Consider the following 135,246-nt stretch of genomic DNA (forward strand, 5'->3'; position numbering starts at 1 on the left):
GAGAGGTGCAGAGCACGGGGTGGCACCTGTCATGCAGCAGCTTGGGCGCATCTTAAACCTTGGCTTCCCCGGCTGTGAAACGAGCATGGCTGCAGCACTGCCTCTCCAGCGGTGGTGTGGGGATTAAACGAGGGGACACAGGTGAGGCATTTAGCACGGGGCCTGGGACATAATCAGCCCTCAACTAATGTTAGTTTTCACGTCCACCCCCATCCCATCTCTGAGGGTCTGACTCAGATCACCTTGTCACTTGGCAGGTGGGGACTTGCCCCCTGGAAATGAAAACCAGGAATGGCCAGAGCTACGGCCCGTGGTTCCTCAGGGCATCAGGAAGAGAGGCCCCTGGGGCCCGCCCTGCTTCAGAACTGTCTAGGTCTCAGTGGGTGACCAAAGATCTTACACTGGTGAGCTGGTGATCATCACCATCATAAAAAGACACCATTTGAGGGCTTAGCCAGTGCCAGGCTCTGTGCTAGGCTCTGTACAGGGGGGCAGTCTACCATGTTCCCCAGCTCCCACGGGTGTTTTTCCGACTGGTTCACCTCCCCCATGTCCCAGGGCCTGGAGTGGCGTCTCACCTAAGACTCCTTCATTCACCCAGTTTGTTGGCAAATTGGCAAATCCTATTACCAGGTACTATCTGAGGCAGAAAACAAAACAGATGTAAACTCTTGCCCTCCTGGGGCTTCCATTCCAGTGGGGGCGGGGGGTGCAAGCAAGGTATAGCGAGGCAAACCTTGGAATAGTGGGTATATTTAAAATTTTTATTAGGATTATCTTTGCTGCATTTATTTATATGTACTATCACTTATACCCCCCAGCCCGGGCCACTCCTTGGCCTTCCGTGGGTTCCCGGGCCAGGCGTGCAGGGCGGGGCACAGGGGTCAGGAGCTCAGTCCAGCTGTGTGACCTTGAGACACGCGCCCCATCTCTCTGAGCCTCAGTTTCCCCGTCTGTCATTAGGGAGGTCACCGGGATGCCAGCCTCCCTGGGCCGTTGAGAGGCTTCCATTGGCCGGTGAAAGGAGAGCGCTTGCTCCGCGGGGCAGCCCCGACGGGACAGAGGAGAGGGCGGGACGCGACGGCGGCCCGCTGCCCCAGGCGCGCGGACGCGGGGCTGTCTCGAGGGTTACATAAGGCCGCGCGGGGTGGACGCGGCAGCGGGAGCGCGCGCCCGTCGAGGGCGAGAGGGGCGTGGGGCGTGGGGCGGCCGCCGGCCGGGAGGGCGCGCGGGGAGCGCGGGGCGCGGCGGAGTCGGGTTTCAGCGCGGCTGAGTCAGGGCGCGGGCCGAGCCTCCCGCGGGCCGCCGCCGCCCGGCTCCGCCTTTGTTCCTGCAGCCCCGCGAGCGGCCACCAGCGCCCCTCCGCCTCCGCGCGCCCGGCGCCCCGGCAGACCCGCGGGATGGCGCCCAGGTAGGACCCTCTCCCCGCGCCCCGGCCCGCGCCGCGGCCGCCCGCCCGCCTCACCTCTCCCCCTCGGCCGCTTCTTGCAGGAGGAACGGGCCGTGCTGGCGCCCGCTGCTGCTGCTCGCGGTCTCCGCGCTCCTCCCCGCTGTCACCCGGACCCGCTCCGCGACAGGTAAGCGACCCGGCCTGAGGGTGGCACCGGCCGCCTCCGCACCCTGGGAGGTTGGTTTTGGCGGCGGGCGCGGCTGCGGTGCGCGCCTCATTCCTGGACATAAAAGGGAGTCCTCGCCGCCGGGCGCCCGGGTCCTGCGCGCTTCCCCGGCCGCGGCCGGAGCCCCGGGCACGGGCGGGCGCGGCGCTGTGTGGGCGCCCGCGAGGTCGCAGCCAGGCGCGGCCTCTCCGGCTTGGGCAGAGAGGGGTTTGGAAGCAGTGACGGCGCGAGCGGCTGCGGGACAGTTACTTCCAGCCGCCCCGGCGCCCGCGCTCGGGTCGTGCGCGCCGCTGGCTCCCGGTGCGGGCAGGTCTGCTGCCCTCTCTGTGCACAGGTGCGGATGCACGACCGCCGGCAGAGACACCTGGCGCTTTCGCGGCGCAGGAAATAACGGGACTGAATTGCCCCAGGCCTGACTTAGCGCTGAGTTACCTGGGGAGTCACATCCATCGTGGGCGGTGGCGCCAAGGGTGATGGGAAGAGCTGAGGGCTGGTAGCCAGGGGATCTGGTCCCTTCTGTTGCCTGCGTCTCACTTTCCCCTCCAGGACCCAAAGGTGGTTGGATGAAAAGTGGGATCTGAGTTAAAACAGATTTTGCTTAAGGTGTGTCAGGCTGCCTGGGTTTGAATTGTCGCAGGGTTAGATGACGTTGACTAATGAATTTCACCCCTCTGAGTCTCAGTTTCCTAATCCGAAAAAGAGGAATAATTAGATCATCTTACCTCCTAGGGATACTATGAAGAATAAAAGAGAGATTAGAAGTAATATGCTTTCCACACCCTGGCACATGCTAGGCACTAAGTAAGTGATGGAAGCTAGGGTTTGGTGCTTGCAATAGCTGTGTTAGAAAACGGTGCAGGCGTTTGAACAGAACAGCACACTGAGGGTGAGAGAGGCTTAGGATGTGGGCAGTCCAAAAGGCAGGACTTGAACCCAGACTGTGGGCTCGGTCGGGTCCTTCCTCGCTCGGCCCATTTCTCATGCAGTTTTGCAGGAGAGCCACACTCTCCAAGTGGTCGCCTCTGACCCCTTCTGGATTAGGAGTTGGGTACACAGCCTCGGTGGAAGAAGTGTGTGGGGAGAAGGCGGAGGAAACTGTTTCCCCTGAAGGAAATGGGGGTTGAGTGGGTGGCCTCACTGTGTGCCTGAGGAAGCCTGGGACAGCCCAGACCATTGTCTCTTTGGGAGCAAGAGGCAAAGGCGATGACAGCTTTTCCTGCCAGAGCATACAGCCTGGCATTTCTTTCAGATCAAAGGGCAGCTGGAGCACAGTTTTGGCCCCTGCCAGAACATTGCAATTTTGCATGTGATATAGGGTACTGCCAACTCAGCCGCAGAGGGCCGCTGCAGATTCTGTGGTCTTCTGTGAACTTGGCTGCAACCCCCAGCCCCAAAAGAAAGAGGGGTCTGGGGAAAGGAACTTTTGTGTTTCTTCCCTTGCCGCGTTTTTAGGCTGGATTCCTTGATGTCAGGTCAGGGCTGTTGTTTCTAACACAGAGGAAGTCCTGTTCCCATACCTCGTGTTAAAAGGGAGTGGCAGGGAACGCTCAGGAGCTGAGCAGGGCCCGGGGATGGCCATGCCAACGGATGGGTACTCAGTGTCTCTTTGGGACTCTGAAGCCTCTCTTCTTAGATGCATGAACTGTCCTCCTGCAAACCGGGTTTTGCATGCGGTTTAATAAGGCCAACACTTGTAAACCACGTCGTATGTTCAGGCAGAGGTGTGAGCGAGTTCATATTTCATTCATCCAGTTCTCACCATCGCTCCGGGAGGAGGGGACTGGGGCTGTTATTATCTCTGTGCTCCAGACGAGGAAACTGAGGCCCAAGGTCCCAAGGCTTCTCATCTCCTGAGGGTTTCCTGGCCCACCCTGTTTAAAGAGACCTTGTCAATGGGGCCCTTGTCTCCCGCATCCACCCTTGTGCCCCTAATGGGTCAGGGCTGAACTCGTAAAGTTACAGTGTCATTGGAATACTTGCAATTTTAGAGGACAAGGAGGTTGTTTTAGGGGCAGGGGCAGTGGTATGCCAGTAACTTGTACCTGATAATAAAGTGCTGATATGTGCAAATTATTTACTTGTCTTTAAACTGTTTTATCGTGAAATACAACATCCATTCAGAGAAGTGCACGCAAAAAGTACAGTGCAATGATTTATCACGGAACAAACATCCACAAAGCCCAGGTCAAGAAATAGCATAGCCCCCCACCAGCTCCCTTGTGCCCCTTGGCTATGGTTATTCCCTCCCTCCCATAACCTTGACTTTTACAGTGATTGCTTCCTTTTTAAAAATAGCTTTACTACCTAAGCACGTATCCCCAAATCCTAACGTCCCACTTTACTTGATTTTGAACATTATGCATTCAGGATGTATTCTTTGGTGTCTGGCTTCTTTCACTAAATACTAAGTTTTGAGATTCATTTCTGCTGTTGCCTGTGGCTGTAGTTAATTTATCTCCATTGCTATATAATATTCCACTGTCTTAATGTGCCATACATTATTTACCCATTTTCTCCAACTACGTTTGGGTTCTTTCCACTTGGGGCTAATACAGTAGCGTGGCTCTGAACGTTCTTGTACATTTCTCTCGGTGCACACGTGCTCGCATTTCTCTTGATCCTATATCTAGGAGTAGAGTGCTGGGTGACAGGATGTTCAGATCCTCTAGCTGAACAGACAATGGCAGCATGCCTTCTGCTGTGTTTGTACCAAGGCATGCGGCCACCAAGCTGGTTGAAAGTCCCCATTTCTTTGCATCCTCACCAGCACTGGGTCTTATCGCTGGGCTTAATGTCAGCCTTTCATATGCATTAGAATCTCACTGTAGTTTCAATTTTTCCTGATTATTAAGTTGATTACCTTTTCATATGTTTACTGGACATTTGGATATGCTGATTGAATTTTTGTATTGAGGTGAAATTGACTTAACATAAAACCAGCCGTTTCCATGTGTACCATTCAGGGGCACTGAGTACATTCACCACACTGTGCAGCCATCATTTCTGTCTAGATCCAAAACATTTTCATCACTCCAAGGAAAACCTTATTTCCATTAAGCAGCACTCCTTTTTCCCCAAGCCGCAGCCTAGCAGCCCCTGGAAACTGCTTAACTGCTTTCTGTCTCTATAGATTTGCCTATTCTGAATATTTTATATAAATGGAATCATATAATATGTGACCTTGTGTGCCTGGCTTCTTTCACTGAGCATAAGGTTTTCAAGGTTCATCCATGTTGTAGCATGTGTCAGAACCTCATCCTTTTTATGCCTGAATAATATTCCATTGTATGGGTATACCACAATTTGTTTATCCATTCTTCCATTGATGTGTCCATGTGGATTGTTTCTTCCTTTTGGCCATTACGAATAGTGCTACTATGAACATTTGTGTACAAAGATTTGAGTACTTTTTTTCAATTATTTTGGGTATATACCCCGCAGTGGAATTGCTAGGTCATGTGGTAATTCCATACTTATGTCTTTGGGGAACTCCCAAATGATTTTCCATGGTGCTGCATCATTTTACGTTCCCACCGGCAGTGTGCGAGGGTTCTTATGTTTCAACATCCTTATCGACACTTGTAATTTTCCATTTTTTTATTATGGCCATCTCAGTGGGCATGAAGTGGTATCCCATTGTGGTTTTGATTTGCATTTCCCTAATGTCTAATGACCTCGAGCGTCTTTTCTTATGCTCATTGGCCATTTGTGGATCTTCTCTGGAGAACTTCTGGATCCTGATCAGAGCAGGTTCAGGTTTTCCCTCTGAGCATCTCACCCTTGCCCCCCGGCAGTCTGACGTGCTTTCCTGAGTGAGAGAGAACTGGGTAAACGTCCCACCTGAGATTTCGCATCACTAGTCACCTGCCTGACCTGTGCCCTGGCCTGCAGTGAGCTGCTCTTGCTCATACACCTTTAGAAGTTGTGATGAATAAAATGACTGTAGTGTTTTAATGACTGGCTAAATGTTTTGGTTTTGTTTAAAATTGGGATGCCTGTGATAGCATCCTGTCCCACTGGTGTGTTTTACAGCAAACTGATGGCACGCTGAACCGCTCACAGCTCCCCAAGGATGTTTGGGATTTTGCATCTCCTTGACTTGGCACGAGGTGTGAACTAATCTCCCCGTCTAGACTACACTCTCACTGTTTCTCTTTAAGGCCTAATCCTACCTTCCACCTTAAATGGCACCTCTTCCATGGTGCCTTCCCTGATTTCCCCAGCTGAACTTTCTCATCACTAAACCCCCACAGCCCTTCATCTGTCTTTCCAGGCACCAGCCACGGTCCCCTTCGTACTATCAATATGTTTATTCCTCTCTCTTTCCCATGGGAGCACCTTGGGGGTGTGGATCATGCCTCATTTGTCCAGAGCTGGTCACTTGGCCTTTGGCCATTTTGTCATTATGATAAACAGTGCTCCTGGGAGCATCGTCAGACAAGTGGCCTTTGTTTTCTTTTTGGATTATTTCCTTTGACTAGATTCCCCCAAACGGACTCGCCCATCAAAGAACAGAACTAGTTGGATATATATTCAGATGGATCTTTCTGAGGTACAAATTTAATCATGCCACTCCGTGGTTTAACTGCCTTCGCTGGGTTCGCATTGTACCTAGGATGGAGTCGTGCTCCTTCCCCCAGAGGGCCCTTCGTGGTCTGGCCCCTGTCTGCCTCTGGGTCTCTGCTCACACAGAGCCCCTCCTGACTTGGGCTCCCACTGAACCACCGGCAGGTTTCAGAACGAGCTGTGCAATGTCCCACCTCTGTGTCTTTGCACAGGCCAGTCCCTCTTTGCGAGTGCCTTTCCCCCCATCCACCTGCCACTGCCCCGTTCATCCTTTAAGATTCCTCCCTGGGAAGCCCTCCTGCTCTGCCAGGCATGTTGGGTGTCTCTCCTCTGGTCCAGCACTGTCTGTCCCCTGTCTGTCAGTCACAGGGCTTCTTAGACTGGTTTGATTACTCGTCTGCCTCCCCCACTACATGGGAAGCCTCGAGAGGCGGGGGCTGGGCCTTCTCCAGCCCTGAGTCCCAGAACCGGGCACAGGGCCTGGCACAGAGTGGGGGCCTGGCACAGAGTGGGGGCTCCGCAGACTGTTTGAATGAATCAAAGAGGGATGAAGGGGTGGGTCCAGCCTGTGGCCTAGCGAGAATGCGCCAACTGACCATGTCCTCTGCGGTGTGTAAGTCATCCCCATTCTCCCGTGGCTCTGCCAACTGTGGGTGGGGCTTTTAGTTTTCTTTCCTTTCATAACTAGTTAGGCTGGAATTTACACTAATGTTACTTTACTCTTCATCTTTTTTTTTAATTCCATCTAATCTTACAAATAATTCTTCTAGCTAATCCCCACGTGTCTTATTCCCGATAGCCTCCATTTTGTCAAAAGTTGTACATTTATGTTTTCTCTCCTAACTAAATAGATGAGCTGATTTCCCAGTTGTCTTTTAATGTCTACAGCTCAATCCATTTAAAACGGACCACAGATCAGGTGAATTGCACAGACTACATAGGGAGTAATCTGCAGTCAGTTCTTTTCCAAAGTGGTACCCAGGATTCTCCAAAACGCTAATTGAAATGAGAACTGTTCCCCTCTCATTTTGTTGCTTCTGGTTATCATATAAAGTTTTTTCTTTTATGAAGATTGGCTCCTGAGCTAACAACTGTTGCCAATCATTTTTTCCCCCTGCTTTCTCTCCCCAAATCCCCCCAGCACATAGTTGTATATTTTAGTTGTGGGTCCTTCTAGTTGTGGCTAAAATTTTTTCTTTTAAAGATAGAAAATTTTTTCTAGAATCTCTATACTATTGGTCACTTTCTTGTGCATATGTGTTTTTTAAAAATTTCATGTGTGCTTGATGATCATTGCTTTGCAATTGTTTTATTTTCAGGTGTACCTCGTAATATATTTTGAATTCTGTGTAGATAACATCATATTCACCACCCAAAGACTAATTACAACCCATGCAGTTATGTTTTAAAATCTGGCCACTCCTGCCTTCTTCATTAAGCCATAAATTCTTTGGTATAGATTGATTTATCACATAATTTCCTTGTGCTCTGATTGGATGCTGGGAGTGTCGTCGCGGTGGTGGGCAGGTGAGGGTTATAAAAAGGGAGGCAGTCTTACAATAAGTGTCAGTTGAAGACATCAATGTGCGGTAAGGAGAACAGATGAGCAAAGGCTTCAAAGCCAGAGCAGCAGATCGTGGGGCCTGAACTACTGCTGTCCACTCAGAGTCCAGGGGAGCTGAGATGGGTCAGACGTGTTGGGAGGAGCCAGGTTTGCTGACCAACCACCTTCCTCTGCTCCACCCCAACTCAAGAGAGAAAAAGTCTAGGGTTAGAACAGAACCTGAGAGAAGGTCCCGATCCTTCCCAGGCAAGATCTAGCGAGGGAGACATGAAGTCTAGGCCACCTAATGCGTGCAACCCACCCCTTATCCCTCAACCCAACCCAACCCAACCCAACCCAACAAAGCCAACCCAACCCAGTCCAACCCAACCCAACCCAATCCAGTCCAGTCCAACCCAACCCAACTTGATCCAGTTCAGCCCATTTCACACTTGTTGCATGCCATGGATGACTTCAGGGACTGGACAGGGCAGAAAACTGTTTTGAGGACCCTAGTATCTCTCTCAAGTGAGCAGGGCCCCCTGACTTCAGGTGTTGGGGGAGACCTTTCCTGGGTTTGAGCAGCTTGACTAGAGTCTGGCTTGTAGAGAGCAGCCCTGCCTTAAGTCTCTCCAGGAGTCACCCTCCTATCGCTGAGGGACTCAAATGGGGCTAAGCTTAAAAGCTCTCCCCCCAACCCCCAGGAGGTCTTTTACAATTAGCCTCCTCCCAAAGTGAACATCTCTTGAAGTCGTCAAAGCTGTTTGCCCTGTTCTGGCTGCTGTTGTATTTCTCTGTCTTCCCCCGCATCTCCTGATTGCCTGCTCTCTTGAGGCCCTCGGGGTGCGTGGCAGGGTGACTGAAGAGCTGCATTGGCCCCGGGCCCATCCTGGAGGGACCCACAGTCCAGTGGGAGAGAGCAGTGTGCAGCAGCTGGCCCAAATGCTGGGGAGATCGTCCTGAGCGTCCTGCTGCAGGGGCAGGCAGGCCCTCACGCTGCCGACGAGGGAGGAGCATGCCACCAGGAGGCGGGAGAGGCGGAGGGAGTTGAGCACACTTTGCGGGAGGAAATTCGTTTTCCTCTTTCATTAACATGAAAAATAACATTACACTTTTTGTTAATAAAAATAATAGTAATCATAGGTGGGGAAAAAGGGAGGAGTTTACAAAGGTCATATATTATCTTGTGACTCGGAGATAAACCCTGCATGCATTTGGTGGGCCATCTTTCGAGTTTATTTTCCATGCATAAATACGCACTTATAGTACGAATGGATCGTTCTGTACGTTGTATTTTGTTGCTTGGCGTTTTTTTCCTTGATCATCTAGACACTTCCTCTGGAACACTAAATATTCTTCCTAACATCCTTTGTAATTGAAAATTGAAATAGTACTTCGTTCTCTGGCTGTCCCGTAATTAAGCTAGGCCCCTTTAGGCCTTTAGGTGGTTTCCAGTTGTTCACTATTATAAACACTATGGTGATGACTCTAGTCTTGTAGCTCTGTATTTGACCTTTTCTGCAATTATTTCCCAGCACAAACGCCTAAACAAATTGTTGGGTCCAGGGCCTGCCCGTTTTGAAGGCTTTCCTTGCGTTCGTTGGAAAGCAGTAGGAATTTACACTCCCTGCGACAGCATGTGAGAATACCCAGCTGGCTCCACCTCTGTCCGCTGCTGCTGGGTTATTTCTCTAATCCGAAAGGAGAGCTGACAACAGCTAAAGGGACAGCACCAGCATCACTGCTCCAAATTGTCCTTAGTTGAATGGGGTTGGGGAACCCTTCCCCTCTTCTCCCCCTCCCCCATTCCTTCATCCATTTTGCATGCGCCTTGTGGTAAGGGCTAGACGAGAAGAGGGTTCTTCGGGAAGTTGGAGTGAGAGAGCTCAGGTCCCAGGGACCTGCGTGGTTCTCAACCCTGACTGCCCCTTAGAGTCGCCTCAAGGATTCCGAAGGAGGCTGATGCCCAGTCCTTCCCGCCTTCCAGGATTCTTAATTCATGGGAACTGAAGGCCGGTCATTGGCAGGTTTTCAAAGCTCCCGGTGTGATTCTAAGGTGCAGCCAGGGTTGAGAATAACCAGTGCAGGCCAGTGGCCTCCACTCATGGTAGCGATCCTGAGTCCAGAGAGGAAGGTGCCTGTCTGTGTCGCAGCACAGGTGACTGTGTGGCAGAGCTGGCACAGGGCCCCAGAGGGAGCCTCGGGGAGTAGCTCGTGCCCCTGAGCTCTGAGACCCCAGGTCCTGGGTTCAGATCTCTGCTCTGCGGCCTCCTGTTGAGTGACCCGGGGCCAGTTGGCTCTCTTCCTTATCTGTAAAGTGGGACAGTTCCTGCTGCGAGGAGCAATGAGATAAGCACGGGCCTGTGATTGGTGACCCGTCCAGTACCGCCTTCCTTCCCTGCTGCCACATCGCCGTGGGTTCCTTGAGGGCTGGAACTCCTATTTGTCCAGCATCTGACACAGCACCACACGGACACAGTGAGCATTTGAATGCACTAATGAATGAATCTTTCAAAGCCTGCGTCTGTGGAGATCTTAGTGAAAACCCAGCATTATGAACCCTTGACCATAGCAACGTCTGTGTGGGCCTCCACCCCTGCTGGAAGACCACCCACAGCCATCTGCCATGGCAGATGGTGGAGGGGCTGGAGTGGGGGTGGGAGCAGAGCCCAGGTAGGACAGATACATAGGGGATAGAATATGTGTCGTGAAAGAGAAATGAAGGTATGCTTTTCAGGTGCTGGAAAGTTGTAACCCTTCCATCCTGTAGAACAGACGTGCAAAAGTGGATGACGCGCTGACCCTGAGTTCATGCAGTGTCAGCAATGTCACACAGAACTCCGACTGAAGTTGGGTCAGCTGCTTTGCCCCTTCCAGCCACGCAGTCTTAGCGACTGGCTAGTTCTGTCTTTATTTTCAGCATACAGGTCTGTCTCCTGGCCTCCATTCTCTCCACCCTGCAATCCATCCCCCATATTACAGCTATGGTTGTCTTCTAGCTTCTGGTCCCTCAGATGTGGTCCAGGGACCAGCAGCATCAGCATCGCCTGGGAACTTAGTAGAAATGCAGCGTCTCCAGTCCCACCCACAGACCCAGGTTTGAGCCGCACTGTAAAACCTGCTCTGATTATGTCACCCCTACCTTAACACCGCTTGTCGTCTTTCCATGCTAACCACCAGTGGTAGGCAGAGTAGTGGCCCTCCAAAGGTGTCTACCTCCTAATCCCCGCACCTGTGAATATGTTAGGTTATATGGCAAAGGGGAATTAGGGTGTCAGATGGAATTAATATTGATAATCAGCTGACCTTAAAAGAGGGTGAGGACCCTGCATTACCCAGGTGGGTCCAGTGTAATTGCAAGGGTCTTTAAAAGTAGGACAGGGAGGCAGGACGGGTCAGAGAGGTGCAATATGAGAAGGGCTTGATCAGCTCTCTTTGCGGCTGTTGCAAATGGAGGAAGGGGCCATGAGCGGAGGAATGTGGGTGGCCTCTAGAAGGTGGAAAAGGCAAGAAAATGGATTTTCCCTTAAAGCTTCCAGAAAGGAGCATATTCTGTTCATACCCTATTTTTTAATCTGAATAAGACCTGTGTTGGGCTTCTAACCTACAGAACAGTAAGATATAAATTTGTGTTGATGTATTTCACTAAATGTGTGGTCATTTGCCACAGCAGCCATGGAAACCGATTATAACTCCTTAGCGTGGCATTTGGCACCCTCTGAAGTCCCACGAGTGTGCTGTTCTGGCCTCGTCTCCCAGAGTAACCCTCCTCACAGCCTGACCTCAAACCATGCAGCCCCCAGAGTGGCTGGAAGGTGGGGAGGGCCACCCTGACGGTCCACACTAGGGTTATTCTCTCCTGTACCTCCAGCAGCTAGCACCATGCCTGTCCCTGGGCCAGTGCCCGGGCAATGCTTGTTGAATGAATGACCCAGTGGAAGCCAGCTACATCCGGGTCACTACCAGCCACCAAAGGGCCCCAGTATGCCAGAGCAAATGTGGCAACAGGGGGACATGGTGGAGACTTGTCCAGAGGCTCAGCTTTGATGTTCCCCTATTCCGTCTTTTGTCTTGGGCAAATCTCTATCTCCCTTTGGGCCTCACTTTCCTCATCTGGGAAATGAAGGGGTTGGACCACGTAGTCCCTAACGGCACCATTAGCATGAACCTTCTAGGATGCCTGAGCTCAGATTGGCCAAGCTTTGAGGCAGTTTGGGGCAGTGATTGAACTCAGCAGTGCTCGGCTCTGTTCACATCCCTCACTGCGTCCCGTTCCACCAGTCAGGATCCACAGCTGTGCCCAACAACTGTGTGTGTCACACGCAGACACCATGAGAAACCATGAGAAACCATGGCTGCTCTCTCCCCGTCTGGTTAAAATGCCGCATTACTCACTCTCCCGCAGAACGAAAAAGGGGGAAAAAGGAAACCATTCCTCACTGCAGTTTTTCCATGTGACACATTTTCTAATTTTATTTCAGGTTTCACTGTCTAGAGTAGATGGCTCCATTTCAGGGTCATATCCCTCCCCTCTTAGAATATGAGCTTCCGGTTTAAGAAATGAAGTGGTTTTTGCTTATTTAATATTTACAAGTGTGGGCTGATATCAAATTACCGCTGAATGTCTTCCTTTTTTCTGCTGGGATCGTCCTCTGAGCTGCAGGGCGTGGCTGTAGCAGTAGGATTCCTCAGAGCTGGGCTCAGCCATAAGAGTTTGACCAAGTCACTTCCACCCTTGGACTCAGATACTTAGTCTGCAGGGAGAGGAAAAGGCTGGCTTGCCGCGGAGACTGTGTGGCTGGATTGGGAGAAGTGGTTGGTGGGTCCCATTTCTAAGAGTAGCTCTCTTTGGGACTTTGTTGGACATGTAGCGCCTAAATTTCTCTCTGCCATCGGCTTTTGTAATCTCTGCACCTTTGCTCCAGTGCATAGCGTGCCTGAGACATTTTTAGCACCTGGAATGAGTCCTGTAGCTTTGTTTCAAAGAAATTGACTCTGCCACTGGATGTCTGTTGCATCCAGTCTGTCCCTGGCATCTGTGTGCCCCTCCTGGTTCAGGCGTGTGTCAGGCTGTCTAATGGTTGTTCAGCGGCTCCCTTGCCAACAGGACCTCCCATCTCTCTACCCTCTGGTGCATGGTCTCGCTGCCCTCAGAGTGGCTCGTCAAAACACAGGTCCCATCATGTCGTGCCTCCTCCTAAAACTGTGCTTTCCATTACAGCACCTTAAATTTAACACCCCAGGGTTGGAGCTCAAGGCTTCTTCTCCCCTCGCCATGCCGTTGCTCCAGCCACAAGGAACTACTTGCTGGTTTCTGAATTTCGTGAGTGTGTTCCCTTCTCCCAGCTTTTGGCCAGTGCCATCCTGCGGAATGGAGTTCTCTCCCTGCCCTACTGCGATCCTCTTTCGTCTTTTCTCCTTTATAGACTTGCTCTGCAAAGTGTGATCTGTACCAGCAGCAGCAGCATCACTGGGAGCTTGTTAGAAAGGCATGGTCCCAGGTCCTGCTGCAGACCTGTTGCATCGAATCTGCACCTTACCCAGGCCCCAGGTGGCAAGTGTGCACGAGGAAGCATGAGCCGCAGGCCTTTGCGGCAGGATGCTGAGGTGCTGGGGCTGTGGGGTCAGACAGAGCTGGTTCAGTTCTAAGGTTTGCACAACTAGCTGGTGACCTTGGACGATCCTTGGCTCTTCGAGCCTCAGTTTCCTTATCTGTAGAGTTGAGATAATAGGACCTATCCCAGAGTTCTTGTGATGACTTCATGAAATCATGTCCTAAAGCTCTTAACACAGGGCCTGGCACATGCTAAACCCTCAGTAATGGCCACGGTAATGAGGTTCAGCCTCAGTGCCAGCTGACGTGGTCCCTAAACCCTCCTGGGCCTCTCTCAGCGTTGCTTGTACCTGTTTCCTTCCATCAGGGGTCAGAATTCATTTGCAATCCAACTCACCAAGGACGGGGAGGGCCGGGACAGTATCATTCATCTTTGGAATCATTGACCTTCTGCTGGAGGGACGTAAGCAACCATACTCCGAAGTGGGAAAAGTGAAAGATAGCTACGCAAGGACTTTGCAAGGGGGCTTGGTGGGCTAGAATTAATCCTAAAGTTTCTGGCCTTGGGAGATGTCGCCATCCTGCCTGTCATAGCCTAGTAGGTTTTCACTGATTCATTTGCTCACTCACTTTTACTGCATAAATATTTATTGACTGCCTCCTCTGTACAGGGCCGTGGGCATGTGCTGGACACAAAATGATGGACAAGATGGCCATGGTTCCCACCCTCGGGAGCCTACAGTCTACTGGGGGACATAGACACTAAATAAAGGATTGTACAAAAAACTCAGTATTTTTAACTGGTGAAAATGTTGTGAAGAAGTACAGGGAGCCATGAGCACAGCCCCGGGCCCTCTCATCTGTCCTGGGGTGTCAGGACAGTCTCCCCAAGGAGTGACATTGAAGATGAGATGTGAGGGTGAATAGATTTAGCCAAGAAGGGGGGTGGAGCTGGTGGATTAGAAGAGGAATAGATTGTTCCAGATGGAACAGAATGAGAAGAGTGTGGAAGCAGCAGCCTGTGTGTGGCCTGAGCTTGGCGAGGGAGGGGAGGCTGTGGGGGGAGGCTCCAGGATGAGAGCAGAACCTCCATCCAGTAGCTGCTTTCTGAGTCTGGCCCTGGGCGGGCATCATGGCTCATAGCCCAGGGGTCCTCAGGCTGAGGGCCTCTGGGTCCTCCTTCCTGTTCCGCTCTTGCCTCGACTTATTATTGGAGAGGTCATTGCTTCGGGGGGGCACAGAGTCGCCAGCTTTGTGGTGCCCAAGAGAAGTGTATTTAAGAGACTTGCAGGAAAATGATAGGGAACAGGGCTGGAGTGAGAGCCCTCAGCCAACTCGAAGTCTCTGGTCCTGCCTCGGCCACCCAGAGCCTCGCAGACTGTCACAGCTGCCTGGCCGAGAGGTCGTGAAGGTCATGTGGGGAAAGGATTCTAAGAATTACCCTCTGTAGTTAGACTCCTGTTAGTCTTGGCTTTGAGAAGCTTCTTCCTGTCTGTGAAACGAAGGGGTTGGACCAGCTCTGATATTATCTCTTTAGATTTTTGTCTCTCTCTGGATCTCTGTATTCAGAATGTGCGTCCATAAACGGAATGCAGAATTCTCTCACCAGGGAACGGAAACCAGGTCTTGGAGGGAATAGCAGGTGGGAAGTTTTTGGGTGTTTTCACATAGGGGAGCAATTCCTTTAGAAATGGGGGGATGCGGATGGTGCATTACCCCCTCCTGTCCGAGCTGTTCCTTGAGAACTGCTTCTCCAACTGGGTGTGCTCGCAGTCCTTGGCTGTGTGACAGTGGATGCAAAGCCGCGTTGTTTATTCCCCGCATCCATTTTACTCAGTGGTTGGTAAGTTGGGGTGGGGGGGGGATGGGGAGTCCAGTAACAACTGGGGAATAATTTAGAACATTTTTGTATTAATTAAAAAGAACCAGCACACATATAGTATAGAGTGGAATGCAAAACTTAAGTGCTTTTAAAGATAGAGCAAGAGATTTAAGTTAAATTTCCCAGCTCTGGGGGGCTCTTTGGCTTGACCCAGGCCCTCAGGCAGAGGGTCCCTTCTCTCTGATGGTAGGGTGCTTTAGTGGAGATGACGTTCTGTATAGATTTGAGGTCTCCAACTTGTGGACGAGGCTCAGAATTGTTGTAGCAGGTGCCAGGACCCATTCTTGTGTAAACGTTTTGTCCATCCACAGACAGCTAACACACTTGTTTGTGGAAGGCTCCATTAACACTTTCTTGCTATTGACAAGATGCAAATCACTGCTCTCCAAAACTCTTGCACTAGAACTGTGAACTCCCCAAGGGAAGGACCTTGTCTCTGTCACTGCTGGGTCCCCAGCACCTAGAACAGTCCCTGTCTTACAGCAGGTGCTCAATAAATGCTGGTTGAATGAATAGAAGTGTATGTGTTGATGGCTACCAGAAGCTTTCCTCTCCCGATCTGTGTTACCTTTCCAGGAATAAGAGTCGGCCTGCGTTAGCATGGGAAGATTGGGCGGAATGTGAAAAATGCTGCTCATGCATATGCATGTGGGAGACTGGCCAGGCCCACTCAAGTTCAAGGTTTCTAAGAATCGCCCTTTGGAGGCAGCCTCCTACCCTTGTGGTCCATGTGCATAGTGGCTCCTTGTGGAGAAGGCACAGTTCACCCATTCACGCCCGTTGGATAGCTGGGGCTCCAAGGGCTCCCTTCTGACAGGGCCTGCAGTCCCCAAACACCTCGCTTCTGTCAAAACCCACTGGGAACCTTGAGGACCCAGAAAATGTTGGACTTCTGGAATCATCTATTCTGGCTCTCTTAAATTACAGCTGGGAAGATGGAGGCTCCGAGAAGCCAAGAACATGATAAGAATCACACAGCTAAAATGTAGAACCGAGTCTAGAACTGGGTCTTCTGATGTCCAGGTAGGGCTCACACCACCTGGAAGTTCCTGAGTGCTGCTGGACTGTAGCTGCGTTGTCAGTCTGTCCCATCCTCAGGGATGCGGGAGGAAAGATGGGGCTCGGGAAGTCACGTATGCTGAGGTCTCTTATGTGCCTGGCAGCGCACGGTTAGAGCTGAGCTCTGGAAACATCAGATGGACTTCAGATCCCGCTTCCTCCGTTTTCTGGCTATGTGACTTGGGCAAATTGCTCAGAAAGAGCGCTGGTTTCCTCATCTGGACGTGGGTAGTAGCCGCCCTTCCTCCAGAGGCTGGGGGAGGCGTTCTGCAAGTAACGCTGAGGAGTGCTCAGGGTGGAGCTTAAGACAGCAGGTGTTCAGGGGATGAGGGCTCTCCCCTGGACCATGGACCTCCCCCTGCTGCACAACAGCACCCCCGGGAGCTTTTAAAAGATACTGAGGTCTGGGCCCATCCCCAGAGAATCCAATTGGGGTGGGAGTCAGGCACGAGTCTTCTAAAGCCCTCAGGCGATCCTCCTGCCCCCCGAGGGATGAGGAGCTCAGTCCTAGACCATACATGCCACGAAGGCAGGGGACGCATCTGTCCTGTTCACCCTGAATCTCCAGCACTAGTGGCCGCGACATTGCGCTGCACCAGCACCCTGAGAGCTAGCCATCGTCAGCTCTGTGTCCAGATCAGCAAACTGAGGCTCAGGGAACTTAACTGGCCCAAGGTCACCAGCTAGTAGTTGGTGGCGCAAGGACTTGCATGCAGGTCTCTCTGGCTTGTGTGTCCTTTCCCCTGCACTTGCTGGGTGAGGCTCGTCCTCCTCGGGTCCTCCTGAGGTCACCCTCAGTTTCTGGTCTCCAGCTGGGGGCATCTCCTGGGTGCTCGTCTTGGCAGATGCGGGTCCCCCGCCCATCCTGTGGTGGTGCGCAGGCTCTTCCTGCAGCAAGCGTTTGGAGACCGCCAAGCTGTACTTTCATCTCGATTAAACAAGAGTCAGCCTGTTTCACAATACGACTTCAGGGTCACCATCTGTTCTGACTGTTCCCTTAAACTCAAATCCCATTTCGGAGCCAGATGGGGCTCCAGCATCCCGCAGGGAGCAGGTCTCTGCACAGTGGAGCAGAAAGGTCTGTGGAAAGCAGCAGTGTGTTTGATAACAGCTGTGGGACAAAGTTCTTATGGCACTTGTTCCCCGCTACTCAGCAGCATCCAAGTCATTGTATGTGTGGACCCCAGGCTCCCTCTACAGACTTGAATGCATCCATTCCCATATTAGGCACCTACTGTGTACCAGCACTATATGAGGCACTTTCCATGCCTCGCCTTCTTTAGGGTACGAGCGAGAGTGGCCTGGATAGCTGTGGGAACGTGACATGCCGTGGGTGCTTGGGCGAGTCATGTCATCAGTCTGGGCCTCAGTTTTCTCACCTTGGGGACATTGCGCTGGGTCTTTCCTGAGGTCCTGCTGAGCTCTGAAGCTCCCCCAGCTCGCCAGGCCCCCCTCGGCCTCGGGTGGTGCAGCAGGGGTTTCACGGCGCCTGCTGAAGCCATGTGCTCCTTCTGCTGGCCGCTGCTCTGCCCTGGCTGTGCTCACACCGGCCCGTGGGGGACGCCCGGGCCGTTCCCAGGGCAGCTTGGTTTTGCCCGGGGCGTAACATGCCAAGTGCTGAGAGGCTGCAGGAAAGTATGTCTCCAGCTGTTGCCAAATGACCGCCTTCGCTCCACATTCCAGATCGCCCAGTTCCACCCTCTCCTTGGCAGGGGAGACGAAGGGGGCCCGAGGGCCGGGGCGGCAGCTTAGGGTGCAGTGGGAAAGGCTCCTAAAATGGTCAGCTGCAGCCTTCCTCAGAAACTGCTGAGGCGCCCTGTGGCCTGTGGGATAAACATTAGTCTCTTTGGCTTGACATTCAAGGCTCTCCATAGCCTGGCTCCAGTCCCCTAGATGACAAAGTGATTAGGAGCAGAAGGAGCTGGGAAGGACCTCAGATGACCCACCTGTGAGTCCCAACCACCTCAGTTAGCAGCTCTGTGGCCTTGATCGCCTTCAGCCTCAGTCCTCTCATCTGCCAAATGGGAGAGCAACAGTCCCCACCTATCAGATTGTCCGGAGATCAGATGAGGTGATGCATGTCGGTTTAACATATCTGAATCTGTATTTGTCTGGATTCGTATTCTCTCCTTTCTGCTCTAATGCTGGAGGTTATTTAAGGGTCCCATTGCTCCTGTCCCCCAGAACCACTCACACACTCATGTACACTCGCATGGGGTTTCCTGACTCTGCGGGTGAGCTTGTGCTCTGCTCCCTCCACCATGCTCACCCGTGCGAAGCTTGCAGGCCCATCCCAGTTGCCTTGTCCTTCAGCTCAGGCCACTGTATCAGGGCTCCATGTGTTGGTGTCCTGCCCCCTCTACTAGGTTGAGAGCTACTTGGGGACCAGAGTCTGGGTCCTCACAATCTCCAGAGTCCAGCTCAGGGCCAAGTCCAGATGAGGTCGGCCACTGGACGCTGGTGGTGGGCAAGGCCAGAACCCTCTAGGGTACCAGGATAGAGGGAAAGACTGGGAGGCCCACCCCGCCCTCCCCTTCAGGGATCCATTCTCCCTTGTGGCTGGGATAATGCATGTTATGACTGAATTGAGGCATGTGGAGAGCAATTCTTTAAGAGATTTGATTGCCCACATGGTGTCAGCCATGCCAGAGAACTCAAGAAACACCAAGGACATGCCTCACTTAGGGAGAGACTTGGAAAGCACCCGAATTACAATATTCTTTCAAGCTGCTCTCACCATTTGATGCCCCCCCCCACCCCACCCCCTATGCCTCACATCCCTGGGGCTGGGGCTGGGGGATGCAGCGAGAAGCAGGAATCTTGTCACTCTTCCCCGGGACCTCGAGGGCTGGCCCGTCCCATCCTGTCTTGTCCAGTGGCCCCAGCTCTAACACCTAGCTCCTCCGTGAGGCCTCCAGCCAAACCTCAAACCCTAACAGCATAGGATGGAGGAGGGCACATCTGTTGTTCACGTCCCCACCCAGACCTTCGTTTCTGGGAGGGGAAGGTGGAGGCAGTGGAATTTAGTCTGAAGTCTAAGAGGCCAGTGTGTTTAAGACAGGCGCTCCCACCGTGTTCGGCGGGTGAGAGCCAAGGGCGGGCGTTTGCAGAAGCTGGTCGTTCAAGGCCCTCCTGCTGAGGGGTCAGTGAAAAGGATGGAAGATTGCAGCCCTCAGGAAAGGTAACAGCAAGGTCTGTGTGGCTATTAATGTTATATTATACCTCAACAGTGGGGTCGGCTGAGAGCTCAGGTCTTAAGTGCCTGTTGAGCTAAATGGTGCTGGTGGGATTACCCTGACAGCGGCTGGCATTCGTTAGAATTCTCTGTGGTTGATGACAGTAGGTAGGATATGCTAAGACCAGCATGCAGGAACCCTTCTCCAGAGTCTGTTAAGCTCATGCATTCACCCACGTGTGCATTATTTGTTCATTCATTCATCATTCCTCTGTCAATGCTCAGTTTTTGCTCACCCCACCCAAGGCCTTGTGCTAGAGGGGCAGGGGTGAAGTTGGGAAACACGGGGATGAAACTGGAACAGGATGTCTGCTCCCCGCAGGCTCTCAGGCCAGCAGGAGACACAGGCAAGTCAGCAGATAATGACAGAGTGGCAGGAAATTGGAGCTTCCTGGGAAACTCACCCAGGGAGGGTCTTTTGGCAAGATGGGGTGACTCATTTGTAGGCATCTAGGAAGAGTCAACCCTGAGGCCCAGCTTCCCAGTGCAGCCGTCCCTAGATGTCTTCAGGCTCCTTTTGCCCCATGCAGGGCCCGGGGAGGCAAGGGAAGGAGCTGTGGCCAGCCCTCCGGGAAGGCCTGGGTCCTGCTGCTGGGACAGGCTTTCCCTGGGGAACAGTTCCTGGGAGGCCACAAGCTTCCTCCCAGCTGCAGAACCCTCGCCCGACATGCCCAGGCTTGCGGGCTGGGGCTCCTGAGCCCCTCTGCATCCTGCTTATCCCCAGCCTGGGCCCACTTGGCCACCTCGCCCCAGGCCCTAGGCCCTTCTGATGTCAGCCAGTGGCTGCATCTCTCAGGGGCTTCAGCCTCCCATCAGCCTGGCTGGGAAGCTGCTCATTTGCTGTGCTGTGGTCAGAGGCAAGCCCCATCTCGCCTGGGCCCTGCCTGGGTCTGCCCCTAGCAGCAGTGGCTGGAGTCCCGCTCAGCCCTGGGCCAGGTCTCAGCCCGGCAGCAGACTTCACCTCTGCTGGCCCCCTGCTCATCTCTCCTGCTCCGTGATCCCCACGGCTGGCCCCCCATCCAGTCTCAGGCCACCGCCTTAGCCTCTGCAGATCGGTGTGGGGGCAGGGAGTCTCAGGCTTGAGTGTGCATCGTCCCCTGGAGGGCTGGTTCAACACAGGGCGTGGCCCTCGCCGCAGGGTGTCTGGTTCAGTAGGTCTGGAGCAGAGCCAGAGAATTTGTAGCACTAGTAAGTTCCTGGGTGACGCCGAAGCTTCTGGTCCAGGGACCACACTTCGAGAACCACCCGTTAAACAGATGGCTGTGGAGCTCGAACCCAGGCTGTCTGGGTCCACGTCTCGTCTCTGCCACTCCCTTGCTGTGTGACCTAATCCCGCTGCCCCTCAGTCTGCTCTTTTGTGAAACAGAGATGATAATAAGCCCCTCCTCGCTGGCTTATTGCATTAAACAACCCAGTCCAGGTCAGACTGGCATACAGGGAATGTATTGGGTTTTTTGGCTGCTGTAACAAATTACCACAATCCAGGGGTAAACAACAGAAATGTATTCTTGTAAAGGTCTGGAGGCCAGAAGTCCAACATCAAGGTGCTGGCAGGGCCGCCCCCCTCTGGAGACCCTGGGGCGAATCCTTCTTTGCCTCCTCCTGCCTCTGGTGGCTGTCAGCATTCCCTCACTCGTGGCTGCATCACTTCAGTCTCTGCCCCTGTGGGCACAGTGCCCTCCCCCTTCTGTCGCCTCTCCCCTGTGTCTCTTATGAGGACACTTGTCGTTGGATTTAAGGCCGACCTGGATAATCCGGAGTGACCTCTTCTTCTCAAGAGCCTTAATTCAGTTATATCTACAACAGACCCTTCTTCCAAATAAGGTCGGCTTCACAGTGTCCAGGAATTGGGACGTGGACATAACTTTTTGAAGGCCATGATTCAACCCACCACAGTGAACATGGGCCGTTATTATTACTGTGTAGTTGTTTCCTCCCGCAGCTGCGTTAGGCCTGACCCTGGCTTCCTGCCCTGGGGTGGGGGAAGGAGTCGGGGGCTAAACCAGTTTCCAGCTTTCAGCTCCTCTCCAGTGGCCCCATTTTACTCAAGCCGTTCCCAGGCTGGGGCAGGAAATTCTGCTTATGAAGTGACACTGGCCACGTTACAGCATTTGAGCATGTTCAAGTTTCACTGATCTGAGAAAAACAGCAGTCCTGGTCCATGATAACTGTTCCTGTTTTCACATTCAGAGCCACTTGACCCTCACTGCAACCTAGTGAAGGAGGTCGTGTCACCCCGTTTTGCAGGTAGGAAAACTGAGACCCAGAAGGAAAATTGCCCAGAGCTCCCTTTCATGGCGGTTATAGAGAATAGCTCAGGGGAGAGAGAAGAAGGCTTATGTCGTTGATGGGAATGACAGTAACCACAACCACTCTACTTTATTAAATGTCTGCTTTTGCTGAGCCTGCTGCTCAGTATTTTATGTCTCTTATCTCAGGTCATTCTCAAAACTCTCTCCTGAAGTCGGTGGCATTCTTCTTATGTTACAGATGTAGAAACTGAGGCTCAGAGAGGTGAAGTGTCTTGTCTGAAGTTGCACAGCTTTTAAATGCAGAGCTGGTATTTGAAGGCAGAGCTGGTTGTCATCTTCCCCAACACCATACTGCTTGGAGATCTGTCTCCCAGCTCTGAAAATTTGTCAGGTCAGCTACAAGCAGAGCAGTGGCTGCACTGTGGCCAGGAGGACCAGAGCCTCCCGCCCTCCCAGATCTGCTCAGCAGATGAAGCCCATGAGAGACTGGCTGGCTGGCAGCAGAGCCCTGCTCCCGGTAGCTGGTAGGGTGTGTGAGTGTGTGAGGGTGCTGAGGGTGATGCTAAGAGCGATGGGGCAGGCAGGAGGTTGTGGGAAGAGAGAGGCAGACAGGCCCAAGGCCACTGAGGGCTGGAACAGTCAGGGTGTGCTCCCTGGAGGGGGTCAGCCTTGGACTGAAGTGGCATTCCTGGAAAGGAGCAGACGGAGGCTCAACTTCTATCCTCGGACAGATGAGAGTTTAACATCGCCAGTTCTGGGGCCTGATGGCTGTGTGCCCTTGGGCAAGGTGTTTAGCCTCTCTGTGCCTCTGTTCCCTCATCTGTAGATTGGGAACAATAAGAGTTGTGAAGGACTCAGGGGCTGTGACTTGGCATCCCTTAGGGAGCGTGTGCAAACTGCCATGCGCAGGCCACAGCTGGACCGACCGGATCCCCCTCTCTGGGAGGGGGCCCGGGCGTCAGGATTTTACCAAATCTCCCCCCTGATTCCGCTGTGCAGCCAGGGTTGGGAGCCACCGCTGTGCACATGAAACGCTTGGTGCCAGGACACAGTCAGGGCTCCGTCTGCCTGAGCCGCCGTTTGCGTTCACGCACACTCGTGAGACCAGTGTGGGGCCCCAACCTGTGCCGGGCCCTGTGGCAATCGCCGGTGTCAGCTGTGCAGGTCAGTGCTCGTATTTATTGATCAGCCATTTCTAGTATTGCTTCCGAGAGAGCGAGGTCATCGGGTTCAACGCTTTGTGAAGACAGGACCCCAAGCTGATGCTCTGAGAAAAAGGCTCTGCGGACAAGGGGGAACGTAGGGAAAGTGGGCCGCCAGCAGGGGACCCGTGTGGGGAGCTGCGGGAGAGCTCTCCAGGCCTGCGGAGAGGCGGCGAGGAGAGCGGGCCGCGTGGCTCCCCGGGGCCCTGCGTGGAGACCCCCCGCCACCCCCCAGCTCCGGCGGCGCCCACGAGCGAGGCCTGCAGGCGGGGTTTTTGTTGGTTGGCTGGATTTCAGCTGCAGAAGCTTTTCTTCAAATGAGGCTGTAACCGGAACCCAACATAGTAAACAAATTGAGGCTGAGTTGCTTTGGTGTGCGCGTGTGTGTGAGGGTGGGTGAGCATGTGTGACCGTGTGAGAGAGAATCCGTGAATGTGAGTGTGTGAGGCGGTGCGTGTGTCTGTGACTGTGTGTGAATGTGCGAGTGTGTATGGGTGAGTGTGGGTGAAGGTGTGTGAGTGTATGAATGTCTGTATCAGGGTGTGTGTTGTGAATAGGCGAGGGTAAGTGAGTGTGAGTGTGAGTGTGAGTGTACATGTATGTTATGGGTTGACAGCAGGCCTTCTCTGCCCCTCCCTCCGTCCCCCGCCCCATCCCTGGCCCCATCCCCTGCAGTTGGGAAGCGTCTGGTCCCCCTGTCTGCTCTGACCCTTCCAGCCCTGGGTCTGTGCTGAGCCCGGCGGTCTTCAGGAGCTGTGGGCTGGAGGGCGCCCGCTTCCAGCAGGTCCCCACGTGTTCCCACCCGGTGCCCCTCACGTGCCCCCGACAGGCCCCTTCTCCTCCACGCCCGTTTTCCGTGAGTCTTCCTCGCAGAGCCCGGGCTGAGTGCTCCCCAGCTGCCTGCTGGCAGTGGTGACTCATTGCAGTTGAGGTCATCCTCAGGATTCAGAGAGCCTTTGTTCCCCAAATGGAGAAGGCAGGTCCATAAAGCGAGAGGAGTTGACTGCAAGACTCTTCCCAGATGCCCGCAGCCGCTTGCGCCTGCCCCACCTGCCGGCCTTCTCCGGGCCGCCGGCTGCACGTGGTCCCTGGGCGGCGATGGGCCGAGGGTCCCGGAACAGAGGTTTGGGGAAGGGCTGAGGAGGGGTCTGAAGGCCCTTACTGCGGCTTCCCAAGGCTCGCATGTGGCTCTTGCTCTGCCCAGCCCGAGGGGCGTGTGGGTGTGTCTGTGTGTGTGAGTGTGTGACTGAGTGAGCGTGTAGGGGGTGGTGGTGAGCAGACCCGGGTCACAGCCTGAGGGAGTCGTACCACATTCTCCAGACGAAACTCCTCCGTTCCTCAGTTGCTGGGCCAACTTATCCAACTATATTATTAATTCGTTAATGGCTAACAGTTGGAGGGGGCTGTGAGGGGAACCCATGGGGTGTGAGTCCCTGGTCCCGAGTTGGCCCAGGCAAGTTGGCTAAGACGCACGCTGAGTCCTCACTGTGTTGTCCACTTTCACACTGACTCTGGGAGCCAGTCTCTTGTGCTGCCCTGTGCTACAGAGTAGGTCTGCAGCTCAGAGGAGCCATGTGGCCTGCCCAAGCTCACACATGTTAGTGGAGACCCAGGGCTCAAGTGCAACTCTGATACCAAAGCCCAGGGGCCTAACCCTCACCTGTGGCTGCCAACTGGGAGAGGGCGGCAGGCTGGAAGACTGAGTCCGTGGGGCCCAGGAGGGTGCACCTCTGCCTTTTCCAGCTCCCTGCTGACTCTGAAGTCTGGCTGGGCTGGACCCTTCCCACCGTGCTATACCACCTACTCAGGTTTCAGTCCTGACTCTAGTCACTTATCCTCATGGCCTTGGGGCGGTAATTAACTTCTCCAAGCCTCAGTTTTCTAACCTGTAAAGTGGGCGCAGTAATATTATCTGCCTCACCGAGAATCAAGTGTGAAGATGAAACAGTTCATGGAAAGAAAGCTGGTTGAACAGTGCCTGTCACGCAGCAAGCCCACAGTAAATCTTAGCTGCCGATGGGATTGCATCTTGTTCATTTCCTTCGTAGGCCACCCTTGCTGGGCTCTGTGCTGGGGCTGGGGACCAAGAGATGAGTCCACATGGTCCACACCCAGGAGCCCGTGTCTACTCATGTCAAGGGAGGAAGGGAACTAACCACCAGAACGCAGAGAGGTGAGGGTACGGGTGGAGGAATGGATGGGGGCTGTGGGGACACACAGGGGTGTGCCTGGGAGAGCCACAGGCGAAGCTCGGAAGGCAGTGGGCTGTCATGGCCAGAGCCCAGCAACGGGTCTTCCATGCTGGCTCCTGCACTGGGGCCTCCAGTAAGTGACTTCCCCTCCCTGGGGCTTGATTCCCCTGCGGAATGAGCGAGGCACCCCTGCCTTGCTTCCTTCCTGGTGGAGGGAACAGGTGAGAGAGGCTTTGGAGACCGGAGAGGCTCCTGGGTGGGTGAGGATGTCTCCTTTCTGCTGGGGGTCTCGGCTGGGCCCAGCTCCTTCCAGCTGCCACGCTGTGCCAGTCTCTGCCCACCTCCAGGCCCCTTCAAAACCATCCTTTCCTCAGTTTAGGCCAGAGGTCTGAGAGCGAGAGAGGGAAAAAGAGGGAGGAGCGCCCACACAGTAACTTCATTGAGCTGGGAAATTCCTATGCTATATATGAAAACCGGAAAAGGGACGGAGGCGTTCTAAGTTTACATGTAGAAAATGCTCTTCTGTGATTCAGAAAAATGAAGTCTTTGATTGTTGGCGAGCCCAGGTCCCCCTTCTAAGTTGAGCCAGGATTTTTCCCCTGGCAGGGGAACAGTCCTTTTTCTAAGAAATGCACTGGCGGCAGGTTTTTCTAAGAACCTCTTGCATCTTTGCTGTGTGCAGACGGGTCCCATGCAGCATGAATTCTGTTGTGTCCATTTTCCCCGGGAAGGGAGGCGGTGGAGCAGGGCCCCTGGGGACGCCAGCCTGGGTGGGGTGATGTTTCCTCACAGGCAGGGCTGTGACACTTTCCTGGGCACAGCACCCCCTGCCTCCGGCCAGGTCGTGCTGTCCAAGGACGAGGAAATCTGTTAGGAGGGCTGGGTTTGTCCTGGTCCCTGTCGGAGTCATTCCTTCCAGGCCTAAAGGCTGTGGACGGAAGGAACTGGCAGTTAAGGGTAGTTCGAGAAACTGGAAAACAGACGGGAGACGAGGAGGATGCAGAACTGGAGACACTTGGACCTGGCAGGGGCCTTTGGAAATCGTCTGGTCCAAGCCTCCCATGTGAGGAGCCTGAGGCTCAGAGAGGAGAAGGGCCTGCTCAAGATCGTGGCAGAATCTGTCTCCCCGGCCAGGCCTTTCCACTACCCTGTGCAGCATCTGAGGGGCCGGGATGGGGAGGTCGAGGCTGACTTGTGTGTGGTCCCAGAGAGGTCAGAGTTAGGCCCAGCCAGGCCGGTGGGAGCCATAGGGCGACTGCCTCAGCTCAGCAGGAGAAAGAGCTCTGAAGACTAGACTTGCCCAGCAGTGGTCAGGGTTGCTGGGGGGCGGGGGGTTAGCTCCCAAATAGAGATGTGTAAGCAGAGCCCAGATGGCCTTTCGGTGGGTGTGCGGTGGAGGAACCTCCTTCCCCAGACGGTGAGCTGTACTCTCTGCGCATTCTGTGGCTTGCTCAACTCCCAGCTTCCTGTCTCTCCAGGGAGGTGAGAGGAAGGGAAGCCACAGGCCAGGAGGTCTGATTTCCATACACCCAGAGTCCACAGGGGCCAGCTCCCTGGAGGGGTATCCAAAGGGCAGGGAAAGAACAGTCCTGAGAAGATGCAGGGATGTCCCCTCCCAGGCAGATGGCCGGAGAAGCAGCAAGGAGGAGGGAGGTGTTGGGGACCTCCTCTCTCCCCAGGGTCTGGGTGCAGGGAAATCCAGGCAGAGGGCCCCTGCTGGGGTCCCCAGGGCAGTCACCCCACTTTACCAATCACCTTTAGCCTGCTGGCTTCAGCCCCAGGCCTCAGCAACATGGGATCATGTGGACCGCCTGAGCACTGCCCCCGGTGGGGAGACGCCGACCAGCTTGGAGGAGGCAGCTGAGTCCCGGGTTAAGCTGGCTGAAGTGGTCCGTGGGTCTGCACAGCCACAGGTGGAGGTGAGGGAGGCGGGGGCACCTTTTGCTTTCCCAGGCAGCCTGTGTAGGACCAGGGCAGAGGATGGGAGGTCAGCATCTGGGCCACCGCTCACTGTGTGACCTCAGACCTGCTCTCAGGTGCCTTCCAGACCTCTGCCTCTGATTCTGTTGTTGGCATCCCCGCTCTCCCACTTTCTCTAGGCACAGACAGTGTCCCTGGCAGTCGCAGCCCGGGAAGCCTTCCTTGGGTGGAGGCGCCATTCTCTATGTGGCCACCAGGGGCCGCTGCCTCGCACGATCCTGGGGTGTCCTCAGCCTCCGGTCAGGCCTGGGTCTGGCTTCTCCGCAGCCCTTGTTGACCTGGAGCCAGAGGAATGCTCCTCAGCCGCTTCGGGCCTTAAATGCTAACAAGCGCGAGCACTGGGCTCAGGTCCCAGATGATCATCTGTGAGACGGAGCTTTGCAAAGCCAGATACATTTCCCTAGGGAGGCAAGGGTCTGAAGCCCAGGCTAGCCCAGGGCACTGCTTTAGGACCCCACAGATGGAAGGGCTGGGCTAGCCCATTGCACAGAAGGGGAAACTGAGGCTGACTGGGGAGGAGAGGGGCCGGATGTCCTGGAGCCTGTGGCTGAGAGGAGGAGCCGGAAGGGTTCCTGTTCTTTGCTGCCTCTGGCCAGGTCGCTGTCCTCTCTGTGGAAGGAAACCTGAGCTTGCCGTGTTTGTTTCTTCATCCCTAGGATTCTGCCTTGGTTTCCATGGAAACTGGCTTTGGACCCCTGCGAGGAAAGTTGCACCCTGTGGTGATATTCAGATTTTCCTTTGCCCCGTCCATCTCTGAAGCCGTCTGATTCCTCCTCCCTGTGCCCTGGGGAGGGGCCACCCCAGGGTCGTGCTCAGGAGCCTGAACCAAAGACTCCAGGGGAATGAGGCCCAGTGGCGTCTGTCTGTCCCCTTTCCTCGGGCCACCTCGCTGAGTGCCTGCTCTGGGCCATGTCTTGATGTGGGTGTTCAGAGGGGGTGCTGATGCCTGCAGCCCTGTGTATAGGGTGGGGGTGGGGCTCTGGTGTCTTGGGGTGCAGCTGAGCAAGCTTAGAAAGATGGGGCTATGAAAGATGAGGAAGGGTGTTACCAGTAGAAGGAACAGCATGAGCAAAGACAGAGACCAGGAAAGGGGGAGAATGAGGAGATGAAGCAGAGAGTGTCTTGAGTGGAATTTTGACTTGATCCTGAAGGCACTAGGGAGCCACTGAAGGCTTTGGAGCTTGTGAATAGCATCAACAGGGACTGCTAACTGAGACCTAGATCACGTGCTTCTTGAGAGCCTGCATCCAGGTTCAGCCCTGTATCCCCAGCAGCATACAAGGCATGATGCAGGGGCTTTATAAATGTTATAAACTCATGAACTGGAAAAGTGGGTTGGAAACCCCCATTATAAATGAAGTCGTCCCTATGCATTGATGAAATGAGAGATTAAGGCTGAGGTCACATTCGGCCCCAGGAGGTATTTTGAAGGCAGTGAAGATGCACAGAATGTGTCAGAGGGGACGTGGCTCTGAGAGTTCATCTTGTCTAACTCCTTCATGTACAGATGGGGAAGCTGAGGTCAGGGAGGGGAGGCAGCTTGCCAGAGAGCACAGAGTCAATGAAGAACTGGGATCAACTCAAGAGGCCCGCCCTCCCACCTGGGCTTCTCATTGCCCCATGGCTGTGTGCAGCCCTGGGGGACTCCCTGGGCCCATGCACCCCGCCTTGTGGAGATGGGAGGGAGCCAGGATCTGCAGGTGATGAGTGAGCATGCAGTAGGACCCTTGTTGGTTGCGGGACCCCAGCCTGACCCCACTAACCTTCATCAGGGCCTCGGACTCTGGGCCAGGCGCTCCCTGTGTGCCAAGCATCGTGGGGATATTATTTTACTCAAGTTACGTAACTGTCCTGTGAAATAGGTATTATCTGTGGAGAGGTATGGCCCCTCCCACAATGGGCCCTGAGGTTCCTGAGGCCAGAGAGTTCCATGATGAGCCCCACCTCAGCACTGCCCCCTCCAATCCTGCCCCTCCAGGACAGTGGGATGTCTTCCCACCAGCTGTGCTCTCCACCTCCGCCCCCGCCCCCCGCCCAGCACAGAGCCATCCCAGGACAAGCCTGTGGACCAAGCTGCTGGGCCTGTTTGTCTTGGCTCCCTGGCTTCTCTCTCCTCCCTGGTGGCTGCCTGAGCAGGTGGCCCTCCTGCTAGAGGCCAAGGGGAAATGGGCCAGCAGGCTCAGGCGCGGCCCTGAGCTGGGGTCACTCCAGGCCGGGGGGCGCTCCCCACCACGCTTGGGACGATGCGCGAGGGGGTTGCTGAGAGCAGGGCTGGGCTGACGTGGACTTCCTGTAGGTTGTGGCTTGGCCCTCTCTGTGGCCGACCCAGAGGAAACAAAGCCTGCTGCCCACGCCTGCACGCATGTCCTCTGTCACACGCCCGAGGCCTGGGCAACGGGGGCCGGTTGGAGGGGATCTCTTTGCAGTCTTTGATTTTGGCTGAGCTTACACCTTTGAATTGAAGAGAAGAGCAATTGCTGCCATTTGTCGAGTGCTTGCACCCCATCATCTCATTTGATCCCCACATGTGAGATGGGCGGGACGTCCCCACGTTGCCCAAAGGCTGTGCACTTGCTAAATGGCAAAGGCTGGGTCTGAGCCCAGCGCTGTCCAACCCCGAGAACGTTCTCCGCCGCATTCTGCCTCCTTTGCCCACTCTCCTGCTGGCCGACTGATGGCCAGTGCCTGGAGGGGCTGGGCTGCCGGGGGTCGTGGGACGGCCGCCAGCTCTGGGTCACCTATGATTCCAAGTCACCCCAAGGCAGAACCACACCTCCCCCCGTCCATCCTGGCTCCGCGGCTCCCTCTGCCGCTTCCCAGCTGTGTCTTCCTGGTCCTGCCTGGAACTCTCTGCCTGACCGTCAATTTCCCTGTCTACAGAACAAGCAGGTTGATAGATTTGTGATTTTTCTTTAAGCAGAATTTTTCTGGGACTGAGAATTCCCAAGATTGCCACATGGAAGCCCGGGCTGTGCCAACCTTGGCAGTGCAGAGCTGGTTTACGCAGGCTTCGGGGGCAAGCTCTCAGCCCCTCCCTGGAACCCGCTGGACACCACTTGGAAACCAGCCACCAGATGGGGCTCTGGCCCATTTGCCCCCCGTGGAACCACACCCCCAAACCTGGAGCGTCCCACCAGAAGGGGCGTCCCTCCCGTCCTCAGCAGGAGAGCGAGGAGCTGGAGGAAGAGCTTCCCTGGATCGGGAAGGCGGGACGGCGCGGCTCGCCTCAGGCCGCTACTGGTCTCGTTCTGCTCTTATCTTGAAATCATGGAGGGAAGAAAAGAAATCTCAGTGAGATGTTTGCGTTTATTTCTATTTCTTTTCTTTTCACTTGTTTTCTTTCTTGCTATACAAAGACGGGCTATATCTGAATCAGGAGAAGCAAGACGAAAAGGTGTTATAATTTCTAAAAGGGGTTGGAAGGAGTTAATGTCTTCAAAAATATGTAAATGTCGTTATTTTTCACACCATGTACGCGGTGTAGAATTCAAAACATACAAAAGAGTATCCAGTGAGAAGAGTCCCCTGTTTTTCCCCAGCCATCAGCTCCCTTCCCTGGAGACGAGCTCTGCTCCCATTGTCTTGTATATTTTTCTAGAGGTAGTTTAATATATATTTTAAAATATATTTTATGTTATTATGTATTTAGTATGTATTAGTGTATGTATTTCCAACTGATGGAGATTCTCTGCTGCACCCTGTTTTTTAATCTGTCTGTTTTTACTCAGTCCATCTTGTTGTTTTATGTCAATATCCGAGGAATCACACCTTTTTCAAGGCTGCGTTGTATTTCATTGTATGGAGACTTCAAAATTTGATATTTATTTAACCATTCCCAAAGATGGACATTTAGATACTTTCAAACAATGCTGCAATGAGTATCCTTGTACATGCTTTGTGTTTCACATGTGTGACTTGATCTGTTAAAAAATTCATAGAAGTATAACTGCTGGGTCATAGAGTACGTGTGCACGTGCAGTTTTGTTACATATTGTCAAGGTGCCTCCCCAGATGTTACACCGGTTGATGCTCCCACTAGCCATGCCTGACGTGGCCTCTTTCCTCAAACCTTTGCCAGCACAGCACATTACCCAACGTTCTGGTCTTTGCCAGTCTGATAGGGAAAGTGGTAACTTTTTGTAGTCTTAACTTGTATTTCTCTCATTATGAGTGAAGTTAAGTGTCTTTTCATTTGTTCAAGAGCCATTTTTATTTCTTTCACTGTGGAAAAAATTTCCTAGTCTTCCTCCATTTTTCTGTTGAGTTCTCGCCTTCCTGCTTATTCATTTGTTTTGTGTATTAGGGTAATTCGCTTGTTGTCTGTGATACATGTAGCAAATATGTTTGTCTAGTTTGGGATTTTATTTGGCACTGTGGGGATTTTTTTGTTGTTGTCATGCAGAACTTAAAAAACTTCTATGTAGTTAAATTTAACCAAATTTATCAATATTTTTATTTATGCCTTCTGGGCTTGGTCATACTTAAAATTAATTTCTGTTATAATGCAAGTTGCAACCTGGAGAGAAAAAGCATTGGATTGAGAATCAGATCTGAGTTTGTAGCCAGCAAACCCCTTCCTTCTTTTAACTTCAAGTTCACCTTCTGTGAAATGGGGGGTTGGCCTTCATTCATTTCTTCGTTCATTCCTTCGTTCATCAGCACTGGGTTGGGTACTGGGAACACAGAGGTGAATGGCGCGGTCCTTGCCCTCAGGGTCCAATGGGAAGAGACGATGACCCAGCAGTGACATGCAGTGTGCTGAAGGCTGTGACGGAGGACCCCAGTGTACGGAGGGCGCATCTAATGTAGCCCCCCGGAGCGAGAGGAGGGGGGTGTGGGTACAGGAGGTGAAACAGGGACTGCAAGGCAGGCGGGCCGGGGCTGAATCTTGAAGGATGAGAAGGGGTTATTTTGGCAAAGTCACTGGGTGAGGTGAGGTGGGCTGGGTGGCCGAGGGGCAAGCATTCGATGTAGCGGGGGAGGACCTGCGACAGGCTGGGGCCCTCCAGGGACTGTTTCTGGGCCGATGTCAGACCACAGAGGCTTCTCAGGCCAGGTGGCGGCAGCCTGACGCTGAGCTGAGGGCCATGGTCGGCCGTGGAAGACTGCTCGGCAGGGCAGCAACACAATCAGATTTGTTCTTTTGTTGAAGACGGGTAATTGTTTTCATTAAAATGTTGTGACACACTTTCCATGACATTTTTGGTAAAGAATAGTACAATGAATACTTCTTTTGAATATCGCCTAGTTTAAGGAATAAACATTATCACTAGAGTTGAAAAGCCCCGTGGACCGCTCCCAAATTGCATCTCCCTGCCTCCGCAAATGTTGGCGAGAATACGCTGCTGGTGGGCGTGGAAAACGGCACAATTGCCTCTTCAATGTTCTCAACACAAAAAAGAAATGATGGCTGTGTGACGTGGGGAGGTGTTAGCCAAGCTACGACAGCCATCACGCTGCAATAGGTAAACGGATCACGTCAACATGTAGAGCACCTTAAATTTACACAAGGTTGTGTGTCAAATATGTCTCAATGAAAAATAGCACGACTGCCTCAGAGAACGTTTTGGCAGCATTTGGTGAAATTGCAGGTGTACATCCCCCTATTATGCAATAATCCCACCCCTAGGTGGTGGAGTTACCTGCACAGGTAAGCACGAGGAGACGTGCATAAGAAAGTCCGTGGCAGTCGTGTTTTTGATAGTGAAGGAAACCTCACTTTCCATCAGCAGAAAACCCATTGTGACTTATTTACACCATTGAGCACTGTTGTGAAAATATAAGACCCAGAGCCACATGTATTGACAAAGATAAAGCTCCAGAATACAATGTTGAGTGGAAAAAAAAGTGCCAGGAGAATACGTGCAGGAGCCGACGTTTACATGAGGCTTAGAGACATGCACGAGGTTCTGCATTCTGTTAGAGACGCATACGCTTGTAGTAAACATACGAACACGTGCATGGGGGTGCTAACCTCTGAATCCCCCAGAGAGTCTGCCTCTGGGCATGGGCAGAGGAGTAGGATTGGAGAATTCGTGAGAGCCTCGGCTGAATTGATATTTTCTTTCTCAAGCAGAGTGGCGGGCACGTGCCTATTCCTCATATTCCTCTTTAAAAAAATTTTTAATAATATTTCTATTTAACCCAATATTTCCAATTATTGTGTCAACATGTAATCAATATAAACGTTATTAATGAGGTATTTTACTTTCCTTTTTCCAAACGAGGTCTTCAAAATCCAGTTTGTGTTTTACACTCATGGCACATCTCAACTCGGACAACCCACATTTCACGTGCTCAGTGGGTGGCCACACTTGGCTAGTGGCCACCATACTGGACAGTGCAGGCTTAACCCATTTCAGGTAGAGGCTGTGTCACGTGACCTCTGAGCTTCCTTTCTGAACCTGAAAGTCTGTGTGATGAGGAGGATGATTATGCCAATGATGTTAGTAATATCCACCATTTACTGAGCATTTGCCGTATGCCAGTATCTTGTATCGTTTCATTTAATCCTCTCATGTAAGTACTCTTTAAAATTATGGTAAAATATAAATGCATAACATTCACCATTTTAACCATTTTTATGTGTGTCATGTTATTTATACTTTTTTCTATGTCCTAAATATTTCATAATAGTTTTATGACACACATGCACATGCAGAGGCTGGTGCTGACTGCGGGCAGCCTTCTCTGTGGTGCTCTGGGAGACGCACAGGGGTCAGGGTGGCTCTCTCCCATCCTCCAGGGAAGTCTAGTGCCTGGGCCGCCCAGAGTTTCGACTGCATCCTCCTTGCCACTGAAGGGTCCTTGGCATGGCAGGCAGACTGGGTGGAGCTCCACTCAGAACTCCAGGAAGAGAGCCCCCTTCTCGGTGAGACTGAAGCAGTCAACTGACCTGAGGTCAGACCAACCGGGTCTCGAAAACATCCTCCACTTACTAGCTGTGTAACCTTGGGCCAGACACTTCATTTCCCAAGCCTTCGTTCTTAATCCGTAAAATGGGGTAACAGCAATAATTCCCAAGGCTGCTGTGAGGACTAAGTAAAATCGTGTATGAGAAACCTGGTCATTATTACTCTTTATGGGGAGGTCAGGGGCACAGAGGTCCACCCCCATCTCGGGCTCCCTTTCCTCATCAGCACAGCAGGGCAGCAGCCCTGCCCATCAACCTCTTAGGCTTGTTGAGTGGATGTAATAAAAGGAAAGAGTTGTGAATGTTTATTGTGTTACTGGGGTTACACGGATGGTCTCATTTACTCATTCTCGTGGAGCCCATGTCATAGAGGAAGACACAGCCTTGGAGTGGTTGACCCCACTCGAAGTCACGTGGCTAGTCAGCTGTCTGGTAGGACAGGGGCAAGTTGGTAAGCTGGATGCAGGCTGATTCATCAGGTGGGACTTTACTCGAGGTGCCCTCAAGTGGCTTGGGTCTTCTCTGAAGGCCAAACCACCAAGTCCCCTGAGGTCATTCAGGTTCTCAGGGTCCTCTGGCCTTCAGCTGTAGCCCAGGCTGTCACCAGGTGAGCCTCCAGCGGGGGACCCTACTGGATTCTGACCCTCACTCAGCCCAGGACTCCTTATCTGGCTGAATCCTCAGGATCTGGCCTTACTTCTGAGGCCAAAGGGCCCTGCTTGCCCGTGGTCCTGCCTGAGGGGTCCTGTCCACCTCTCCCTGGGGCCTGCCTTCCTGTCTCACTGCTGGCACCTTGGGCATTATCTCGGGAGTGGGTGCCCATCACACAAGCCAGCCCCCAGCTTTCTCCCTGGGGAGGATGGTTGGGTGGACCAAGGCTCCCAAGCCTGGGGTCCTTTCCAGGCCACCACAGTGGAGCTCTGTTGTTTCTACCCCCAGATGTGGTAGTTAAGAACAGCTGGGGTCAGATGCTCTGGCTTTGAACTCTGGGTGGAACCTGCCTAGGGAAATATTCCTAACTTCTCTACATTTTCCCCCAAAATAAAATGGGGATAATAGTACCTAACCTCGTGGAGTTGTTGTAAGGAATAAATGAGCTTATGTATGTGACGAGTTTAGAGCAGAGCCTGGTATAAAGTGAGAGCCTCGGGAGTGTCGATGGAGATGAAGATGATGATGGACATGACGATGATGGTGATGACAGTGACAGCGGGCCATGACATTTGCATGGAGTGATGCAAATTTCACTTGTCCTGAGGTTGGGGAACACTTCACAAGGTCCCTGATTTTTCCCTGCACCCTAAAGGCATTTAAACAGTAGACCTCATTCAAAACAAAACAAACCTACCCAGTTTTTTAGAAGGAAATGGGGGAAAAAATCCCCAAGTTGATGGGAACATTATATATTTTAGGAATATTCTAGGAAATATTTTTCAATGTTTTGCAAACTGCAGGTCATGACCTGTTAGTGGGTAATGAAATCATTTTAGTGGATCGTTTCCAGCATATTTTTAATAAAAGAGAAAAATAATTATTAAATAGAAAGGAAAATGTCAGAATACTTCGTGAGTATTAAAAGTAGATATGTTTTATGAAACATTTGTTTCTGTGTTACAGATTTATATTTACCTAAATGTGCATACTGGATTGCAGTGTAAATGCCTTTCTTATTGTGGGTCTTTGTCAAAAAAGTTTGAAAAACAGTAAATAGGAAACTACAGTGGGGTTGCTGAGGGATCCCATCTCGTTTGAGCCCTTTTTTTTAGTTTCTTCCTCATTTCCAAGCAGAGTAGAATATACACGTGAAGCATCTCTGTTCCTCTCTGCAGAATCGGCTTCCCAGGGCCACCTGGACCTCACGGAGCTCATTGGCGTCCCACTGCCCTCGTCCGTGTCCTTTGTCACCGGCTATGGTGGCTTCCCAGCCTACAGCTTTGGGCCTGGCGCCAACGTCGGCCGCCCAGCCAGGACCCTCATCCCGCCCACCTTCTTCAGGGACTTTGCCATCAGCGTCACGGTGAAACCCAACAGTGCCCGAGGCGGTGTGCTCTTTGCTATCACCGATGCCTTCCAGAAGGTCATCTACCTGGGCCTGCGGCTCTCGGGCGCTGAGGATGGCCACCAGCGGGTCATCCTATACTACACGGAGCCCGGCTCCCAAGTGTCCCACGAGGCTGCTGCCTTCCTGGTGCCCGTGATGACCCACAGGTGGAACCGCTTTGCCGTGATCGTCCGAGGCAAAGAAGTGAGCCTCCTCGTGGACTGCGAGGAGCACAGCCCCGTCCCCTTCCAGCGGTCTTCGCAGCCCTTGGCTTTTGAGCCCAGTGCGGGAATCTTCGTGGGCAACGCGGGAGCCACGGGGCTGGAGAGATTCACGGTGAGTCCGAATCCTGCCGTCAGGGAGGCCGCTGGACACCGTGCAACAAACCCAAGCAACTGTTCTTGTTACTGTTTTGTTCTGTGTCCTCAAAGAGGCGTGTGTGTGTGGTGAGAAGAAAGCGAGCCTCGGAACGCAAAACTTAGATCCAGCCTTAAGTTTTCTGTGTAGCCTGATGATTTTAGACACCACCCAGTTCTCCGATCCTCTCTGAGTGTCTGTAAGCGGGGAGAAGACCTACGCCACGGGGTCATAGAGTCAAGTGAGACAGCCCGTGTGAGAGCACCGTGTGCACTTGAAGGCACTGTAGGAAGAGTAACGACTGTTAACAACCTTCAGTGATTTTATCTTTGGCGATGGCTGGCAGTTGCTCTTGGTAATTTCTGCCAAGGTAGAATAAGCTAGAATGCCTGAGTGAGAGGTAGTTTCTCTCTGTCCTTCTGGACAGTGTGCCCTGAAAAAAATATCAGAAAACTGACTTTGCTGTCAAAATGCGCTCTTATGAATAAGCCATTCGAAAGAAAATCCATATGTTCTTGTAGTTGCTCGTGTAGTGAGCACACGTCCTTGTTGGCGCTTTACCTCACTGACACGAGGCAGTACCGTGGGGCAGAGTTTGGTTTATTTCTAGTACAGTTGAAGACAGTGAATTTTAAGAAGTTAAAATCTGATTAACCATTTTTCAACACTCACTTTGGGAGAGTGGTGGAGAATGAACTGACGAATGGGAGGCGAGGAGGTGAGAGTGGAGGGAGGGAGGCCGGCTGGCAGCTCTTCTTGGGATGTGGCCTTCCTGCACAGAAGCTTAGAGCTGCAGGGGAAACCCTTTCTGGGAGAGGGAGATGGGCCTGCCGCTGACAGCTGGGGGTCTGGGGACCCGTGAGGAGGCTGTTGTGTTAGTCTGTGCTTCGAACACAGTACTCTCCCAGGGCCTTGCTCGTTCTAGGACTCATGTTACATTGGCCCAAGGAGAGCCGCCTAAGTGAGAGCAGGCCAAGAGGTGGCTTGGTCTCCTTGTCACAGCCACAGGCAGCACGTTCTCACACCCTGTTGTCTCTGCTACAAAAACAATCGTGTTTCCCACTGGTGGTCGTGCTGTAGACATGCAAGTGGTGGCTTCTGACCCCTCTGCTTTTCCCCAGGGCTCCATACAACAGCTCACTGTCCACCCGGACCCCGGGACTCCTGAGGAGCTGTGTGAAGCTGAAGAATCCTCGGTGAGCCCCCATCTCCGCCAGCCCCCCACCCTGACGGTGGGCCCTGTAGCCCCAGCAGCCAGTCGACTGACCGGAAGGGCTGGGAGCCAGGCAATTCTTTATCCCCAACGTCATGGAGCCTCTGAAATCGCTCATCTTGGCAAGCGCTGCCTCAAGTCCTATTTTGGGCTTTTTGGCTTTACTTTATTTTTTTTTAAGAGCTTCAGCCATCTCTGTGGTGTGAGGGGTTGTGTTTCTCCTAAGGTGTTAGGTTCTTCCGTGGCTGTGCCAGTCAATGGCCTGGTTTCCAGACTTCCTGCCAAGAGAGGGTGTCAGGATTCTAAAATCAAAGTTAAAACTCGAAGACATTCTGGGTGGTATGAATTCCTATAAAAACAGACCTAAATTTAGCTTTTATGCTTGGCAAATGAATCAGTTCCTAAGTTGGGGATGGGGTGGTGGGCAGGGAAGAAAGATGGGTCTTTTTCCCCTCCCTCCCTCCCTCCCTCTCTTCCTCCTGACCCCCCTTGGGATTTACTAAGCACCTTCGATGCGACAGCCCTGTGGGGATGCTGGGGATAAAGGGATAAGCTGGGAACTGTCCCATCCTCAGGCTGCTCACACACACTTGCACACCCAAATGCAGTGACAGAGCTAGCTGGGTGTGATGGAACTCGGGGGAGCTCCTCAAACCCAGACTCTGTGGGCCGGGTGGGGCAAGAAGGTGAAAGAGGAGGGACCAGGAGCAGGTCGGGGGCAGCTGATGCCTGCCCAGTGACGAGCGAGCGTTAGCCAGGGGAGGAGGAAAGGCACTCCAGACAGAGGCCGTGGTGCAGAGTCAGAGGCAAGCAGAGCGTGGCATCTTCCCAGAGCTGCTGGGGCTCTTTGGGGGGTGTCAGCCCCCAAACAAAACATACGTCGATTTCATTCATTTAGTAAAAAATGCCGCCGATTTCGTTGGAAAGCCCTTCAGAGGTGGACTGTGGCTCTGTAACAATGCTCAGGCTCCTTGAGGCTGTGACCCCGGCCTGGCGTTCACATGAAGCCGAGAGAAGGGAAACCTCCTGTATCCATCCCTTCATCTCTGCCTTGCTGTAAATATTGAAAAAGCAGAAACAACCCGAGTCCACGAGTAAGGGATCGTTCACAAAATCACGGCACCCAGGCTCCTGGGCTGCCACTGGAAGCTGAATTATGAGGATTAGGCAGCACGAGGAAGCCATACTTCAAATGTAATGGCTCCCGATGTCAGACTCCAGTGGCAGCCATGCAAGGATTGGGAGAGCCTTCTGACAGAGACTGAGGGAACCTGGACAAAATGAAAGTAGGTCTGTTAGAGAGCCTGTAAACTGACTGTAGTTTTTTGTTTACTTGAGCATTACAATGTGGAAGGAACAGAAGAGTAGCTCGGCATGCGCACCGTTCACACGCTGGCCCGTCGGTCCGCTGTCTCTGTCGTCTCTCTCTCACACGCACACGATCCTCCAGTGTGAGTTTCTGTGACTCCTCTCCCAGTTGTAAACTGCTCCCTCTCTGCCCCGCCTGCTTTGTCCCCACACAGGCGTCGGGAGAGACCAGCGGGCTCCAGGAGACAGACGGAGTGGCTGAGATCTTGGAGGCCGTCACCTACACCCAAGCCCCGGTGAGTGCTGGCAGCTGCGCCGGTCGTCTGGACCGGCTTTTGGGGGAATGAGAGTTAGGGAAGAGTACCCAGAGCCCCAGCTCTGACGTCTCTGTTCTCAGATCCAGGACTTCGATCGTCGGCTCCTCTGGGAGGTCAGGAAAGTGCTGGCCGGTGGGCATTTTGCAAAATCCCCAGTGTGCTGGGATGCCGGTTACCTCTGTGCCACCCTGTGCTGAGGCCACGAGAAGCATATGTTGTGCTTTCTTGTCTCCCAGCTCTGTGAGCTTAGGTGACTTACTCAGCCTCTCTGAGCCTCAGCTCCTTTTCCATCAATGATAATCAGAGTCCTATCTCATGGGGTTGTTGCAAGGGTCCGGTGAGGCAGTGCAGGGTCAGGTCTCAGCTTGGTGCCTGATGAGGGAAGTGGCCCTGAACAGTGGCTGTTGTCACATTTGCTCAAGGCTCTGGCTCTGAGCAGGAAGTCGGCCCCCACTCCTGCGAGATGCAGAGTCTTCCCAGGAGCTCCCTTCTGGCCCCATGGGAAAGGCAGCCGTCCTCCCAGGGCGCCGGCCTCCTCCCTCCTGGGAATGTGCCCGGTCGCCGAGACAAGGAAGTGCTTTCGAAAGCACTGAGTCAGACCCGTGGAGACACCAGGAGCCCATTTCTAAAGAAACAGCCAGCAGTGTGTGAGTCATTGAACACAAAAACCCCAGCAATTTCTTCAACTTGTCTCACGCTATAAACTCGTCTCTGGTAGAAGAGAGAGAGGTGCAAATAAGGCAGAGGCTAGGAGTTAGAGCCCTCTGGGACAGCGGTGTGGTGGGGCAGGAGTGGACCGTGGTCTGTTAGTGCTGGAGGGACTTAAGGGTCACCTCTTTCTGTACAGAGGTGCACGGAGACCCGCCCTTTGTACAGGTGGGCGGACAGGCCCAGAGAAGGGAGGAGAGTGACCTAGGGCACTGGGGCAGAGCTGAGGCTAGAACACAGGTGGCTGGCTGCCCCCTCCAGGATTTAGGCCATGACCTTGTGCTCCTGGTGTGGGCAGTGTTGCAGAGGACCAGCCCCAGGACCACAGCCAATTCTTGGGCAGCTGGGATGGAGGAGTCAAGGGTCCAGGGTGGCCGCCTAGGCATTGACTGGGGAGGGTTGCTGCTCTGGCACTGTTGCAATCTGCATGCCGGTCAGCTCTTGGCCACCCGCTCGGCATGTCCAGGGTGCAGGGCATTAGGGCACAGAGCAGTGATTCCTTGGGCCTTCTAGCCTGATGCTGCCCCTGGAGCACCAGTTCACAGCTGGGAGCCAGACCAACTCAGGCAGAGGCCTGTAACCCCAGAGGGAAGGACTCTGAGAGAGGGACAGGAAAGGGGAGCAGGGTCTGAGAGCATGAGATGATCATGGGGGCACGGGTTGATCAGGGAGGGCTTTCTGGCAGAGGGGGCATTGGAGCCGGACAGCTTTGGACAGGGGTAGAGCAATGGGAGAGGAAGGAAGAGGACTGGCATTTCTAGATGCCCACCGTGCGCCTGGTGCTGACTTTAATCCTTGCAACAGCCTTGCAAGGGAGATGGCAGCCGAGGCTCAGGGGGAGGGTAGCTTTGCCGGCTCCCAGGGTGACTGGCGGAGTCAGGAGCCGAGCCTGGGCCTCCCCTCCTGGGCCACAGTAGTGCAGATGCAAGCCAGATGTGGGAGGGCACTGCGGCTGGGAGGGGCTGAGGAATAAGTTCCCGAAGCGTCTGGGGAAGTGAAAAGTGATCTGATGGACCTGGCAGCCTCGGGGCACCCCAGCCACCTTCCTGGATCCCCCAGCCTGCTCTCCTCAGTAGTTTTGAGAGAATGGTGCAGATCCGAGTCCCACCAAGTGTGTCTTCACCTTGGCCACTTACTGGTTGTTGCCCTTGAGTCAGTAACTTAACCCCTCCAGTCTCAGTTTCCTCGTCTGTTCGGATGGAGCGTGTCTGGATCCTCAGGTCCATTTGAGAGTCAGGTGAATTGACTCGTGTGAAACATGTGGATGGTGCCTGGCGTGCGGCAGCTCTCCATGAACGTTTGCTATTGTTACTGTTGACTGACAGGCTCATTGTGAGGATTGGAGAGGTGGTGTGTTAGAATGCCCCGTTCCTCTTGGAGTCCCCTCCCTGCCACCTGCTTCCTGGTTAGCACCCCTGTGGCTGCCCTCAGTTCTTGAGAGAATTCCCCTTGGGCTTTGGCTGTGGGCCTGGAGGCCCTGTGGGAAGGCTGTGGGGCTGTGGGTCCTGACGCTGCTTGTCTGTTCCTGAGGTCAGAATCCCTTCCTGGTGTTCGCGGCATTGCCCTGCAGAGCTCTCGGTCCCCTGGCCTCGTTTGCGGGGCGGTGTTTTCCCATTCATTCCCCAGAGCACGCACTGAGGCATGGAGTGAAGGGCTTTGTCCCCAAGGCTGCCCAGCCTGGAGGTGGCAGAGCCAGGGCCGGGTCCAGGGCGCTGTCAGTTGTGTCACCCCCGAGCTGGGGACTTCTCCCTCAGCATCTCCTGGAAGGGCTCCGTGGCTCCCTGCACGGCCATCCCTCCACGACAGGGGAATTACCCTCTGCTCCCAGACGCTCTCCTCCCCTCTCTGTCTGGCTTCTCTCTTGGAGTGATCCTCACTTCCCTGTCCTCATCCTTTCCAACCTGCCACTGGCCAAGACACAAGCCATGAGCAGCCGAACTGAATCATGGGCTGCCTGCGCTGGCAAGGACTTAAAAAGCCAGCCTTCCTCACCTCCTTCCCCATTTAGGGTAGGAGTCTCTGCTACTCCATTCTTCCTGCTGCTAAGTCAGCTTCTGCTGACACACCTTTCCATTTCTGGAAAGTTCTATCTTATGCTGAGTTAGAATTAACATTCCTGTGGTTCTCAGCCCTGTCTGTGCATCAGAGTCACGTGTGTGCGTGGATGGGGGCGGGGACAGTGGTGGGGAGTCTTCAGAAAGACTTCTGCCTGGGCCACATACCTGGACATTCGGATTCGGTGGGTCTGGAGTGAGGTCCTAGACTCGGTGCTTACAGGAGCCGTGCACAGAGCCACAGCTGGGACCTGTCTTCCAACCACACCCAGATGCTGTTTCCCAAACACATTAAGCATCTCTCCATGCCTGGGTTCCCGCAGTTCTGTCTGTCTGAGGGCCCTTCCCCACCCCTCTGTCTGCCTGGCCAATTCCGTCTTCGGGACCCAGCGCACAGCCCCAGGTCGGAGGCCACAGCTCCTCTCCCCCCACTTGGCTCTCACTTCTGCTCTCATGGGTCACGTTCAGTCACAGTTGTGTCTGAGTCTGGGTCTGGGTCCGTGTCTCCCGACAGTCTCACAGTTTGAGGGCAGACACCATGTCTTATTTATTCATTTCTGTATCCCCAGGGATCAGCCAAGGACCTGGCACACAGTAGGCCCTCAGGAAATATGTGTTGAATGAGTAAAGCTGATTGTGTGAATGCGAGTTGGGGCTCAGCAAATCAGGACACTTTTAATAGAAAGTCTGAGGACTCAACGTTGCTGTTTGGTCACAGGCCACACTGTTCCCCATCCACACTCATTCCTGAAAACCGACAGCCACCGGCTGGAGGCAGGACACAGGCCCTGCCCACCGAGGGTCAGCTCGCCAGATCCGTGCTCTGCCCTGAAGGGGCGCTTGTGGCTGCCTCCCGGGAATTTGCCAAGAGGTCTCAGTCACTTCCAGTGAATACTGCAGATCCAACACTGGTCAGCAGGAGCCTTCCATCCACCCCAGTCCTTGAGCTCAGACAGAGATGAGACTGTCCGAACACCGACACTGTGTTCTCTGGGCTCAGGAGGTACTTCCTGGTCCTGCGTCTCAGGGTGACGTCATGGCCTTGGTGGCCCCCGGTCAAGATTTTTCCCTAGATCTCTGAACTATTCTGTGTTTTCAACTCTTGGGGTTTTTTGTTTGTTTCTTCGTTTTTCTCTAGTTGGTAAAGTTGGTTAAGACATTGACTGGCTTTGGAAAAGCTGTACGGATCCTGAAGTTTCCTTGGAAGCATTCAGACACACCTTTCATTTCATAGGCATCCAGCGCACATCCAGGACTGGGTTTATACAGCGTTTACTGAGCGCAGCCTGCTTCATTCGTTTGTTCATTCATTGACCCCCTCATCTAACAGATCTTTATTGAGCATCTCCTCTGTGCTGGCCCGGGATGCAGGGATCACAGAGATGGGGTCCCTGTGCTCAGAGAGCTTCAGCCAACATTAGCAGAGTCGCTACAAACTGAACAGAACTTACTGACGCCAAGCGTGCGCCTTTGTCAGGCCCTGGGAGGCTCAGTGATTGCCCAGGGGCACGGGGGGCAGGGCCGGGCTTTCTTCCGGGTATATTCAGCGCTCTGTGGAAATGATTTTCTCCAATTGATATGCACTGCCATTTTTCTGTTTTCCTGCTAAGTAAATCCTTTCGGTTTCATTTTTCCTCCCTTCAGTCTAAAGAAGCACAAGTTGAACCCATAAGCACACCTCCAACTCTATCCCCTCCGTCTGAGGATGCAGAGCTTTCCGGTGAGCCTGTACCTGAGGGGACCCTGGAAACCACCAAGTTGAGTGAGCCTGTACCTGAGGGGACCCCGGAAACCACTAATTTGAGCGTCATCCCGCACAGCAGCCCTGAGCAAGGCAAGTCCCAGCGCACCTTTGTACGCAGTGTATTGAGTGACAACTGTATGCCCAGCCCAAGTGATGCGTGGAATATAGAGCATCTCATTCAACCTTTGGCTTGGGCTTTTGCCAGGGCTCCTCTGCACGGCTGAGAAAGGAATGATCCCATCCTCATTTTACAGACCAGATGGGGAGATCGAGTCACAGAGCTGTTACGTTACCTAACCGAGGCTCTGCGGCTTGTAAATGCAGAACTGCTTTTGATCTCAGACCCCTGAAGTTTTAATCCCCGGACTCCGCCCCTCCAGAAGGGGCTGAGCTTCAACAGAAAAGCTTCTAATAATTGTTGCTGCATATTAAATACCTCCTTGTCAGGTGTTTACATACTTCACCTCCAATGCTGATGATACATCTCCTAGTTGCTATTATTAGCCAGTATTTTACAGATGGAAAAGGGGACGCTTGTGAAGGTCACTGCGGTGCCCATAGTCACACAGCCAGTGAGTGGTGGCCTGACCCGGTGCCCACCCTTCCCAGCCTCGGCCACAACACCCTGACTCTCAGGATGGATCAGGTCATCTAAACTCCTGGGGGCACACATGGGAAACTGGTGGCCAGAGAGGGGCAGGCACCCAGCAGGTCAGCCACAGGCCCTGGGGGGTGCTGGCTCCCCATCCGGGGCTCTCATCTCTGCCCATTGTCCCTCCAGCCGTGCAGAGGAGCCCTGGCAAAAGCCAGTGTCCCATATCATCCCTCAGGCCACAGGGGGACGTGCCCCTTTATCAGAGGGGCAGCCCTTCAGACGGAAGTCATAGCCAACATGAGAGCACTGAGATTTAGGTACAAGGTCAGGAAACCACCCACCACCCAGGAAAGAGTGGTTGGTCAAACTGCATGTCATTCATATGTACATCCCGGAAACTGGTGGTGCAGAGGATTCAGTGACCCAGGGCCTCGCTCAGGGTGCACTCCCGAGAAAAAGCATATTTCAAAGTGGTGTGTATGCTCTGATCTAATTTTGAATACGTGTTATCCGTCCCTGTTTATCTATAGCCGTGTAGAGCAACGTGTGTGTGTGTGTTAGAATAATATACCACAAAATGCTCTGAGTAGTCATCTCTGGGCGGTTGGATTTTGGGTGGTTTTTCTTTTCTTTTTTGTACTTCTGTATTTTATAAGTCTTCTGCTTTATCGTTATTCTTTTTACTTCTGCCATCAGTAAACAAATGTTATCTTAACAGCTAAACTTGGGAAGTCTGTGGGTGATAGAAAGTATACAGGACTGAATAGAAAAATTGTCTAATAGTTTATTAAAGTCATAATGAAACCAGGAGTCAGGGTGTTGCTGTGGAAAGACTGCAGGGAACACAGACAGCTTGGCTGGAAGCCCTGCTCAGCCACCTAGGTGCTGTCGGTGGCAAGTTGCTTAACATTTCCAAGCTTTAGATTCTTCCACTGTGCCCTGTGAGTGTCCCCACCCCCGGGGATGGGAGGACCGAAGGCAGCCACGGCCCGCGCGGATGTGAAAGTGGTTTATGAAGCGTGAATGCCGTCCTCCTGGGTGGACCTGGCATCTCTGAAGGGGGCGAGGAGCGGGCAGAGGCTGCAGGGCGGGGCGGGGGCCTCTCCTAGGCTGAGGGCTGAGAGCAGAGGAGGTGGGAGCCAAGTGCAGACTGGGACCCAGATCCAAGCACAGCTTGCCTGTTCCCTGGGATCAGCCACCCTCCTTCCCTGGCATACAAAAGACCAACCGGAAATGACAGAGCTGGCTGAAACGTTCCTGCTCTTACTGGGTCAACAGCTCAGACGATGAGGAGAAGGAGCCTGAGCCGGAGCCCCGTCCCCGGCTAGGGAAAGGCCCCAGAAAGTTTTATTCCAAGCTTCACTGACACCATCTCGGCCCAGGGCACACGCCACCCCCCCCACCTTCCCCCACTGGGTGGGAACTTGGAGGCCTGGGGTCCTGCTGGCTGCTTGCACAGCAGCCCCTGGTGGTCAGGACAGGGAGGACGAGAGGGAGTGGCCGTGAGGGGCTGACCTCTCCTGGGCGTGAAGTCCTTCAGATGCGTGTGGGTTCTCTTGTATGGTTCAGCGCCTCCTCCCGACGCTGTCCTTACCGTGCGACGTGCGTGACACAGCCTGGGTGGAAAGGGCCCCTCCAGCTGCTTACTCTCTGTGGGACCTTGTTCCTCTTCTGCAAAATGAGGTTAAAAATAATAAGGTGCTAATATGTGATCAGAGCAGGACACGCACTCCATGGGGTGACGGAGGGAGACTGAACACACGGGGTTTCCGTCCTGGCTCTGCCCCCTGGCTGCGAGCTGATGCCAAGGGCCTGGTAGGTGGGACAGCCGGCTGCAGGAGGAGGAAATGAGGGGTGCAGGGCTGTGCTTCGCCTAGGCCCCCCTGGAACATGCAAGCCTTCGTGTTAGTATAATTTCTTCTTTGCTTTAGGATGGCATTTGTTTTTTAAATTGCAAAAGAAATATTTGCTTGTGATAACAATTCAATCAATGCGGAGTTGTGTGAACCAAAAATATAGTTTTTTCCTCTCCTATCCTCTGGAGGAAACCAATCTTAAGCATTGTGGTTTAGCCAAGCATATACATACACACACGTATATACATATATATGTATATATTATATATGTTATATAGTAGTAATTGTTGCGTAACACATACGGCTATATAATTGTATATATAATGATAAAATATGTATATTCATATATAGGTTCTTTCCCTTTTACAAATTTGGAACCGCACTGCCAGGGAACATTCCTGGACAGCTGACTGTACGCCTGGGGCCGTCCTCGATGCTTTTCTTGCATTGATTTATTTGATCCTTATGACACATAATCCTCAAAACAACCTGATAAGGTAGGAATTATTAGCCCCAATTTACAGGTGAGGAACCCGAGACACAGGCTAAGCGACCTGCCTCTCCACGTCTCTTTTTCTGCAGCTTTTTTTCCCTCTTAATCCTGTGTTATGGACATCTTTTCAAGTCAATAGGCGAAGAGATACCTCATTCTTTTCAAGACTGCAAAATGCAGTTATTAATTACAGAACGCCCGCTTCCCTCAGGCTCTGGTGAGATCATGAATGACACGCTGGAAGGAGCTCAGACAGTGGATGGTGCCCCCATCACAGACGTCGGCTCAGGAGACGGAGCCATCCTTCATGTCATCGAAGAGGTGAGTCAGTGCTCATGTCATCTGACTGGTCAGTAGTAGATTTGTTTGCTGGATGGGGACTTGTATTGGGCACTGAGAGGACCCCCAGGGTTTTAGCTGAACATCATGGAGACTGCCTCTCTCCTGCTGGCAAAGAGGAGGCAGGGGTCCCAGGGCCCCACTGGCTCTCCATGGATGCTCCAGGATAGGGGGAGGAGAGGCAGCAGAAGCTGGTCCTCACGCCTGCCTGGGGATGAACGTCTGTCCTCAGCACAGCATCGCCTCCCTCCCGCTTGCCTCTGAAGATGCACAGCCTCTCTGCCCTGAGAGCCCCTTCCACACAGAGCAGATTAACTGCAGGTGTGTCTCCTCTGTTGCTCGGTAATTGGCTTTTCATCGGCAAAGCCAATTTTTTTAAATGGTGGACACAGTAGGGTGCCACATTAAAGCAAGTGCATTTTTCCTACCAGGGCCTCTGCTAAACACCCATAGTGTCAGCTCATTCTTTCTACTCTCCTGAGATGAAAACTCAGGCACTTATACTCTCCCCATCACTCTCTGGTAACAGGCTGTTTTCACAAGTATTTTCAAAGTCCAGTCCTGCATAATATCAATCAATAAAAATACAAGTGCAACCCAGCCAGGGACGGGAGGCACGGTTAAGGATTCCCTCTCTATTTTTTTTTTCCTGAGGAAGAGTTGCTCTGAGCTAACATCTGTGCCAATCCTGCTCTGTTATTTTGTATGTGGGACCCCTCCACAGTGTGGCTGGTGAGTGGAGCAGGTCCGTGCCCGGGGTTCCGAAGCTGCGAACTCCGGCAGCCGAAGCAGAATGCATAGAACTTTAACCACTTGGCCACAGGACCAGGCCCCTCTCTATTCTCTTACTGCTTTTTCCTCCCTTTCATGACCTTCCCAGCCCCCTCCTGCTGGAACTCTCTCTCGTGGGGGCTTTTGTGATTCTTCAGAGGTTGTCCTGCAGGGGACCTGGGACCCAAGTTCCGTTGTTGGCTTTTAGCTTCTGCCTGGGTGTCCACCCCACTGGTCACCCTTGTCCTCTAGGTGGCCCCTTGAGTAGACTCCATTTCCAGATGGCCTTAGCTGGCTCCCTTTGGAGGTGTCATGTCTGGTCTAACTCCAGGAAGACGCAGCAGGACTGACCTGTCTCTTTCTCTGTCTCTGTCTCTGTCTCCACTCTGGGTCTAGATGGCTCCTGCTTTCACCTTTTGTATTTCCATGGAGAGAATCAGGTACCAGTCCCTTTGTGTCCCAAATTCCCAGGACTGCATATCCAGCTCACCAAATGGTTTGTAGTGGGGAGAGGGGAGAGGAGAAGCCACAGCTCACAGAAAAGTCTCTCCAAAGGAATTCATCCTCTCATCATTCAAGCTCAGAGTGAACCTCACCCTTTCTTACATGGCCTGGAGACAGGTGATGGGCTGATGCTGGTGAAACCGATTCTGTTTCACGTCTCAGCAAGTCCCACCCAGGTGGTCTGGCTCCTTCTTTAGAATCTGGAGGTTACCTGATGCCTGTGGGGTTGTTCTTGCCTTTGGGGCTTTAGTTGACATTGAGTTAGAAAGAGTCTCATTTTAAAATCCTGTGATATCATCGTTTCTCTATTTTAGGGGGATAATTCTGCAAGGACTTAATAGGTTATATGAAAGAAGGGTTCTGTGGTCAAATAAGTTTGGGAAAAGTTCCAGTCCATATTCCTCTTATTATAGGCTCTGAGAAGTCCTGCAGCAAGGAAATCTGTCTCCAACTTTGATCACCCTAGCGTTTTTAGTATCAAAAAGAATTACTTTTTGGAAAAAAAAAAAAGGAAAAACCCAAAATTAAGAAAAAAAAACTTTGGAAAACTGAAATAAAGTATAGTCAGCTAGGTGACACCAGCAGCCAAAGGCTGCTCTCTGTTGCCATTTCCCACATCTGCTGTGTAACCTTCAGAGAATCTGCCTGTGCATTTCCCGAGGAAACTGAGTCACAGGGAAGGTGAAGATGCAGGGGTGTCCCGTCTGGAGAAGGCTGAGAGGACGGGTTGCTCCCTCTTCATCTCCAAAGCCCCGTCCTGGGCAGATGCATTCGACTTGTTCTTATGGCTTCTGGATGGGCACCTAGGGGAGGTTGCGGGGAGGCAGACGTGTCTGGATACAAGTGTCTGGAGCTGGAGCAGACTGACTCAGGGGACAGTGATCTGGTCACTGGCGTGTGCAGACGGGCCCTTGGAATCTTACAGGAGACAGGTGCCTTGCAGTCTCTCCTGCCCCTGGGATTCTGTGATTCTGGGACTGTCGTGGAGCTGGGGTGATGTCACAGATAAGGAAGTGCTTTGAGGGAAAGAAGTTACGGAAATGCAAGTTGATGGAGGGGCACACAGCCTGTCTTCTCCAGCCACAGGCACGTTGATCAGGGCCATGGGCCCATTGACATGGTCCCCTGTGATGCCCTTGTTTCCAGGGTCCCCATCCTGAAGAAGGTTTGGCAACGACGGCAGCAGCTGGGGAGGCCGAGGTGCCCGTCAGCACTGCCGAGGAAGCAGAGGCCAGCGGTGTGCCCACTGGGGGACCCACCCTCTCCACGTTCACTGAGGACCCTGGGGAAAGGGTCACTCCGGTAAGTAGCTCAGAGCGCATGCTCCGTATCACCTGCTTCCGGGAGATGGTGAGCGTCTTGGGTGGGAGCTGTCACTGGCCTTCCTCATCTGTCTGCAAAATTCAGCATGACATCCTGGGGCCGTGTCCAAGCAGACACTGATTTGGAGGCTGAGGCACGTGTTGACTCATCCAGCAGGTGTTCGTGGAGCGCTGTGCTGTGCCAGGCACTGGGGAACTAGGGTAGACCCGCTGCCTGGGGACAGAGCGGTAAGAGGTGCGATAGGAGAAGCACAGGATGCTCTGGGAGCACAGAAAAGGGGCCCAGAACTGGCCTCAGCGGTCCAGGAAGCCCTCCTGGGGAAAGGATGCTGGGGCGAGACGGAGGGGGCAACTGGAAGGAGCCTAGCAGGGGGAAGTGAGGCAGGCGTTCCGGGAGGTGGGCCGGCAGGCGCAAAGGCCTGGAGGCATCAGTGGGAACATACAAAGCCCAGAGAAGTGCAGCAGACCTGCGGGGTCAGGGGTGAGCAGAGGGTCGGGCAGACCTGGCCTGAGAGGCCTCTGAGAGCGCGGAAGCCATGAGGAGCTTGAGCATATTCAGCAGAAATGGGGAGTCACTGAAGAGTGGTAGACAAGAAGTGACATAGTCAGAGTAGGATTTTAGAAAGATCGCCTGGCCTCCTGAGTGGAGAAAGGATGGGAGAGGCAAGCCTGGAAGCAGGGGGTGGGTTTGGAGGCTGTGTTGGCGTCCGGGCGAGGACTGGTGTTGGCTCCCTCTGGGTGTGCTCAGCAATGTCAGATCCTGTCAAGAGTTCCAGTGAGTAAAGGCCTGAAAAGCATCCATTGGATCTGTCACGATGACCACTAGTGACCTTGGGGAGGGCAGTTTTAGGGATGTGGGGGGTGGAAGCCAGAGAGCACTGAGCTGGGCGAGTGAGGCCAGGAAGTGGTTCGTGAGGCAAGCCACCCCCTCAACAAGACAGCTGTGCATTCCGAGGCCCCGGGTTCTGTCCCAGCACCACGCCTCAGACACCCAGTGCAGGCTCCGCCTTCGGGAGTTGTGGATGTAGGATGACAGGGACTGCTGGTGAGCACCACGTCACTGAGGTCGGCAGGGAGCAGCCGGGTGAACTGCGCATGCGGCATGGTGACAAGGGGCTTGCACCCTGGGGGGTGTGTAAGGTCCATGTTTCTGTGTGGGTGCCACACTGGGGACAGCGGAGTGAGGGGAGGTCTTGGATGCACAAGCGCTTTGAGGATGAGGGAGCGACAGGACGCAGGAGCAGGAGGGGCCCCACTGCCTGCTGCCTCCAGCCACAACATCTTGCAACATCTTCCATTCAGGGTCTGGACACCGAGGAAGGTTCGGCAGCAACAGCAGCCGAGGAGGCTGAGGTGCCCATCGGCACTGCCGGGGAAGTAGAGGCCGACACTGTGCGCACCGGGGGACCGACCCTCTCCACGTCCACCCAGGACCCCGGGGAAGGGGTCACGCTGGTGAGGACTGTATAGAGCTGGAAGGTTGAGGTCGTGGCGGGAGCAGATCCTGGCCTGCTCAGAGGCCAGTCTTCCTTCTGTCCAGCAAATCCAGAGGAGCCTGGATGGGGAGGGGGCACCTCTCTGACCGACTACTCCCTCAGAGGTCGCGTTTGCCAAGACCCCGGCAAGCGCGTGGTGAAGCCTCTGGAGGCTTGGGGGCTGCGCAGGCTGATGGGGAGCTGGCCCAGGGCAGGTGCGTGCAGCATCGGCAGGTGGGAGTGAGTCCCAGGGCTGATGCGGGAGGCGGGAGCCAGCGTGGAGGAGAGGGGATGGAGGGCACAGCCTCGGCCTGTTTCTGGGAGCGAGCAGAGGCTGTTAGAGGGCAGTGGAGGGTCAGGTCAGGGTGCAAGCAGGCTCCAGCAGGTCCAGGGGCACAGCCAGCCCTTCTCAGCCCTCTCCTTAGGCAGCGTGAGGACACTGTTCCCAGCTCCTGAAGACAGTACGAAAGTATTCCAGGACACTTGGCAAGTCTGTCCCTGTAATGTCATTGTAATGGATGTCCTGCAAGTTCTTCAGACTCGACTGATTCAAACCGACACTCGTTTCCACTCCTGCGTTCCCACCTCAAATGAATGGAACCATCACCCTCAGCTGTCTAATCCAGAACTCTCTTCCCTCTTCCTTACTTCCCACATCCCATCAAGCGCTGAGTCTTTCTGATTTTTCTGCCTAAACACATACGGGCCGGCCCACTTCTATCCTTCTTGAGTGCTGGCCCCCTGGACTGAGCCACTGCATCCCCAGCCCAGAAGGTGGCGAAGGGCCCCGCCTGGCTGCCTCCGTCCTCTCCCCTGACTCCTCCTGGTGGGAGCAGCCCTGTGTGTGGAAGATCCTGCTCCCCCACCTGGCCCGCAGGGCCTTGCAGGGTCTCGCCTGGCCAGCCTTGCTGACCGCATCTTGGGCCACTGTCTCCACGGCTCTCAGCGCTCCAGCTCACTGCCCTTCTTTCAGTTTCTTTTTTTTTTTTTTAAGATTGGCAACCTGAGCTAATGTCTGTTGCCAATCTTCTTCTTGTTTTTTTTTTCTTCTTCTCCCCAAAGCCCCTCCGGTACATAGTTGTATATTTTAGTTGTGAGTGCCTCTAGTTGTGGCGTGTGGGACACCGCCTCAGCATGGCCTGATGAGTGGTGCGATGTCCGCGCCCAGGATCCGAACGGGTGAAACCCTGGGCCGCTGCAGTGGAGCACGTGAACTTAGCCACTCGCCACGGGGCCGGCCCCTCTTTCAGTTTCTTGAATGTGCCTCTTTCCTCCTGCCTCAGCGTCTTCCTATCCCCTCTGCTCTCTGCCTTGAACCCATTCTTCCTGCCTGCCCCCTCTAGTTCCCGCTCGTGCTTCAGAGTCCAGCTCAGACACCACTTCATCAAGGAGGTGTCGTCCCGGACTGTGAAGTCTCCCCACAGACATTCACGCTTCCTCGAACTTCTCCTTGGCAGCCCTCCTCATAGTTGTAATTAATGATAAACTTGGTAAATAGTCACCTCCGGCTCCCTGCCAGCCTGTGGGCTCTGTGAGGACAGCGACTGTGTCCAGCTTATTCACCGCTCTGTCTTCATCCCTGCGAGTGGTGGGCACTCAGTGGACAGTGGCTGAATGGACGAAGGGCGGGGGTTGTCCGGCCATCACGTGTCAACAGCACTGGCCTCGGAGGTCTTCCCACACACCTGCTCCCAGCCTTTCACCTCCGGGCTGACGTCCGTCCAGGGAAACCTCACAGTGGGGAGGGGATGCCCTGACCAGCTGACAGCTCTCCAGGCCCCCTGGCAGTTACATGGATTCTTGTGTTTTATTTGGGGAGGAAGCTTGTTGCTGAGCTAACATCTGTGCCAGTCTTCCTTTATTTTATGTGGGATGGCACCACAGCGTGGCTTGACAAGCGGTGCTAGGTCCACACCGGGGATCTGAACTGTGAATCTCCGGCCACCGGAGCAGAGCGCACAAACTTAACCACTGCACCACCGGGCCAGCCTCTACATAGGTGATTTTAATTAACAAAGTGGCCGTCACCACGTTCTCAGCCTCCTTCTCCTTCATCTCTCATCCTTCATCCTTGTCCTTCATTCCCACCCCAACACACACACACACACACACACACACACACTTTAAAGGCAAAGAACTTGTCACAGGGTGAGAAAACTAGGCACCAGCTCCCAGTTCTACCAAGTCGTGACTCAGTAGAAACTAGAACTTAACCAGCAGAGCTGTCTGGAAATAGAAAGGCTGCCTGTGAAGGTGGTGAGCTCCCCGTTACTGAAGGTGTGCAAGCTGAGGCCAAAGCACTTAGCAGAGATGTGCTGGAGGGGACTCTCGGGCAAGGAGGGTGCATTCTAACCTGAGAGGTGCCTTCTGACCTGGAGGTCCAGAGTCTGCGGGCTGAGGCGTGGGCTTCAAAGAACAAGGGGAGGGGGGCTTTCGCAACGCCAGTCATCTGATAGCCGCGCAGTTTCTACCCCGCAGCCACGGGCCCCCTGAACCAGGGTTGTGGACAAGGCGGCACCAGCCCTCATCCCAGCTTTGTTTCAGGGTCCAATCAGTGAAGAAAGTTTGACAACAGCAGTAGCTGCAACAGAAGTGGCCCTCAGCACCTTCGAGGAAGAGGAGGCCAGCGGGGTCCCCACAGATGGCCTGGTTCCCCTCACACCCACGGTGCCCTCTGAGCAAGTGGTCCCTTCCGTAAGTGTCTCCGAGCGTCTTCTTCGGCTCACAGCGGGGAGTGAGGTCAGGGTCATGACAGGAGCAGTTACAGGCCTTCCCAGAGGCAAATGCACACTCAGCTTGGTTAGAGCGCATGTCTGGGTAGGCCCCGACTGGAGGGACGCAGGGTGCAAAGGGAGGAGCGTGACAGGGCCCAGGGAATCAGGTTTCTGTCCTGAACCAGCTACCTCCCAGCTTTGTCCAGGAAGAGCTGTCTCAGAGAGTTGTCCAAAGTCAGAAGGTGTTGCTGGGGGAGGGGGGTATCAAGGAGATTCGTGTTTCAGAAGGGGATGCGCGAGTCTGTGCTTCCCTGAATGTCTTGGGGGCAATGACAGTTGTGGGTGAGAAAGCGGTTTGAAATTGGCTGGCGCCACGGAACTGACCATTGCCAAAGCTCACCGGCAGCCGTGTGCACATCGTGTCGTGGGTGAGGGGACCTGATTCCTCTTGCTGGTTTGCTTTCAGGGTCCTGGTGATGAAGAAGACTTGGCAGCAGCCACGACGGAGGAGCCCCTGACAGCGGCGGGGGCGGAGGAGACGGGCGGCGCCCTGCCGGAGGGGCCTCCGCTCCCCATACCCACAGTGGCTCCTGAAAGAGGGGTCACTCCGGTAAGTGGCGTCGAGGCGTGAAGATGGACTTGGCCTGTCTCACAGACCAGGGAAAGAAAGGCCGGAGTCCTGGGAGGGGCCTGCCCTGGCCTTCTCAGAGGTGGGTTTTCATTTTTGGTTCGCAAAATGCCCACTTTGGGCTTTTGAGGGGCCTCCAACCTGGGAACACACAAAGAAGCTGCAGTTTGTAGAGGAAAAAGCAGGAAGTGAAAATCTGGGGCACCTAGATCTTGGCTTTGTGTCCCAAATGGCCCTGGAACTGAAAAGAGAACTTTCTAACGGCAGAACTGTCCAAAGATACAGATCCTCAAATGTCAGGACGCCCGTCCTGGAGGGGACCTTGGCAGACTTGGCAGGGACCACAGAGGGAACGGAAGCATCAAGGGGGGTGGGGGTGACCTTCACGTCACTTCTACATGAGTTTCTGTGATTCTGGGCTGCACCTATGCCACCTCATGCAAATCCCTTCATTTCTTTGGGCCTTAGTTTCCCTGTCTGGAGGAGGGTGAGAGCGTGCAGGTCAGGGAGGGTTTGGAGAGCTCTGTACATGGTGACGGGGCCGTCACCACTTAAGGGCTATAGCTTTGTCTTTTAGGAATAGGAAACCCAGAGCTGATCCTTAGCATGGGCTTGTGTGAACCAGAGAATGAAATTGCTCTTCAAATATCAGTATTTTTAAAGGTAAATATTCCATTGGTACCAGCTTGGGCACGTCGGTTCCCCTAGTAACATTTGGTTGTGTGCACTTTCAAAGCCTTCACTCAAGCTACAGGCGTGCGGTCCCTCAGCCACAGCGCTCCAGGGCTGGCCCGTGAGGGGAGGGGCTGCAGACGGGACACGGAGAGCCCCCTGGGAGCCCTGAATGCCCGTTGCTCACCGCCTCTTCCGGGGGCCCAGCGGTCACCCAGCATGGCTTCCTGTCCCTTTAGTAGAGCTGTCATTCATTCACTGACTTGCTCATTGACTTGATGCATAGCAGCTCAGGGCCTCCGTCCAGACACGTGGAGGTAGAGATGAATATGACCTCGCTCCTGTCCCCCAAGGAATTCACAGTCAAGGGGCAGCAAATAAGCTGTTTGCACTGACATTTATTAAGCACCGTGTTGCAAGTTTACCTGATTCTATTCACACCACCACTCTCAGTACCAGGCGAATGATCTCCCTTTGACAGGCGAGGGAAGTGAGACTTGGAGAGGTAAAGAAAGCTGCCCGCCGGGGCCCGCCTCCAAGAGGCAGAGCCAGGAGTGGGACCCAGGCATGCTGGCCTGCAGGGCTAATGTTCTCGAGCTTCCCTGAGAGTGTGATTTGGTGGAAAGGCCCCAGCCTGGGAGCCGGGCGGCCGAGGTCCCCCTTGTGGGGGTGCCACTGACTTGTGGTGTCCTGAGTCCCGGTGTTACCATCTATCAAAGGAGGGAGGTGAGCGGGAGCTCTGGTTCTTAACGCTGTCTGCATCTTAGAGACACCTAGAAAGCTCCTAACACTGCAGGTGGCCGAGGCCACTGCCAGACCAACCAGGGAGCCCCTAGTGCGAGGGCTCAGCTGCCCAAGAGTCTCTACTGGGCAATAACACAGAATCCACCCGGCGGGCCGTGATGCCTGGGCACTGCCTCACACGCTGTGACTTCCGAAACTGACTCCCTGCTCTTCTGCTCCTCATCCCGATGGATGTGCAAAACCCCCAGACCACGTCTCCCCACGCTGACGCCATGTCTCGGGCAGCAGTACTGGCTGGCCACGCATCTTTACATAAAGCCAGTTCTCCTCTTTCTTCTCCAAGAACTTTTTGTTATGGAAATACTAAAAATTCACAAAAGGACTTAGAATAGTATAATAAACCCCCTACATACCCATCACTCAATTTGAACAATTATCAACATTATGCCCATCATGCTTTATCTGTTCTATCTGCTACCGCCATCTTTTTGGAGCAGAGGGGAGGGGTAGGCTGGAGTATTTTAAAACTAATCCCAAACATCAGATCGTGTAACTCATAAATACTTTCATGTGTATTGCTGAAAGGGTGATCTGGGACCTTTTTTTATCCTTAGCCACAAGGTCATCCATCACTGCTAATGATGGATGTCATTATCCCTCTAACAAAGTTCACAGCAGTTCCACCATGTTATCTAATGCCCTAGTTGTTAAAAAAAACAAACAAAAAAAACCACCACGCCTTTTTTACAGTTGGTTTGAACCCACTGCGTTGGGTTGATGTGTCTCTTTCAGTCTCTGACTGTCTCCCCCCGTCTTTCTCTTTCTGCCGTTGATCTGTTGGAGAAACTGGGTCAGTGTCCCTGGATCCTTTGCGTTTTCTGCTTTGAGAAGTTGGCGCCTGCTGAGACCAGCTGTGCTGGGTTCTGTGCCGATGGGCTTCCTACTTCTGAGAAGTTCTTTGTCGACACATATTAACAACCACCCAACTGCATATTGTTGACCCAGAAACTTCTGTTCTAAGAATCGAACCTAAAGGAGATGCTCTGATATGTAGAAAGGCTTTGTGTACAAGAGTGCTAATCTCAGTATTGTCCATAAGAGAAAAGACTGGACGTGGTTTAACTAGCCAACAATAGGGGTTTAACTGAATTACAGTATATTCAATAATGGAACCTTCTGTAGCTATGAAAATTATACTTATTAGGAGTATTTCATGATGGGGGGAAGAAGCATATAATGTTAAGTGAAAAAAAGCTGGTTTTAAAGTTGAGTATATTGTGTCCTAAATAGTCCTTAGCTATTTAAAAATAGACACATACAAAAACGGTGGAAGGAAAGGCCCTCCCTAAATGTTAGCAGTGTGTCCTCACAGTGGTAGAACTGTGGGGGTTGGTGGGCTCCTAATGCATTTTGGTGTCCCCACTATGGGGGCTCATCACTTTTACAGTGGGATTTTCAATGTTCTAAGGTGGGGGATGCCATGGGGAGTGAGAGATGGAGAGAGAGGAAGGAGAAGGGAGAGACAGACGCACGGTATTTCATCCTGGCACAGAACTGAGGACCACAGATCTCCCAAGTGCCAGTGTCAGGGATCTGCGATGAGCTGAAATGGACGCCCTGTCCTGAGCAGATGGTTTAAAAGCACAGCAGGGACAGTCAAGAGAGCACCCACTCTGGAGTATCTTCAGGGTCATTTTGAATCTCAGAGTCACCCAAGGCAGTGGGTGAGAGGGGCGTCCAGGCCTGGCTCTGCCACACACCTGTGGCGAGTTTCTTCACCTCTCTCTCTCAGTTTACTCATGCATAAAATGAAGATCATAGTACCTACCTCTTGCTTGTGAGGATGAAATGACTTAATACATGGAACACTTTAGCTAGCATATAGTACACACTCAACCAATTAAGTATATAGAATTATTTTGTACATGAGGCACAGAGAGGGTTAGGAGTTTAGTCAAGGTCACACAGCATTCAGGAGTCAACTAGGGGTCAGTGCCTTGGTGTCTGGACTTTCTCCCTTTGTTTTCTGCACTATCCACAACCACCCATCTTCAGACATGAGCCAGAAGTTGGTCAGCAAAGCCCACGTGGTCCAAATGAGCTCATGCCATTTCTAAGGTCTTCCCACTAGTCATTTGGCAAATACTTAGCAAGAGCCTATATCTGCTGGGTGCAGGCGGCTAGCAGCAACTAGATAGCCACATCGTTCTCTTCATGGGGCTCGCTGTATCCAGCCCAGAGCGAGCCCCCTCATGCCCAGCTCACTTACCAGGACCAGGGACCTCATCAGAGCAGAGCAGCTCCATGTCCCAAAGCCATGGGCCAGGTTTTAACCACATCTTCTTGTTTTAGGCTCAGGACGTATGGGGATGAAACGACAGGTTAGGCCCAAATGAGAAAAGATTGGCACTGTGACCATTCTGGAGAACACACTGGCTCTGATAAAGTGCCCTGGGCATGTTGTTTGGGGTTAATTGAATCAATTCTGATCAAGGGAATAGCAGAAGCAGTAAGAGGATGGAGCTCAGAAGAGATGGAATGGAGAGTCTGGGAGAATCGCAAAAACAGCACGGGGCTCAGTTCCGGTCAAGACTCTTATGGACTGGTGACCTTGATCAAGTCCCTTGACCTCCGCAGGCCTCAGTTTCCTATCTGTAATCAGAGGGTCCTTCCACGTCTGGCGTTCTGTGTCTAGGCTCCTGGCTCTGCCCCTGGTTTTCTCCCTGGGAAAGCAGTGGGCAGGCAGGAGCTTCAGGGGACCGCAGACCGGGGTTTGCTTCTTAGTAGCTGTAGGAGTCCAGAAAGGTCTTTACCACTTCTTTGCTCCAGTTTCTCCACTTGTAAAATGGGGGTGGCGATGACGACCCCACGAGGGAGTAGCCGGAATGAAATGAGGTGATGTTTGTGGACATCCTTTGTCTGGTGTCTGTCACTGCAGAAAAATAACAAATTCCTCTACTGAAGCAACTGGTGACATGAAACTATTGCCGAGGGGATGTGCCCCCAGCCACTTGGGCCATGGCCCCCAGGAGCCCCACATCCTGGGCAGTGCGCCCCGGAGCCTGCTCTGGCCATAGGGGACCCTTCCCATCTCCACTCTGGCCCTGGTCCCCTGCCCTCCTCACCCCCCCCCCCAGGGCTGCACTGAGGCTGTCCCGGGGACAGAGGGTGCTCCAGCCCTGGGGCTTCACCAGGCTGCCGTGGGGTAGAGGGAGGGGAGGCCTGGGTCTGGGGAGGGGGGTCTCTCCACTCTGGCCGCCTCTGTGGCCTTCAGATGCCAGCAGGGTTCTGGGGACAGAAGGGGTGTCTGAGAGAGGGCATCACACCACACAGTTTTTATGGGGTTTCACTGTCCATGTTTCCATTCCTTTTAGTGGCTCGGGCCATTCTGTCACCTTATTTGTCAGGACTGCCATTTCTCTGGACCCTTTTTGACAGCCAGAGTTCCCCAGGATGCCACCTTTCTCATTTTCGTCTCCTTCTCCTTTCCAAATGGCTGGTCCTGTCACTCTGGAAGGTCTTTCCTGAGCACCAGCCGCGGGCCAGGCGCTGGGACCTGGAGCTGACTCATGCACCGAGCCTGTCCTCCAGGGGCCACGGTCCCAGGAGGCACATTCTGAGCAATAAAGGCCCCGGAAAGGCTACAGGGCTGGTGGGAGGGGTGGGGTGGCCAGGGCGGGCTTCCATGGAGACCATCTTGGGCGTGGACATCAGTGCTCCAGCAGGACCCAGACCCGGGGGGAGTCCCCGGTGACAAGAGGGGTGTGTGTGCAACAACTGTTCATGCTGCTCCGTTCCTTCCACCATACCCGTCCACCCCACCAGTGTGATGTGGAACCACTCAGTGGGGTTCCTGAGTCCCAAGTGGGACATGGTACCCCCTGGGCTGGCTCATAAAGAACAGTGCCCTCTTTACCTCTGCATAAGCCTGATCTTAGAGATGAGCACGGTTTCTACAGAGAGGAGAAGGGACAGTGGGAGGCGGTGCCCAGTGCTCCACTGACCGTCTTGTTCTCTTTAGGGTGGAGCTGAGGAGGTACTTTCTGGCCCCCCTGGAACTGCTGAGCCTGCCGGACCCACGGTGAGATTCCCACCCAGACTCATCACACGCACAGTGAGCAGGGGCCGGGGATGCGGGAAAACAGCCACAGGCGGATTCTTCCTGACGGCCCAGAGTGCCTTCCAGTCAGCTCAGGGCTCTCGCCTCCTCAGAGCCCTCAGGGAGCTCAGGAGCAGGATCTGTTTACGTCCTGTTTATATCCTGCGCTCTCAATGGCCCATGGGTCCCTCAAACTCAACTTGTCCCAAACTGGACTCATCGCCACGCCCCAGCCCTCTCCTCCTGCAGGTTGCCATCTCTGAAACGGCACTCCATCTACCTGGCCGGCCACCGAGAGAGAACCAGGAAACGTCTTCGGGTGGCCCTCCCCCCATCCAGTCAGTCCCCGAGTCCCCAGTCTGGTTGTGTAATGCTTCCTTGTCCCCCAGACAATGGCAACAGCCTCCCGACTGGTCTCCCCGCCTCCCTTCTCCCACCTAGACGCGCTGCCACCATCCTAAGCCAGCTCTAGCCCTAACCCAGCTCCGCCGCGGAGCCTCTCAGCTCGTGCTCCCCACACACCTTCCGTGACCGACTAGGCCTCGCCTGGTTCCTGTCTTCAGGAATTCACGACCAGAAAGGGCTTTTGGAAAGTCCATTTTGTTCTTTGGAGGAGGTGATGACCTTCACCGAATACGCACTGAGTGCCTCTCAGTGCCAGATCTTGTGGGGGACACGGAGTACCCAGGGGTGTCGCAGGATTGGCCAGACCCCTAGGAGTCCTAGTCCAGAGGGGCTGACAGGCACACATCTACTAAGCGTCAAGTCAGGTGGTCCTGGGACCAAATCGAGACCTCAGCAGAAGGAGAGAGGAATTCTGCCTGAAAGTGGGACAGGGAGGGCTTCATGGAGGCGGTGGCCATGGAACTGGGCCCTGAAGGATGACTAGGGATTTGAAAGGCGGGAAAGGAGGCTGAAGAGAAGATGGGGAAGAGTGTCGTATGTTTGAGGACTGGCTGCATGTTGGCTGCACAGCTGGAAGGTGGCGGGGGAGGAGGGTAGCTGTAGAGGAGAGTGGGAGAAAAGGCTGGAAGGAAAGTTGGCAGCAGCAATCAAGGGGCTGCAGAAAATGGGAAAGCTTTTGGTGACATGACTGTCCTTGGAGAGCGGCAACTGAAACCAGGGTGTGAGAATTTCTTCTCTCTGCAGGTGAGAGCGGAGGCTGAGGGCTCCGGCCTGGCCTGGGGCTTGGACCTCGGCTCTGGCTCTGGCTCTGACGACCTGGTGCGCAGCGAGGAGCTGTTGAGGGTGAGTGTGAAGGATGCACAGCCTGGGGCCTGGGGCTGCCTTCATAATAGTCCCCGAGGGAGGGCTGTGGGGCGGAAGCCAGGGGAAACCGGAGTGGCTACTACTGAGGATTGTTGAGGCTGGCGCGGGCTCCTGGGAGTTCATTATGCCTTTCACTCTACGTTTGTGTATGTTTGGCATTTCCCCCTTTGGTCAGTTCTGCTTTGTTTTGAGTGAGTATGACCGTTAGTTTATATTCAGGACCTTCATTTTCCACTTGCCTCACTTCCCTGGCAGCCTTCTCCAGCAGGCTGCTCCACGGCAAGTATGCCCGTGCCCTTCACCTCTACAACGTGGCTTATGCCCCACCCCCCTCCACCCCTTAACCGTTGCAGAGACCTGCTGGCCCCTTCTCTAGGTGCCATTTCACACTTTGGCTTCCAGAACCTTCTTGAAATCCTCCCTACCCTGAGGCAACCCCCCTCCCAACCTTCTAAGACCACTCCTTCTCCCTCTGTGTTCTTGCTGCTCACCTTCCTGCCCAAGCTGGGCCCCCCAGTCCCTGGCCCCCGATGAGCGCCTCCCTTCTCCAGCTGCAGCTGGTGCCTCTGTCCCTGGGTCCCCAACCTCCTCTGCAGCCCCTCCTCTGAGCCCCTCTGCTGGATCCCCAACCAGCAGGCTCCCCTCGGCTGCCCCTCTGCCCACTCGGCATGACAGGGCTGGAGGGTTCTGGGCCCACTCGATGAGTGGAACGGAGCCAGGTGGGTCTTCTAGGCTGCTGAGATCAGCCACACGCGCCAGGCTGAGAAGGCTAGACCACTGCAGGAAGATTTTTAACAAGGGTCAAAAACAGGTGGTTTTTGATGGACCTCTTCATTAATCAGAAAACTAAATTAGCCAGAGCTCCTCTGAAAATTCCAACGAATTGGATTTTTATTGGGAGAAAACAGGTTATAATGAGTCAGAAAGACCTGGATTCAAATTCCTGCTCTTCTAATAATTAGCTGTGAGCGTGTGAGCCCTAGAGCAAGTCACGTCATCTCACTGAGGCTCAGTTTCCCCATCTGCTAAGTGGGAACACCAGTCTCTACTTGGAGGGTTGTTGGAAGGAATGGAGAGAATGGGTGGAACATACATGCTCAGTGTACATTTATCCCCTCCCCCACTATTTCTTAACAGAGTGTCTGTTTTTTAGGGTCCCCCAGGCCCCCCAGGCCCACCTGGCTCACCTGGGATTCCAGGAAAACCAGGAACTGATATTTTCATGGGCCCCCCTGGATCTCCTGGAGAGGATGGAGCTGCTGGTGAACCTGGGCCTCCGGTGAGCTACTGAAGTCATCTGCCCCTCTCTGTGGCCACAGGGGGAGGCACACAGACTGCAGACTCCAGCGCTAAGGCTTGAGACGGGGAGCGAGCAGCCAGCTAACGTTTGTAAATAAATCTCCTCCTCAGCCCAGTCATTGCTAAGACTCATAAGAAGCAGCAGCCAAGAAAAAGATCTTCCCACACAGTGTTTTGCTGCTTTGTCTTAGTCAGGACAGGAAATACAGACTCATGTAGAATCTTGGAATCACAGGACATCAGTGCTGGGCTGGGGCGGGGGACCCTGAAACCATCTCATCCAGCCCTGCCGCTGACTCCCCCCCCAGAGGAGAAAACGCAGTCCAGGGAGTGAAGGACACTTGTCCCCAGGTGCATGGCCAGCAGTGGCCGAGCTGGGGCCAGGGACTGGCATTCTGCCATGGACCTGGCGCAAGGCCCTGGACCCATTGGCCTCTCCCGTCAGGTCCTTCTTGACCAGGAAGGGTTTGTATTTAATTCATATCAGGGATGTTGTGAGCTGATTGTCACCAATGTTCCCCAGGGCCCTGAGGGACAGCCTGGACTCGATGGAGCCTCCGGCCTTCCTGGGATGAAAGGGGAGAAGGTACGGGGAAGGCGGGAGGGTTTCAACACACGGGAGCCAGCGGCCCACGCTGCCTCTCTCTGACCTCTAAGCCTGACCTTGCCTTTTATGTGAATGACCTTCTCTAATCCCCTCCTGGCCCTCCCTGCTGGATGTCCCCGTCCTGGGGCTCTTTGTACCTAATCCTGTGCTCAGCATCTTCCCAGCGGCAGGGGATGGCGCTGCCATCTGCCCAGTCACCTGACTCAAAAACAGGGTCTTCTCTAACTCCTCCCTCCTCTCCCTTTCCTGCCATGATGCGCCCGTTGCCAAGACTGGCCGATCTGACGTCCACCTCTCACCTCTCTCTCACTCTGATCTGACAGTCATCGCTCCTCGCCGGCAGTGTGGTGTCAGGCTCTTTGCCGGTGCCCCCTTCTCCCCACCCACAGTCCAGCCTCCACCCACCTGCCCCCTCCATCTTCCTCCAGCAGGCTCCCACCAGTCACTGCGCACTCCCCTCTGCCTGCAGGACAGAACCCTTCAAGGCCCTTCCTGACCACCCTTTCTAGCTCCATCTCCCACTGCTCCCTCCCATGGCCTCCGGGCCAGCCCACCCTACTGACGTGCTCTGAGCTGCTCTTCCTCCGCGGCCTCCTGTTCTTTGCACACGCTTTTCTCTCTGTCTTGGCTGTCCTTTCCCTCTTCTCATTCTCCAAGGCCCAGTTCAGATGTATCCTCTAGGAAGCTCTCCCAACTCTTTCTGAGCAGAAAGCCCCCCTCCTGCCTCCATTTCCCATTAGCACACTGTTTGTTCTGCTGGGACCCCTCTTAGCCAATGACACTAAAGCTGTCAGCCCCCCTGTCTGCCCCCACCCCACCCTGACAAACATAGAGCCTGGCATTCTCCAAGTATCCTTAGAACCTAGCGGGGCCTCTGTGAGCCTTTGATGAATGAATGAAACGTCTTCAGGCGCCTTTTTAATCTTCCATTTCCCTCTCTTCGTTCTCTGAAGCCTGTCTCCTCTCCTGGCTGTAAGCCCCCGGTGGTGCTGTGGGGGTGGGGTTCCTGCCCCTACGTGTTCCCAGCCTGGGTGATGAGATAAGCTGTGTCCCCAAAGGGCTCCGATAAAAATAAGGTGTAAAGATAAGGCGAGACTCAGGCTAGTGATGTGGGGTGGGTTTTGCTGGGGTTCAGAGGAGGCAGGTCCCTCCCAGCTGGGATGGGGAGCAGGCTGGGGGGCTTTCTGTTTACCCCACCTGGATGAAGTCGTGGAAAATGCCTGCTCCCTAGACAACACCGTCTTAGCTGAACTGAATTTCCAGTTTCCATCAGCTCTCAAGTGTGCTTATTTTAATTGAAACAGTAACTCAATTTTCGTGGAAAGCTCATTTCTCAGAAAAAGGACAAAAGCAATTGTCAAGCTTTATAGAACTCATTTTACATGTACCAACTATTTCATGAGAAATTAAATTTTGCAGGAAACATCACAGACCTACACTCATCTTCCTGGTTGCTCTTACCAGCTTCCCTCCGCGCGCCACCCCCCCTGCCCCCCATGCTCCTCCCTTACTTACAAATACCCACGCCCACGTCAGCGCAGGGACACCCGCGCAGGCGCACTCCGCAAGTGCTGAGAAAGGCGCGCGCAGATCGGCAGGCTTGCCCAGGGTAATTGTTGGAGAAAAGTCACATTTTTTTCCTCCTGAAATTTGCTATGCTTTCTGGTCAAGTGAAAGCAGACTCCAGAAGGACTTGGAAATTTGTATCTGCAGAGCTCGAGGGAAATCTTGCACTTGACATTTACCTAAAAAATAAAAAGGTAAACCAAGGAGCATGGTCTAGATGTAAAATAACAAAAAAAAGTGCTAAAGAAAAAATCGAGCAATCGCAGGGATGTAACAGCACATGAGATCCAAGGATACAGTTGATCCTTGACTCCCTTCCATAGTCTCTCTTCCTCAGCTTGCACACCTCCAGTGACAAGGGGCTCATTCCCTGCCTAGGCCGTGCCTCCCATGGGTGCGTGGACACCTCAGGCTGCAGGGAAATCAGCCTGTCTTCTCACTTGCAAGACACATTGACCAGTCAGGGCAGTTGTCTGAAGTGGGGTTTTCCCTAAGGAATGAGGTCCAGTTTATTTGACTGGAAGAAAATATTATGTGTAATCATTATTTTCAAAGGTGGGATTGTCATCAAAATGTGAGTGGTCATTAGGCATTTGTCAAATAAGTTATTCTATGTTCGGTTTGATGATAGAAGTATTCCTCAATTTATTTTCACCAAATTAAGAGGAGCAGCTACTCTGAGATCTTTAGCCATGAAGGAACAGGCGAGGTGTCTCCTGCTTGCTCATCTCCAGGATGCTTCTGGAAAGGATGCTGAAGAATGTGCTGGGGACGGACCTCTGCAGAATTCCTTTCTGCTCTTGCCATTGCGGACTATGCCGTCCAGTTCTTCAGCACTTACCTAAGATTAACAGCCGTCGTTCTTTTCCTTCCTTTACAATCTGAATCGTTCACTGTATTCTTCAGTCTCAAAAGGTGCCAGGACACCCAGGGAGAAGAGAGTTCATGCTTTGACATTTTCTTCAGTTCCCAGAATTGCTGAGGAACACTGAGTTCCCAGTAACCGGTTTGAGTAATCTCACCCGGCTGCCGAAATGTCATTGTTTGACATCAGAAAACCAGCTTCTGTCTTTACTCTGAGATGTAAGAGAAATACAAGTAAATTATCATCTTCTTCCTTTTCTCCACATAATCTCAATTTGGCTTTGAGCAATTCTCTAAATCTTGCATGATAAAGAACAGGGTACCCCTTAAGAATCTGAGCTGGGAGCTGCTCTTAAGTAAGATCCAGTCATGGGTTGAGAGCTTGTGACTACTTGTTTCAATTACATGTTCTAATATTGGCCTGGTTTCCTATTTTATATCTTCTTTCATCATCATCAGATGTATTTCGTACAAAATCTGCATTATAGACCTCAGTAAACCGAATAGACCATAGTCTGTTGTAATGGTAACAAATTGAAGTTATCAGTGTAACAAGCATCACGAGCAAAACCAACAGACATCCACAAGGCGATAAGTTGCGCCATCTCAGATACCGCAACAGAAAAAAAAATCCGTGTATTTATTAGGTTTTTTGATGTTCCTGCATTATGAAGTCTAATGATGGTCTTAGCAAATCCAGTTACCGTAACGAGTAGAAATTTCTAATGAATTCTCAACCATGATTTTACAGCAGGCAGCTCTCCTACAACTCGTTCTTTCACAGCATTTTCATTGTAAAACTGATCTCTCCAGACTTCATCACCGCCAGACTAGCAGCTCTGCTGGTTGGAACTCCAGGATGGTGTGTAGTCCCACTGCACCGCGATTCTGTCACTGAGGCATGAAGTACACCTCTACCATCACCACTTCGGGAGTCTGAGATCTTTGCTGACCCTTTTAATTGGAGCTCCCACTTTTCACTCTGCCTGTTCACGTAAATTCCAATAAGATGAGCTCTTCCATCCCCAAGCTGATCTGCTCCTGTTGCAATATGATGGCCACCAAATCTGTGAGCCAGCGGAATGGGTCCCAATACTATGTCTTCACACGTACAAGCTGAATAAAATCATCTGCTCTGAAACAGATGACTCAAGGTCCAAAACATCTAGAACTTCCTTTGAAACTGCTGCAAGACCTGCTCTTGATTTGAAAGGAGTCAGGAAGTTAATTGAAAAAACAGAGTTTTTCATTTTATGAACGTGATTTTCTTTAACAGGGTCAAATGGCAACACAACATAAAATTTTCAGAGGGGAGAGTCCAGAAGTCAAGAGACGAGGCTAATTTAACTTCTGTTTTACAATAACTGTGACTGTGGTTTGACTTCTTACTGGAAAGAAGCATAAGGTTGGCACTTCCTCCGAGGTCAGATTGCGACAGGCAGCAGACGACGGCGTGGCTGGCTCACTCAAGAGAAGCAGACACAGAAACTGTAGCCTCCGGATTGGGCAGCAAAGTTGGAACCCGATTTTTTTGTCTCTGCTCTGGGTGGAAGGTCACGCTTAGTTTCTTCCAGGTCAAGCGGGCAGGCGGGGAAGTGATGGCCCAGCCACCACCGCTTCCTTCTGCCAGCATCCCTTCTCCTCCTGCCGCCCCATAATGTCCAGGGCGTCTGTAGCCTGATTCTTTCTGTAATTCTCTCTTCAGGTGAGAGAGAATTTCTTCTGTTAGTCAGCCCTTCTACAGAATTGTTCCTTGCAAATGGTTATATATTTTTATTTCTTTCTAATTGATTCTTTTCCATAAGCGCTGTTCCTATTTCATAGGAGTTTGTCCTTGTTTCATGGCTGTAGGATCCTCCTTTTCTCTCTGAGACTATATCCTGCGTACTTAGGACGCCTGCTTAACTCTGTTCCCTCAGGCGTCCAGTCCGTGTTGCTGTTGTTACTGCCATGCCTGCCCGCAGATGTGTGGTATTTCTTGCTTGTGTGTTTGCTTTTGTTGGAATCCCTCTTCAGTCTGTCTTCTGCCTCTGTTTGTACAGATTGCTGGGGAGTTGCAGGTTTCAGGAGGGGAGTGGGAGGAATGGGCTGTGCCATCAGGCAGGGCACCTCGTCAGCTGATCTTATGAGCTTGGGGTAGCCCTGGACCTCCCAGGATCCCCTAGCCCCCCGTGGCTCCACCCTTTCCCTTTGCGCCAACAAACTCTTGTTCTTGTGCTAGGAGTGGGAGTGGGAGGTGAGGGCAGATGGGCAGGACCCGAGGGCTGTCCTGCTCCAGAATGGTCCGCCTGTCTCCCTGTCAGAGCCATGCCGTGCTCCTGGCTGCCACCACCCTCTGCAGGATGCTTTCTCCCTGTGGCTGCTCTCCACCACCGAAGCCTCGGGTTTCAGCTTCCCACGTTTTTCCTTTGGCATTCCTCTCTATCTCAGGTTCAGGGTCGCTCACCATCTTGTTTTTGAGCATGACTATTTTGGAATTATCTGCTCTGTCATTTCTGTGCGTTTGATACATAATAACCGGTTGTCAGGGCCTTCTCTGTGGCCGTGCAATGCTGGCCTCTTCTCTTGCAGGTGCTTTTGTGGTGTCTTCAGATTCCCCAGCTGGGGGTCCCCAACCACAGTCCCTGGATGTGGGGCAGTGTCTCCTGGGGCTGACCACGCCTGACCATCAGCCCTCATTGGTCCTACCCACTGCTTAGAGCTCACAGCTGGCTTCTTCCTGTGGGATCCACGTTGAATCCCCTAGGAAACCTGTACCGTGGCCCATAGTAACCTGCTTTAGAGCAGCACCCCCCCCCCCCATTCTGAGGCCACTCCAGCCAGCTTTTGGTCTTTAGAATTTTCCAGAGGCGTGAGTCATCTTTCTAGATATCTCTAAAAGCCAAGGGAACACATATCAAGTTCTCGAAACCCCTTCCCTTGGCTTGAGTGGGGGAAGCAGCCCTTTACTTCTGTCGTGGGAGGGTTGGGGCAGGGACCACCCGGGACGCTGACAGCTCTCCAGGGCGTTCTTCCTCCACAGTCTCTCCTTGGTTAATCTTCAGCTTCTCCTTTTTATTCTTGAGCTGGGTAATGAGCTAACAGTTGACAAATGGCTTTGACAAGCCTTCAGCGTGGCCTGCCGAGTAAACTGGAAACTCCTGTAATGTCCTCAGCTTTGAGACACCAGCCGAAGCTGGGACGGGGAGTCCCATCTTAATATCCTGTCACTTAAGAGTCTGTAATTCTGTGCTTTCTTCTGAACATACCTCATGAGATATATATTAATTGGCTCTTGTTTTTTGTTTTTTGTTTTCAGGGAGCAAGAGGGCCTAATGGCTCAGTTGGTGAAAAGGTAAAAAAAAAAAACAAAAAAAACAGAAAGAGCTTTCTCCTCTTTCCTCCCCTTTCCCTGGGTTTACTGTAATTGGACTGTTGGGCTGGAGGATTGAACGAATCTCAGAGGAGCCGCTCAGGGAAGGCAGAGCCGCTGAGGTGGAGGGGAGCGAGTAGCCTGCGATGTGTCCTCCCCCTCCCGCTCCTCACAGACGCGCTCAGCTGGGTGCGTCAGCATCTCTCCGAGTGAGACGTCAGTCAGCCAGACAGCTGTTTCAGTCCCATTAGCAGTACCCATCAGAGAATCCATCAATCTAATTAAGTTCTGAGAACGATTTTCTGACTCAGGCGTGTATGTTGTTCCTTCCATGAGTGAACCCAGGCCCGGATAGTCAGCCTGTCCCCTTCCTTACAGGGTGACCCTGGCAGCAGAGGCTTACCAGGACCCCCCGGGAAGAATGGACAAGTGGGCACTCCTGGGGTCATGGGACCCCCAGGGCCTCCCGGACCCCCTGGGCCCCCAGGCCCTGGATGTGCAACGGGACTTGGATTCGAGGTACGTTGCCCCCTTTCTGTGGTTTAAGAACCGTGTGCATGAAGGACTGCTGGGCGGACCGGCTAACTGCCCGCCGGGCCGAGGGCAGAGGCCGCGCCCACTTCCCTCTGAGCCCTGGCCCCCTGCACCATACCCGGCTCAAGGAGGTACTCAGGAATTGGACCTGAAATTCCCGTTCTTCTTCCTTCCCTAGGATACCGAAGGCTCCGGGAGCATCAGGCTGTTGCATGAACCCAGAATCTCTGGACCAACAGCTTCAAGTGTGGGTTGACTTTTGAAATCTTTGTTTTGAGGGTTGTCCTGCTGTCACGCTGGAGTCAGGAGGCTGTAGGGTGCCCTCCTGGCTCTGCTCCTTTCAGAATTCACCCTCTCTGTGCCTCCTGCTTCCAGCTGTGCAATGGGGAGTCCAGATGCTCTTCACAGCTGGTTTCTTTGCAGCAGCACACAAGTTTTTCACAAAACATCATGTGGGAGAACTTGAAAATCATCTTTATCTCTCCCTCTCCAGTCCCTTACCATTAAGCATCTCTGCTTCATTGCCTCCTTCCTGCTGCCCCATTCGATACTCATACCTTGCCCGTTTCCAAACCCCGTGCTCCTGACAGGTGCCCGTCCCCCTTGGCGTCGAGTCCCCGGGAGGCGTTGTCCATCTTCTGCTGTAATACCTGCTCTCAAGAGGACCAGCCCCCGGGATCTCATGATCTTTGTCTCGTGGGATCCAGAGCTGAGCACTTCAGTTTAGGCCAGGCAGAGTCTCGCGGTGGGACCCAGCACAGCCCCATCCATGATCGGATAGGAGGACCCTCCCCCATCCTGCAGATGCAGAAGGCTCTGAGATGCAGGGTCAAGAGGACACTCACCCTGTGCTGGGAGAGGGCCTCTGGTCCTCTGGCTCTCGGTGAAGCGTTCCTTCCTTCCTAGTCTGGAAGAGGAATTTTCCCCTCATCTTTTGCTCCCATTGGCTGGGACAAAACCCATGAAAGAGCTTAGGGAGAGAGGGGAAGATGGGAGGATAGATGGAGAGTGAGCAAAGTGAATAGAAGAAAACCAAAGAATATTGATTTGTTTGTTTGTTTTGCCAGGGTCCCAAAGGAGAGAAGGGAGACCAGGGACCCAAGGTGAGGTCACGGATCAGAGGTGGGGGTGGGAGATATTTCCAGTCTGGCTCTAGGAGCATTATCCATATACAATGAACTTTTTTCTGCTCTCATTGCTGTATCCAGGGTGACAGAGGGATGGATGGAGCCAGCATCGTGGGACCCCCTGGGCCCCGGGGGCCACCGGGGCGCATCGAGGTCTTGCCTAGTGTGAGTATCATCCATGTCAGAGTGTGACTGTGTGTTTTCTGCCTTTGCTAAAGGAGAGAGAAGGTTGTCCACAACTTCAGGGCCTTCAGGGCTGCTGGTTATTCAGGGGGTACATAGCCGGCATCTGGCATTGGAGGGCCTACCTGTCAGCATGCCCCACTTGTCTGTTCCTACCCCAGTACCACTATTCTCTCACATAGTGCTTCTGGAACACTCTCTTCTGATTGGCAGCTGTTACAGTCAGAGGAATGGCTGTAACAGAGCTGTAACCAAGAGGCAAAGGAATATATGTGGGGGAAACAAGGTAGGAAAGACAGTTTGGGATATGAGAAATCAAGGAAGACTTTCTGGAGGAAGTGTCTTTGAGCAGGGACTTGAAAGCTGAGAAGGACTTTACCAGGTAAGCATGGAGGACAGGACTTCTGGACTTCAGGTGGCAGGACACTCTGAGCCAAAGCACAGAGTAGAAAAACATGGTGTGTCTAGGGCACAGGGAGCTGATGGCCATGGGCGGGCGGGGGGGAGGGGAGTGCGCATGGAGAATAATGGAAATTTGTAGAGAAGAGTGGGATGTAGGCTGGGACCAGATCACGGTCCATTTAATATTAGGACATCACATTTGGAAAAATCAGGGCCCTTCTGAGAGAAATGATGTCATACTGGTAGATGACAGACAGGCTCACATAACTGGAGAAAGGATGACTAGTAAAAAATTCTGATTAAAAAGTACCAAGGGTGGGTCAGGGCTGAGGGAAAAAGGTCATCTCAGGTGCTTCTGGAGGAGGGGTCGTGGCCCTTTTGGACAGCTCTGTTAAAATTAAAAACATCCAAACCCAAAAATTCCACATGGAAAGATCGCCACGCTACATGGTTAAGTGAAAAAAGCAAGTTGAAGGATGATACATATAGCCTGGGATGCCACGTGTGTGAAATAACCCCGTGGACAGACACACACATACCAACAACACAACGTGCTTTCTAAATTTTTTTTAAAAATTTAAGAGAGAGAAGGCATTCACATATTGCACAACTTTAAGATTAATTAAAAGAGGAAAGTGACGAGGCAGCTCAGAGCTGTTCCGTGAGAAGTGGGAGGGCGGGACGTGTTGGCAGTGGGTCCAGGGTGTTATCCGTGTCTGCCCGAATTCTGCATGCTGGGTGACTTCACTGACAGCCTTGCTGCCAGGAACAAGGTGGAGCACGTGCCAGCCTCTGTCTCACTGTCTGCTTTTTCTCTTTCAGTCTTTGATCAACATCACCCACGGATTCAAGAATCTCTCGGACATTCCTGAGCTCATGGGGCCTCCGGTGTGTGTCCCCAGCTGCCCGGCCCACGTGCCCCTGTTCAAACTCAGTTGGGTTGGTTTGGAATCCTTGTAGCTCCTGAAGCATGGAGCTGGAACATGTCAAAGTAGCAAGGAAAGAGAACTTTGCATTTCTGAGAAGTCGCTATCACATTAGTTTGATCATGTGGGGAGTTTTGGCCAATGCTTGGAAGCTTCCAGTCCCATGCCTCGGAAATATGTGTCATGGAGATCAGAGAATCTTAAGTAACAAACCAGTTGACGTCTGTGCACCGCTTTTGGCCTGCTTCTATCTACATGATCTCATTTCACAGAACGGGAAGAGCCTAGAAAGACCCCTCCTTGCGCTGACAGGAAAACGGGTGCAGGAGGAGGAGGTGTGGCTTGCTCCAGTCTTTCTAGCCCCGTTTTAGAGATCTGGGACTCGCAAAGAAGCTACGTTATTTTTGCAAGTTCGCAGAGTCGGTCCATGGCACCACAGGACCTGAGAGGAAGGCAGCTTCCTCTTGCAGCCTGTGCATAAATCCCCGTTGCGTCTTCCAGCATCGGCTGGCGGCAGCTGAGGACAGGGGAAGGAGCTCTGCTCTTCGGAGCCTTGGGCTCCAGCCCCGTCTGCACTGCACACCACTCTGAGCGTCTTCCCCGATAACACCTCGCTAGCTTTAGGGGCGGCTTGTAGGACATGACGGATGCCCACTGTGGCACTCTGTATAGGCCAACATGGAGACTGAGGCTTACGTTTCCACAGCTGTGCTATCCAGATGTCCTGGGGGCCACCTACCCCTGCCGTGCCCAGGGAGGTTGGCCTGAACCCCCACCTTCGTCCTGGGAAAATTCAGTGCCCTCCCCAAGCCTTCTGCAAATATCTGGGAGGCTCCTCTGGCGCCGGTTTCTCCTGTTGAGAGAGCTCTGTTGGTGGATTGACCCGCCCTCTCTTCTGTACTACATCCAATGGGGCTCCCTCTTCTTGATTTCGGCCAGAATCATCCCAAACACCCCAATATTCACACCCTAACGGGAGCCAGCTAAGGAGCAAAAGTCATTTCAGAGGGTATTGGTTTTCCCCAAACTTTTCCCCTAACATTTTTGGTGTTAGGTAGGATGATACTAGAGCAAAACGGTGACAGCCTAAAATAGAGGATTCAGCGTCTTTGTTCTGAGTCCCTGAGCCTCGTCCACCTGCGTTGCTGTGCTCCCCACCTTCTCTCTCTTCCCCACCCCTAGAGTCCTCTTTCCTTCCAAATTGTTGGCCTCCCCTTGGGAGAATCCAGGCCAAGCGTCCCCTTCATCCCTAATGGAGGATCAGTCGTTTTGCTCCTCAGAGGCCGTCCCCTTCCTGAGAGGGCTCGAGTCCGGCGCACACCCTTGTGCTTTTCCACCCTGCTGTGCGTGCAGGACATGGAGAAACTCGTTGCCGCCCAGCCATCTCCCTCTCTGTGTATGTTCTGCCAAACTCATACGCCTTTCATGGGTCTGTGGGTGTCTGGGCTGGCAGGAGGAAGAGCCCTGGCCCCGTGTGGAGTGAACCACAGACCCTGTGTGTCCCAGGGCCTTTGTAATGGCTGATTCTTAACAATTCTTGCTCCTACTGCGGGAAAAGAACTGAGTCTCACCAGCGCGCCTGCACTTCACCCCCAAATGCTCGCTTGGAGTTTAGGGACGTGTTTCCGAGAGCATTCATCCAGTGCTGCATTCGTTCCTTGCCCCAGCGCTTTCAGATGCTGAGTGATTTCACAGAGAAGGAGGCTGCCACTTAAACTGCAGAGAGTTCTGGCTCAGGGGCGGGACTCTGGGCTCCCATGCTCAGTTTCTGGCTCTGTCACTAACTAGCTGTGTGACTCTGCACGGTTCCTTCCCCTCCGGGGCCTCAGCACCTCTTCGGTAAAATGGATTATGAGCCCCACAGTGTGGGGACGTGCTTGCGCCCTTGGGAGGTGCTGGGAGGGAGCGGGCCCCTGGGGCGCAGTGTTCCTGCTGGCTCCTAACTCGCCTGCTTTGTCTTTGGTGTGTCACAGGGCCCGGAGGGCATGCCTGGGCTGCCAGGATTTCCAGTAAGTACCACAGTAACCGTCTTCTGTCTGTGCCCCGTGGCTCTGCTCATTCTGTTCCTTCCACCTGGAAATGCTGTCTTCCTCCATCTGCTTGACCAGGCTCTAGCGCCATCTTGTTCACATGACCTTTCCTCCTTGCCCCCCACCTGGAGTGATCCTTCCCGCCTTTGAGTCCCCCAGAGCTTTATTCTCGCCTCTGCTGTGGTTCTTTTCCGCCTTGAATAACAGTTACTTGTGTTCTGGTCCTTTTTTCCTCACCTGTACTGTGACTGTGAACAGCTTGTGGGGGTTGGGTCTTACTCATCTCTCTCTACCTCGGGGCCGGCCGGAGCTGGCTGGCTTCCTATGAATGTGAGTGGATGAGTCAAGCATTTCAAGTAGATACAGTCCAAGTAGATCAAAGACTAGATCAAAGGATGGTGGTGATGGAGGATGGGGGAGGGGAACCATAGAGTAGAAGTCCAGTAACGAATCGTCTGTGGGCACCACACTATGGGCCTTCCATGTGGAAGGTGAAAATGCATTTCTCTGGAGACAGCGATCAGTCTTGTCTGAAAGTTGGAGCCTGTGCTGAAGCCCAGGGCCTCACTCCAGAGGGAAATGTGCACGATTTCTCCAAGACGCTGCAGCTGTGGAAGGCCTCGTGCTCATGGGTGGCATGTGCTGCCTCCAGGGTACATGAAGGGAATTTATCAAAAATGCAGTGGACATTTGTTCTTTTTTTATTTTATTTTATTTTTTTATTTTTCCTTGTTTTCCTCAAAGCCCCCCAGTACATGGTTGTGTATTTTAGTTGTGAGTCCTTCTAGTTCTGCTATGAGGGACGCCACCTCACCGTGGCTTGATGAGCAGTGCTGGGTCCGCGCCCAGGATCCGAACCAGCGAAACCCTGGGCCGCTGAAGCAAAGCGCATGAACTCAACCACTCAGCCATGGAGCCGGCCCCTATAGACGTTTATTCTTGATGGCGGAATTATAAGTGATTTCTTTTCTTATTTCTTTATACTTTTCTGAACTTTTACATTTTCTAAAAGGAGCATATCTTATGTTGACACTAAAAATACATGTGAACTAGACCTTAAAAAACAGAAGTGAGAGTGGCAGCCGCAGAGACCTCTGAGTTAGGAGGAGAAGAAGCCAGACCTCTGAGCTCCAGCCCCAGCTTGGCTGCTGCAAACCGGTGGCATGTTCCAGAACGCATTTTCCTCTAAATGAGTGGTTCTGTGTCCTGAGGGAGCCTCCAGGGCCACTTCAGGGAGTGAGGAGGGGGCCAGAGGGCAGGATCTGGGCCACCAACCTCCCATCAGGGACGCTCCATTTGACGTATTTTATATATTGGGCTTTTGTTTAAGATTTTATTTGAAAAAAAGGAATGAAAAGAGTTTCACTGCTAAAAAATAAGAATAACAAATATTTGAAGGCCACTGCTTTAACCCAGAAGACGGGACAGGGACTTGTGAAAAGCTAAATAGCAATCAAGTGTTGAAACGCTTTTTGGGGGCAGACGTCTGGCTGTGTGAGTCATTGTCACAGGTATTAAAAGTCTGGTGGAGTTGAGAAGAGGTCACCTCTGACTGGGTGTGCAGGATTCCGCTCTGCAGAAGGGGTGGGTGGGTATTCCTGCATGGGGAATGGCGTGAGCAGGAGCAGGAGTGCAGAGGCAGCAGACAGCATGGAGCGGGGAAGGGGAAAGGCTCGCCCACGTGATGTGCCGGGCGGTGGGAGAGGTGGTGCTGAGGCTGGCTGGGATGGGTGTGGGTGTCAGGCTGGGATGTTTGCATCCTACCCCAGAGGTAGTGGGGAGCCACAGGAGGGGTGGGAGTCGTGGACGGTGAGTGGTGGGTGGAGGCAGGCTGTAGGAGGTGGAGGCTGGAGGTGCAGGTGGTTGGAGGTTGGCCCGGATGACCCAGAGGCAGAGGCAGAGGCAGCAGGCCAGTAAAGCCCCTTGGAGGAACCCAAGTCCAAAGAGGCGTGGGGGCCTCCAGGCTTCCGGACACTCAGTGCTGTCTTCTTTCCACCAGACCTCCATTTCTGGACCCCTTAACGTTAGGCAATATTGTGGCTAATTGTGACTTCCACCACTGGAGGGATGGCACTCTCTACTTTTCTACTTTTTGAAAAAAATATTTCCCTTTGGTTAAAGCATTTTAATCTTAACAAACAAAAAAAATACCCTCCAATGATTCTCTCCAGGGCCCTAGAGGACCAAAAGGTGACACTGGCGTGCCTGGATTTCCAGGACTAAAAGGAGAACAGGTGAGCGGGACCCTGGTATTTGGTGAACTCGTGCTCTGGAATTTACCTAATATTTCAGATTGACTAAAAGTAGCTGTTCCCTTTTTAAAAAAATTTCAGATATAATTCACATACCATAAAACCCACCCCTTTATATTGTAAAATTCAGTGATTTTTAGGATATTCACAAGATTATGCAACCATCACCACTGCCTGGTTCTAGAGTATTTTCTTCATGCCCCAAAGCAACTCCCTAGGAGCAGTCACTCCCCAGCTGTCAACTTTTATAATCTCAGGTTTCCTCCAGGGGGAAGGTGGGTTGTGAGAGAGAAATTGATTTTCATCATAGTTTGAAAAAAACTCAACCCAACTGAATGCTGTGCTATGCTTTATCTGCTGCCTTGGGGCACCCCCATGAGAGTGCATGAGGGTGCACGCTCCCTGGGGCGGCTGCTTCCCAGTTTCTTTTCTCTTCCTCCATTACTTAGCACTGGGCCTGGTACACAAATGGCACTGAAGACATTTATGGGATGAAAGAATGTATAATTAGTGAATCCAATGAATGCTAATATTTAGAACTTATGAGTTGAGACATCTGCAGTTGGATGGCAGTCTTGGCCCAAAATCTTTGGAGTCAATGTTTAGCATGGAGAGCACTTCGTAAGAGCTCCCAGGCCACTGAACTGACCTTGTTCCCTCCCATATTTGCCTCTTGGAATTAACTTCCCAGTGGGTTTTATAGATGCGGGGGAGAGTGACATCCAGAAACAGACTGCAGAGGCTCTGGATTGGACTCCTGTATTCTACCATCCCTTTATGTACTCATTCATCTTATATCCATTCCCTGAGGTGTGCCAGCCAGTTTCCTGTACTAGGCACCAGGGGTATAGAAATAAGATAGGAGGAACAGTCACACAGAGAGCCAACAGAGAGCATAGTCATTGCGATAATGGAGGTTTGTGCAAAGCCAGTGAGCGCAACCCCTGCACATGCCTTGGGGAGTTGGAGGGTGGGTGTGTCTCCAAGAGGAGGAAGTGTTAGGCTGCTTTCTTTCTCCCTCCCCACACCATTCCACACTGGCTCCCAAGGAAGAGGAGAGAGGCTCCAGTGTCTGTCGGACCACAATTCCAGAGGGTGGGGGGGTTCAGTGTGCTGGGCGAAGGGGTCTAAGTTTGGCGCCACAAGAGGCAACATCTTGGGATGCTTTTTGCTGCCATGGGCCTATGGCAAGCAGCACCTCTGGTTTGGGGGGAGGCCTGCTGAAGCAAGAGTGGCTCTTGCTTTAAACGCTCTGTTCCTGTGTGGCAAGTTCAGATGGATCTAGTGGGACATGCATGCCATCCCTGCATGCCATCCCCGCCCCTCATCCCTTGCCACCTTGAAAACTGGGGTGGCGCCCAGGCGGCTCTGCTCCAGCCCTCGCGGCAAACATGCTTTCTCTTTCTGCCTCTAATGCTTTTGTGCTTGCTTCTCCTTGCTGCTGGCGTGCTCGGGACTGCCTTTCCTCACCAGCGGAGTGGTAAGATCCACATATCAGGGGTGGGCTTAGGGGATGAGGTGAAGAGGCTGCTCTGCTTGCTCTGACACCACCGCCCTGGCTGCTTCTGGCCCCTCATTGAAGGGAGACTTGAGGGTGCTCCAGCCCAGCGCCCCAGGCGCCAGCCCTGGAGGGTGGGGCCAAACCTCTGAGTGATACAGAAGGTTCCTCTGCCTGACCTTTTCTCTGGACACATGTCTTCTATCCTGGAATAGTAGATGGCTCTGCTGAGGACAGGATTCGGGCTGGATCCTGTGTCCTTGCTACCAGTCTACCCATCTCTCTATTCCCAACAACTGAGATAACTCTCCCTGATGAAGTAGGTGTTCGCACAGGAGCCTGGAGTTTGGAGGCTAATTTCCATATGGAGACATGGCCCCTGTGTCGAGAGAGGCCCATAGAGTTGATATTCTCATCTCTTTCCTAATTCCAGATGCTTTAACAAGAATAAGGCTTCTTGGTGGGAACGGAAGTCAAGTCGAGTTGTTAGGAAAGCAAGCCACCAGATATGTCAGGAGCCAGAGGCTCCCGGAGGGTGCTGCAGAGCGGGAGGTGGGGAGGGCCCTGTAGGGGCTGGTTCCTGGAGGGCTGAGAGTGAGGATGTCCATCTGCTGGCACTCGGAGCCCTGGAGGCACTTGCAGGCCTATTCTTTCGGAGAGCTGCTTGATGGTGCATGGAAGGAACAGCCCAGAGGACCTCCAGGCACTTAGGAAGCTGCTGGAGCATCCAGCCGGACGTCATGGAGAACCGTGGGGTGGAAGGTGGGATGAAGGCAGGAGCAATCCTCGTGGTAGGACCGAGAGGCCCTAGTGAGCCTCTGGGTGAGGGTGAGGAGGAGGCCCCACCTGACTGAAAGGTTCTCTGAATTGCAGGGCGAGAAGGGCGAGCCGGGCACCATCCTGACGGGGGACATTCCTCTGGAAAGGCTGAGGGGGATGAAGGTAATTATGTCACCAGACTCTGAAAGCATACATCCCCTTCGGTGTCCCATCTTTGTTTCTGCCACAAACTGTGTTCCTCTGAGTGACAAGTCCATATCTCCTGTTTCAGGGTGAACCTGGAGCGCATGGAGCCCCGGGACCAATGGTAAGCCCAGCTGGGACTGGGCTGGGGTTTGAAGCGTTTGTCGTACTTTGACTCAAAAGGATGTGGCAAAATGTAAGCATGTTAGGGTAGGCTAACTGCAATTAAGGAAACATCTCAGTGATTTCGCCAATAGCACCTGAGTTCTCGCTCTTGCAGAGTCCACTGTGATTGTTTGGGTGTCTCCCCTCCAAGCAATGCCTCGGGGACCCAGGATGCCTGCATCCTGTGACTCGGCCATCTGGTGGACTCCAGGCCACGCTGGCATCTTCCAGCTAGCAGGCTGAGGTTGGGGAGTGAGGGGAGACCAACGAGGATGATGACCATCACTTTAGCACATTCTGCTGGCCAGAACTCACATGTCTAGGGGTGGTGCTCAGAAACGTGGCTTAGCTGCATGTCCAGGAAGGAGAGGAGAGCCGGCTGGTGGTGAGCACCCACGATGACACCGCAGGTCCTGCCTGCTGCAGATTGCCGCTGCCCAGGGAACCCCTCTAAAGGAACCCCAGAGAGTTTCTCTGGGCTTTTCGGATTCTGGCCCTGGGTCTGCTGCTCAGTGGCTGTGAGTTCCTGAGCAGGTTCTCTCCTCTCTCTGGGCTCTGTCTTCCCATCTGTACATGAGGGTGTTGAATTAGTGCTTGATGATATGATAGGGCCGTCCTGCCTCCTGCTCTGCCTATAACCCATTGGGGCTGCTGAACAGTTTTTAAGCCGGTTCTCTCCGGGATGAACCCTGAACTTCCCCGTCATCTATTCCTCCCCGAAGAACAAAGGGGACTCAGGCGTAGGACATCCCCTGTGGGTCAGACGCCGTACTGATGCTTCACCCAGATCGTTTCCTTTCATCCTCTCTGCCCTAAGAGGTGGATCTCAGAACCCCCATTTTATAGACGAGCAAACTGAGGTCAAAGAGGTTAAGTAACTTGGCCAGTGTCACACAGCTTGTGAGTGGCACAGGGGGATTTGAACCCAGCCTGTCAGGTTTTTCCCACCTTGCCCCACTGACTCCAATAAACAATGTCATTCTTCTGGAACGTTTTGGGCTGGAGAAACAGGGGGTTTTTTGGGTGAAGCTGGATCTCAGGCCTGGGAGAAAAGACGTCACATTTCTCTAAAAGACACGACCCTTGATGAGTGGACCATAACCTCCAAGGTGCATCCTTCAAAGGACCTTCTGAGGCCTTTGGTCCCTTCAGTCAGGCAGACTGGATGCCCTGGAGAGGGGGAGCTGAGGGCTAAGGCAGAGGGGGAGAGTCTTGAATTAACACTGGGTAACCACTTACTAACATCCAATGCCGTGGGTAACACCAAGAGTTGTTAGTAGTGGCCAGCGGGCTGCTGCACATGGCCATGGTGGGTGTTCCCACTGACGCTCGGCTGTGCACAGCTTGCCAAGCACAGACAGTAAGGGGGCACCTCCTTCTAATTTTCATAAAGATGCCATATGGGCTAGCTGTGGCCCTCATGACTAGTATGACTAATATAGCTAATAAACTCCATACAAACTCACTAGAGCCTTGTGACTCACGGCCGGTGGATCAGCATTGTCAGCATCACCTAGGAGCTTGTTAGAAATGCAGAGGCTTAGGCCCTACCCCAGACCTACTTGATCTGCATCTCGACAAGGTCCCCGATGATGCCTGTGCACGTTGCCGTTTGAGAAGCTCTGCACTAGACCATACCACCAAGTGGCCTGTGCCCTGTTACCTGTTCTCGCTTTTCTTTCCCTAAGAGTAACATGGGCTGGGTAATTTACATCCAGAGCCTGTATCAACTCAGTCTTTATTTGCCGTTCTCCAGGGCATGGCTGTATATGTCAATGACAGCAAGAAGAAGGGACTTGGAGGGCCCAGGCTTAAGCCATCATTCCCCACCCTCAGCCCCACGCCACCAGGAGACAGGGCAGACCCAGCCACAGGAGTGGGAAGGTGTAGACTGAGGGTGGACCTTGTTCTGGGAAGAGCTAGTGCATTGTATGCATCCCGGATGCCAGAAGGCATGAGGGTTCCTGTAGGAGGTTGGAACAGGTCGGTGGCCCTGGAAGCACGTGGACACGGAAAGCCAGCCCTGGAATGAATAGGGCCCAGTGGTCAGGGAATCCTCTGGAGGACTGGGGTGCCAGACCAAGATCCTGGTCTTAGGCTCTAGGAACCAAATCCTGGAGCAGGTCATTAGGCTGGGCTGGCATGAGGGCAGAGGCAGGGCTGCATTATTCCAGTGGGGGGTGTGCAGAGCCCTGGGACATGAGATGTAGAGCAAAGGTCCATATTCTGAGCTGGCCCAGCACCCCCTGCCTGGGAGCTGAGGCCCTGAACTGCTGACCTCTTCTCCTTTGTTAGCCCTGTCTGGCTGGGAGAGTTGGATCCAGAGTCTGGGATGGGCTGGAGCCTGCAGGAGGTGTGGGGTGGTAAGGCATTGAGCAGGTGCTTCCAGCTGAGAGCTGAGAGGCCAGGAGACAAGGAGCCAGCAGGTGGATTCTTCGTAATGGCTCCTTGCACTCCTTCCTCCTGTCAGTATTTCGTTGTCACCACGACCCACAAAGGCTGGGGCCCCCATCTCGCTGACCTCTGAGTTTCTGTTCTTTTCCAATCTGGTATTTGTTTTGCCTCCAGGGACCCAAAGGACCGCCAGGACACAAAGGGGAATTTGGCCTTCCCGGACGACCCGTAGGTGTTGGCGTTCCTCAGATTGCATGTGAGGGGAGGACAGGTGGGCCAGGCAGGCCGGCGGGCAGTGGGTTTACTAAGGCGTCTCCTGTGGGTTTCAGGGTCGCCCGGGACTGAACGGCCTCAAGGGCGCCAAAGGCGATCGAGGGCTCATGATGCCGGTGAGTGCCACGCCCTCTCCCCAACCCCGCACCACCCGCGGCCGGTGTCCAGAGGACCGTGAGAGTGCCGGGTCCAGGGAGCAGGGCTGGGGGATGGAATGTTCAGGAATGTTCCTCCTCTTTCTCCACTGCCACTTCCAAAGATCCTCCAGCCCGGCCCTGTCCTCCGGCTGGCTCTCTGGAGGGTCCCTGCCACCAGAGGCACCTTGGTGGGGCATAAGCTTCCCCCTCCCGACCCTGGGGGGCGGGGGGTGAGGGGGGCAAGGCAATCGGGGCGTATGCAGGAATACTGGCTTCAAACCCCACGTCTTCAGACTGCAGGATAACATCCCGTCTTCCCTCGTCACGTGTCCCAGCGATTTCGCACATCACTGGGGTCTCAGCAGATGTTTGGGAGTGCGTGTCCAAGCCAGACCAGCTGCTTAGGGAGGGCTTCCCAAGGTGGCAGATGCCGGGGCATCAGCAGGGTCCAGGGTTGAAGAAAAGGAAGCCAGTGTTTATTGAGCACCTGCTGTTTGCCAGACACTCTACGAAGTGCCTTGAAGAACAGGATTTCCGTCTCCATGATAGCTATCCTGAGTGGCACTCTGTGGGATCCTTGTTTTGTGCAAGAGGAAACTGGGGCCTGTAGAAGTTAAGTGACCACCAAAGGTCACCCAGTCAATAGGCCCCAAGCTAAGATACAAATGCAGCTCTAAGTCTGGCCGCTTCTGTCTGCACCACACCACCTCCACTTTGTATAACCAGAGACCCAGAAAGGCGGTTTGACGGAGGCAGGGGCGCTGGCTCACACTCGGGGTGCCCGCTGGAGCTGCTCGCGGGGCAGCCCCCAATGCCTACCCTTAGTTCGGTCAGCGCGGCTTCCACGTGGCTGCACTCCTCATTCCTGCGCTTGGAGCCTCAGCCCTCCTGCTGCAAGGTCCTGTGAGGGCTCTGGGCTCGGGGGAGAAAACTGCACAGGGTTAGGCCAGACTGCCGGGCTTCGAAAAGCACTCTGCTATCTGGCAAGAGTTTGCTTTTATGTTTGCATTTATGAGGCACTCTCCCAGGTCCTGTCACATGAAGGACTCCCCTCCCTGCCCCTCCACACCAGGGGTGCGCTGATAGAGAGGTGGTAGGCTCAGTACCGGCTGAGCACTGCTCTGGGAGTCAGAGTCTGGGTTCCAATGTCTGCTGCAAATTGCTGTGTGACCTTGAGCAGGTCCCTCCGCCTCTCTGGGCCTCATTATCTCTGTTTGTAAACCAGGGGTAGTACTTGCTTTGCTGTCTCCCACATGGGTCACTGTGAAGATGCAGCCTGGTCACGGATGTAGACGTGTTCTGTGGAAGGGACTGGCCACCCATGGGAGAAGCTAATTGGCTCTAGAGGACCCTCGTTTCCTCATGGTGTCCCCAGACCCAGGGGGACGTATCCTGTAGCCGTTCCATGCTCACAACAGTGGGAACTCAGGAATGGCCCTCTTTTCTCCCTTCAGGGCCCACCTGGCTTACCTGGTCCTCCGGGTCCCCCTGGCCCCCCTGGAGCTGTGATTAACATCAAAGGAGTGAGTTGGGCTGTTGGGGGAACCTTCGTGGGGAGCGGGGAATGGGCCCCAGACTGGCCTCAGCTGGAGTCAGGTGTCCTGATGGCCTCTCATCTCTTGTCATTTCCCACAGGCTGTCTTCCCAATACCAATCCGGCCACACTGCAAAACGCCAGTAAGTAGCATATAGTCATCACCTTAAAGAGCAGGTTTGGCACAAAAGGCAACTCAGAGAAGACGATCAGTGCTTGTCTTGAGCCCCTTCTGTCTGTCAGTGTCCTCTTGGTGTCTTCTATCACCTACACATAGACCCTTCCGTGACTAGAAGCTTCTGGATAACACACCATGGCAGTGAAACATGCTGGATCTTCTAAGGGTGCACATGCTGACAGAGTGTTTCTTTTAACACAATCCAAAAAGCAGTGTCTTTTGTTATCATAACCACATTAGCTTCGTGCTTGGAGCAGTATAATAAGGGGGGAATAGACCCCTTAAAAATATAGATGGGGAAGAACCAGCAATTCCAGCCAGTGCTCTTTGCATTGGGAAATTTGGGCTAAAACCCAAAACTGACTATGTGCTGTCCTTCCCCAGTTGTCGTATTCCTGCCCAGCACACGACCCCGAGAGGCAGGGGTTCTCTCCCTCTTCATACCGAGAAAGCAAGCTGTGACTCAGACAGGTTTGCTGTTCCAAGGTCACGCAACTGGTGGAGCTGAGACCATCCTTCAAGTCCCCTGACCTCCGGGCAGCAGGGAGGGGCTCTGTGACCTCCAGGGGTCAAGCACGTGCCCGGTGGCCCAGCGAGTCAGTAACACTGTCCCTGAGGTCTCCTCTGTATCAGAAGTGTCCTCTTTCTGTGGGGAAACCCGGGGAGGATGGCCCTCTCCCTGTGCTCGGGCATTAGTCACAGAATTGTGCATAATCATTGTCTCATTCATTCAACAAATATTTGTTGAGTACTTACCAAGTGCCAAGTACTCTGCTGGGCCCTGGGGACACAGGGCGAACTAGACAGGCGTGGCCTCTGTTCTCAGGAGCTTGCAAATTACAGTTTAGAAAGATTCCTTGAAGTGGGTTCATAATTGATGCCTCTGGGGGAGTGGGGGATGAGGCTTGGGTCAGAGGCTTTAAAGTGACGCAGTTTGGCTGAGCATGTGCCTAGACATCTGTCACGTCTGAACTTTGAGGCACCCTGCGGCCCAGGGCCTCCAGGCCCTGGAAGGCAGAGGACAGGACCCACCTGTGTGACGGGACCACGGGCCTGCTGGCTCCCAGATCTACGTGAGGACAACAGCAACCTGGGTCATGCTGATGTCGATGGCCCGAAGGGAAACAGAAAATAGTGCCGGAGGACCCCTCTGCGAGATGGCTGCATCCCCCTCCTTATCGTACAGAAGGAGATACTGCAGCCCCGAGAGGCACAGGGCCCCTCTAGGTCCCACCGTGAGTCAGTGCCGGAAGCTCCCAGCTAACACGATTTTAGGCATCAGGGGACAGCTCTTGACAAACTTGAGAGGGTCCTGAAAGTGCTGCTGCACTTACCATGAGCTCTGCTAGGACCCTCTGCAGTAGCCATGGCCTTTAGGGCTCATGAGTTTACTTAAAAGAAGCCAAAGATGAGCTCAGAGCATTTTTGGTGGGTTTTTGATTTCACGTTGCCTAGCTGGACACCACAGGGACCGGGGCATGGACATGTCTTGGCTGGCTCTCAAAATGGACACTTGAAAAACAAATGCTTCCTCTTACATCCAGCATTTCATAAGCCCCTTCTTATTTCAGCCCCTTTCTAGCACTGTAACAATTTACAGCTCATGCCTGGAGTGGAGGGACCTTAGCAGCATAGCTGCAAAAGACCAGCTTGGCGCTGCAGCCTTCATCCTTAACTTAGAAATGTTTCTCCTGGACCATTCCCATCCCCATCTCCCATCTTCTCTTGCTGACCCCTTGAGCGTCTTGAGGCCCTCCACCCAAAAGCATAGGAAGATCCTGGCCCCAGAGGGTTCATTTGGATCCCACATATCATCTGGGAAAAGGTGAAGATGCATTATTAAAAGCAGAGTCACTGGTGGCTCTGTTTTAATAGATAAAGAAATGCAGGAATCTGGGAATGAACTGGGAAGGAATATTATCTTGAACAGCTTGGACTCCAGACCCCTGGCACTTAATGGGGAGTCCAGAATAGTGCCCCAATCTAATGATACCCCCCTTATTAATTACCACTACCACCAGCTCCTGTTGATTATGCTCATCCTTGATTATATACAGTAGCAAAGCTAACAGTTGACTCAGCCTCATGGCTGGATATGTTACTGGCTCAGATGCTTGACTTTTCACCTGAATCAGTCTTAATTGATAAGAAAGGAGGTGAGGATGCTCATGGTTGGCCAAGCCAACACTGCTGCGATTGGTTGTCTTAAAGCTTTGGGCTTCCCCTTTGCAGAGCTGTTCAGCTAAGAGGCCTCGGTCTGTCCACCCTGCCCAGCTACAGACAGGCTCCCCAATTGAGGGCCTGGAATGCTTGTGTGCTGAGGGCTGCTGGGGAGCTCAGGGCTTTTGGGGACTCCAGAACTAAAGGAAGACTTGACTCCATGACATTGCCCCTCCTGCCACAAGCTCCCCCCCACTCCCCCCGGACAGGGGATAGTGGCTACGTGCACACCTGAACATGTTTGCAATGTGTGACCTTGCCTTTCTCTCTCTCCAGGTTGGTACCACTCATCCTGGGAATTCAGAACTCATCACCTTTCATGGTACACACTCCCTTCTTCACCTTCTGTTTCTCTGGGACGTTTCCTGAGCCTCGTGACTCTGCAGAAAGTGGTTTCTGTTTGCCCATTGCTGGGCGTACCATAGACTAGGTGGTCAAGAAGGTCTGGCTCTGTGTGGCGGGAGCGATGGAAGCTGAGCCAAGGCTGTGAGACTAGGCACCTCTGTAGATCTTTGAATTCCTGTTTCCCAAGAGGTGTGAGAGATCCAGTGCTCACAAGCCTGGAGATGGCGGCGCACAGTGTAGACGAGGTGGAGGGGCTCAGGCTCAGTGCCCCCACTGCTTGATGTTAGCCGAACCTCCTAGCTAGCAGATCTTGGCTCATCCTTGTAGGCAGCAGGAAGAACTGCCTTTGTCTGTTCATTTGTCAGTTTTTTCATGAAGCATCCTCTGGTTCCTTCACCTTGCTTAGTGCTGTCCTGTGCGCTGGGCTGTGAAAGATGAATCCTACTCTGTTCCTGCCACCCAGGTCCTTACACTCTGTTACGTGGAACTATTTAAAAAATCGTTATGATGTAATGAGCTAATGCAGGGGAGGGCCATGGGAGCTCAGAAGACTTCTGCGTAAGAGCGTTCCTGGGCCAGCGGCATCAGCATCTCCCGGAAGCTTGTTAGAAATGCGGAATCTCAGACCCAGCGCAGACCTGAATCAGGAGCTGCTTTTTAACGAGCTCCCGGCTGAAGTGTGTGCACAGAAAGTGTGAGAGGCACTGGCTTTGGGTTTTTGATTAGTGAGTTTGCTCAGCACATTCTGCAGGAGCCTATCTTCCACACGTCAGAGGGGCATAGGCCGGGAGACAGGAGCCTGCTCTGGTCCCCCGCCCCCACTCACCCTGTCACGCCATTTTTCCCCTTTAGATTGAAGAGTCTGAACACTTGTAGTTTCCACAGGGGAGGGTCTTCTTTTTTCCAATACTGACTCCTGGCTTGGCTCTGTCACCCCCGGCCGGCCAAGGGGTGGTTCTCCCTCATGATATCTGGCCCCATGGGTGGGTTTTCTCATCGCTTTTGGTTACAAAGTCCAGGCTGTTCTCACACTGCATGCTCAGATCCAGTTCAAGGCTCTCCCTTCCCCTGGTGCAAGGTGGACCTTTGGGAGAGGGGGCACAGCTGGATTTGCTTTCTCACATCCCCAGCGGTTCCTTCCCTGTGGGCCTCTCTGGGGGAAAGCAGAGGGAACAGATTCTTCTGGATGAGACAACCTCTGTGAGCCTTTGTCCTCCCACTTACTTGTGGGTGATTACTCCTGCTCCAGGCGAGCAGCCACGTGAGCTCAGTGTCCCCTTCTCTGGGCATGGTCTATGGTCTCCCTGTGGGTGAGTGGAGGCCCCTTGACCCCCCGTCCAAGACCTGGCTCCACATGCTCCCCAGTGACGGTGAGGCCTTGCCAGGTACGATTGCATCTCTCAATCTCTCAGCATCATGCCTCCAATATGCCCATTCCTTCTCCCACATTGCAGAAGCCTGAACCCCCAACCTCGTCTGCAGTGAGTGCCCCCATCTCCAGGCTCGAGCGCTGGTCGCTGGTCTCTTGTCTCTTGTACCTCTTGGGAACCAGGAATTCAAAGATCTAGTGTCCACCCCACCCATCGAGGTGGGGAAAGGGGGTCACTTCCCTTCCCAAACACTGGACTCCCAGAAGGCTCCCTCCCTCCGTGCCCCTTTCCCATATAAAGAGCTAGGAGAACAGATGTGCCGTAATGCCGTTTCTGCCGAAAGTGCTCCTCACAAGTCCTGTGGGGAGGTGGGGGTGCTGCACAATGGGGTTCTTCCAGCTTTGTAAGTGAACACTTAGCCCCCTTATTTGCTGTCTGCGGGCACTCCTGGCAGGTTCCTCTCCGCGCCTTGCACACTGTGCTGCACAGGCGTAGTTGAGATGGGACCAGAAGCTTGACTTGGTGTTGAGCCTCAGGCTACGTGCATGAAGCCGGCCAAGAGAGAGTAACCGGAGCCTCCGCTGGGCTCCCACCACACACTGCTGGCATCTCAGAGGCTTACTCCATCCTGCCTCTCATTGCCCTTCGCTGGGTCTGTCTCCCCAATGAGACTGAGCTTTTCAAGGTCAGGACTTGTCTGCGCATCTGCCTCTGCCCTCGCCACCGTTTAGCAGGGATTTTCCACCCTGTGACTTCCTGATAGCCCTTTGTTTGTCGAGTGCACTTTGCTAAAGGGGCTCAGTTTGAAAACATGTCTCAGAAATATTTTATATGGAATGAAGGTGATTTTCTACTAACTTTTTTTTAAATGTGTGTGTGTTTGGTGGCAGGTGTTAAAGGAGAGAAAGGATCCTGGGGTCTTCCTGGCTCAAAAGGAGAAAAAGGCGACCAGGGGGCCCAGGGACCACCAGGTATTCCAACTCCTGTTCTGGGTCTTGCCTTTGATTTTTGTTCCCGAGAAATCCAACAGAGCCAGAAAGTAAGACCGGTTACATTACGACCTCGACTGCGAACTCCGTGGAGCTCTAGAGAGACCCAGCCACGGGCAATGCGTGCCCAGGATGCAGCATCGTCAGGAGAGCCCGGAAGTTCCAATTGTTCATGCTTCACATCCAAAACGAGGCCCACAGAGGGCCGGGGACGTGCCCAGGATCCACAGTGTCTGGGTTTCGGGGCCTGGACCAGGAGTGGGTTCTGCCTCCAAGCCCAGGGCCCTTTCTGCTAGCTAAACCAAAGCAGGGGCACTTCCGCTAGGAAATAATGATGGTTGCTGACTTGGTTGCCAACTTTTATTTTAAATTTCTGAGGTTATGACTGTGAATTTTACAAAGTGTTTCTTTTTCAGGCCCTCCAGTGGATCCAGCCTACCTGAGACATTTTCTGAACAGCTTGAAGGTGAGTATTTCTCTACTAAACATCTGGCCTGTGTTTCAGGTTCTTGGGCTGATGTCAGAGACTGGTTCATCCTGGGTTCCCTGAATGTTCTGTGCTTTCAGGGGGAGAATGGAGACAGGGGGCTCAAAGGAGAAAAAGGAGACTCTAACGGTGACTTCTTGGTGTCAGGCCCTCCTGGCCTGCCGGGAAATCCAGGCCTGGTTGTGAGTAGTGATGCGTCCACGTCGTCTTCCTCAATGAGTCACGGCTTTCCCTGGTGCCCCCTGAGGTGCCTAGGCAGATGGGGAGCAGGGTTCAGTCACAGCACCATAGCTGGAGGCAGGCCTGGGCTTCGGCCTCCCTACCCCATACTTGTTTACTGATGGGGAGCTTGGCTGGAGCCCACGGAGGAAAGGAGCTGGCCAAGACCATATCCATTCAGGTGACTACCAGGTCACTAACCACACTGCCTTACTCATGTCAATGGTGGACAGTTCCCTTAACACGAGGAGTTATTAATGGTGAGCACATCAGATCATGGAGGCAGAAGGGAAGGTGTGGGAGATATTTTTAGAGGGGCTATTTGATTCTTCTGCAGTGTCATCAGAGAAGGAGTCCCTAGATAGGCTCCGTCTTCTAAGGATGCGAAGTTTCTCCAGGTCACCAAAGATAAATGCAAGTGATGCCTCCAACAAGCTTATGACGGGATCTTTGACCCTCAGGCATCACGAGCAAACTCTAGTCCCAGAGCTCACCCTGCGGGTAGACCCAGCAAAGCCAGCAGACCAGGGTTCCACTTCTGCTTCTGCTGCTAATTTGCATTGAGACCTTGGGCGAGCGTTTTCTCCTCTCTAGGCCTCAGTTTCTTCATCTGTGAAGTGCAAAGGCTAAACTAGGTGATCTCTAGGGCCCTTCTGAGTCCAGGGTTCTCTGGGGTTCTCTGGAGTGTCATTCAACATAATGACTGAGCTGCTGCTCACCTGAATTGTGCCCAGGATTGAGGATAATGATAACAATAGCTGGTGTTTATTGACTTCTTACAAATGTCCTCATAAAGAATGGACAGGACTTGTGGTGGTTAATGCTGTTTTCTCTCTTCTGCTACTGTGCACTTGCCTTGACAGGGCCAGAAAGGGGAGACCGTCATCGGGCCCCAGGGACCCCCGGGTGCTCCTGGCCTGCCTGGGCCACCTGGATTTGGAAGACCTGGTTCCCCTGGGCCACCGGGACCCCCAGGGCCACCAGGACCTCCGGCTATCCTGGGAGCAGGTTAGTACTGTGGGTGGTGCCCTCCTTTATGCAGCCCCTGCTGTTCTGCTCAGGGTCACCACATCTGGGTGGCATGTCAGAGCCACAGTGACAGAGGGCTGTTTCCTGGTTGGAGGCTTCTTCCTCTGCTTTTTTAAAATTGAGATATAATTCATAGACCAGAAAATTCACCCATTGAAAGTGTACCATTCAGTGATTTTTAATATACTTACAAGGTTGTGCAACCATCACCACTATCTAATTCCGGAACATTTTCATCACTTCAAAAGAAACCCTATTCCAATGAGCCATCACTCCTCTTTTCCTCCTCCCCCCAGCCTCTGTAAACCACGAATCTACTTTCTATCTCTATGGATTTGTCTCTTCTGGACATTTCTTGTAAATGGAATAATGCAACGTGTGGCCTTTTGTGTCTGGTTTCTGTCACTTAGCGTGATGTTTTCAAGGTTCATCCATGTTGTAGTGTGTCAATACTTCATTCCTTTTTATATACCTTATGGACATTCCAGTAATGTACAAGTTTTTGTGTGGACATGTATTTTCAGTTCTCTTGGTTATAGACGTAGGAGTGGAATTGTCGGTCAGACATATAATTATTCTATGTTTAACTTTCTGAGCAACCACCAGACTGTTTTCCAAAGTGACTGCAACATTTTGTATTCCCCCTGGCAGTATATGCAACTTCCCATTTCTCCTCATCTTCGCCAACACTTGTTGTTATTATATTTTTTTTATTCTAGCCATCTAGTCATGCAAAGTGATATCTCATTGTGTTTTGATTTGCATCTCCCTAATGACTAATGATGTTGAGCATCTTTTCACATGTGGATGGAAACTTCTTGGCTGCTTTGTTGATGCCTGGCCTTATGGACTTGAGGATCAGCACTGAGTCTGGCTCTCTATGTAAAAATCTCTTCACTCTTTGGTGCCACAGTCCCTCAAATGAGAAATGGGTGAAATAGAAGAAAAATCTCCATTTATTGAATATTTACCAACTGCCAGGCACTCTACTAGTCACTTCACTGCATTATTTTATTGAATTCTCACAAAGCCCTTCAAGGAAAGTGTTAGTATCCCCATTTTACAGATGAGGCAAGTGAGACCCAGAGACGTTTAGGAACCTTTCCACAGTCGCACAACTAATAAGTGGCACCAACAGGATTAGGACCCAGATCAGTGTAGCTCCAAAGCCTGTATTCTTTCCGCTATGCCAGTGGTGGGATATAATAATAGCAGCAATAATAGCATGAATGCATCATTTCCTGTTGTTTGGGTTGGCATGAGCCAGATGTGGTGGAAGCACACCTGGGAGGAGACCTCCAGTGTCTGGGGCATCGGGAGAACTTTACACAGGAGGTGACGTTGGGGTTGGGGCTTTAACTTAGTCTTGGATCTTTTGGCTGCAAGTGACAGAAATGTCGCTCAAACTAGCTCAAGCAAAAGGGAAATTTCTTGGATGTGAAGCAGAGGATCAATTTGTGGGAGGGGCAGACCTGCAGCGGGACCTCAGCTTCAGCCAGAACCAGAGATTCATCCCCTGCGAGGATTCTCTGGCCGTCTCTCGTCTCCGCTTCTCTCTGTATGCTAGCTTCATGCTGCTTCGCCACAGACCACATCCTCTGCACGGCGGGAAGGAAGCTTACCAACAAGGTACAGCTCCCACTGTCAGCGAGAAATTCCGGCCTTCTTTCTCAGCGTTAGTTTGAAAAGTCTCGGGGTGGGGCAGGTGCTGGGGCAGGATTCTGATTGGCCTGTCCTGGGCCAGATGCCCAACCTTGGACCGGTCACCTGTGGCCGGGAGGTAGGGTCACATGAGAATATGGCAGCTCCTTTTGGAACCAAATGGCTGTCGAGGTGAAGGGGAGGATCCCAAGAGATGATGAGGGGCTGGTCCTGCAAAGAGAGAAGGTGCTGGATGGATTAAAACCAGAGGTGCCCACGTGGCCTTGAGGGATGAGTGGGAACTGCAGGAGGTGGAGGGACGTTCCAGGGCGAGTACAGGATGCAGGGAATCTGTTGCCCACGTAACCCTACGCTGGGGGCCCAGGACTCCTTGCTCCACTGAAAAGGATTGCCTCTCACATGATGTATGTAGCAGTTCATAGTGTACAAAACACTCTCATATCCATTATCCTATTCAATCTTCACAGCAACCCTGGGAGGGGGGTGAAATGGGTACCACTCTAAACTCATTTCACGGATGAAGACACTGAAGCTCAGAGAGGTTAAGAGGCTCGCTCAAGGTCACGGTGCTAGTAGGACACATGGCAAGAGTCCCAGTCTAAGTCCTCTGACCCTCTATGCCCTAGACATTCACCACCTACCTATGGGTTTTCAAGCCCTGTGCTGGAACTGCAAACTTGCTTGCATTGACCTGAAAATTTTCATATCCTAATTTTACTGGGACTTGGAAAAACCCTGAACTCTGCCAAGAGCTTTGCAGCTTTTGGAGGGACGGGGGATGGGAGAGGAAGGAGGAGAGCAAAGGAAAGGTGTAGTGATACTTCTTCGCGTTGGCCTTAGGGAGGGCCTTTCGTTGGGGATCTACGGACTCCTGGAGAACTCAAGGACGTGCCTCAGGGATCTCTCAATCCACTGACACTTTTTGTAGACGTGTGTGTGTGTGCACATGTGCACGTGCACACTGGGGAGAGGGCAGTAGCGTTGACCTGCTTTTTAAGCTAAACTCTTTAAGCTGTGACTCTTCAAAAGCTCAGAACCCTGGGTGAACGCCCTGCAATTTGCCAAGCACTTTCCTAGTTGTTATTTTACTCGGTTCTCAGTGAAGAAGAAAAGCCTGCTTACATTCACAGAGGAGGAAACCGGGATTCAGAGAGCTTGCTCTTTCCCCAGGATCACACAGCTGGAAACTGACGAACTGGGGACTTGAGTCCATGTCTCCAGGCCCCTGGGCCAGGCTCCTGTCCCTGCACTCCCTGCCCTCCTCCTGCAGCGGCCCCTTTACCTTCCGAGGCCCTTCCTAAGCCTGCTGGTGCTCACCTCTCTGCAGTGGTTACTTCACCTGGGCTCTTGGGTGAAAGAGGTTGTAGGATTCAGGACATTTTTGGATGCAATTGACAGAAAACTCAGCTCAAACTGGCTTATACGAACACTGAAGCAACACGAATTTATTCACTTGTAAAACTGGAGAGTCCTAGGCATGGCTTGATCCAAGGCCACAAGCAGGAATCCCAGCTCCTCCCCGAACCAGCCAATGTGACTGAGTCCTGCTGGGCCCAGAGCTCCCGAGACGTGGCCGCAAGGTGTGAGCTTTGCGGCACTGCACTGGGGTTGCGCCCGCCCCCCTCAGGGGACCGCTGACACCTGAGGCATGTGTCAGAGCGTGCTTTTTGTAACTTCCCTTTTCTGCTTTGTTTTAGCCGTGGCACTTCCAGGCCCGCCTGGCCCTCCAGGACAGCCAGGACTTCCCGGATCCAGAAACCTGGTCAGTATTACTGTCAATGTGTGTTCATCCTTCTGCTTTGGATGGGTTTCCTTAGAACTTCAGCTACAGTGTTTAGGGGCTGGCACATCTTTTCTGTTGGAGTTAGATCTCCATGACAATATAATTGGTCCAGTTCCACAAACAGAGAGTATTTATTATCTTTTTGGATGACTTATTAAGTAAAAAGATACAGAATACAAAATTATTTGTGATTCCTTAATTGACTAAACCGTAACAAGAACCAATCATCTTACATCATAAAACATAAGCCAAGGAGGGTGAAAAATAGCACCCCGGGCCGTGTGCTGTTCAGATCTACCCTGGGTGGTTCAGCCGTCTCCATTCTGCCGAAGGATGTCTCTTGTACGTTCATCACCCTGCAGATCGTTCGAACAGGGTGTAGCGTGCAGAGATTTTTATGACGCACAGAAAGAGGGACAGATGCCTCACGAGGATGTCAGGAGTCCTCGGAACGCTCCTTGGTCTTGGCTGGAAATCCGGCTGCCAAATGAAGAACCATGCAGTGGTTGATGAATTCTGATGGTTGGTGCCTTTGGGGAATTTGAAAGCCATGTTGATACACAAAGTCATTATCTTCAAGGCTAAGTGAAAATTAATTTTTTATAATTTTTCTCAGTTGAAATGAAAAATCAAAGCTCTCTTGGCTGGTATTTCTTTGAGACTTGATGCTTTTCGATAGACTTTTGCAGCTTTCATGTCTGCTCCTGGATAGGCCAAGATGGCTGTCTAATCTTTGGTGGTTTTCTAGACAGAAAAATTAAAGACCCTCACTTTCGTTGCGTATTTAATATTGGGACGACCCAGCTAGGCAAAAAGATTCAAGACCCCAGTAGACTTGCTCATTTGCTTGTATTTCTCATTCCAAATGAAAGCAAATGTGAAACTCTTTCAGAAGCAGCGTGAGAGAACCCATTTAACAATGTCACTGCCACCGAGCTGCTCACAAAAACGGCAGTGGCACAACTTACCGGTGATTTTGCCAAATCCAACACCCAACAGAGCAAACTCTGTTTACGGGTTTGAAATGGCCTTGAACTCGCAGAATATTATCGTCTTTGTTTTAATTCATTTATTATAATTTAGATTTGTGTTTCAAGATAATTCATGCTTTTGTTCCGTCAAAGAGAATGGCTTTGGGCATTAATGAAATGGTATATCTCTGTATGGCACAGTGAGCCTTTTCATCGACTATGAAGGCATGGCTCGTATTTGACTTTACAAAGAGACCAGTTTTTCAAATGGTGCCACTTCTCTAAGGATGCCTGCAGTATTTGGAATTTACAATTGTCTGGCAGGTTACAGCATTTAGCAGCATGGATGACATGCTGCAGAACGCGCATTTGGTGATAGAAGGGACATTCATCTACCTGAAGGACAGCGCTGAGTTTTTCATTCGTGTCAGAGATGGTTGGAAAAAATTACAGGTAATTTTTAAACTTCCTTTAAGAAACTGCCTCCAGATGCCCTCTAAAAATAACACTCTGCTCCTGTAAATGCCATTTTTCTGTTGAAACTAGGCAAACAGTTTCTAGCTGATGTCTCATTTTCAATGTACTTTTTTCCTTAAAGCTGGGAGAACTGATCCCCATTCCAGCCGACAGCCTTCCGCCCCCTGCGCTTTCCAGCAACGTGAGTGGTTTCCCTGCCTTGCTTCTCGCTCCTTCGTCAGCATGTCCTGAGTCCCCTTGGTATCCAGCACCCAGCTCCCCAGTCTCTGGACAGCCAGCTCTGCAGAGTTCAGTATCCGGTGGGAGCCCAGAAATTACCAAGTGCCAACAGAACGTTCTCACAACAGAGTAGAGGGCGAACTGGACCCCAAGGCTGGAGACATAGTGTTCCCATGTTGTAGCTGAGTTCTCTTGGGCAAGGGGCGTCCTCTTTTTTGGCCTCAGTTTATTCATCTGTGAAATCCTTGGTCGGCATAAGCCATCTCGAAGAACCCTTTAATTTTTGACACTCTAGGAGTTCTTTGCCTGAGAAGAACATTGATAACTTACAATGTCCATTTTTTAACCCTATGGCAACCCCTTGAGGCTGGTACTGTCATCCCCATTTTGCAGATGAGGAAACTGAGGCTCTGGAGAGATGACTCGTTCTATTAAGTGAATGAGTTGGCTATAAAACAAGGGTCTTCTGCTTCCTTGCTTCAGTGCCCTTTCTAAAAGACTTGAGAATATCCCCTCCCTTTCTGAGGATCACGTTTTCATTTGAGCATGAAACTCTTCAATTAAGAGTGGCCCAAGGACGAGGGCAAACTATTTAAAGTAGCTTCTCAAGAAACCTGTGCTTGCAGCTCCCTGTGCCCTGAAGAACAGCTGGAATGCGTGTTCAGAACTGTTTGTTTTCCTCTTTTACCCAACAGCCGCATCAGCCTCAGGTTCCACTGACGTCTGTTTCCAGTGTCACTTATGAGAGGCCTGCAGTAAGTACAGTTCAGGCATTTATTCTGCAAAGGCTGATGTGTGTCTACGGCGTGCCGGGCCCCGTGCTTGTACACAGTTCCTACCCTCAAGATGCATGCAGACTAGCAAAAAAGCAGGCAGAAAGTAGACAGTTCCAATACAGCGTGCCAAGTTTAGGAGAGACAGACAGCGGATGCTGGGGTGTGAGGAATGTCAAGGACATCTGCCTTCTAGGGGAGGTGACCCTTAAACTAAGACCTAAAGGACAGTGGAGAGCCGGTGTGAGCCAGGAGGGAGGAAGAGAGTAGGAATTCCAGGCAGAGGGAGCATGGAACAGAGGTGTGGGGAGGCAAGGGGAAGTGCTGCCCAGGTCTGTAGTTGCAGGTATTGTAGTCTGGCTGAAGGAGACGTGTTGAAGGCAGAGAAGGGAGAAGTGTAGTCTGCAGAGGTCGAAGCCTAGTCATCAAGGGCCTATAAGCTAAGCTGAGAACCTAGACCTTTTCCACTGGGCAGTGGGGAGTAATGAAGGGTCTTAAGCAAGAAAAGGATGTATAAGATTGGCATTTCGGAAATTGCTTTGGTTACAGTGCACAAATGGATGGGGGGGGACAGGACCAGGGGCCCAAAGACTGGTTAGGTGGCTCCCGTACTGCGTGACCTAGGATTATACAGCAGTGAACATGTAGAGACCGGCAGATGCGAGAGAGTTAAGGAGGCAGGGGTGACAGCTTTGGTCGTTGATTGCATGTGGGGCAGTGAGGGTGAGGGAGATAGGAAGGATGCTCAGGTTTCTGCCGGGGTGGTCGAGTGGTGATGGTTTCCTTTGCAGAGATCGTTCTGTTGCTGGGATTAGAAACTCTCCCTCTGTTCCTTCGCTAGCTTAAGTGAAGATCTTGTTCAAATAATTGCAGGAAGCTCATGGAACTCAATTGCAGAAAGTACAACAGGACCTGTGGACTCTGTCCTCCCCTCCACCCCGACCCCGTCACCCAGACATAGGTTACATCTACAGAGCTTGCACACGCCTTTGGGTGGCCATGGCACGCATCCTGGCCCCGGCCTTATGGGGCCTTCCAGCTGCAGAGCCCAATAACCGCCTGACTCAGTTCAGAGTCTCGGGAGAGAGAGTCTATGTGGGTCGGCTTGGGACAGCTGCCCGCTCCCAACCAAATCAAAAGTGGCCAAGAGAATGAGATGCAATGGCCTAAGGCCACTCTTTTTAGCAAGTGTTGTAGGGGCACTTTCAAGAACAAGGCATGGGCTTGGCAGACACCAGAAACACATTTCCTGTAGGGCTGCCATTCACCAAGCAGGAACTCACTTGGGGCGGAGTGAGTCAGAGGTGCCTGTGGGGCATCTGAGTGGAGACTGCCAGGAGAGAGTGGGATATGGAGGCGTGAAGCCTCGCAGTGGGTCTGGTCTTGGGATCTAGACTTAGGAGTCTACAGCAGAGCTGTGGCAATTGTGCTGGGTGGTCAGGTTCCCTAAAGAGAATCTGCACGTGAGAGGAGATTGGACCGTGAGAAGCAAAAACAAAAGGGAACTGAAGGAAGAAATATGAGAAGAAAACTGAGAGGCCAGAGCCAGAGAGGAAGAATGAAGGTCAAGCAAGGTGGAAGCCAGCAGGGTCAAATGCGGCCACGAGGTCCACTGAAAGAACTAGAAGGTGTCCTTCAAATTTAGAATGTAGAGACAGGCATTCCTATAGTGTAGGGGGCCGCCAACCAGCCTCTAGTTGTCGAGGAGTGGGTGGGAGGTAAGGAAAAAGAAGCAAGTGTAGGTAACTCTTCAAAAAGTTTAGCTATGAAGGGGAGACATGAGGGCAGTAGCTAAAGGATTTTTACAATAGTATTTCATAGATTCTAAAGTAATATATATTCATTGTAGAAAATTTGGACAATGAATAAAAAGAATGGAGAAGAAAATAGTAAATCTCCTCTAATTTCACCAAAACCACAGCCATCCACAAAATAACCATTTTAACATTTGGTTGTTGAAAAGTTATCGTCTTTATAAAAATGATACTTATTCATTCTAAAAATGTTCCAGCAGTGAGAGACATACAACCACGAATGTGCGAACGCTCTTGAGCCCACCCTTGAGAAAGGGCCATCATTCCAGCCGTTTCTCTATCTCCTTAAAGGAGAGGTGGGCATGGTGGACCTGCAGGCAGGGCAGCCGTGCCCTCCCGCTGCGCCTTTCCCAGGCGTCCCCTGCTGTCGGGGAAGCTGCGTTCCATCAAGGCTCCTTGTGACGGCCCTTGGGTGGGGCCCTCGGAAGCACACTGGTTGGAGGGTGATGAGACCTTAGGGCCTCTCCCCTTGGGTACTGCAGTCTGTAGATACGATGCAGAGCAGTATAGCCAGGCGGCAAGGGCATCAGAGGGCCAGGGTTGTCTGTGGGGCTCAAAGTCTGGTGGCTTGGAAGTGGTCGTGATGAGTGAGCAGTGTGCTGACGCCCCAGGCCCTCGCTAAGGGCTGGGAATGTAGGTGCATATAGTGCTGCTGCTGGGGGGGCCACAGGGGAAGCCTCGTCTCAGTGGGTGGGGGGGTGCTGGACCTCTGTCTAGCACAGTGATAAAGGCAGAGCCAGGGATGAATAAAAAAGGAACTGGGGGAGGTAGCAGGCTTGGAGTCTGTCCTCTTCAGAATGGGAAGGAAAGGGGTGGTGAAATGGAGAAAAATGTGCAGAGAAGTGCACGGACTGCACCGGGCAGTCTGGACATTGTGGTTCACGGCCAGCTGTGGCCCACTGGCTGGAGATATACACAGACTTTGTTTGGACATGAAGGCCGTGCGGAAATGGGGAGAGAAGCACGACCACCTCCTGCCCACCACGTGGGGCTCCTTTCATGTCCTGTGGTTCAAAATGCTCTCTTTTCTGGAGACTCCGGCCCAGGTCCTGCACCAGCCCTGCCAGCCCCACGCTGACGAGATAAAAGTTCTGCTGAGATGAGGCTGAGGAGGAGGGCCACTGCTCCTTGATCCGACGTGTGTTCCAGAGGGTGCAGCAGACGGGGCCGGGAGAGGAGGCTGTAGGGAGGGCTGAGTTTGGGGAGGGAAAGTGTGGGAGAAAACAGACTAGACAACGGCTTTGATTTGGGCTGCTGACCAGGGTGGCAGAATTACGGCAGGACCCCTAGTTTCCCGGAGGGTCTCTCCCAGCAGTCTGAGTACTAAACATCACCACCTTTTGCTTCTATGCCTGTTCCCTCTGGGCCCTCGCCATCAGCCCAGGCCCCTTTGGGAGGTGGAAGAAAAGGCAGCTGGCAGATAGCTGGGCATAGCTCTGGGGTCCGGGGCCAAAGCCAGCTAAAACTGTACTGGAAACGGAACTGGGGGCAGACCCAGAAGTCTCCAACAGATGAGCTGCCTGCAGGCTGCATTCAGATCTCTGTAATGCTTTATTTGGTCCAGTGTTTTGTTTTGTTTTCTCCTGTGTGGAGGAAATTTCTACCACTCTGCTCGGAGAGCGGAAACAGGCTGCTTTGGGAATTCTGAGCTCTCCTTCCTTGGAGATGGGCAGGCAGGGACTGGCACTCCAGCAGCAGGTAGAGGTTGAACAGGGTGTCGTCTAGTGTGCTTCCGTCCCAAGGAGTCTGGGGTCTTGTTGGGAGCGTGAGATGGTTGTGGGGTTGGACTTACTTTTACCTCCTTAGCTGCTCTGTCTTTTCTCTCATTTGCTTTTTCCAGCTGCACTTGGTTGCTCTGAACACGCCATTTTCTGGGGACCTTCGAGCTGATTTCCAGTGCTTCCAGCAGGCCAGGGCTGCGGGCCTGTTGTCCACCTACCGAGCGTTCTTATCCTCCCATTTGCAAGATCTCTCCACAGTCGTGAGAAAAGCGGAGAGATACAGCCTTCCGATAGTGAACCTCAAGGTACCAATAAATATTGTTCCCAGTGCTTCCGCATACATTGATCTCCACAGGGACTGTAGGCAGGTGCCATGTCCTGACATCATTAGAAGTGTGCTGGTGCGAGACCCAGCCTGGCCCTGATTCGCTGTGTGACTTTGGGTGGGTCACTTTCCCTCTCTGTGGCCCAGTTCCCTTGTATTTACCATAGCCCTTCCTGCTCGGATGGCTTATGACTCTTAGAGCAGACAAGAGGAGCCATAATAACCTCTTTCATTTACATAGCTTTTTAATTTGTTTACAAAGCACTTTACATCCATTATCTTAAAAAATACTTTCAATAGAAAAGGGAGTTATTTTTGTCTCAGTTTGTCAGATGAGGAAACTGAGGCCCACAGGGAGAAAGCACTTTGCTCGAAGTCACTACAAACTAGAATTAGTTTCCTTGACTCCCGCGTTGGGGCTCTTGGTTCCACCCCAGGATGCCTTCTACAGGGCATGGACTGAGTGGCACCAGAGAACAGCTGGTGAGCTCTGGTCCCAGAGCAGACCACCTGGCTCTGCACCCTGGTTTGCTGCTCTCTGCGCATCTGAGCTGCCAACGGCTGGCAGACGTTTTGCTGCCCTCGTTTACCTGCAAGGCAGGGTCTCATAGGATTCCTCAGTTATGCCAGGTCCCTACAGAGGGACAGTGCTGTTACTGCTCACATGCATCCTGGGTTCTGACCTCTAGCTGGCTCTCAAAGGTACTGTGAGACCCTTTGGTCTCTGTGAGGCCAGCACTCGAATTTGGAGCCTTGAGGCTAGCAAGTTCCATCCTGACCCCACACCCAGCATTTCCATCTCCTCTCCCAAGGTTCTCTTCCACCACATTCACCCACTCAAATTATTTGTATTCTTAGAATACAGATAACTGAAAGAAACTGGGCTCCTTCAGGGAAAGGAGTAAGAGATTCATTTCCATATCGCCCACAATGTAGTTTGGCACAAGGCCTGGCACAAATTTAAAGCTCGGTATATATGTATAAAATTTTAAAAATAACAATAATAAAATAAAGACCTAAAACACACTTTTGATGAGGAGGAAGCTTTATACACATGTAATAAGAGAAATTACCTCAAGAAATAAGACATGAAACCACACGGGTTCAAGCATGGGTTATAAATCAACCGCAGACATCTCCTGAGTCCCCACTCCGTCCAGGCTCTGGGATCAGGACCGGGGGCTTCGGTGTGAGGTTGCCTTTGGGCTTTGAAGAATGAATAAATAGCTGGTCCGTTTGCAGGCCGATGCTGTAATGATTCTAACATGGCATTTTTGTCTCCACAGGGCCAAGTGCTTTTTAATAATTGGGACTCAGTTTTTTCTGGCCATGGAGGTCAGTTCAATACCCATGTTCCGATATATTCCTTTGATGGCCGAGACGTAATGACAGATCCTTCTTGGTAAGTCGGGGTGGAAGCCCTCGAAGTGTATGGCACGAGGGACGGTTTTAGGAGACATTCTAACGGTGGATTGCTTTTATCAGCTGCCCCCCTGGGATGCTGCCAGCATAAAGCCTCAGTGAGGCAGCCGAGGGCCATGGAGAGACCCCTGGCCTTGGAGCCAGGAGACCTGAGTCCAGTACCTTAATTTGGGCCCTTGGGCAGGGCGCTCCCACTCTCTGAGCTTCAGCTGCCTCACCTGTCACATGGGAAAGATAATTGTATCTATACCATAGAATTGCTGTGAGCATCAAATGATAAATATGAGAACATCTAGCATGCAGTAGGCACTTAGTAAGTGATAAGTGATGCTATTCTTGGTGATCCTTTAACCCTATGCTGTGAGCTGCAGTCTAATTCTTTGAAAACTATATATGCTCCTCAGAATGGAAGAACTCAGCAAACTTTCCTCAGTGTCCACTCGGTGGCAGGCCTGGCAAGCACAGTAATAAACCTATGCAGCCCCTACTCTTATAAGCTCACGGTTTACAGGGGAAGACAGACACAGGCTAGCTGTTATTCTAGACAGAATATTGTCATTGTAAAATGGAGAAACATATAAGATGCTAGGAGCACAGAGGAAATATTCATCGTTACTTGGGGGTGAGAATCAAGAAGGCTTTCTTTGCGAGGAGGCATTTAATGGACGTTGAAGGATGGGAAGGAATCGCTGGTCTGAAAATGAAAGAGAGGCCACTCCAGATTAAGGGGCCTCGGGGGCAAAGGTTCAGATTCAGGAAAGCGGGGAGGATGATGTGAGAACACGTGCAAGCTGAGTGTGGTTGAATATAGCACGTTCAGCTGGTTGGAAAGAGCCAAGAGGATGGAGAGTTGCTGTGGGTCAGACCGTGGAGGGTTCGGGAGTTTGACTGGATTCGCTAGACTTATGCCGATTTGCTCACTGAGATACGCCGCAAAGAAGTGTCCTTCCCAAAAGTAATGTCGCAAAATTCCCTTTTAGGCCCCAGAAGGCCGTTTGGCACGGCTCCAGCCCCCGTGGCGTGCGTCTTGTGGATAAGTACTGTGAAGCCTGGCGAACCGCCGACACGGCGGTCACGGGGCTGGCCTCCCCGCTGAGCACGGGGAAGATCCTGGACCAGAAAACGTACAGCTGCGCTAATAGGCTCATCGTTCTGTGTATCGAAAACAGTTTCATGACAGACGCTAGGAAGTAATGACCTTCCGACGATTCCTAAAGAGTTTCCCAATTTTTCTGACGTGAAAAGTTGACACTGAAATCTAAAATGTTTAAATGTTGTAAATATTAGTTTTTTATTACACATTCGTCACAACAGCAACCAAAGGAAACATACCTCAGTACACTCAAAACTGAAGACGTAAAGGACTCAGATAAAGGATAAAATCTGATCCATATATTGGTGCTAGATTCTGCAGGAAACCCCGGGCAGTGTGAACACATCCCACACAGTTCAGAGCGATTTGGAAACAAAGGCCTTGGCATTCCACCCACTGCATCCTTCAGAAAGTAACTTCCTCCTTTTAACCATCGTTGTTGAGTGTAAGACATCCTTCATGTTTTCACGCAAAGTCTCGGTTTAGAAACGTTCCCCCTTGCTAAGTTATGTGCAGACTGCTTTATTCTTTGATACACATCTATCATTTGCAACTGCTGTTCATGCAGAGAAACAGAACTGCTCAAATGATCCTATTTGTATTTTCTGATACTACCAGACTTTGATGTTTTTTTTTCCTAAACTATTATTGCCATCATGCTTTAGGAGTTTTATATTTTTACACAATCATATTTTAGTATGGCATCTGTTTATATAACTTTGACTTGCTGGAAAAGTTTAAACTCCAAATTATCTGAAACTAGAAAAGAAGTAGCACATAATTCCCACCTGTCCCTTGGCGACCCTTCCCGCCGCCCCCACCCCGGATTTTGTGACTTCCATTTGGCAACTCTTGAATTATCACTGCGATTGGACAAGCAGGTTCATGAGCACGAATTTTCTGAGACACATATATCTTCAGGCTGTATACTTTGATTTTTTTTTTCCGTGTAAGTGAACATAAAAACATCTTTTCCAGGAGCTTTCTTCTGTCTGACTTTTTCCCCCTAGTTCCTTTGTCCTCCACCGCTGATGTGGAAGTGGCCCTGGGGCGGGTTTGCTGACCCTGTCACCGCTACTTGTATAGCCCGCAGGAGATGATCAGAGAACAGGAAGATTTTCCCATCATGCTCATCTGCTCCTGCCTGTTGTCTCCCACTTGGTGGGGGCAGCCTGGGGAGGGCAGAAGAACCCAGAGTGGGAGACAGGATGAACTCTGACAGTCTCAGTGCATGATTTTGGACAAGTCTGCCTTTTTCTCTCGGGGAGGTTGGGATAAAATAAGCCTAATATCAGCTGCCAGTTACTAACATCACTATATGTCCTATTTACCTTTCCCCATAACCTGCAAGGTAGGTATTTTTATCTCCACTTGACAAATGAACAACAAAAAAAGTTGAGGCTCAGGAAGTCACTTGTTCCAGGTCACACGGCTGGGTAGTGTGGGGCTGGTTTCAGACCCAGGGTCAGTCTCGCTGCAATGCCCAGAATCTTTTCAAGGAACCACTGCGTGAAGCTGCCTATCTGCTCCCTGCCAGCTCCTCGTGTGTGACTCTCTGGCTCTTGGCTTGACCCTCCAGGAGAAACAGAATCACCAGGCAAGGGGCATGCTGGGATACTTCCTCCCATTCAGCTGGCCGGGCCCAGAAACTTGGCAAGTGAGTCCACCCTGAGAGTCCCTGAGGTAGGAAGGAAATTGAGGAGAAAAAAAAGCAGGCAGCCAGAAGCTCCACTTAGGGGCTTCCTAAATGGAAGAGCAGAGAGAATCTTTCTAATGAGTCGTGGAATGAAGACCGTTATAGGGCGGAAAGCCCCAGAGGTGGATTGTTGAGAGCCAGCCCACCCACTGAGTGACTGGGGGAGGGGCTGCCTGGCATGGACCGGAACTGAGGGAAGGGGTTCCCCCTTCTCTGGTCCTGAGGTCGTGAAGTGAAGCTGCTGTCCATTTTAGTCAGAGCCTACCACGGCTCTGGTCACAGAAGGGGCAGGTAGAGGGGGTGGTTCAGGGAGAGACCCCTTTGCTCCCTGCAGGCGGGGTGTTGAGGTTCACGCCCAGGCTTCTCAGTCCTCTTTGTGCAGCGGAGGAGGCCATAACCAACCGGCTCTCCCAGAAGGGGCCCTGAGTCAGCCACAGCCCGTTCAGACTAAGAGTGACAGTGAAACCTTGGGCCTGGCATTCAAGACCTTTCACTGAACATCGGCTTTCCTGTCACTTGCCAAGGTCACCAGCCTGATGTCCTCATGGTTACTTAAGTGAGCCACCCAGGCCCCTCTGCCAGGCTGTCGTCCATGTCCTGCCCCATCTTGGGAAAGCCTTAACCACTCTAGGTCCACCCGCGCCCTCTTGCCAACAGCCAATGCTGACTCTGCTTCCTCTGGGATATCCCCCGTTCCCCTGAACCTGCCTACTTTTTTGTCATGCTTCCTCCTCTGAACATCTGGTGTGTTTAACACCTGGATCTTGTCACACAGTTGGAACATGATGCCGGAAAGGTCTCCAGGCCTCCATTGCACCCCTCTTTGGAAGTCCTGAATGTACCTTAAGGCTGTAACAATGACTAATGGTGTCAGGGAACATTAATAAGTGAGGGAAGATATTCCACATGTGGTTAATCCTTACAGTGTTAGAGGTCTTTAGGTACTTGCTCTGAGTCCATATTGAAGACCCTCAAGTTCTGAAGCCTGAAGCAGCCAAGATCCCCCATCCAGAAGCAGAACAAGGAGGACAGGAGCAGCTGTCCCATATCAGCTCATATCAAGGGGCCAGGCCCCACGAGGAGGTGGACTTTGAAAGGCACAAAGGAGCAAAGGGACTGAGAAGGTATGGGAGGTGGGGGAGACAGAGCATGAAGGCAGAGGTCCAGGGGATGCTCTCTGCCAACCTGGACGTGGCCGCATGGTGATGCCTAAAGAAGAACCAAGAAAACAAGGAGAATGGATCACAAGAGCCACCCTGAGAATCCCCGCACACTCTGGACTCTATATGGCTTGAACTATGTTGCTTAGACCTGTAGGAAGTGCAAGTAGGAGACAATATGGAATTCAGGGAAGTGTCAGCAATCCAGAGCAGCTAAGTACCAGTCAATAAGGGAAACACAAGTTAAATTCATAAGCTAAAAAAAAAAAAAAAAAAAAGAATATATTGAAACTCATGAAACTAGGAAGGGCAAGGAATGCAAGAGACTCAAGCTGCATGGTCGCTTAGTCTGTTCTCTCTCCCTCTCTCTCTCTCTGTCTTGCTTCTGCTTTTGTCTGTATATGACTTGCTTGCCTCCAACCAAGGAGTTATTTGCAGACAACTCCAGGCTTCCATCGCTCCGCCACCCCAGAGAGTGGCCACAGAGGAAATAGAAGACTTCCGCTGCCCTTTGGGATTATATTAATTCTGAAAGGGATTCTAATTGGTCCCACTTGTGTGCCCATGGCTGTGATCGGCAGCCCTACCTGAGATGAGATATATGGAAGGAACAATTACTCCACCCAAATGTGAGGGGGTTTGCAATGACCAGAAAATGGGAGCTCAGGAGGTTAAGAACACCAGAAAAATAGAATCTGCCACACACAGCAGCAGGGAAGGGCTGAGTGTGGGGGATGTAGTGGTGGATGATAGACAGAGGAGAGATCACACCAGCCTTGAATTCTAGGATAAGGCTTTTGGACTTTATCCTGCAACTGGTGGGCCGCCTTAGGAAGGTTTTAGAAGGTGAGAGATGTAATCAGGGCCATGTTTGAGAAAGAGCAAGCAGATCTTTTGTTTTTTGATTCATCCACTCAGAAATATTTCTTGAATAATGACTTCGTACGCAAGACTATGTTTGGATTTGGAGATACAGAGGTAAATGATGTTCCCACTTTTCGAATCCACCAAGTCCATTCTAATGCCACGGACTGTTTCAAATCTCATGTATATCTTCTCCCCCAACTCCTCGGAGACCTTACCAGTTGGGGCAAGTATATGTGAGTAATCCCTGCCTACTTAGCAGCTGAAGTACCTTTCTGTGTAACTCCTTGAGCTCCTGGGTCACCAAGACACCACTGAGACTCCTCAAATCTCTTTGATTGGCCCTGACTGATCTCCCCCTTTGCCTTCCACCTTGACTCCCAACTTACAGGGAAGTCAAGTGTAGACAGCTCTTTGTCTGGGTTTGAATTTTGGCTCTGCCACGTACTAGCCGTGTAATCCTAGGCAAGTTACTGAAAATCTCCAGGTTACCAAAAATTGTCCCCTACATTGAACCCTTCCCTGCAGCTCAGTTTCTTTATCTGTAAAATAGATAGTAATGGAAACTGTTCTCCACTGAGCTGATTTGTTGGAAGCCTTAGGAATGGGGTTCTGACCCTGAGTAAGCATCCAGAAAGTGCTCACTATCCTTGGCCTGCACAGTCGTCTCTTGGGAGGAGCTGGGGGTCCTTTCTCCACCCTTGCCGGATGGTGTCTTCCAGTCTGCCTGGTTTCTCTGCCTGTCTCCAAGCCGGGGCTCTGGCTCAGTCTGTACACACTGGTGCAGCTGAACCTATTGTTGGTGAATATCCACTGTCCCAAGACCCTGGCTGCCCTGCCCCTCTGCTCATCCTCCTCGTAATCCAACAGCTAAGATGTTATCATCTGGCTCCATAGGGGCTCCAGGATTCAGCTCTGGCACTGGGGCTGGATTCCTTCTGATTGACAGGAGCACATGCCACAATGACTGTGAAATAGTCTGATTGTCCCCCTGCCTAAGCCTGCCCTGCACCCTGAGTTCCAAGCAGGCTCTGAAGTGCCCTGTTATCTGGTATGTTCCTAGAGGAGACTGCCCACCCTACCTCTCCTTCCGGACTCGCTCCTTTTCCTCTGGTCCTTCTCTCAGTGAATGGCACCACCAGCCAACCAGAAGCCTAGGAGTCGTTTATTTATTCATTCATTCAACAAATATTGATTGAGCGCTTCCTTGGTAATAGTAACAACAGCAACAATAAAAACAAATAATAAAATAAATAAAGGAAGTGCTAGGAAGTTCAGCAAAGTCTGGATATTTCCATCATGGTCACTTCTACTCTTGTAAATGTCAAAATACTTAAAAAATATCTCAGCACGCTCTTGCTTGGCTGCATATGCTGGTCTTCCTTTGAGACAAAGGGGAGCTGGCTCCTCTCTGACCTTCTGTGGGCCTGCTGCTCACACCTCCGTGCTGATCCCCTGGCCTCCAGCTTCTCCCTTCCAGTTCCCTCTCCACACCAGAAGGAAGAACTTTCTAAAAAGCCTGCCACACTCTGTCAATGTTTTGATTTGGGTTCCCCTTAGATGAGGATTCATTTGCAAGTAGTTTATGTGGGACGTGATCCCAGGACAAACCAGGAGGGGTAGTGAGGTGGGGAAGGGAGACAGAGAAGGGCGGGCAGGCTTTAAAGGGGGCATCTGGCCACCACTGATGTCGGTGAGCAGATCACACTCTCTTCTCGGGAACTCTGGGAGCCGGTACGGAGCGAGCACCTCAGAGTTTCCCATCCAGGAGCCTGGGGAGCCGTGATATTTATACACCAACTCCCACCAGTCGCTGAAAGGCAGGAGTGCATTAAATTCTGGTACTTCTGACCCGCCATGCCCAGGCAGAGGGGGCTCAGGCTGCCAGGAAAAGCTCTCAGGCCAAGAGGTGTAGACTCTAGCAATGGGAAGTTGGAGGTCTATGGGCCGGTGCTGTAGAACCCACATATCTGACTCAATCTAATGGGAAGTCACGAAGGCTTCATTTCAAGTTAACAATCTGAGCTTACAATAACTTCCCAAATCTTACTGAAATTATGAAAACAATAAAAATAAGGGGGAAAAAAGCCCTGAAACACTACTGTTAAAAGGAAGAACATCAACTAGACAGAAACCTCAAGAACTTTCTGGAAGATGTGAACCCAGTATGACTGGATATCTGACAACCACAGCAAAAGCAGGGCCTGCCTGTGCGTCTGTCCTGATGCTGATGCCCACGTGACTGCCAGCAGGGGCTGGAGGCAAAGATGGGCTGGGAGCAGCAAGGAGAGCTCCTAGTGACCTGTGCATCTGCTGCCAGCGCTCAGAAGAGCTCTCAATCCCTTTCAATATAGGCTGTCGTATTTATAAATATCAGTGAATAACAACAAGCACCAGTTAGTCATCTGAAGAGATTAAGCAGCCTCAAAACGAGAACCAGCAGACCGATCAGAGCCAATTAAAAAGAAATATTACAGAAAGCAGGAGCTAACTTTTTTGGGGGTTGTTTTTTTTTTTGAGGAAGATTAGCCCTCAGCTAACTACTGCCAGTCCTCCTCTTTTTGCTGAGGAAGCCTGGCTCTGAGCTAACATCCGTGCCCATCTTCCTCTAGTTTATACGTGGGACACCTACCACAGCATGGCTGCCAAGCAGTGCCATGTCCGCACCCGGGATCTGAACCAGCGAACCCCGGGCTGCCGAGAAGCGGAACGTGCAAACTTAACCGCTGCGCCACGGGGCCGGCCCCAGCAGGAGCTAACTTTTAAAAAGTTCGCATTGATGCGGGGTTGGTGAGCCGAGGAGTCGAAAGAAAGATTTCCTGGACTCTCAAGATCTGGCAGTAGTGCTCTTTTATTTAGAGAATAGTGTGGAATAGCATGGGGACAGGGCCCATGGGCAGGCAGAGCCGCTGCTGCTGCCCCGAGTTGAGGGTTAGGGCTAATTTTATAAGGCATGGGTATGTGAGTCATCTCTTTACAAGACAAAGGAAAGAACATGAAAAAAAGTTACAATGGTATCAGTGCAGGTGGGGTCTGGTCGTTGGGTGATCCCATGACTTTTAGACAAGAATGAAATCGGATTAAGTAAAGGTTAGAAAGGTTAGAAGCCACCACCCTAAATCAGTTACATGAGATTGCCAGACAGCAATCAACTTAAGTTCTTGCCTTCCCCATTAAGAGTTTCTAGGGACAAGGTCATCTTCTTCTTCCTGGTACAGAGAGGGAGGCACCTTTTACAGATAGAGATTTACCTTACAAACGTAAATGTGTCCCAAGAAGGGCAAGTTCCATTCCCCAGAGCCTCCTTCCCTGTCCCAGTTTATCGAAAGCAATCAGCCCAAAACAATCCCGATGCCAAAGAGACACATCCTGGGGTGGCCAATTTCAGGTCCCTACAAGGTCATCCCCCCTTCCTTCACAAATGCAAATGTCTTTCAAAGAGCAAGCAAATTCCAGTCCTCGGAGCCTGCTTCTCATCTGCAGTTTTTTAAAATTACCCAGCCTAAAATCCTCATCAGCATTTGTATCTCAGTGAATTGTTAGAGGAGAAGAAAAGCATGAAATGGAGAACAAGAAACAGTTCTTGAAAATAAAATACATGATCGTATGTGCCCAAAAATAAAACAGAAATGCATATATACTATGGAAAACTGACTGAGTGTGTTATCAGATAAACTCACAAGAATTAATACAATCCTCTCAGAACAAAGACAAAAAGATAAATTCATGAGATAAAAAATAAGAGAGAGGTGGGGCCAGCCGGGTGATATAGCAGTTAAGTTTGCACGTTCTGCTTCAGAGGCCTGGGGTTCATCTGTTCACATCCCCGGTGTGGACCTAAGCACCACCTGACAGGCCAGGCTGTAGTGGGGTTCCCACATATGAGGTAGAGGAAGATGGGCACGGATATCAGCTCAGGGCCAGTCTTCCTCGGCAAAAAAAGAGGAGGATTGGCAGCAGATGTTAGCTCAGGGCTAATCTTCAAAAAAAAAAAAAAAGAGAGAGAGAGAGATGGATATAATGTTCCAATATTCATATAACAGGAGTCTTAGAATAAGTAAGAAGGATGGGTAGAAGTGAAGTGTCAATTAACAAAATAACGAAAGAAAATTTCCTGAGCTGAAAAATGTTTTATCTATGGATTGAAGTGGTTCACTGAGTCCTGGGCAGAATTGCTGCAAAAATTCCACCCAAGGACATAGCTGGTAAAATTTCTGAATTTCAAGGATAATGTAAAAATCCTATAAACTTTCCTACAGAAAGAGATTCAGACTGGCGTTGGAGTTCTCATTTGCAATGTTAAAAATTAGAAGACAATGGGGCAATATGTAAATAATCCTGTAGATTGAGAATTATGATATTAAAATTTTGCGGTAGGCAAACTGAGAACAAAAGAGAGATACTTTCAGGAATGTCAAGTATCGAAAGTACTCTTTCTGAGAAACAATCTTTGCGGAACAATTATGACCAAAGGAAAATTCACGGAGAATTAAGATCTCAGAAAGCAAAAACCATTGTAATACCTTAGCAATCTAATGAGAAACAAAGTCAGGACAATTTATAGTCATGGCTAATCGATGTTGCCCAATGTGAAATACGCATACCACATATAAATTGAGGTGATTTTTCTAATAGTTGTGTGCTTATTTTCATATGTGTTAGAAAAACATAGGTAGCACCAGATCCATAATTCCACATTTATTTTCATTCAATATGAAGCTTAAGTGGATATTTAAGTTTGAAAAAGTGTTTTGGTTTAAAGAAAAATATTAAGTAACGAATAGTACAGATAGTAAATTGTTAGATACTAGGCAAATGAATGAGTTTTGGGAAATGTTTGACTAAATGTTGATAAAGTGGTTGTAAAGTACATTCCTGACTTTACCAACTTGTGATGATAAAGTGCGTTCGTGTTTCTTTTTAAGCCTCAATTACAGCTCTGATCTGCTAGGTGTGAAATTAGCAGAAAGTCCAATGCTTTTCTTCGTCAAATATTTTTCAATAATTCTACCTTCAAATATTCCAGGGTTGCTTACATTTGCCCAGAAATCAGTCCTACTCAGCATTGCTCTGTGGACACCTGCTGGGGGAGGGGACCTTAGGGATGTCCCTGCAGCCAGATTCACTTGCCAGGTGTTGGTCGGCGCTCCATTGGCTGTTAGTGGAGAGCTGGTGCTGCTGAGAGCTGTGCTGAAGGCATGGCGATCCTGAAGAGAGGGGCTCTGACAGGATCACCCTGTTCTGGTAGTCCTGTCACCCACACCGCCCCAGCTTTCGCTGACACAGGTCTCAGTCGGTCCAAGCAGGGGTGCTTTCTCAGAGCTCGAGGAAGGGCGCTGCTTCTCATAGTGTCCTCGGTGGTTATGGGGCCTGCAGCAGAACCGCCTGGTCTCCGGTGTCCCAGCTGTTAGATGGTATAGCGTTTCCTTTTCATCTACGCTGCAGCTTTCTTCAAGGCATCCCACATGCAGGAGGGAGGCTAACTTAGAAGTTCCACCATTAGTCCTGCTTCTGTCCACATCAAACATTTCCCAGACTGTAGTGTCCCCCAAAGCAGAGCCTGAGACAAGACTTGGTACAGGTGATCCCAGGAAGCAGGAGTGAAGGGACAGGGGGAGTGAGACAGAGAAGGGGAGAGTTCATCTATGGATGCATTGTTGAGGTCACTACTGTCAGCGGTGGGAGTTCAATTCCACCAGGACCTCTGAGAAGCGTGCAGAATATCTCCCGAAAGTCTCCACCTGTTGGACTGGAGGCTGGAGCATTTGTCCATCAGCCACCGTTCTGTGTTGGTTGAGGGTTGCCTATAGGGTATTAACTCCTCTGCATTTCTGAGCTGGGCTTGCAAGCCAGCCCAGAAAGCTTCCGGGCATTGGGAGAAGGTCTGAGCGTGGAATGGAGAAAGACAGGTGGCATGTGTCTGCAGGTGGAATACCAGCAGCAAAAGCAGAGTGGAACTGCCTACCACAGCCGTGGCTGAAGCCAGAGATGGGCTAGAGGGCTGCTAAAGGTGCAGACGCAGAGGCAGCTCCTACACCCCCACTCAGCAGTCCAGGCTCACCCCTCCTTAGAGGCAGGTCCAAGTCAGGGCCCACCCTCCGCACGGTTCTGTGCTGCTTTTCGGCTTCGGTCATGGCAGCAACAGTAAATGTGACATCTTAGTATCTTTGATCCTCTATCAGAAGGAGAAAAAATTAATGAAGATAAAAAGTTAAAATGAATTAATCAAAGTTTACAAAACATGGTAAAACTGATAAATAAAACAAAGAGCTGGGTATTTGAAAACAAGCAAAACTAAGCAGACCTCTAGCAAGTCTGGCAAGCTGACCTCCAGCAAAAGAAAGAAAAACACATAGGTACAAAATTATAATGCGAAAGGCCATAAACCACCGACACAGGAGTCGTTTTAAAAATGAAAAGATTCTGTATACAATTTACTAGTGTGAATTTTTAAATATATGTATAGTAGATGATGTTCTGTGGAAATGTAGTGATCTAAACAGACGCCAAAATAAACAGAAAATCTGAAGAGTCTAACCACAAATGAAATTTAAAAGATTATAAAAAATCTGCTCACCTCCACAAATTCTGCATTCTTAGCTATTTTTATGGGTGGGATAGGAGCAATTCCTCAAAAAAAGGAGGATGCTACAGAAGGAAAAAATGGTAAATTGGCAAGTGAAAATAAAACCTGCCCATTACATTCCCCCTTGTGGGTATTAGACGCTGTCTCTCTCTGTGTCTCTCTCTCTCTTGTATCTCTTTTCCTCTCTCTCTCTCCCATGTATACAATTCCAAGAATGCTTTAACTTACATACAATAAAAACGCTCTCACCCCCTCAAGATTTGACAACCAAGAGACGTACAACTATCACATCCCGCTGCTGCTGGTGGAGCGTCTCAGGATGGCGCACACTCCATTTCACCAGGTCCTGATGCTGGCCGGTCAGTTATTAATTATTGAGCACATAGGGATACAGCAAGAGTTACTGGCCTCAAGGATCTTATCTTCCAGTGGGAGGGGAGGGAGATAATACACATGGACACAAATAAATAGATAAGATGAATTCAGGTACTGAAAACGGCTTTAAAAAACACAAAATAAGGTAATGGGATGCCACTGGGGTGAGGGATGCTGAGATACCCTTCTGAAGAGATGACATTTGAGTTGGGGTGTTTGTAACTAGTCTATTGAGATGTCTTGATGAAGATATTAATATAAAACTATTTGATTTCTTACAAATGCTATCCCCGACCCTGCGATATTTATAGCAGCGTCCTTTACAGCATAGACCCTTATAAACCTGTGGGGAAATAGATGAGTTAAGGTCCGCTCAAAAGACAAAAAGCACTTTAAGTATTTGAAACAGAGGGAATTTGATGCAGATGATAAGTTACACAAGTGATGGAAAAGCTGAGAAGCTGAACAGGGCACAGTAAGACTATCCAGATATTATCAACAGAGGGGCAAATGGAGGAAGACGGGTTCCCTCAGCCCGGAGGCGAGGCTCAAACAGCAAAAGCTGGACCGCGCTGAGCCTGGAGGCAGAAGAGAAGAAGAGCCGGCAGCCAGCAACTGCACTGGAGGCAGAGAGGATGGAAGGAAAATGCCTGACTCCTCCCTTCCTCCTGCTTGCCAGTCCCTCACCTACCAAAGGAACCAGAAGCCAGGTACTCGGGCCTGTGGGCCTGGGCAGCACAGCCTGCGGGGATCTGGCCCCACCCCACTGCAGGGCAGAGTCGGCAGTGGGAAATGCTCCCTGGGGGCAGACAGGCCGGGCCAGACACAGGAAGACTCCCCTTCCTGGTTCTTAAAGGTCCAGCCTACTTTTAGACTTCAATCTCAAATGATTAAAATCTCTTCTCCCTTTTCCCCTGCCCTCACATGGAGCGGTCTTGAACTGGAATCCTGACTGCTAGCAATGAAGCTGGGGAAGGAGCGCGATCAGGTTCTGAGCTATCCCTCCCTCCCTTCTTCAAGGCCCCGCTCCATAGGGAACCTCTTAGTCTCCAGTTCACACACCCACGCGCAGTAGGTCAGTCGCTGAGCCATCCCTGCGTGGAGACGGAGAAAGGTTTATTTGAATTCACCGAAACAAGAAGGCGGGAGGAGAGGTTCTCTTAAATCTGCCTTAACCAGAGAAGAAAGCAGGGCGTTTTACAGAGCCAAGGGGCTTGGCAGGAGGAGTTTTGGAGAAACGAAGGGTAAGTCCGTATTTCTTTCACTGTAGAGAAGCTCCTGGGCAATCTGACTTCTGGGCGTCAACAGCCACTGGGGGGCTGATCATCCTGTCATCACAACATCCCTGAAGGCGTTCTCTCTTCAGCAAAACAGGCTCACAGGTCCTCATGACCCCTGAGTCACCCCTCAGCTCAAACAAGAAAATAGCAAATTGTGAAAGGCAATCATGTTCATACTGAATATCTACAGTAACCCTCAGAAACCCGACTTCAGTCCCCACTGTCTTCATCCACATTTCTATGGTAACCCTCGGGTATCTGGCTTCAAAGCTCACTGGTGTGTTTGGGCTGGGCAGAAGGAGAGGAAACTGGACGAGAGCATCTTTACCCACCTGGCCACAGCTGCCGTCCTTTCTAGGCCCGCTGTTACTGTGTTTTGGGCTCACAGTGACTGACTCCCCCTCTGAGGCAGATATTCAAATGCTGGTGAGTCCTCTGGAGGACCTGTGGGCCCAAGCCCAGCTACCGTCCACGATGTCCACTTAGCCCGAATGGAAATTCTTCCCTTCTTGTCAGGGCAACAGTAGGAGTGCAGGGAGCTCTCCCTTTGCCCCATTCCCATCCTGAAACAGTGCCCATTCTCCTCCACCTTCCTTCGGTAAGTGCAAGGGCACATTAGAAAATAATAGCCAACCAGGGAACAGCAGGCCAGTCTCCCCTTCCCTCAGGGCCCCCTCTCTGGGCAGAACCCCCAGAGTGTCCCAGTATTTGGCTTAGGGGGAGGTCACCTCTCACCACAAACACTGCCCTCCCCGCAGGACAGATGATTCTGCCTCCGTCTCCCCTTTTTCTCCTTCCCAGTCATCTCGTACAGATTAGGAAGGAGCGATGGGAACAGCAGGTCACCTTTTGGTGAGCCCGGGTAGGCAGCGTGTGCCATGGTGGGCAGCTCGCTTCAGCAGGTGGTGTGCTTCTTGGCTTAGAGCCTCTTTGTCCTCGCCTCTGGGCTTTAGCTGGAATTCCCGGACAACAGGAACAGTCCCATCGCACATCCTGTTACCTGGGAAGGGTGGAAAGGAGGCAGGCTTGTAAAGACCTGGGGGCAGTGTCCCAACAAGGAGGAACCGAAAACGGAAAGGCCTCGCTCGAGATGCAAACTTGGTTGGCGTGGCTAAGGGGAGGAAAGAGGCTGGTAGGAGCTGGAGCGAGAGCAAAGGGGAGAGAAGACAGAGAGAAGGCAGCTGCAGGCCACCTGGCTCTTGAGGACTAAGGTAGGGGGTTTGGAGTTTATGTCTAGTTGCTCTGAGAAGCTACTGGATGATTTTAAGCAGGAGAGGGGTATGAACTAGTTTTTTTCTTTTTCTTTTTTTTTGAGGCGGAAAATTATATAATTGGACTTATTACGACATTTTCCACTGTTGGAAAACATGAAACCAGCATTGACTCTATATCCACAAAAAGAGTCTCAAATACTCACCTCCTGTGGCTAGCATCCTTTTATTATTGAGATAGGTACAACTATCTAGATTTTTGCTCTCAAAAGATCTATCAAGTTTAAAAGGATGTGAACTGATTTTTGATTTGGAAGGACCACTGTGACCTCTGTGTGCTGAATGGACTGTGGGGGCGGCATTGGAGGCGAATGGACCGGTTAATGAACTGTGGCAGCGATGTTGCTGAGAGGTGACGGTGTCCCGAGCTGCGGCTGGAGCAGTGGAGATGGTGAGAAGTGGGCAGCTTTGGGGGAATTTAGGAGGAACCGTGCTAAAAGGTCCCGGGAATGAGAGTGTGATTCCTGGGCTTTGGGGCTGGCCAGTTGCCCAGATGGCGGTACTATTCCCGGTATGGAATGACTCTGTAAGGGCGAGATTTCTTTCTAATTACTTGTTTTCTTCGTTCTCCCATCCCCAGGGTCTAGAAGAGTATCTGCCACTTAGTAGGTGCTCAATAAATGTGTTGCATAAATGGAAAAATAGTACTTTGCTCAGGTTATAGTTGAGAAGCCTGCTCGTCACACTCGTGCTCTCACCACCTGTAATTAAATGATACCTTTAACCACTCCATGTATGTTTGCAAAATTTTACTTAAAAAAGAGAGAGAGGAAGCAAATTCCAGCGAGTCGTCATCTGCCAAATCCCTATGTCCCATCCTTCCGGACAAGGACAGCAAAGACTCACTGCTCTGGCAGAGGAGCAGATTCTTTCTGTCCTCGGATTGGTCCTATTTCTTGGGGGACTCGAGAAAATTCCACCGAGCAGCCGCAACCTGGACCCCATAGTGGAGGGATTCCTGCACTTCCCCACAGGTCTTAGGAAGGTCCATTTTCTGGGGACTCAGCTTCCTGGCCTGAGCTGGCTTGAAGCTCCGAGGGTTGGGGAAGCCCGCACAGGCCCTGGGCTGTTTCCAGTCAATGTTGCTTCAGGATGAGATGCTCCCTCTTTACTCCAGCTCCCCCAGGGTATACCCCTTCCCAATCACAGAGTTCTGCTTTCACAATTCTTTAAGGAAAAAGATCATCAAACTCTCGGCACCCTTGGAATCTTGCTGTGCGGGGAGGGAGCCTCTCCTTTCTCTGCCTGTGGTTCCCTGCTGCTGTCAAACAGCCCAGCTTCCTTGGAGCATCCTTTTTGGTAGTTCATAGCCAACCCATAACATCCTGACATCTTTTGACCCAGACCTCTTGTAATGGCTGGCGAAGATTTGCCCGGCTGCTTGCCAGCACGTGGGCTGGAATGCTAGCTTCTCCCCTCAGAAAAGAGGAATCCTCGTGGCTTCTCATCACCTTGCCTGAGCCAGTTCCACATTTTAGGGTCTCTTACCTTATTGCTTACAAGTCCCCGTTTGCAGGTACCAATTTCTTGATTATTCAGGCTTCTTTGGCTATGGGACAGAAATCCATGTAAACCTAGCTTAACTAAAAAAGGAGAGTTATCGGCTCTTGTAACAAGGGTGGGCCTGGCATTGGGACCACTGCATCCAGATAAATGAATAATGCTGTCAAGTCTCACCTTCCTACTCCCATCCCTTTGCCTCCGTCATTCGTCTTGACTTTTCTCTGTGCTCAGGCCTCATTTTCTCTTACTGGGGATGACTTCATCCTTGCGAGGACAGGCACAGGAGGCATGGCCACCAGAAGCTCCTGGCTTATATTATTCAGCTCAGCTGTGCCCAGGCAATGAGAAGGCTTCTCTCCCCTCCCCTGCTTTCCTGTGTAGAAGTCCCAGCTGATTGGCCCAGCTTTGATCAGTCCCCTCATTCAGGCTCCAGGCTGGGGGTGGGGCTCTATGACGGCTCAGGCTTAGGTTGCATCATCCTCTTGTGGCCAGGGCTCAGGAATCTGTGGTTGGCAGCCCCACTGGAATCAACCCCAGGGCCTTTAGGGGGAGGAACAGATCTCTCAGGGAAGGTGGTGAGACGGCTGTCCCTGTAGAGAAAGGTGGAAAGAGGGACTGATCAGGCAAACACGACAGATCCCTCTTACGGAAAGTCAGATTTGATGCCAGGAACCAAAGTAAGAGTGTGCATTCAAGGCTGTTTTTGTTTTGTTTCTATCTTAAACAAGAAATGAACTTTGTTGGCAGGAATCGTAATGAGGAAGTGAGCACAACGTCTTGCTCTGTGGAGAAGTGAACTGAGGGGGAAGTCGTGAGAGTTAGCTGTTAGCCGCCAGGCCTGCAGGAGGCTCCCGGCGATGAGAACCATGTCAGGTGATGACTCAGTGCCGTGTATCTCGCCTTCCTCAGCTCTGCCCTGTCCAATTCTCCAAAGCCAAATAAATAGGAAGCGTGGCAGACGGGCTTCTTTTTAGCAGCAGTACACTTGGGTTTGTTTTTACGGGCATGAGTCCACTGGAAAGCAATAATTTTTGTCTTGCCTCTTTGCTGCATCAGAGCAATGGAGCAATTTTAAAGAGAGATTGCAAAGAAACGATTTCATAGCTTACAAAATGGAATCACATAGTGACTGCCAAGTTGGCTGTGCTAATAAGTCATGACTGGTTCTTTTTTTTAAAATAAAAATTGTACATATTTAAGGTGTACGTGTTTGGTATACGCATACATAGTGAAATGATTACTAAAATCAAGCTAGTTAACATACCCATCTCTCTACATAGTAATCATCTTTGAGTGAGTGTATGTGTCTGCATGTGTGTGGTGAGAGCACCCGAAATCTACTCTCTTAGCAAATTTCCAGTATACAATACAGTATTATTGACTATAGTCACTAAGTTGTACTTTAGATCCTCAGAACTTGTTCTTGCTACATAACTGCAACTTTGTACCCCTTGACCAACATCTCTCCATTTCTCCCACCTCCCTGCCCCTGGTCATCACCGTTCTACTCTCTGCTTCTATGAATTCCACATATGGGTGAGATCATGCAGTATTTTTTTTTCTTTCTTGCGTCTGGCTTATTTCACTCAGCATAATGTCCTCCAGTTTCATCCATGTTGTCGCAAATGGTAGGATCTCCCTTTTTAAGACTGAATAATATTCCATTGTATATGTGTGTGTATATATATATATATATATATATATATATATCTCATAATTTCTTTATCCACTCATCCATTGACAGACACTTAGACTGTTTCCATATCTTGGCTACTGTGAATGGTGCTGCAATGAACACAGGAGTGCAGACATACCTTCGAGGTACAGATTTCATTTCCTTTGGATAATACCCATAAGAGGGATTGCTGGATCATATGATAGTTTTATTTTTAATTTTTTGAGGAACCACCATACTGTTTCCATAATGACTATACCAATTTGCATTCCTACCAACAGTGCACAAGACTTCCCTTTTCTTTATGTCCTCTCTAATGCTAGCTTATCTTTTGTCTTTTTGGTAATAGCGATTCTAACAGGAGCGAGATGATATCTCATTGTGGTTTCGAGTTGCATTTCCCTGATGATTAGTGATGTTGAGCATCTTTTCATGTATCTGTTGGCCATTTGTATGTCTTTTTTGGAAAAGTGTCTACTCAGTTCCTTTGCCCACTTCTAAAATTGGTGTTTTCCCTCGTTTTTGCTATTGAGCTGTATGAATTTCTTATATATTGTGGATATTAACCCCTTATCAGATATATGGTTTGCAAATATTTTCTCCTATTTCAAAGCTTTGTCCTGTTCGTTTTCATTTTGTTGATTGTTTCCTTTGCTGTGCAGAAGCTTTCTAGTTTGATCTAATCCCACTTGTTTATTTTTACTCTTGTTTCCTGAGCTTCTGGTTTCCTATCTAAAAAAATCATTGCCAAGACCAATGTGTCTGATCGTATAGTTTCTATTAAAATCTTAGCGTGGCAGAATCAGAAAGGATCTTAGAGATCACAACCAACCTTCTCATACTACAGAGAAGGAAAGTGAGGGCCAGAGAAGGGAAAGGAGTGGTTTAAAGGACCAATGAGTCTAATACAGGTCTTCTGAATTGTTGTGCAAAGATCTTCCCATTAAGTCACTCAGGGATGCTTAACAAAGTAAACAGTGGAGTGTGCTACAAATTTGTTTCTAAATGTCCTTGAAAGCAGTTGATGGGAAATTTCACTGCTGCTGCAAGTGAAATTGCTAAATGAATTCGACTCTTGAATGCCAAAAATATCTCTGCAAAGATGTGACTTCGTCCTGGTTTAAACACAGGACACTTGAATTCAGCCGTCAAGGACGTGTCCTCACCTCCCACTGGCCTTTTCTATCTCTGAATTCCTGTTGTCTGAGGTGGTCTTCCTGAATCGAATGCTGGACTATGTTTTGTGTCTCTGGTCACTCTGGGTTTCCCCATCTTGACTCTTGGTCTGCTCTGCTCAAGACTGGCCCCCATCGACCTACCCTTCACTTTCAAAGCGTGGCTGTGTGGGCCGGTTGCTCCTCCAGACCCACTTGGCTCTGTGCCCTGCAAGAGGGTCCCTCTGGAATACAGCAATGGATTCCCTTGCCCTTTGGCTCCCAGTTAGATTAGGCCACTGGCTGGAGCTGAGAGGGAGGGAGGAGAGTGAGGGCGGGGTCCTTATTGCCAGGCTCCCTGTCTATAGCATCTCCGAGGTCTGGCTGCATCTGTCCCTTGGAAAGCTCAGCTCCTGTCAAGCGGCTCCCTTCACAGGACTCTCTCCAGGCACCAGTAGCTCCTCCTCCACTCGCCTACTCAGGCCTGGGCGGTAACAGCACCTGCCGCTCCTAGTGCCTCCACAAGCCTTTGGGGTTCTGCATTCTCTCTTGTGGTTTCTCCATACCCTGCCATCCTTTTGAAAATAATCCTTTTACTAAACTCTCCTCGAATTACCCCATTTGAGTGGGTCCCCTGTCCAGCTGGAACTCTGGCTGGTGAACCACCTGACTCCAACTTGAGGCCTCAGTCTCCCCCATCTCTGAGACACGTTCTATCCCAAAGGAATCTTCAGAGCCTCGGTTCAGGAGTCAGTTTGTCTGCAGGGTCCTTGACCCTGGACTCCTAAGTCTTAATGACGAACTCTCACCTTATCAAGCCTGAGATCAAGCCTCTGAGACCTTACGGTGGAACTCCTCACGTGGAGATGGCAAGGACCAGAAATCGGGACCTTGAACAAGCAGCCTGCAGAGCAGTGCGGGCTGTCTGGACTGGCGTCGGGTGTCTCCTATAACAGAGGGCGGGAACAGGGTCTGGAGTCCTGAACGAGAGCTTACTCTGGCAGCATCGGAAGCCCTAGAGTGTTCCTGTGCTTTCTCAGGCTGACGAGGGCTGGGGAAAGGGACCTGCGTCCACGATCAGGCCTGGGTACTGGGGAGGAGCAGCCCTGCCAGGCCCAGTGTGATGACACAGCGGGCTCTGCTGCCTGGACTGAGAAAGCCCCCGGGAAGGGGAAGCAAGTACCCTCCTCTCAGCATCAGCCCTCTGGACAGACCTCAGTCCAGAGGCCTGGTGCCCTTAGTCTGGCCATCCCATGGGTCTCGTCAGCTCCGAGACCACATGCTATTCCGGAGTAGCTGGTGTCGTCTTTATTTCTACCCCTCATTGTGCTAGACACAAAATATGTTAGATTGAGAATAACTTACAGTCACTTCCAACCTGCTTCCTCAGACTGCCACTTGAGAACAAAACCGCGTGGGACAGCAGTTTCACAGAAGAAATAGACAGTTGCAAGATGCCCAAAGTGATAATATTATCTCACATTTGTTGCAGTGTTTCACAGTTTCTCAGACATTTTCTCATGCATTACATATCAATTGATTCTCACAATAAACCTCTTATATATGTGTATATGTATGTCATCTATTATCTATCATGTCTATCTATCAATCTATCATCTATAAAATGTATCTGAAGAGCCTGAGGCTTCAAGAGATAAAATGACCTACCCAAGGTCATATAACCAGCCAGATGAATTGCTTCCTTGTATTTCTGATGATCTCATTGTGTAATATATTAGTTGTGATTATGTCTGTCTTCCACATGAATCTGTGAGCTCATGAGGCATAGAGTCCATGACGTACTATTTTGGGTCATACATACCAATAGGTGTAGGTATGTGTATATGTGGGCCTACATTGCTTCTTTAATGCTTCATAAATAATAAAGCAACCAGCTATGTATCCACCACTTAGATTAGGAAACAAAATGTTGCCATAACTGGTAAAGGCCCCTCCGTGTCCCTTCCTTGTATCTTTCTTTCTCTCAATCCCTAATCACTATTCTAAATGTTGTCTTTATTATATGAATGCATTCTTAAAAGTATATGATTTGCTTATGTATGTCATTAACTTTACATAAATGGGTACTTGGCCTATTTATCTTCATTCTCCGGCAACATGCTCCACTTATACAGACACTGCCCCGCACACAGTAGGTGCTTCGGCCAGCCTGGCCCTACCACGACCAAAAAGCATCTGTCTGCTCACTGTGCTCTCTAAGAGGTTGAAGAAGTCTGGTCAGAGATTGGAGTTGGGTTCTAGGTAACAAAAGTCACAGAACAAAACATCTCAGGGCCCCCAGCTGGCCTGCGTGCACAGACTGCCGCTCCAGTGGAGTCCTTTGTAGCCACAAAGCTAATGCATTCAGGGGGCAGGTCCTGGCGGACTGCCTTACCACCTGAAGCTGCAGTCCCACTTTGGAGCTCAAAAATCTCTTCTTTCTAAGTCACAAGTGGCAAGCAGCACCTCTATGTGCTTAATGACCTTGTTCTCTCCATTAACCCAACTTCCACTTCCTCACACACTTCCCTCTTAAATTCCTGGAGAATTTATGACACATTTTTACAACCATTTAAACAATGCAGCAGTTTATGCAAACCTTAAGGGTGGCACTTTTTAAACTGTGGGCTGTGACCCGTTAGTGAGTTGTGAAGTCAATCGAGTGAGTTCAGACCAAGATTTAAAAATACTGAAATAGAGCTGGGCATTACCTGGTCAAGAAGCAAAGATTACAAGATATCAGCATGTGTTCCGAGTAGCAAAAGGTAAATATTATTTTGTCAAAGTTTTGTTCCAGTTGTGTGTGTGTGTGTGTGTGTGTATGTGTGTCGTGGGTCACAATGTAAAATGTATTTCTTACTGTGGATTATGTTCAAAAGAATGTTTGCAAGCCACTGCTCGAGAGGGGCTCTGCGGGGACACTGGTTGCTTATTCACCCGCTGTCTATTCTCTCTCCCCACAGTGGGACAGCCTCGTGGTTTGGTTGGGCTCTAGGAATGTCCGTGACTGACCTAAACCATTGCCATAAACCCAACCAGTTGCCACCATGATTGGTTGAGGGATGGGCAGCAATCTTAGGCCTAGACCAATTAGGACATGTTGCTCCCTGGCCACAGGGGATGACATATGACCCAATTAATCTAGAGATCTCTCTCTTGGAGAATCCAAACCTTTGATGGACCTGGAAATGTTACAAATAAATGCTTTGGAGATGCCCAATCAAGTTTGAAACATAGAAAGGCTGTTCACTGTGCACCCCACCCCCAGCCCAGTCCAGAACTTGCTGGGGAGGGAGGAGAGACCAAAAAACAAACAAATAAGACACGGGGTAATTTCCAAGTTACATCATCAGTAACCTACTTATAAAAGTCATGGTTTTGCTGCCTTAAAGGGAGCTTTGTAGGCAGCCACAGCTCCCTCTCCAGCTCTGGGTTCTTCCCTGGAGTAGTTTACATATTGGGAGAACCTGGGCACTTAGGAGGCCGAATTCCTGGGGAAACAGGAATTTGGGAGCCATCAGCCTGTCCATGCCAGAGGAGGCCAGGGGAGCATGTGAGGCCGGCCAGGAAGAGTGTAAACGGAGTCCAAGTGAGGAGACCTGGGAGAGATCCCGGGGAGAAACAACTTTTGGGGATGGACAGAGGAAAGAGTGGTAAGAGAGAAGGCCGCCACCATCGCACATGTCCTGTTGCTTTGTGGTGGACACAAACAGGAACGCTTGTCCCGCTGGCCCTCTCTGGCAGCTTGCCAACACCTGGGCCAGCCTCCCAGGACTTTTGTGATGGGGATCTGGGTAGCAGGAGAAATGGAAGGAGAAGGCTAACTGGACATATGTTAGAATGGAAAGAAGGAGAAGGATCGGGTGACACAGGCCACATTTGAGGGATTTAAATGTAATCCTTCTGGCACCATTAACGTATTTCTTTTCAATAAAAACTTATGTAACTATTTTAGGAAGTCAAAACGTTGTTTCTTTTGATGGAACCTCATGATGAGGGGGCTAGGAGGTGGTCCAGCTGTATTGGGGTTACAACACCACAATGGGCAATTAATTGCATGAAGTCGTCTCCCTCACTAAACTGTGAGCTCCTAGAGGAAAAGAGAGCTGGAGGAGAGGAGGTGACCTGCCCATGCTGGAGGGAGGAAGGGAGAACAGTTGTGTAGAAAGATCTCAGGCTGTAGTCTTGCCCCTCCAAGGGCACCTGCTCTCCCCAGTCAACCCTGCCCGTGAGGGCTCAGAAAAAGAAAGCAGAGCATCTAGGGAGACTGACTCACACTGGTTGTGTTGGACTTGGGAGGAAGGAACACACCTCAGAATAATATGGAGTCGTGCATAAGTGAACTCTCACACAGAGTGTGGAGCAGAACCTTCCAGAAGCTGAGCTGCACAGTTTCTATAAGCTTGGTGGACTTATGGGATTTTCCTCTTTCATTTCTCTTAGCTTCATAGATAAATTCCTTTGGAAGACTCTGAATGGTCTCAACTATCTGACTGGAAATGAAACAGGAGTTTGGGGCACATTTCTGAGCCTGCAGGAGGAGTAGAGACTATCCTCCGGGGGGCTGGGTGTGACGATTCAGGGGGCAGAGCTGACGACGCTGGCAAGGTCTGCCCCTAACTGAGCAGTACTCTCTCAGGGCTCAGGCTCTCTGAAATCTCTCCTGAAAATGTGTCCTCACCTTTGCTTTTGACTCGCGTGAGGTGCTTCCCAGGACCTGGCTCCTGCAGCCTTGTGCCTCATCAGCTCAGCCCAGCGCAGCTCAGCCCAGCGCAGCTGTGGAGCCATGAAGACAGTAGGACTCTTCAAGAAACAGCCCTGCCTGCTCTTTTTCTCAGAACTCAGAAGATGGCTGGGGCCCTGGGCCTCTCTGCTCTTTCCTGGAAACGCCATGTGACCTCGTTCTGATGGGCTCATGCGTGGGAAACGGCACTTGCCCCGGGTGTGATTGGCCCATGGAACCTCCCTTCCAGCTCCTGTTGGGACCAGCAAGTTTGGTCCAGCTGACTGTTGGTGTTGGCTGGGGATAGGGAGCCTCAACCCTCTTGGAAGTCAAAGTCCAGGGAGCATGTGGAGGTGTCAAAAACACAAGGGATCAGGAGCACCTCTATGCCGGGTGAAGGGGGATCGGTTTTGAGCTCGAGTCCTGAGATGTAGGATGCTGAGCGGCTGAGGCCTGGGGGTCTGTTGGTGGGAAGAGGGTGATGATCTTTCCTTTGGGAGCACTCACTGTTCCCCTCAGGGATGAGGGCAGAGGCCTGCGATCAACAGCTGTTGGTCTTCGTCTGCGCAGCATCCCTTCTGGTTACAGGAACCTGGTGATACTTCCTTTCAGAAATGACTCCTCCCCAGCCATGGCTGCCGCATAGGTTGGAGGGGTTGCCAAATGCCGTGCCCTGCCCGTCCTGATCTCCACCACAGGAGTGGGCGGATGGCTGAGAGCTGGCCAGCCACAGTGCCCCAGGACCCTGGGTCAGGGACTGAGACAGTAGACATTCTCCACATAGGTGGTACTGCACCCCAATCCCCGGCCTTGGAAAGGGGGGCACGCCTTTTGTTGTTGTCGTCACAGTGCTCGAGGAGCCCTTCTGGCATTTAGTGGCCAGGGGCGCAACATCAGCAACACCCTGGACAGTGCCCATAACAAAGACCTGTCCTCCTCAAAGCCCAGTAGCTTCTCTGCTGAGAAACCCTGACCCGGAGGACCCTCGTGGGGCCAGTAGAAATCTGTCCCTGGGTCTTTGTTTGAGAACGTCTGGCACGAGAAGGTCTTGGCTGTCCCTCCACCCTCTGATACGTGGGAGAAGATGTCTGAAGGAGAGAACGAGGCCTGCACAGAGAGACGGCTGAGATGGCAATGGAGAGAGAGACGCAAGAGAGCTAACGATGTCATTTGTCCTTGCCCTTTCTGTTATGACAGCCAACTTCTTTTTTATTTTTTTCACTTAAGCTCTTTTGAGTCGGGTTTCTTTCTCCTGTAATCCGAAGAATCCTAACCACCCTGAGGCTTCAGGAGGCAATGTTCCCCCTCCCTGGCCACTGATACAGGGATGCAGATTTTAGAAATCAGCTTTAACTCTCTCCTGTTCTTCCCAAAAATCGCTTTATACTTTCTACAAATAAGGAAACAGGTCCAGAGAAGGGTCACACAGAAAATTAGTGACAGAGATAAGACTAGAAGACAAGCCTCCTGCCTCAGAGCTCGGAACGAATGGCCTACTCCTGTGTCATGAAGTCAAATGTAAGCGCCTCTCACGGGAGGGCGTGTGTGATGTCCTGAGTCTGCCATTTGGCGCTCCGGCCGTGCTGAGATACACAAAGGGGAGGTTCAGGTCCTCTGGGGACCCGCAAGCTGGTTGGGGCCACCATGGCTTCCCAGAACCTGTCGGTTTGGCTTAAAAAGTGGGATATTCAGAAGAACTGGGAACACAGGGCACCCAAACTAAAGGGAGGAGGATTTGGAGTCTGCTCAGGCTCGTCCTCCCCACCTCTTCCAGTTTGGGTAACGTAACGGCTGTCTAGGATCTCCCATGTCCTCCGCAAAAGACCATCAGGACACAGTTGGCATCTCTCTCTGGCCCTGAGAATTTTAGAGCCTCCTTGTGGCCCGGACACCATAATTAGATGAAGACGGGGTCCTTTGCCTTTCCCCTGTAGGTAGGAAGGACTCACACAAGGCTGGTGCTGGTCTGACTTGAGCGGGTGGACGCTGTACTGGGGGCGGTGAGGAATCCGCTTGCCTCTGTATCCTTGATGGGAGACCTGATCCTCTGGAACGCCCACCATCCACCCTGCCCCCTCCCTTCCCGTTCTCCACCTCCCCGCCCCTGATACAGACAAGCTTCAAAGTCACTGGCAGTCTTTTCTCACAGTAAAGTACGGTTTTAATTGTTAACAGGTATCGAAGGGAATTCAAACAAAAGCTATTGGCAGGACGGCACACGAGAGATTCAACTTCTGGTGTTATCTCCACTTCTCCAACTGTGCGAACATGCTCACAGGCTGTCTCTCCTCTTCCCTCTCTCAAGCTGATTTCTCCAAATGCTTAGGTTACTTTAGAAAAATTTTTTTAGTATTTTCAAATGTTTTGTTTTGTTTTGTTTTCACCTCAACTTTTGCTAGGAATGTCCAACTTTAAACATGCCAGGGACACACGATTTATCCTCTACTGTTTTTGCTTGGGAGGGATTTCTTGAGGTTTCTAAATTTATGATCAATTTTGCAAATGTCTCGTGGATACTGGAAAACAGAGGTGGACTCTGCTTTTCGCGCATGTGAATCTGTGTGTGAGAGTGTGTGCGTGCATCCTTAATCTTGGTAGTTCTCCTTGCTTGCTTTTCGACTGCTTGATCTGCCAAGTAGAGCTGGATCGAGCGCTCCCCAGGGCCGCCGTGTTTCTGTTGAATTCTCTCACCAGACGTGGATGCTGTCGTTTTAGATGGAGAGCTCTAAACGTGCATGTGAATTTGTGCGTGGAAGATTAAACTTGTGCAGGTCTCCTACAAACAGGCCACATGGGCATGCGCTCCATGTCTCCTGGCCTTTTTTTTTTTCCTTTGTGCTTTTCCAGAACATGTGATTAAAGGGAAATTTGAGCCAAGGAGAAGGGGGAGTGGGCGAGTGGCAACCTATTGAAAACTCTCAATTTGTCTCGACCACAAGAGGATCTTCCTGGCTGCCCAGGGGACAAGCTAGGCTCTCCCTGAGACAGCGTGACTGGGGAGGGCAGGCCAGCCCAGGGGAAGGGAACCCTGGCGAGGCACTGAGTCTAGTCGGCGGGTGGCAACCAAGGGAAGAGTGACAGATGACACTAAGGCAGTCAGCTCCAGAGAGTCTAACGAGGAGCAAGATGTTTCAACAGACAAAGAGAGAGCAGCGATGTGTACTTGAAAAGCAGAGACAGCCACACGCGGGGAGGGCAGTCTGTGCGGAGCAAATACTCCCCACAGGGCTGACTGGGCCAGAGGGTCCAACCTTGGAAGGGGGAATGATAAAAAGGAGTGGGGGTCAGGCGGAGGAACTGTGGACAACACAGGGGACCAGCGCAGCAGCCTAGACGCGGGAACAAGGTAGAACCTAGTTGTCACCCCACTGAAGGCTGAGTCCCAGAGAGGGAGGCTGGGACTGCTTGACATCCCGCGGTCTGAGGGCAGGACCGTGCAGACAGAGCTCCAGTCTGCAGCTGGCGGACTTCTGCTCAGGGTCAGAGGAAGAGTCTGCTGGTGCGTGCTAGCCCTCAGCCCTAACACGGGCCCGGAAGTCAGCCTTGCTTGTTAGTTCTGTAAGGAGGTAGGAGGGTGGTGAAGGCCGGAGGCTGTGTCTTCTGGGAAACGGCGAAAGCGTGGGGAGAGCTTAATCACCTCTGTCTTTGCAGATCAGTCAAAAATGAGCAAAGATGAACTAGCAGGGTTACACACACACACACACACACACAGAAACACTCACAAATTCGCATGTACCAAAGAGCCCACTTCTGTTTTCTAGTGTCTAAGGGACATTTACAAAACTAATGAAAAATTAATAAATAAAATAATTCCCCAAAGCAGAGAAAGCATGTATTCTTAGGACAAATTCTTTATCCATAGTATGTTGAAAATCAGACATTCATAACAAAAGTCCAAGCAGAAACAAAACAATACAAAACACAAAACAAAAGATTTTCTTAAAGTAATCTAAGCATTTGGGGAAACCAGCTTGACAGAGGCGAGTGGGGATAGACAGCCTGTGAGCATATTTTTAATGGTTGAAAAGCAGCAGAGACAATGCCAGGAGCTGAATTTCTCTGGTACTGTGTTGGCAGAACAGCTTTTGCTCGAATCCCCTTTATACCTATAACGGTTATGACTGTATTCTGCTGAAACAGAAAACCTGATGATGATTTTCAAGATGTCTGTGTAACGGAGGAGATGAGGTTGCAGGAGTTTCATTCCTGATGACTGGTGGATACGCCCTCCCATGGAAAAGACCCAAACGCAGGAGAAATATGTCTTCCTAAGTGCATTTATGAGTTGGCAAGAAACTAAGAGATCCTCAGACCAAAATACTATGTGAATGGAGGAGCTCAGTGGGGCCCCCGGAGCACTGCAGCTGGCTGTTGCTCTGAGGGCATATATTGAACCACACACACTTGGGCTTCTGTTGTCTGGCCTTACAGAGTACAGGGAATCACAGAGTACAAAGATCAGGGGCCATCCACGGGCCGTGGACACCCCCCCCTTAAAGATGAGACCCCCAGGTCCGCACCCTCAATCAAAGAGTGAAGCACAAATAACTGCTAACCCTATCTAACACCAGGGGGTTGCAAGAACCTAGGTGCTGAGCCAGAAAGGAAAAGTAACATCATCACCAAGAATCAGGAACCACAAGCTGTCCCTCATGTACTCTGAAGCCCAAATTCATATTTCCTGTGTGTTTCTAAACAGTAAATAAGGAATAAAAAACCCAACAAAACTCAAGCCAATAATTTAAGTTAGAGTAATCTGAGGTTGGTAGAGGTGCAGACAGCAAGGACAAATGCAATTCTTCGATAGAAACCTGCCTTCATCTCAGAGCTCAAAGAATTTCCACCACTAAAAGCTCAAGGAAAATACACAGTTTTCAATAAAAAGTAACCGTACTCACACAGAGGCTCCATAAACGAGAAACAACAGACAGCAGAAATAGACCCGCAAGAATTCAGATGCTGGAATTATCATATGCAAACATGACTATGAAATAGCTATGATTGCCGTGCCATTGTTTTAAAAAGACCAAATGAAAAACATACGTTGGAAACAAGGAACTGTAAAGGAAGACCAGGCAGATTTGGAAAAGATCCAAATACCACTTCTGCAAATGAAAAATAAAATAACTGAAATTAAAACTTAAGGAAACAAGAAACAATTAGAAAATGAAATTTAATAATTAATTCCATTTCCAATAACATAAAAATTTACCTAGAAATAAATTTAATAAATGTTATGAAAGACTCCTACCAATAAAAACTACAAAACATTGTTGGGAGAAATTAAAGACGTGAAGAGAAAGAGAAATATACCATGTTTATGGATTGGAATAATTACTGTTGTAAAGATGTTAGTTCTCCCAGAATAGATTTATAGATTTAATGCAATTCCAATAAAAATTCTAGCAGGTGTTCTTGTAGATACTGACAAACTATCACTAAAACTTACTTGGAACAATAAAAGTCTTAGAAGAGACAAAACAATGTTGAAGAAGAAGAACATAGTCTGAGGGCTAACTCTGCATGATTTTAAGACTTAGCATAAAGTACCGTAATCATGACAGCGATATTGGCATTAAGATAGACAAATAGACCAAAGCAGAAGAGCAGAGAATCCAGAAGGAAACCCACAAATATACAGCCAAATGATTTTTGACAAAGGTACCAATGTAGTCTAATGGGAAAAGAAAAGTTTTTTCCACAAATCATGTGGATCGACTGAGTGTCAGTACAGAAAATGAGCCTTGATTCATACCTCATATCTTACATGAGAGTTCATTTCAGGTGGCTTATATAAATGTAAAAGCTAAAACTATAAATCCACTAGAAGAACATGTAGGAGAATATTTTTGTGATTGAAGGTAGGCAAATATTTTCTAGACAGAACACGAAAAGAACCAATTATTAAATAAAAAAATTTAAAACTACTGCTCTTTGAAAATAACACTAAGAAACTAACAATCAGAGCAAAAATATTTACCAAATACACAGCTGACAAAGGACCCATATCCAGATTATACAAATAACGCCTATAAATCATTAATAAAAGACTTGGGCAGAAGACTTAGACACTTCACAAAAAATGACATGTCAATGAAAAAGCAAACACAGACACTCAAGCTTTCTTCTGAGTGGAGGAGTCAGAGAGCAGTGCTCAGTGAGCCCGCGGCGGCTGGGACTTGCAAGGCAGGGTTCGGAGAGGAAGGAGCTGTGTGGAGTTGGAAATCTGTACAGGGGCCCGTTGGAGTCTAGCTGGCTACTCATAGGTGCCCGCCTAGAGTGGAACCCTACAGGCCTGCAGGAACAACTTTGGAGGACAGAAAAATGACTGAGAAGCTCTTCTTATTTATAATTTTTATTTTATTTATAAAAACTAAAGTCTATTGAAAAAAGGAAGCAGAGAGAAAAGAGATTAGGTACAAAGGAGAAATAGACTAATTATCTGATTTCACATGATTTCACATGAACAGTGGAAGCCAGAGACCGTGGAACCATATCTCCAATTGTCGAGAGAAAACAGTGATCAACTAGGGTTCTATATCCAGTGAAAAGGCTGCCCCAAAATATGGATTAAACATATACACTTCAGTCAGCAAAAACACAAATTGTTCGCCACTGGTTGAGTCTCACTAAAGAGAATTCAAAAGGATATACTTCAGGCAGAATGAACATGATTTCAGATGGAAAGTTTCAAGGTAAAAAGAAACGAAGATCAGAAAAAGTGGTAAAAAGTGTCTGCGAAAATGGCCACGCGTGTTCCTCTCTTGGTATCCACGCCCCTTTGCAATGTGATTTTGCAGCTCTTTTTACTAAGAGATGGAGTCTATTTCCCCACCCTTTGAATTTGGGTTTGGCCCAATTCATGCCCAAACTAATGGGATGTGGCGAAATGATTTTGCGCCAACTGTGAACTTCCATTCGTTATCTCGGACCTCTAACTGTGATGATAAGAAGTCCAGGCTAGCCTGCTACAGGGTGAAAAACCACATGGAGGAGCTGATCCAGACCATTACAGATCTGTCCAACTCCCGGTTGACCTGCCACCTGACAGCAGAGTCATATGCGAGCTCAGCAGAGATCAGCTTAAGTTGGCCTAGACCACAAACACTGCCCAGCCTACCCACAGTCTCATGAGAAATGATACATGATTATTATTCTGACCACTAAGTTTTGAGCAGCGCCAAGAGGTAGCAATAGATAATAATGGTATAAATCAGTAACATCTTGTGGGTTAAAAAAATAAAATAGAAATAAAATATACAACAATTGATAGCATTTGATTAGAATTGAAATGATCTAAGGCTAAAAAAGAAAAGATGTTTATTTTTCTCATATAATAAGAACTCCAAGGTAGGCATTTTAGAGCTGTGCAGTTGCTGAAGGAATTTATCAAGGATCCAGACTTTCCATTTTTCTCTCTACTATTCCTAGTTATAGCCGTCATCCTTATGTTCACAGGATGGCTGCTGCACCTCCAGGCATTGCAACTGTGTTCCAGGCAGAAAGAAGGTGAGAATGGGATGAGTCTGTCTTTTCTTTATGGGGAAAATAATATCTTTCCCACAAGCTCTACCTGGCAGACTTCTGCTTATATTTCACTGGCCAGAACTCTGTCACATGGCCATATGTAGGTACCAAGAGCCTGGGAAATTGAGATTTTTAGCTAGGTGAACTGTTTCCTAAAGGAAACAAGGACTGTGTTATAAAGTGAATATAGGAATGGATATAGATTAGGCAACCAGCAGTCTCTGCTCTCTGGGAGGAAACATCTTACTTAAGGGCATAATCCATAGGAAAAGCAGACAATGTATTCAGTGTAAAGACTAAGCAATGGTGCTGTGAAGGGGACAAGGCACTGGAGTGAGTCTCCTGGTCCTGGCTCCGCTGCTGACTTGATGGGGGACTGCTCCTCAGTTTCTTCCCTTTCATCCAAAAGGTTGCGGTAACCCACCTGGAAGCCTTTTGGAGGGCCTGGAGGGCCTGGAGAGCCTGTGACCGACCCTCCACGTGCTACAGCTCACTGAGACCTTACGGCAGATGCGTGAGTCAGTGTCAGTCTCCCATTTACACCGGGCATGTGAAATCTCAGACAGGTCAAGCGGTATGTACAGACCCCACATCCCGTGGGGTGGAGTCGGAATGCCAACTAGGGCCTGCGGGCCTCCAAAGCCAGAGTCTGCTTCCCATCGCCACTGTTTCTCAAAAGGCAAAGTAAGCGCATGCATTTTTGGTTATTGCAATTTAAGGTCACACTTTCTAAACCAGTGTCTTTCAAATGTGGCCTGGGGACACCTGCAACAGAATCACCTGGGGTGTTTATTCCGAATGCAGACCCCTGGACCTCCTTCAGAGGAACTGAAGCAGACCGTAGGGCTGGCACCCCAGAATTTGTACTTTGAAAAGCTCCCCAGGTGACCCGGAGACATTTTAAAGTCAAGGAACCATGATTTTAAACTTCTAATTTATTATTCCTTTCTAATGTAGTTTATTCATGGATCCATGGCTCGTGGGAATTTCCTCTTAATATTAGGAAAATAAAATTTAAAAATAGCCTGTTTCTCCTTCCTGTTCCTCAGTGTGCTAATGAACACACTCCATTGCAGGGAAAATGTTAAGGAACTGGAAGCGTGTCACAGCAGATATCCTAACACTGATTAACCGAGGCTCTGCACGGCCAAGGCGTGGATTAACGTGGATGTGCATGCTGTTTAGAATCACATGGAGCCGGAAGGGGATGGGCAGAGGAAGTGGCATTAACTAAATATTTACTATGTTCCAGACACATTACATCATTTAAGGGGCCAAGACGTGTGATTCAATCCCTTTCCTTTATAAATGGGGTAGGTTCTATTGTACTTCCATTTTAGAGATGAGGAACTCATAATGAGAGGAACAATGAATCATTCGTTCATTCACACGATTAATATCTCAAGCTCTTATGCGAGACACTGAGAACAGAGCAGCAACAGAGCGGTCTCAAGACGTCAGGCGTCACAAGGCGCTGACTTACCCACCAAGTCTCCACTGAGGAAACTGGAACTGTGAGAACGGATTGGGCCTGGAGCCGGCCAGAAACAGCCTCTCCTGGTTTGGTCAGCCTGCTGCAAGAGGAGAGCTTGCTGCTGGTCGTCTCCAGCAGCCCCAGACAGCAGGCTGTGACCTTGGTTTTAGCAGTAGCTTCATCCTCGCTGAGATGGTTCAGTGTACACCAGGTCCTCACCTGTCCAGAGGTGAGGAGCAGGTGAAGGGCCTGGAGGAAGGGCCTAGAAGTAGAACTTGAAAGGGGGTATGGGGAACCCCCAAACCTTATCATATCCTCTCACCAACCTTAGGAGATAGCTATTATTTCCATTTTATAGATGAAAGAATGGAGGCTCGGAAAGGCTGCCTTGCTTAAGCAAGCGTCCTGGCCTGGAGGGGAACAGGGCGGGTGTCAGATGCCATCTCCGCCCGCAGCCTGCCCCTTCACAGCTCGAAAGGGGGTCTTCACAGGCAGGGACCAGGCTCACCGAGTCACGCTGCAGAAATTGACAAATCGATCCTAGAGGCTGTTTCTGATTCCTGCTCCCAAGGTTTATTTCATTCCAAGTTCAAATCACACAGAAAATAAAATTTTCTCCTTAAAAGGTTCTGTGGAAAAACGTTCTCTGTAACAGCCTCCTTGGCTGTGTTTGTGTCTGAAGAGAGGACTAGTCTGACAGGAAGAATTACAAATCTGGAGCTCATTTTGGCGTCCCGGAGGGAAGGTGGGTGGAGCGTCTCGCAGTAAATTAGGAATTCAGAATGAAAACGTAGCCGAGGTTACGTGGGTTTCCAGAGGCACCGCGGAATTATTGTGCAGGCGTGTCGGAGGCAGCTCAGAGTAATGACTGCTCCCCGTCCCCCCAGGGTGCTGCGAGCCGAGCGGGGGAATCCCCTCCCTTGGGCGGGACGTGGGGGGTGGTGGTGCGAGGGCTTCCCTTTCCCACCTGGATCCGGGAGGGGTGAGAGGGAGGGCGTGTGGTTTGGAGCCCCGTTCTGGGTCCGCTCCTAGTTCCGCAGGGAGGCAGGAGGCTATTCGGGGGTGTGTCTGAGCTTAGGATCTGAGGTGTGAGGCTGGGACCTGAGGCCGGGATTTGAGGACTTTCTGAGCCTGCAATTTGTGGGGTGGAGGGCTTAGGTTGGGGGTAGACTCTGACAGCGGGAGGAAACAGGAGACCGCGAGTCATGCATGAAGGGCAACGAGGAGGGATCTTGGGGGGATGTTGAAAGTTGAGGCGTGGATCTGGGAGGGGAAGTTGAAGCCTGCCTGACGGTACTGCGGATCTGGGCGATTTGGGGACTGGTGGTCCAGGGCTGTGAACCGGGGTCAGGGCGGGTTGGGGTCAGTCCCAGCTCTTGGGTGCCTAGAGGAGGCTGCAAGAAAAGAGCGCCGAGCAGCCACGGCCTTTTCCCGAAAGCGACTCCCACACGCCCAGACACACCCACCGTCCAGCCCTAGTCCTCCGGGACTGGAGGCTCCCCAGGACAGGAGCTTCCGACACCCTGACCGCACGGGGC

General features: G+C 51.4%; 1 protein-coding gene and 1 long non-coding RNA gene across 4 annotated transcripts; one reads left to right on the top strand and one right to left on the bottom strand.

Moving 5' to 3' along the window:
* Positions 1-1,212: 1,212 nt before the first annotated feature.
* COL15A1 (collagen type XV alpha 1 chain) lies at positions 1,213-103,400 on the top strand. 3 transcript variants are annotated; one of them, XM_070595946.1, is made up of 42 exons: positions 1,250-1,411; positions 1,492-1,577; positions 24,958-25,082; positions 35,824-36,371; positions 37,514-37,588; positions 39,129-39,209; positions 43,637-43,826; positions 46,892-47,001; positions 49,441-49,596; positions 50,919-51,071; positions 53,636-53,785; positions 54,272-54,415; positions 59,871-59,930; positions 61,098-61,196; positions 62,371-62,496; positions 63,040-63,102; positions 68,852-68,887; positions 69,284-69,424; positions 69,618-69,686; positions 70,507-70,542; positions 70,648-70,731; positions 71,974-72,039; positions 74,051-74,086; positions 76,279-76,341; positions 78,731-78,799; positions 78,909-78,944; positions 81,554-81,607; positions 81,709-81,768; positions 83,244-83,312; positions 83,425-83,466; positions 85,998-86,043; positions 88,327-88,407; positions 88,842-88,891; positions 88,993-89,094; positions 89,995-90,139; positions 93,520-93,584; positions 94,901-95,029; positions 95,175-95,234; positions 95,968-96,027; positions 99,700-99,885; positions 101,192-101,307; positions 102,308-103,400. In XM_070595946.1, the coding sequence occupies exons 3-42, from the start codon at positions 25,010-25,012 to the stop codon at positions 102,519-102,521; spliced, it is 4,143 nt and encodes a 1,380-aa protein (XP_070452047.1). In that variant the 5' UTR covers positions 1,250-1,411; positions 1,492-1,577; positions 24,958-25,009; the 3' UTR covers positions 102,522-103,400. The 3 variants fall into 3 exon arrangements, with proteins under 3 accessions (XP_070452049.1, XP_070452047.1, XP_070452048.1); XM_070595948.1 differs by lacking the exon at positions 24,958-25,082 and having other exon boundaries at positions 1,213-1,411; XM_070595947.1 differs by lacking the exons at positions 1,250-1,411; positions 1,492-1,577 and adding an exon at positions 23,916-24,032.
* A 7,423-nt stretch (positions 103,401-110,823) lies between these two features.
* LOC139079672 (uncharacterized) lies at positions 110,824-117,498 on the bottom strand. The gene is made up of 5 exons (XR_011533469.1): positions 117,330-117,498; positions 115,228-115,381; positions 113,007-114,825; positions 112,718-112,788; positions 110,824-112,315 (listed from the first exon to the last, which is right to left on the bottom strand). It is a non-coding gene; the product is annotated as an uncharacterized lncRNA (long non-coding RNA).
* Positions 117,499-135,246: the final 17,748 nt, after the last annotated feature.

Source organism: Equus przewalskii, chromosome 26 (genome assembly GCF_037783145.1).
Source record: "Equus przewalskii isolate Varuska chromosome 26, EquPr2, whole genome shotgun sequence".
In the NCBI taxonomy this organism is placed as follows: Eukaryota; Metazoa; Chordata; class Mammalia; order Perissodactyla; family Equidae; genus Equus; species Equus przewalskii.

Coding starts and splice junctions, on each gene's coding strand:
- COL15A1 (XM_070595948.1), top strand. Junction 76,342..78,730: donor CAGGACTAAAAGGAGAACAG/GTGAGCGGGACC, acceptor TCTGAATTGCAG/GGCGAGAAGGGCGAGCCGGG. Junction 96,028..99,699: donor TCACTTATGAGAGGCCTGCA/GTAAGTACAGTT, acceptor TGCTTTTTCCAG/CTGCACTTGGTTGCTCTGAA.